Genomic DNA, 144179 nt, shown 5'->3' on the forward strand with positions numbered 1-144179 from the left:
ACGGAATTTGGCATAGTTTTTTTCTCACTTGCAAGAAAAAAAAATTCCTAACTTTTCATATCCATTAAATAGTTAAAAATGGTATCAAAGGTGCTATCCGTTTTTTCATGGATACTTGAATAGTCAAGTTTGGTCTGCATATCAGATGAAAAATTGTATCTTTTTTTGTGCAAATTGCCTCTTCAGAGAAAAAGGGGACTTGAACTCTATAGCGCCACCTGTTGGAAGTAGCGATCCTACAAGTCACAATTAGTGATGAGTGAATATACACGTTACTCGAGATTTCCTGAGCATGCTCGGGTGTCCTCCGAGTATTTTTTAGTGCTCGGAGATTTAGTTTTCATCGCTGTAGCTGAATGATTTACATCTGTTAGCTAGCATAAGTACATGTGGGGGTTGCCTGGTTGCTAGGGAATCCCCACATATAATCAAGCTGGCTCCCAGATGTAAATCATTCAGCTGCTGCTAGGAAAACTAAATCTCCGAGCGCTTACAAATACTCGGAGGACACCCGAGCGTGCTTGGGAAATCTCGAGTAACGAGTATATTCCCTCATTACTAGTCACAATCAACCCTTTAATGAGTCTTGCAATATGACTTAGGATAAAAGCCAAATTAGTATCTCAATTCGTGTCTACGACATGTGAACATGTACATAGAAAAGTGCTAGGTATGTGTTCTGTTCGTGAAAACTTAAAATATAGACTTGTGTATGGGGCTTGAGCTATGCATGTGCTCTTGTAGAAAGACACAAGATTGTGCAAGTTCTGATATTAGTCTCTAACAATTTTACCTACATGTTTGTTTGAACCTAAAAAGAGCAAAAAAAAAACCTCTAGAATATAACTTTTAATATTCCTGAGTAAAATTACCCATATTGTAGGGTCAGGAGACAATAACAGCCTAAATAGTATATCTTAACAATATAAACAATACTAAAAAAGGATAGAGTTATACTCACCCCCCAAAAGACTGTTGCAGTTTTTTGACCTAGCACTTTATAAGCACATTTGAAGTTTAGTAAGATTTGGTGCTGGTGGTGGTTTCTTTGTTAAGTTCCCTTCAGGACCTCAAGGGAGAGCCGTCGGTGAGTGGGGGCACCATTTCGAACTTAGAGTGCCAACCTCCGCTGTGAGGTAGGGTGAGTAAGGGAGAGATCACCCCCTCACCACATAAGCCTCTATCCTTTTTTAGTATTGTTTATATTGTTAAGTTATACTATTTAGGCTGTTATTGTCTCCTGGCCCTACAATATGGGTAATTTTACTCAGGAATATTAAAAGTTATATTTGCTCATTTTGGTTCAAACTTAATTTATACTCCGGTAATCATCTTGTTTGGTATAAGATTGAATTTGGTATGGCTAGTACCTACATGTTTGGTATATTCCGAGTCTAAGCTTACGGCTTCAGCCCATGTATAGTCAGTGACCTTTATAACACAGAGACATAACTATAACTCCTTTGTTTGTTATAGAAAGGAATAACACACAGTGATGACATCATGAAAATTTCCAGGCATCTAATAACAGGAAATGAATGATTTACACAGTACATACAGATGGAGGTCACAGAGACTGCACGTTATATGGCATATTTCCATCGCCCTGCCTGCTTTTTCATATTGTCTATAAATCTATTTGCTATATATAAATGCAGTTGTTTCTTCAGATTGTTCATGGCACAAATATGCTGTTTTAGAACAATTCCTAAATCAATTCTGAAAAGCCGCAGACACCAGAAAAACAGTTCTATTAATTTAGTTAAAGAGAACCTGTCAGTCGATTCATGCTGCCCAAACCATGGGTAGCATGAATCACAGCACGATTGCAGCCAGGTATCTTCTTCTCTGGGCTTTTCATAGAAAATTAAGTTAGAAGAGAAAGCCAGATACTATAGGATTAGATGTACATGTAGAAACCTGAAGACCTACGTCTTCCGACAAGCGCAAACCTGCAGTAACCACCGATCCACCAAACCGCTGCACAACCAGCTCTACCCTCACCTATTATATCCTCACCCATCCCTTGTAGATTGTGAGCCCTGGCAGGCACGGTCCTCTCTTCTCCAGTACCAGTCATGACTTTTAATTGTTTAAGATTTTATTGTTTAAGATTTCTGTACTCGTTTTTATTATGTAAAGCGCCGTGGAATAAATGGAGCTATAATAATAAATAATAATAATGTTACGGGTGTGATGCCAACCCCACCTGGCTTTTTAATGCAAAGATCTAGACTGATCGACAGAGCTCTATTAGGAATGAGCGAACGTGCTCGGTGATACTCATATATAATTCGAGTATCTTGGTGCTTAGATGTGCTCTTTAATTGGCGAGCTTTAGCCGAAGCTCTATTTCAAACTCGGATTTCCGCTTCCCATGTTTGGTGCCTCTGTGACCCGGTGTGTATATTTTTGGAGCATTATCTACGTGCACAGGTCGAGATTCTGTCCTCTCATGTCAGAGACACTACAGATGTTCTGAAACACCTGGATGGTTTACATCTGGATCCAGATATGCTTCTCATTACAGCAGAAGTCGAGGCGTTAGATACGAGCATTCATCATGACGATGGACAACAGGCGGCTTACTTCTTTCTGGAATCCAATGAAATGAAATAAAATCTTGATGCTGACATGAGGAGCCTGGTGTTGGAGCTGCTGCAGTTCATCCTGACACATAACTATTTCACATTCAAGGATCGTTTTTATTTTTGCAAAGAAGAGGTACAGCAATGGGAGCAGCATGTGCACCATCCTATGCAAACCTATTCTTAGGCTACTGGGAGAGGGAGATTTTCCCAGATGATGCACATGCCACTCCCCAGATGCTTGGATGATTTAGATATATAGATGATATTCTATTTATCTGGCATGGTAATCAAATTTCATGTCAGGATTGAACTGTAATGACGCCAACATCAGGCTTACGTATACTTACCATCATAAGATCTACTGGCAATAGGATACCATGTCATACTAAGAGACAGTCCAGGCATTCCTTCATGATACCGAGACACCAACCATTCTTTGATATGGGATAAATGTCCACTGGATATTTGAATATATTTAAATATATCTATGATGTGGTATATTATTTAGAGTTGCTTTGTTTGTGAAGTTTTTTTGATTTTGTATCTCACTAAATATACACCTCTATATGTAGCTATTAGTAATGGTATGGTTCAGTCACTTTGACATAACATACTCTATAACCATCGTATTATGCATTGTGGGGTATATGATATGTAGTTGTTATAATTAATGTGGTTCTATTGGAGCACTGCTATGATTTTTTATTTATGTAATATTTGTATCTTTTTCCTGATTATATTGTGATTACCGTATATACTCGAGTATAAGCCGAGATTTTCAGCCACTTTTTGGGGCTGAAAGTGCCCCTCTCGGCTTATACTCGAGTCATTGTCCCAGGGGGTCGGCGGGGGAGGGGGAGTGGCGGCTGTCACATACTCACTTGCTCCTGGCATGGTCCCTGCACGTCTGATGGTCTCCGGGCAGCTCTTCCTGTGTTCAGCGGTCATGTAGTACCGCTCATTAAAATAATGAATATGGATGCATATTCATTACTTTAATGAGCAGTACATGACCGCTGAACATAGGAAGATGCCGCCGGCTCCCGGAGACCATCTGACAGTGAGACGCTGCCAGGGACCGTGCCAGGAGCAGGTGAGTATGACGGGGGAGGTGAGCATTGTGTGATATTCACCTGTCCCTGTTCCACCTCTTCCATCCTCTGGCTGTGACTGTTCAGGTCAGAGGGCGCGATGATGCAGTTAGTGTGCACGCCGCCTTCTGCCTAAACAGTCACTGCATAGGATGGAAGACAGAGCAGCGCGCAGCGGTGGAACGGAGAAGGTGAATATCGCAAGTGCCGGGGCACATGTGTGGAGCATCTTATGGGGCATAATGTGTGGAGAATTTTATGGGGCATAATGTGTGGAGCATCTTATGGGGCATAATGAATGGAGCATTTTATGGTGCCTAATGTATGGAGCATCTTATGGGGCATAATGTGTGGAGCATCTTATGGGGCATAATGTATGGAGCATCTTATGGGTCATAATGTGTGGAGCATCTTATGGGGCATAATGTGTGGAGCATCTTATGGGGCATAATGTGTGGAGCATCTTATGGGGCATAATGTATGGAGTATCATGTGTGGAGCATCTTATGGGGCATAATCTATGGAGCATCTTATGGGGCATAATGTGTGGAGCATCTTATGGGGCATAATCTATGGAGCATCTTATGGGGCATAATGTGTGGAGCATCTTATGGGGCATAATCTATGGAGCATTTTACGGGGCATAATCTATGGAGCATCTTATGGGGCATAATCTATGGAGCATCTTATGGGGCATAATCTATGGAGCATCTTATGGGGCATAATCTATGGAGCATCTTATGGGGTATAATCTATGGAGCATCTTATGGGGCATAATCTATGGAGCATTTTATGGGGCATAATCTATGGAGCATTTTATGGGGCATAATCTATGGAGCATCATATGGGTCATAATCTATGGAGCATCTTATGAGGCCATCAACCTTTATGCAGCATTGTATGGGGCAAATGTTTCTATGGAGCATCTTATGGGGCCATTATTAACCTTTGTGCAGCATTATATGGGGCATGTTTTAATATGGAGCATCTTATGGGGCGTATTTTGTATGGAGCATCTTATGGGGCCATCATGAACTGTATTGAGCATTATATGGGGCTCCTGATTCAATATGGATATTCAAAAACACTTAACCTACTGATGTCTCAATTAATTTTACTTTTATTGGTATATATTTTTATTTTTGAAATTTACCAGTAGCTGCTGCATTTCCCACCCTAGGCTAATACTCGAGTCATTACGTTTTCCCACTTTTTTGTGGCAAAATTAGGGGGGTCGGCTTATACTCGGGTCGGCTTATACTCAAGTATATGCGGTATATGCACTTTGCACTCTATGTTTTGATTCTTTGATCTTTATGCACCCGGTAATATTTACCTACAAAAAAAAAATCTTACATTTCAAATCTTATTTATATATATGTTTTTTTTTCATTTTGATTATGTTTCTTTGAACATTGTGGCATATTCCTATCTAAGGGCTTATTAATGACTGAGCCTTTTTTAGATGGAAATTTCTCCATCAGATATTTCTATTTAGCAGTTCTCTTGAGGTTTAAATTATAGGGAGGAGTCCTGACCGACGGTTTATCCAAGGCAGCAAAAGAAAAAATGGAACGCACTCACCAGTCTGATAATTCTGATCCTTTATTCGAACATGGACAAACTTAGCAGGGAGGGGTGTGGAGGATGACGGACGACGGCCGTTTCACGCACACAGGTGCTTCTACGAGGACCCGTAGAAGCGCCTGTGTGCGTGAAACGGCCATCGTCCATCATCCTCCACACCCCTCCCTGCTAAGTTTGTCCATGTTCGAATAAAGGATCAGAATTATCAGACTGGTGAGTGCATTCCATTTTTTCTTTTGCTGCCTTGGATATTTCATGTTTGAACTTTCACTGGATACTGCACCAGACCATCTGTCATACAGGGTCCATTACATCACTGCAGCACTGTTTGGCAATTGGACATGGTGGTCTAGGTAACGCAGCTGTGCGGAGGTGCCACTCCTGTACACTGACCGACGGTTTACCTCTCTAATGTTCAGCGCATTGATTAGAGTGTGCTTTGTTTATGCTGCTCGTATGCAAGGTGACGTCCTGTGACTGTGCATGTCCGTGACATGACGAATCCGATACACACTGCATTGCCGATGGTGCCCTTGATATGACACATGCGGGTCACTGACGTCATAGGGGATTTTCCCTACCCACCGTGTCATATGTGATGCCAGAAGCAATGCGAGAAGTGCGACACACGACGTCATGCATGCACAATGGGGAAAACACAGGTAGCGTACACCTGGGATTAGTTCTGTTTATTGCAAGCTATAATACACAGACAGGTACAGCCCCCTCGAGGAAGCACACGTGAAACGCGCGTTGGGGCTGCTAGCCCATCTAGGTGGAAAATATGGCTAAGAGCCTTGATTGATTACTCTTTATTCTGATTTCATGCATGTTTGAACCTGTCAGAATCTTCTCTTGGAACAGTGTGGCTGTTCTTTACTAAGGCACTCTAAATCAAACTAGCAGAACCTATGTAGTGACATGATGCATATTATTAAAATGTAATGGAATGTTTCAGCACTGGCACTTTACTAATAGTATTTTTCTAAAAACATACACTTGTTATTGGCCTATATCCTGTATCCCTTACATGTAATTTTTGGATGAACTAGTTCTATACCACCTGAGCCTATCTATAGACCTTGTAAATATGTGCACATATGTATTTGTTTATATACCTGTCTAGCAATCCTTTTGAAATAAATGATGATATATTTTTTAAAGGATTTTTTGACTCCGTATTTTTTGGTGATTAAGAAATGCCAAAGATGTGGACACTAACTGTGCTTTAGGCACACTGGGGCTCAGAAGGGAGGAGTGCATTTGAAGCACAGAATTTGCTACATTCTTTTGAGGGGGGCGAGAGCCATTTTGTTTTTCCATAGCCTTTGTGCTACCAGTAACATGGAAACTCCTTATTTTTCTGTTACCAGATGATGAACCGAGTGGGGACTTTTTTTGTGCACCAAGTTGAAGCTTTTATTGGGAACATTTAACATAACATTTTGGATCACATTTATCCAGCACTCTATGCTGAGTACTTACATTGGGGTATCCCTTTAAATCTCTGAGTGACGTAATTGAGATGACACCCCTTGGGATCCATTCACTATAAAGAAGCGGCAGAGTTACTCTGAATAGTCAGACCCAAACTAGAATGTATCAGATAGATAACAGACACTATTCAGAGAGACACGTATATTACACTTGGTTGTGGAGTAATATATAATCCCAGGTCATACCACTTTCGGCCTATGAATCCCTGAAATGTCGTTAACTACCCTGCCTGGTAATGGAGGTTGGCATCCTAGATAGCGAGGTTTTTCCTTGATACCATTTTCGGGCTCATTAAATTTTTTATCGCTTTCTATTTTGATTTTTCAGAGGCAGAATGAACAAAAACCAACAATTCCGTGAATGGTAAAATTGATAAGGCAGCTTAATTATTCAGGTCAGTATAATTAGAGCAGTACCGCATTTTTATAGTTTTTTTATGTTTTGCCGCTTTTACACAATAAAAATATTTTATAGGAAAAATAATTATTTTTGCATCACTTTTTTGAGAGCTATAACTCTTATTTTTGAGCTGATAGGGCTGTATGGTGGCTTGATTTTGTGAGACAAGATAAAGTTTTCAGTTATACCATTTTTATTTATATTTGTTTTTTTATTGCATTTTATTGCATAGTCTTTTGACATTTTTTTTTCTTTACGGCGTTCACTAAAGGGGTTAATTTGTGGGACAGTTTTATAGGTAAGGTTATTCCGCATGCGACGATACCAAATATATATACTTTTATTGGTTTTTTTTCCACAAAAATATTTATTTATGGGTACAATATATATTTTATTACTAGATGATGGCCCAATTCTAACGCATCGGGTATTCTAGAATATGTATGTATGTATGTCGCGCTTAGCACAGCCACGTAGTTTATAACACAGCCACGTAGTATATAGCACAGCCACGTAGTATATAGCAGCCACATAGTATATAGCACAGCCCACGTAGCACAGACAGCCATGTAGTATATAGCACAGCCACATAGTATATAGCAACCACGAAGTATATAACAGCCCACATAATATATAGCACAGCCCACGTAATATATAGCACAGCCCACGCAGTATATAGCACAGCCCTTGTAGTATATAGCACAGCCACATAGTATATAGCACAGCCACGTAGTATATAGCACAGCTACGTAGTATATAACACAGCCACATAGTATATAACACAGCCCATGTAGTATATTGCAGCCAGGCAGTATATAGCACAGCCCACGTAATATATAGCATAGCCCACGTAGTATATAACACAGCCCACGTAGTATATAACACATGCCACACAGTATATAACACAGCCCACGCAGTATATAACACAGCCCACGTAGTATATAGCAGTGTGGGCACCATATCCCTGTTAAAAAAAAAAATTAAAATAAAAAATAGTTATATACTCACCCTCTGGCGTCCACCAAAGCTGTCCCGATGCGCGCGATGCTGCCGCCAGTTTCCGTTCCCAGTGATGCATTGCAAAATTACCCAGATGACTTAGCGGTCTTGCAACTTGAGGAGAGTAGGGAGGGGCCAATTCGTGGCTGGACTAAGCCTGTCGCTGATTGGATGCGGGATTTCCGTTACAGACAAAGAGACAGACAGACAGACAAACCGACAGAAGTACCCCTTAGATGATTATATAGATAGATTATTATGTGTTTTTTACTTAGTCCCACTATGGGACTTTCACTTTCTGCAGTCAGATCGCAGGTATAAGGCAAAGCAATGCAGGAGCCTTGCTATACCTTTTAACCTGTGAATGCTGCAGACATAAGTTAGTTTGATCATTCACTGCACATGATCTAACTAAATTGCTAGTGCCTGGTGACCCAAATGTCATCATGAAACATCAGCATTTAGAGGGTTAAAGTGCGCTAGCGATGCGCCCGAAATAGAGATTAATGGCAGCGTTAAATGACTGCGTTACACCGCGTTATGCCGCGGTGTAACGCAGTCCTTCTAATGGACTGCCAGAACGCAGTATGAACCCAGCCTTAGTATTCCCAATTCTTTTTCACATGTGCTGTTGCTTAGTTTCTATTCTATTCTATTTCTTAGTTCTATTCCTCCCATTCTATAGATGTAATTTTTGCTTTTCTTGCCCAGATGAATAATCTTGCATTTCTCCCTATTAAATACCGTTCTATTAGTCGCTGCCCATTGTGCAAACTTATCTAGATCCTTCTGAAGCCTTTTTCTGCCTTCTCCAGTGTTAGCTACCCCTGCCAGCTTTGCATTTTCTGCAAATTTGATTAGTTTACCTTCAGTTCCCTTATCCAAATCATTTAGAAAAATGTTGAACAACACTGGGGCAGGGACAGAGCCTTGTGGTACCCCACTTGAAATACTCTTCCAATTGCATGTGTAACCATTTATTTTCACTCTTTGAGTACAATCACTGAATCAGTTATGAATCCACCTAACCTAATAGTATAAGATACTTCATCAAATGCTTTGCTGAAGTCGAGATATACTATATCTAATGCATTTACCTGATCCACTCAGTCACTGATTCTATCATAGAAGGAAATTAGATTAGTCTTGCATGACTTGTTTGCTACAAACCCATGCTTGCTCTCGTTAATTACTGTATACTGTATAACTGTAAGTACTTACATACGTGCTGTTTAATAATTTGGTTAGCTATCTTTCTTGGTATAAAAGTAAGGCTCACTGGCCTGTAATTTCTTGGCACTGTCTTCTTTCCTTTTTTTGAAGATAGGGACAATGTTTTGCCCTTCTCTAATCTTCTGGGACTTCACCTGTATTCTAGAATTTTTCAAAGATTCTGGCTGGTGGTTTTGCAACTTCCTCTGCTAACTCTTTCAGTACCCTAGGATGCAAATTGTCTCTTCAGAGAGGAAGAGGACTAGAACTCTAGTGCTACCTATTGGAAGTAGCAATCTTAAAAGTCAATTTCGACCCTTTAATGAGCCTTGTCACATGACTTAGGATAAAAGCCAAAACAGCTGCAAATTGAGATTCTGTTTTGGATTTTACAGGGAATGAAAACTACAGGGTTCTGGCTACCATACATTATGCCACCTTAAACAATAATTCCAGAAGTAGAATATGTGTGATGTTCCCGTTTGAAGGCCTCTTGTTGGCACTGTTCACATGGTCTCCAGACCAATCTCCAACTGTCATGTGTGCAGGGCAAAAGCGAGACTAATCACTAGACAGGATAGACCTTCATTAAAGCATCCATTGCCATTTTGCTTTGCACCATGATAGACTTTAATAACAATGAAGGGAGGTCAATGAAGACTCCGTTATGAGGTAACATCACACTGGTCCTAATCTCAGGATTGTGGCATGAGGTGACCATTATGCTAGCCCATATCATAATCCCAGGAGTAGAACTAGTGTGACATTACCTCATGAAGGACTTTTTATGGCTTTGCGCACAAGCATGTTGCTGCAGCTACTGTGAGGAGCCTGTGTGGCCTAAACCTTCTACCATGGCCTGCTGCATCCTGGAACTTGTGTCCCATCGAGCACATTTGTGATGTCAATGGTGGGTAATTACAAAGGGAGCTGCCAGTAGCATAGACTACCCTTCCCATAGACAACCATTAATAACCTCATTGATAGCAGCCAAAGTGTTTAAGTAGGAGGATTTCTGGCCATAGCTTACATACTCTATGTTGTATAAATTGAAATATTTTGAAAATTATGTTTTCATTTTTTCATAATTTACATATACACTTGTCTTTTTCCTCCTGGCGTTGCAGCTGCAAAGTTGAAGAGTATAATTTATCGGATTGCGCTACTTTTGCAGAAATCCTTCTGCCTCAAAAAAAAAAATATCCAGACCTGATGCTTACCTTTTGCCCAGTCCCCCAGATCTCCTGCGACCGCTGCATTAAACTGTGTCAGCGTTCAAATGACATCGACACAGTTCAATCCCGTGAACAAGCTCCCTGCCCTATCACTGTCAGTCTTAAAACCACAGACTGTCAGTGTACTCACACAGGCGGTGCAATGACATAACTGCATTGCTTTGCAGACCCGCCATAGAAGAGGAGACAGAGGCTGTGGTGCTGGTAATCAGGATTAGGTGAGCATGCAGCATAGCATGAAATGTGAAAATTGAATTGCATTACTGCACTAGAAATATGAAAAATTGAGTAGTAGTCACCCCTTAAGGGCCATCATACTATTTCAAAGGGGTTGTGAGGCCATCATAATATATATAGTGGGATTCAGAGGCTATCAAATTATGTATACAGGGGCTGAGGGCCATCATACTATATGCAGAGGAATTGTGGGGCTATCATATTATATATAGAGGAGCTGAGGAGATCATACTATTTGCAGAGTTTATGGATGAAAGTGATGACACCCTTGAAACTGTGCCAGAAAATTAAGTATTTTTCCCAGAAAATTATTGCAGTTACATGTTTTGTTATGGACATGTTTATTTACTTTGTGTGTATTGGAACAACACAAAAAAACAGAGAAAAAAAAGGCAAATTAGACATATTTCACACAAAACCCCCAAAAGTGGGCCAATCAAAATTGTTGGCTCCCTCAACTTAATATTTGATTGCACACCCTTTGGAATAAAAACTGTATATACTCGAGTATAAGCTGAGATTTTCAGCCTTTTTTAAGGCTGAAAGTGCCCCTCTCGGTTTATACTCAAGTCACCCCCACCGGTCTGCCTCCCTTCTCTCCCGGTCAGTCTCTCTTCGCCAGGGGTGTTTCTTACCCCTCCTTCACAAAAGCAGCGGCGGAGCATGGCGATCCATCTCCATGCAGTAGCCGTACGACAGGTGGAGATTGCGGGCGGCCTGTATTTTCAGTGCCAAACGCTTCACTTCCGGTGACATCATGAATATTCATAAGCCATAATGAGCGGGCCGGAAGTGAAGTGTGCGCAGCGAAAATAAAGGCCGCCCGCAATCTCCACCTGCCGTACGGCTACTGCTTGCCTCCATGACTGCTACTGCTGCTCCATACGATACCAGCACACCGCTACCTCTGGGACTCCATTACATGACAGGATGGCGCTGCTCCACCGCTACTGCTTGCTCCATAGGTTACCAGCACACCGCAACCTCTGGGACTCCAAACATGACAGGATGGTGCTGCTCTGCCACCGCTGTGTAGAAGTGGGTAAGAAACACCCCCGTGGAAGACTCACGGACCGACGGGGAGAGGGGAGACTCATAGGGAGTGGGGAGACTTGCAGACCCACTAGCTGCTGCATCTCGGCTTATATTCGAGTCAATAAGTTTTCCCGGTTTTTGAGGTAAAATTAGGTACCTCGACTTATACTTGGGTCGGCTTATACTCGCGTATATATGGTAACTGAAATCAATCGCCACCTATAACCATCAACAAGCTTCTTACACCTCTTAACCCTAGAACGCATACCCATAGAAATCTACACCTTCACGCACCTGGGGCCTTTTAGGCCTGTTTACAATTATCATGGAATAACTCAAATAAAAATACTTTTCAAAGTTTATTGCAAAGTAAGGATGCATTCCCACTAGCGCAGGGGTCCGCCAGGACGGGATTCCGTAATGGATCTGACTTCCTGGTGACCCCAGCTAAGGCTGGCGGACGCATACCTGGGGCCTCGCAGGCCTGCCAGGTTACTTGTTATCTATTTTCTGTAAAATTACTTTAGTTAGAATTTTGAAACTCTAGGTATTCCTCAGGTATATAGTTGTTAGTAATTTCCAGTTGTTCATATATTTTTATGTTATAGGCATTTCGGTATAACAACCTTTTTTTGGGACTACCCCATATTCATGCACCTGGGGCCTTTTAGGCCTGTGTGCAAATAACACAAAATAACTCAAATAAAAATACTTTTCAAAATTTATTTTACAATTGCAAGGTAAGGATGCATTCCAACTAGCGCTGGGGTCCGCCAGGAGGGGATCCGTAATGGATCTGACCTCCTGGTGACCCCAGCTAAGGCTGGTGGAATCCCGCCATTCCGGCAGCCTTAGCTGGAGTTACCAGGAGGTCAGATTCATTATGGATCCCCTTCTGGTGAACCCCAGCGCTACTGGGAACACAGCTTAAGATGTGTATATTTCAAAACATAATTATGTGCATGCAAAGTAAGAGGTAACAGGACGGCACTAGAACCGTGCAAGTTCCCCAGCATATAGCTGATAACGAACCTCTGAACAGCAGATCTCACAACAGCTATGGGTACACGGTGCTCAGCATAGGAAAAAACAGCGCTGTAGTTCAAAATGCAAACAGAGAAATAAAAGATGCTAGTTAACCAAACGTTTCTTGGAACTGACAATCTATTATGTACCAAAAGGTCAGATAAATTATGAGCACGTTTATATGCAAATTTTGGGGCACCTATGTATAGTTGTGAAAGATCTTTATCAGATTGCAATATGTGCCATTTTTTTCTTATAGACGCATGAATAGCGTTGTCCAAATTAGTGTGTTTAAAGCAAAACGAAAAACTAAACAAGTAAGGCAGAAAGTTTTTCGTTTTGCTTTAAACAGTTCCAAGAAACGTTTGGTTAACTAGTAACACACCGGTTGGTAATCATAGATGCGGCAATTGTAGGTTTTGCCATCTCCATTTGATAAAAAACCCGATTCAGATAGGTTCCATTACACATAGCGTAAAAGATCTAATTTTATGTAAATGTAAATTTGTGGTGTACGTCTTGTTCTGCCCATGCCGATATTGTTATATCGGGAAAACAATAAGACCGTTAATTGTAAGGTTCAAGGAACATTATAATTCGATTAAAACAGGCAAAGGTTGCCTAAGATTAATTCAACACATGAAAGAAAGGCATAATGCTGATCCTGATTTGCTTAGTTTTGCCGGCATAGAGATTGTAAAATACCCTGTACAGGGAGGCGATCATCATAGGATATTATTGCAAAAAGAAGCCAGATGGATTTTAAATACAAATGCTCAAGGACCAATCGGCTTAAATGATCGTCTAGATATGTCGGTATTTTTATAGCATTTTTATAGCATAGGTATATAGGTCAAATATAGAATTTAGTCTTTGCTGATAATAAATGAGTGTCATTATATAGATAATACTAAAAATAAGAAATGTCATTGTAACATTTATAGTTGCAGGTCTGTACATGGATTACTTGTTTGTTACGTCACATTCACTATTAATTTTTCACTTGTATGTCACATTTGATTTGATTTATATGTTAATTCATCTGAAAACCTTTAAAAGGAAATGACGTAGTGTAATCTTTTACCTGGACCCGTCGAAGCACTTGCAGTGCGAAACGGCCGTCGTCCGTACTCCATTTACCGCACCCTCACTATGCACCTGCAGTCCTGATGGATTTTAAAGCTTGTCAGTAATAAATACTACGTATCACACAGCAATAACTGGGTGAGTGCCGCATCTTTTATTTCTCTGTTTGCATAATTATGTGCATAAAACAGCAAAAAAGTAAGTAAACGGGCACGCCAAATATAGGCATTCTATATGCAATTTTTTTCTGAAAACATTTTTTGGTTGTAGCAAACTTGGTGCAGGAATATTTATTTGTAACTTTACATATTCTCGCATATTATTTTTTTGGCTGAATGTTCCTTGCATACATTTTGTCCGCAAGTAGAACAGAAACGCTCCGATTTTCTTTCCTTCTTTGCTGGACAAATATAGCAGCGCTTTCTTTTTTTTTCTCTTTGCTCTGGATGTTCCAGAAAGCGTATTCCACATCGGATCATTGCCTCCGTAATTTGCCTTGATAAGCATATCATGCTGCTTCTCTCCATCATAGTAGGCATCAAAAGTTCATAACAAAGTTTTGTCAAAAATAGACGTCTCTTGTCTTTCCTGTTGGCATGGAATTCTGGATTAGTTTGACAATAAACAATGTAGCTATTGAGGGCTGACACATCAAGGATATTGGAAAAAAGGGAATGCAGAATCCACACTCTTCTCAGCAATAGCAGCAATAGCAGAGTCATAAAACTTCTTCCCCAGCAACAATACAGACAAAAAGACTGAGTATCACATGTAAACCTAGTACAGGCCTAAAAGGCCCCAGGTGCGTGAATATGGGGTAGTACCAAAAAAAGGTTGTTATACCGAAATGTCTGTAACATAAAAATATATGAATAACTGGAAATTACTAAAAACTATATACCTGATGATTACCTAGATTTTCAAAAATTCTAACTAAAGTACTTTTACAGAAAATAGAAAACAAGTAACCTGGCAGGCCTGCGAGGCCCCAGGTATGCGTTCTAGGGTTAACTGGAATTTTGGACCACTATTCTTTTGCAAACTGCTCCAGGTCTGTCATGTTTGAAAAGTGCCTTCTCCCAACAGCAATTTTAAGATCTCTCCACAGGTGTCCAATGGGATTTGATCCATACTCATTGCAGGCCACTTCAGAACTCTCTATCACTTTGTTTCCATCCAATTCTGGGTGCTTCTTGAAGTATGTTTGGGGTCATTGTCCTGCTGGAAGAACCATGGCCTAGACCGCAATCCCAGCTTTCAGACACTAGGCACTACATTGTGACTCAAAATCCGTTTGTAATCTTCAGCACAATGTCTTGCACCCAGTAAAGGCACCCAATGCCAGAGGCAGCAAAACAACCAAAAGCATATCTGTTTCTTCACCATATTTTACAGTAGGTACTGTGTTCTATTCTTTGAAGGCCTCATTCCATTTTTGGCAAACAGAATTATGTGCTTTATCAAAAAGCTCTATCTTGGTTTTGGACACTTTCCCAGAAGGATTTTGGCTTACTCAAGTATATTTTGTCAAACTGCCGGCTATCTTTTTTATTTCTCTGTGTCAGCAGTGGGGTTCTCCTGGGTCTTCTGCCATAGTGTTTCATTTTATTCAAATGATGGATAGTTTGCACTGACACTGATGTACCCTGAGCCTGCAGGACAGGTTGTATTTCTTTGAAACTTGATTTAGGCTGCTTATCCACCATCTGGACTATCCTGTGTGACAACCTTTTATCAATTTTTCTCTGCTATCCACGTCCAGGGAGATTAGCTACAGCGCAATGAGTTGCAAATTTCTTGATTATGTAGTACACCATGAACAAAGGAACAGCAAGATCTCTGGAGATAGACTTGAGATTGTTGATATTGTTTAACAATTATGGTTCTCAGGTCCTCAGACAGTTTTCTTCTCTTTTTTCTATTTTCCATGCTTAATGTGGCACACATAAACACACAATGCAAAGATTGAGTGAGGTGAGGTGAGTTTGAACAAGCATAGCATCACATGCTTGAAACAAAGTCGTTTACCCACAATTTTGGAAAGGTGCCAACAATTTTGTCCTGCCCACTTTTGGAGTTTTGTGTGAAATTATGTCCTATTTGCCTTTTTTTCTCTGTTCTTTTTGTGTTTTTTGAATACACACTAAGGAAATAAACATGTGTATAACAAAACATGTAATTGCAATAATTTTGTGGGAGAAATACTTGATTTTCTGGAACAATTTCAAGGATGCCAACACTTTCGGCCTTGACTGTAAAGGTACCATCACACTCAGTGACGCTGCAGCGATATAGACAATGAGCCGATCGCTGCAGCGTCGCTGTTTAGGTCGCTGGGGAGCTGTCACACAGACAGCTCTCTCCAGCAACCAACGATCAGGGGAACGACTTCGGCATCGTTGAAACTGTCTTCAACGATGCCGAAGTCCCCCTGCAGCACCCGGGGAACCAGGGTAAACATCTGGTTACTAAGTGCAGGGCCGCGCTTAGTAACCCGATATTTACCCTGGTTACCATTGTAAAAGTAAAAAAAAAAAACAGTACATACTCACATTCTGATGTCTGTCACGTCCCCCGCCAGCGGCTTCCCTGCACTGAATGTGTCAGCGCTGGCCGGCCGTAAAGCAAAGCACAGCGTTGACGTCACTGCTGTGCTCTGCTTTACAGCCGGCCGGCGCTGACAGTCAGTGCGGGAAGCTGACGGCGGGGGACTTGACAGACATCAGAAGGTGAGTATGTAGTGTTTTTTTTTTACTTTTACAATGGTAACCAGGGTAAATATCGGGTTACTAAGCGCGACCCTGCGCTTAGTAACCCGATATTTACCCTGGTTACAAGTGAACACATCGCTGGATCGGTGTCACACACACCGATCCAACGATGGACAGCGGGTGATCAGCGACGAAATAAAGTTCTGGACTTCTAGCTCCGACCAGCGATATCACAGCGGGATCCAGACCACTGCTGCGTGTCAATCACAACGAGATCACTATCCAGGACGCTGCAACGTCACGGATCGTCGTCGTTCTCGCTGCAAAGTCGCTTAGTGTGAAGGTACCTTATGTCCGTATATATAGGGAGTTGTGAGTGTCATTATGCAGTACTAGGAGGTGGGGGGGCATAATACAGTATGTATAAGGTGATATGGGGGCACTTAGGACATTGTTTGTTTTAAACAAGGCATTGTTAGTTTTGATTTGGGATCTCAGAGGCATTATTACTTTTTTGGAGTCATTGTTACTTTGAGCGGACACTTGCTTCAAGGGGGGCGTGGAAAATTATAAATTTCATAGGAGCAAACGGAGCATAAGAAGGGGCATCAAACTGAATTTTCGCCCCAGAATCTCAGAAAACCTATATCCACCTTTGAGTGACATCTTGAAGTTCAGTCACTATATAGTGGTAGGTGTAATATGATCTTAGTGGTGACTGGTATCTACTATGATATGGTCGCAGTAATGGGGTAATATCGGTCATTTTGATAATGTGTTTACTTTTTATATTTTATTTGGTAACTCCTAAATGTAATCATTAGGTAGTGGAAGGTGTATTGTGATATTATTGTTAACATTTGTCTTTATACAGTGTGATGGTAATGGACATTGTGTAGCTGTTTTATTTTGGTCTTGTATAGCAGTCATTTTAGTCACATTGCTGTATGTGTAGTGTGTGTTTTAGGGTTTGCAGTGATGCACAATAATTTTATATATGTAGATCATCTTTTACATAGTTGGAGTGGGATGGTATGGAAAGCCATGAACTTTGGGTCTTGGGCCCGCCATCTTTTAGGAGCCTAGCATTACCCTTGGTATACAGACTTTTAAATTAACAGTGATCAGCAAACAAGTTATTGATCGCTGGTTGTTCAATGCCACCTATCATTAAGTGTAAACGGACCGTCACTCTCTGTGATCAGATTGGGAATAGCTGTAAGGGTGCCAAGGCAGCAAATGAATATAAACATGAAAAAAAAACACTACACATAGGCACTCTGTGATAAATAAATGCAAAATACCATTGATGCTAGTATTATTATAAAAAACTTAGGGCACTTAGGTAACATTATTTGATACAAAAGCATAAAGCATTCCCAAAACTACAATGTGTACCCAATCAGGATGGCTCCTTGCTATAGTGACTTACTTCTCTATGTGCCTTTAAAGGCCTCAAGTGGATGGGGGCAGATAAAGGATCCATGTTTGACTGTGATTAAAACTTGTCTGAGGAAAGCTAGGTGGATAAAGGTGCACAGTCCAGGCAAGGTGGGGTGTGTCGTATGGTATGGGCCCAGTGTACTTATTACAAGAACCATAGGCACATGGAGAGGTGCGTCATTAGGGTATGTGTCCGGATTGGACGCTGCGTACAGCTGCAGTGTTCAACCCGCAGCGTCCAGAGGTTACAGCATAGTGGAGGGGATTTTATGAAATCCCGTCTCCACTATGCGTGCGAAGACGCATCTGGTGGACCTGCGTTTACGGACATGCGACGCATCTTTTTAAACTGCAGCATGTCTGTTTACCTTGTGGCGACGCTCCGTCTCCGAAAGATACATAACAGGGCCCTATGTATAGGATGCGGAGATTCCGGATGTGTACATTGAACACAGGTGGAATTACCGCGCGTACAAAATGGGGCGGCGCTTTGGGCGGAGCATGTTTTCCTCTTCGTCCAAAGCGCCGACAATCTGGCCTATGGACACATACCCTTAGAGTTAGGGACCACCCATATCAGGTGCATATTGAGGTGGTTGAATTGCTTTTAACTAAGGGTCCTATCTTTTGTATTTATGCAGCAATAGTGGTATTTTTGCATTTATTTACCACAGCGGGCCTACTCATTTTTGTTTGTGTTTATATTTTTAAAAACAATGCACAACAAAAGGACAAAAAACTTCACAGAAAAAGAACAGCCTTACCAGCACTGTCAGAATACATATGCCCTAGCAGGATGCAGCAGACCCCATGATAAAGACAGGGGCAGCCCAGGTACAAAATACCAATGCTCTCAAATCTACCAATTTATGGGGGGGGTGGCTGCCTAGTATTAAAAATGAACACAGATGAGGCTTGCATAGGACGCTAGTCACACAGGTACGTATGATGCACAGTGTCTGGATTACAGTCAATTGATGACTCCCATACTATTAGATCAGGCGGGCAGCCCAGCACTATATAAGTGCACCCCACAACAACAGACGCCCCAAGTATTTGTAATATGACGTGGTGTTGGTAAGGCTGCTCTTTTTCTGTTGATGATTTTTAATAATGGCCTTAGCAGTTGCTTTTGACAAGGACATCATTGAAAGTACAAGTAGGATGACGACATTATAGAAAAGACAGTACGTGAGATGGCCAGGACTTAGGTCATCAATACCAGATTGGTGGGGGTCCTTCATTGGCCCCCCATGATCAGTTGATTATAGCTCTTACTACAGTCGAATATACACAGTCTAATGCGCCAGAACAGCGCATAGGTCTGGTCACTGTGTGGTGGAGGTGCTCTGCTGCTGCAGTTCAGCTCCCACTTACTTCAATAGAAGCTGAGCTGCAGGACCTGAATATGGCCACTACACAGTGCAAGCCATAGATAGCTAAGCATTATACAAGTCCTGGACATTTGATTTAAAGGGGTTGTCTAGTATGTTTATATTGACTTTATATACTTTTATGTATCAGCTGCTCCTGGTAACGGTGACATGTGATCAGTTGTGAAGCAGAACAGTACAGTCCTGTCCACTGTATAGTGGCTGCAGCAGCAACAACGTAGTGTCAGCCCGGTTAGTCAAAATAAGAGCTGGAAATTCTGCGAAATAAGGAGATTTGCAAACCTCCCATCCACATATTACTGACCTGGTCGATGGTCCAGAGTCCGATGAATTGATATTCCCATATTTATTCACTCCGTGTTTTTTGACAGGATCCACTCCAAAAATCACCGGACAATGCTTTCACAAAACACTCAAAATAATGGCCCTCATATGGTCCATAACTTCTTTGGAAAGACGACTTGCTTTTTACCTGTTCAGGATTTTGAGTGCCCTTTAAATATTTCAGGCTTTTATGAGTGTCAGGCGTTTAAAAAATGACATATCCATTCTTCAAGTGTTTTTTGCCGGAAGAAGGTGCATGATTTACAATTGAAGTCAATCGGAAAGCTAAAAATAAATACTCGGTAGATGTCTGGGTGGCTTTTTGAGATTTTTAGAAGTGTTTTCACTTAAAAAAAATGCTAGCATTTTATTCATTGCTTAATGGATGTCACAAAAAGTCCATAAATTGCTGAAAAACACATAAAAAATGACTTAAAACAAGATAAAAACACCAATAAAATGCTAGACAAGGTCTGAAGTATGTTTGATTTGATAAATGGATGTTTTAAACGCCCAATAAAATAATGTAGTTTTTACTGTACATACTCTAAGTTTGTCCAGAGCTCTAAGGACAGTAGCACTGGCATAGCCATGATGGAAGCACCGCTAATCCGCTGCATATAGGATTAGGGTTACAATTAGTGATGAGCGAGTGTACTCCTTGCTCAGGTTTTCCCAAGCACGCTGGAGTGACCTCCGAGTATTTGTTATTGCTCGGAGATATAGTTTTCATCGCCTCAGTTGCATGATTTATGGCTTCCAGATACGCTGCATACATGTGAGGAATGCCTGTTTGTTAGGGAATTCCTACATGTATTCAGCGTATCTGGAAGCTGTAACGTTTAGGATTACTTATGAATTTGGGGACATTGATTATTACTAGTGTCAGTTGTTCACTAATGAGACTGATATTTGATACCCTTGTATCCTTTGTCTGGTATGGCTGCTATTGTAGTTGAGAGTTGAGACTTCACTTCCTCCTTGTTTGAACCCCTCCCTGTCATCTAGGTCTGTGGTATTTACAGCCATCACCAGCAGAACAAATCTGTCTCGTGGGAATCGGAGGCAAAGAATTACTGACTGCGTGTGAGCTGTGAGAAGAGGGTAAGTACTATCATAGAATACATACTACTGTACAATGGGGTCTTATCAGGGCTCCTACACAGGGTTATTCTCTCAGATTACATGCAAATCTGATAGAAAAACAAAGGATGGCACATTGTGTTATGGGGCATGTATATGAGAAGATTATCAAAGTATGAATGTACTTATTCCAGATTATCTGCCCGTGTAAACATGATGAAGATCACCCGATAAATAAGCAGAATGCCTCTTTCTGGGGTGATTGGATTGTTTATGCCAGCAAAAAAAACATTGTTACTGTTACAACGTCACCTCGTGTAAACAGGAAAAGAGCTGCCGATGACACTGTAAGGGCACAGAATGCTCGAATGAGTGATTATTCTATTCCCATCATTGTTAGTCGGACTGTGTAACCCTGTGTATGGTCGACCTCTGCTTACTAAAAGGTGTGTCACAAGCAAAGTACATTTTAATCAATAGATCTCGAAATAAAAATAAGTTCCACAGTTGGATGTGTTAAAAAAATGTTCCTGTGCCGGGATAATCTTATAAATGTGCCCTTTACTGAGTAATGTTTGTTTCTGACTGCACAGGAACATGGTCTGATCATATCACAGCTCCTGGGCAGGGGAGGAAGCAAAAGAGCATACAGACAGGACAGCACGAGATCACAGCTGATTCTTTCTGTGAGGTTAAATATGTTTCAAAACAAACAGTAAAAGCTTTTCCTAACAAACAGAATCAGCTGTGATCCTGTGTTGTCCTGTCTGTATACTCTTTTGCTTCCTCTACTGCCCTATAGATGTGGTATGGGGCACATCTAAATGCAACACTATGGAGACATTCGCACCTAGGTGCACTGCTTCTAGCAGCGTATGGGGTGGTTCATCGAACTGTTTTCAGCAAAATTGTAGCATAAAACTTTTTGAAATGTCACAGTTTTTAAAATTAGGCAGAGCTACGTGGGAGGTGGCGTGACATGCACAGATAAAAAATTCCTCTGAAAGGCAAACTGTCACCCCCTGTGACGTTTTAGCCTATTAAAATTGGCCTACAGGTGATAGAATGGTAAAACTAGTCAAACCTGTATGCATCATATCAACAGTTTTCTGGTGGAGAAATCCTCTTCATTAGCATACTAGTCCTCTCCCATCAGCATCATAGTGCCTTGTGACATGTAGCGGTGGCCTCAGAATCCCGCACCTGTATACTGCAATACCCCGATTACACTTTCTCTTTTTTGCCTTTCTCTGGGCATTGGCTTTTTTTTTCTACTAGCGTGGGTGAGTCAATCCTACTTCCGCTCCAGTGACCTCCGGCGTGTGCCCTGAAAATGAGCTTTCCCCACTCCGCACTTACAGTGACTCGCCAGCACAGAAGAATGAAGAAGCCTGTGCCCATAGAAGGGCTATTGCAGGACGCAGGTGCGGGATTCTGGGGCAGCCACTACACGTAACAAGGCACTGTGAGGCTAATGGGAGGGGATTGGTATGATAATGAAGACCGGAGGCAGAGATTTCTTCCAGGCACCGCACTCCCCAAAGCCTGGAAGAACTCATTAGCATGAAAGAATAAAAGAGGATTTCTCCACCAGAAAACTGTTGATATGAGGCATACAGTTATGACTAGTTTTACCATTTTATCACCTGTATGCCCATATTAATAGGACAATACGTCCTAGTGGGTGACAGATTCCCTTTTAATTTGCACTATAAAAATGGCATAAATTATGACAGAAATGTACTCCACTACCTAACTGTGTACATTTCTTGGAGTGGCGCTGATGAATAGTTCATTAAATGGATCATGCCTCTTAAAGGGGTCGACCACTTTCTCTTGTTAGTTTAGTTTTCCTCACAGACTGGCCATTACCTCTGTCCACAAAGTGGCTGCTGATGAAGAAGGCTGTGACCAGACCTATCAGTCTCCTTCCATAGAAAAGCAGCTTTCCCGTGTGAGGTGTTTGACAATCGGAGGAGGCTGATGGACAGGTTTGGTGACCCTCCAACAGCAGCTGGTCAATTTGTGAAGGTGTGCCAATAAACATAGGCAGCCCCTTTTATGAATATGGTGAATTGTATTGTCTTCATTAAGACTGGATTACAAAGCGCCAGTCTGCATAAATTGTGGGCTGTATCTCTGACTCTGCACTACAAATCTAGCACATGCTCATTTTGTGGTAAAAATTCCATAGATTTTAACAGTGAATTTCACATATCACAAATATGAAAAAAAATCGGAATGCAACACATGGTGATCCTACCACTGATACTTGGCAAAAAAGCTCTGTAGTGCATGGATTCGCTACTAAGGGGTCGCTGCGGAGTCTAGGTGCCACTATACAGTCTCCTCTGGACCAAATGGTTTTTAGACCTCGTTCATATTTATTTTTCTAACTTTGTCAAGAAGGCCTCACCATAGAATCAAGAAATAGCGCCGACTCATCCCCTTGCATGGTCTCGATCACTAACTAGGGCTCCAAGAAATCAGGAATAGGTCTGACATTGGGGGTTAAATCTTCATTCCATCTTCATAAAAGCGCACTATGTGTTTCAAGAGTTGTCTTTTATGCATTTTTTAACCATTGATCTTAACACTGACATAAGGGTTAAAAAAAAGTATGTCATATCCCATCTAGCAAGTATGTGTTTTCTTAGAGAAAACTTCCTACTCAACAACATACCGGGACTTTTTGATTAAGAATGCTGAGCTGAACTCAGAACTACTGTACTGATGTACACAGCAACTTTTATAAAGATGGAATACAGACTTCTCTTTCTCACCCTCGTCTACTGCATCTATGCCTGTTTTCCTGAAGCCTCACATTACTAGACCTGCAGACTGACATTTTTCTAGAAAATAGGTTTTATTTAAAATAAAATCTATGTTTGTCTTTCTGTTCCATTTTAGTAACAGAGATATGAAAATAATGGCACTGTTGGACACAAGTGACGTTAAATTGATCTCATTGACTCATAGGCCAAATTATCCTCTAGATTTGAAAAAAAAACCTCTTTTAATGGAACCTGTCAGAAACGGTAAAACACCTAAATCACTTATATGACTGTGTACTCCTTTAAAAGATAAGCCACTTGTTTCCTGTTTAACCCAAAAGTACTCCTCCGGCTGCAAGACATAGCATTTAATAAGTTGTGCCTGGAAGTATATTGCGGTGTGACGATGCAGTTAGAGCTTCTCAGCCTCATGCTCTATTCCCTACCTAGCAGCACCCTCCGATGGCTGATGGAAAGGTCAGTGGCCATGTGCTAGAGGAAACAACCTGTCAATCCACCAGAGGAACCCTCCTCCTGCAATGTAGGGTATACAGGTTGAGGCTGAGAAGCTGTAAGTGCATCCAATGCGCTTCCATACACAATTTTAAAATGTGATTTTTTTTCTTGCTGCTGGAGCAGTGCTTTGTGGTCATAAAGGGATCAACTGGCTTGTCATTTAAAAGACTACACAATCATATTAATGGTTTGGAGGGGAAATGTTTCTGACAGGTTCCCTTTAATTTAAGCATAAACATATTAATGACCTGATGATGCAATAATGGAAAATCCGGGGGGTGATCAGCCGCCATCACCTATCTTACAAGGAAGTGATTCACCATGAACAAGGGCAGAGTAAACTTATTACCTCTCAGTGCTCACTGTGGTCCATCAATCCAGGACTAACAAGCCACCAAAGGAGCCAATGCCCATTGTAGACTTTCTAGTATCAATCCATAAGTGTGGGATATCACAATAGACTTGACTCATTATTCTCTTGATCTATGGAACTCAGCAGTTCACCACATACCGTAGAACCCCCAGAAATTATGAAACGTGGATTTCTTGCAGCTAAGCGGAGGTGACGTGTGGGGATGTGGTCACACAGGTGCAGGCACTCTGCAAGCTAGTCTATTGGAGGAATGGATACAGCGGAATGGTCATCTTCATGAAGTTATCTCGTTTTTAATTCTTTTTGTTTGTGGGCCCAGTGCATGTCTGCCAGGGCTGGACTGGCCATCTGGCAATTCTGTCAAATACCAGAAGAGTCTGTCTGGTTGTGAGCTGCCTTGTCTGCTACGTTGTTAACAGAATCTCCACCCATACAGAGCAGGCTGGAGCGAGCTGCCCAACCCCCTCCCACAGGCGGCGTACAAGGAAGCCGTCATGACAGGGGGTTTGAAGCTAGGCACAAGGGAGGTTGGGGGTTAATGCAAGGAGGAGGAGGGAATTAGTGGTATGTTAGGGTAATATTGCTCTGGCAGGGGGTGGAGCCGGTCACTTCCCGCTCAGGAGAAAATTGAGCAGGACGCAGACACTCACAAGAGATGAGCTCCGTGGACCACGTGCTGTCCCAGCAGCGGGCGGCTGCTGTATCCCAGCCCCCCAGCTGGCTAGAGGCTCAGGTGGCTGGCATCCTGGGTGGTAGTAGCAGCGGCCCCACGGCGGGTGGCTCCGGCGAACGGCGGTCCCGGCAGGTAAGGCCTCCCGAGCGCCTATCCCCCGACTTGCCTTCTGGCACCCCAGCGGCCACGCAGGCGCCCCTCCGGTGACCCTCCGGACCGTGTGCCTGCCTGCAAATGCCCAAGCAGGCCGTGGTCTGGGAGGAATCCGACAGCCGTGCTGCGGCGGCAGTCAGGCCTTCTCCCTCCTCACTCTGGGGGGTGGGGCCTGCGTGCGCCAGAGCTGCGGTGGTTCGAAGCAATGTCACGGCAGGCCGCTGCAGCGCGGTGCAAGCTGGGCGGCCCGCTGCTTATAACAACGCGAGACGGCGTGGGAGTCCCCCAGAGGTAGCGGCAGGCAGCGCCCCAGACTCGGAGGGGCTGCTTGACTCTAGCAGGGATCCCGGTTCCCTTATCCTACCTGCGAATGGGTCGGCACCTTATCGTTCGGCGGGGTCAGAAGGCGGCGGAGCAGATAGCCGGCCTGGGTTCAGGACTCCTTTGCACCAGTCTACAACAGTGATGGACAGCTCCTTGACAGCGCCTTCTACAGGGGCCAGGATGGCGGGACCTGCATCATGAGGTGAACTTCGCAGCCAGGAGGGCCTGAGGACGGCATCACGGCAGACGGCTGGACGACCTCATCATCTGCGGCTGGGGGGATCACAGCTCCTCTGCAGCCTGGTGAGAATAAGTCTGTGTCATGTTTGTCCCCGGCGTTTTCGATGCCTACATCAGTTATAGGGGATCGGGTTGGGGAGTCCGTAGACCGGGGTGAGGGAGTTAGTGGGCAGGCGGATGCGCATTGTGAGGGAGTGGGGGAGCTTTTGTCTGGTGTTCGAGAGCTGTTGTCACGATTGGGCGGCGTTAGGTCTGGGATGTCCCCTTTGTCAGTCTGGGTGAGTTCTTCTGATGTAGTGCTTGTGTTGTCGGGCAGCGGGTCTATGGGGTGGGACAGGTTAGCCGAGCTGGTATCCGTTTCCGTACAGACTGAGAAAGAAAAGGAGGGGGGCATCCGCTTAGACGATAAGGCGCGTGGCGAGGTATATGTTTGTTTTGAGGGGCCGTTAGGGGCTCATTTGAAGTAAGAAGGGCGGGAAAAGATTTGGAAAGATGAATATATGGAGATTTTTTCGCTTCTGCCGTTAGAGAAATTTAATTTGCATCAGAGCAAGAAGGAGGATAGTAAGAAGGAGGATGAGGAAAAACGGCGATGGCGCCTCATTCCTCAGACGTTTGTGAATTGGCTTCAGGCGTTCACGATCTTGGTGAGTGTTATTGGTGAGAAGGACCCAAGAATTGCTCCGCTTTGTTTTGTTACATGGACTCTATAGGTGAGACGTATAGGGCTTATGGGGGCCAAGCATGATTGCGGTACGACGAGCAGTTCAGACAACGGAAGGCGGTTCGTCCTGTGATTCGGTGGGAACAGAAAGATATTGGGTTGTGGTTGCGTGTTATGGCGCCTACGAAGTTTGGTCATACCTTTCAGAGCGGGGCCGGAGCTTCTGGCCAAGCCGCTTCGCAAGGTAGCTCCTCAGGAACCGGGGGTCAGTCAGGACAATCCGGTGGTCAAAAACACGGTGTGTGCTGGCAGTTCAATGAGGGCCAGTGTAAGTTTGGAGCAACTTACAAGTTCAAGCACTTGTGCTCGCACTGCAATGGTTCTTCCCATGGAGCATCCAGATGTTTTAAGAAAAAAGGGAAGCCTGATGGTAATTCCAAAGGGGGCGACGCCGGTGAGGTTGGACGCGATGGTCCCCTTTCTAAATAGGTTCCCTGACATGGAGAGGGCGGAGTTGCTGCGAGCGGGTTTTAGCATTGGGTTTTGCATTCCCACCCCTGCTTTTGATGTGCCACAGAGTTTGAAGAACCTTAGATTGGCTGAATTGCACACATCGGTTGTGTCTGAAAAATTGAGTAAGGAGGTGGCGTTAGGTAGGATGTCTAGACCTTTTCACATTCCTCCTTTTGACGACCTGGTCGTGTCACCGTTGGGTGTGGTTCCCAAGAAGGACCCTAACAAGTTTAGGCTCATTCAACATTTATCTTATCCGAAAGGGAGGTCTGTGAATGATGGGATCGATCCAGAGCTTTGTTCTGTAGTTTATACGTCGTTTGATGAGGCAGCCAAGTGGGTGCGTAGTTGTGTCAAGGGGGCGTTGTTGGCTAAGACCGACATTGAGTCGGCTTTTCGTTTATTGCCGGTTCACCCAGCCAGCGTGAGGTTGTTAGGTTGTTATTGTTACGGCGGGTTTTATGTTGACAGATGCCTGCCGATGGGTTGTTTGTTGTTGTGTACTTATTTTGAGGCCTTTAGTTCCTTTCTTGAATGGGCAGTTCGGGACGTGTCCGGTTTGGATTCGGTAATTCATTACCTGGACGACTTCTTGTGCATAGGCCCTGATCGGTCTCCATGTTGCGAGGTCCTGTTGAGGACTGTTGTTTGGATAGCTGAGCTGTTCGGGGTCCCATTCGCACCCGAAAAGACTGAGGGTCCGTGTACAAGTTTGTCATTTTTAGGCATTGTTATCGACTCGGTGAAATGGGAATTTAGGTTGCCTGTCGACAAAGAGCTTGGTTTGAGGAATGAGGTGGCGCGGGCTAGATGCTTGAAGAAGTTGCCGTTGCGTGAAGTGCAATCTCTCCTCAGGAAACTGAATTTTGCATGCAGGATTATCCCAATGGGGAGAGTTTTTTTCCCGCAGGCTGGCTAGTGCCACGGCGGGGGTGAGCGCCCCTCATTATTTTGTTCGTTTGTCGGCCGAGCACAAGGCCGATTTGGAGGTTTGGGACCGGTTTTTGGCTTGTTACAATGGACGTTCATTGTTAATGGATGACGTGGTAGTCAATGCGGACCTGGATCTCTTTACTGACGCGTCAGGCGGTTTTGGCTTCGGGGCCTTTTTTGGGGGCCGTTGGTGCGCCGCTAGATTGCCGGAAGAATGGTTTTCAAACAGGTTGGTAAGGAACATTACCTTGCTAAGGATTTTCGCGATTTTGGTGGCAGTGCAGCTATGGGGCAATGACTTCCGTAATAAAAGGGTTCATTTTAATTGTGATAATATAGCAGTGGTATGTGCCATCAACAGTTTGATAACATCCTCACCTCCGGTGATCAGAGTCCTGCGTCAGTTGGTATTGTCTTGTTTGTCCTTGAATGCCTATTTTACGGCATCTCACGTGCCCGGTGTTCAAAATTGTATTGCCGACTCTTTGTCTCGTTTTCAGTGGGAGCGTTTTTGGTCGCTGGCTCTGGATGCCGAGGAGACGGGGTTGGAATGCCCGGCGGAACTTTGGAGCGTGGTGTCCGGGCTGCAGAACCTTTAATTCAGGCATCCTTGGCTCCTAGTACGTGGTCGGCTTATCGGTCGGTATGGAGTTCTTGGGAGATTTGGTTGGCGTCGTGTGGTGTTGCTGATACGGGACAGGATCAAGTTGGGGCCTTGCTGCTATGGTTAAGACATGGGGCGGATCACAGATGGTCGGCGGCTAAGGTCAACCGGATATTGGCAGGGTTGGCTTTTGGTTTTCGGCTACGGGGTCTTCAGGATTTGACGAAGTCTTTTTTGGTGAAGCAAACAGCGAAGGGGATGAGAAGAGCAGGCACCTGAGGTGATCGCAGGCGCCCGGTGTCGTTTGAGATGTTGGAACATTTAGGTGCGCAGCTGGATGATATCTTTGATTCCCGTTTCGAGGCCGCCTTATTTCGGCTTGCCTTTTCCCTTGCATTTTTTGGGGCTTTGAGAGTGGGGGGAGCTCGTTTCTCCTACTACTGTTCGGCAAGGGGGGCTTTGAGCCGGGGACGTCTTCGTTTCAGGGGGGTCTTTGCAATTTTGGATTCGGAAGTCTAAGACGGATCAGGCGGGGAGAGGAAAGAAGGTTGTATTGGGCGCGGTTCCGGGTTCGGATATGTGTCCTATTCGTTGTTGGCGGGTCTTTGATTGTTTTCAACCGAACAGAGATGGGCCATTGTTGCGTCACGAGGATGGGACGTTTCTTTCCAGATATCAATTCGTGGCTGTTTTTCGGCAGGCATTAATGGCCATTGGGGTGGACTCTTCTAGATTCGCCTCTCATTCTTTTCGTATTGGGGCTGCTACAGAGGCAGCGCTGGGTGGTTTGGCTCCTTCAGTGGTACAGAGGATAGGTCGGTGGGAGTCTGGCCGTTATCGGAGTTATGTTAGGCCTTGAGAGGTTGGTTGATCGGTTGTCTTGTGTGTTTTGCCTGCACGTTTTTTAAGTTGTTTGTGTTTTCCAGGTTCAACCTCGCTGTTGGTTTGGATTGTCGGCCACTCCTACGTGTATTGGCGCGCGAAGCGGGAGGACGTCCAACAAGATGGAAGACAGCTGGGTTTTTCCAGGGACGTGGCCGTTATCAGGTGGTTGGGTTTCCGAGGCTTGGGCTGGAACAGAGTCATGCAAGAGGTGCATAATGGAGTTCGTTTGGACAGGCCCCCTGATATCTTGGTGTTACATGTTGGGGGAAACGACTTGGGAGTTCGCACTTGTCGGGAGTAGTGTTAAGCATTCCGATACCGCAAGTATCGGGTATCGGCCGATATTTGCGGTATCGGAATTCCGATACCAAAATCCGATACTTTTGTGGTATCGGGAATCGGTATCGGAACCATATTAATGTGTAAAATAAAGAATTAAAATAATAAATATGGATATACTCACCTCTCCGGAGGCCCCTGAACCTTACCGCTGTTAACCGGCAGCCTGCTTTGCTTAAAATGAACGCGTTTAGGACCTTCCATGACGTCACGGCTTCTGATTGGTCGCGTGCCGCTCATGTGACCGCCACGTGACCAATCACAAGCCACGACGTCATTCTCAGGCCCTAAACTCCTCATTCTAGGAATTTAGGACCTGAGAATGACGTCGCGGCTTGTGATTGGTCGCGTGGCGGTCACATGAGCGTCACACGACCAATCAGAAGCCGTGACATCATGGAAGGTCCTGAACGCGCTCATTTTAAGCAAAGCAGGCTGCCGGTTAACAGCGGTAAGATGCAGGGGCCTCCGGACGGGTGAGTATATCAATATTTTTTATTTTAATTCTTTATTTTACACATTAATATGGTTCCCAGGGCCTGAAGGAGAGTTTCCTCTCCTTCAGATCCTGGGAACCATCAGGATACCTTCCGATACTTGGTGTCCCATTGACTTGTATTGGTATCGGGTATCGGTATCGGCGATGTCCGATACTTTTCGGGTATCGGCCGATACTATCCGATACCGATACTTTCAAGTATCGGACGGTATCGCTCAACACTAGTCGGGAGCTGATTCAAGACATTAAGCATGACCTGCTGAGATTATGGGTTTCCTTTCGGGAGATGTCCGTAGTGTGGTCAGAGATTGTTCCGCGGAAATCTTGGAGGCATGCTAGGTCGGTGGTTAAGATTAATAAAGCCCGCGTCAAGGTTAATCGGGCAGTGTCTGGTTTTGTGGTTTGTAATGGGGGTCTGGCAGTTCGGCATTTTGAGCTGGAATGTGGAGGCGACGACTTTCTTCTGGGCGATGGTGTCCATTTGAACGCCGTGGGCAGTGATTTTTGGGCCCTTGGGCTGCAGACCGGAATTGAAAGAGCCATAGCGGTTAGGGGTGGTGGGGTCTCGGGTACTTGAGGGGGTCAAATACCCTCATTGTGGTGGTGGGAAGGGTCCTTGGAGTTGGTGCTAAATTGGCCTGGGGGATCCGTCAGGATATGGATTCTTCAGTTGGTATAAGTATTGGTTTTGGGTCTGGTGTTTTGGGGGAATCTTGGCAAAGGTGGGCCAGATTCCTAAGTTGGAAGTGGACAATGGTAACCCTCCGGGGTAATTTTGGTGCTCTCGATCCAGTGGGGTAACGGCTGAGAGTAAACTATAGTTGGTTCTCGTCCACTAGTTTATCATATGGTTAACACCAGATTTTTAGCTTCAAGGACCCCTTCCAGCTTATGTTACTGTTATATGTTTTGTTTGTTTGTAAAAGAGGCTGCTGTGGCCAATTATATCCATTTGGGAATCATGTCTTTATTTGGGGATGGGGAGAGGGGTCGGTGACCCATGGGAGAGTACTTAGTATTTAGCAGTCGACAATACCAATGTCAAGAGCAGGCTGGAGCGAGCCGCCCAACCCCCTCTCACAGGCGGCGTATGCGGAAGCCGTCATGACAGGGGGTTTGGAGCTAGGCACAAGGGAGGTTGGGGGTTAATGCAAGGAGGGGGAGGGAATTAGTGGGAAGTTAGGGTAATATAGCTCTGGCGGGGGGTGGAGCCGGTCACTTCCCGCTCAGGAGACAATTGAGCAGTCCCGCCCACCCACCGTCTTTTTTGTTTATAGTTAAGAAAGACTTTTTGTTTAATGTTTTTGGGTCATAGTGGCTGTAGGCGGTGGGAGGGGTCCTTGGAGTTGGTGCTAAATTGGCCTGGGGGATCCGTCGGGATATGGATTCTTCAGTTGGTATAAGTTTTGGTTTCGGGTCTGATGTTTTGGGGGAATCTTGGCAACGGTGGGCCAGATTCCTAAGTTGGAAGTGGACAATGGTAACCCTCCGGGGTAATTTTGGTGCTCTTGAGCCAGTGGGGTAACGGCTGAGAGTAAACTATGGTTGGTTCTCATCCATTAATTTATCATATGGTTAACACCAGATTTTTAGCTTCAAGGACCCCTTCCAGCTTATGTTACTGTTATATGTTTTGTTTGTTTGTAATAAAGGCCGCTGTGGCCAATTATATCCATTTGGGAATCATGTCTTTATTTGGGGATGGGGAGAGGGGTCGGTGACCCAAGGGAGAGAACTTAGTATTTAGCAGTCGACAATACCAATGTCATGTTAAGAGTTGTGATTGAGCACAAAGTTGCTGACTCCGTCACTTACCCCAGAAGGCCACAGGTATCATTAGAAATATTGGTCTTGTGGTAAATCTTCCATTCTCCCATCCAGGGTTCAGGGGGGCGAAACTTCTCAATGGGCCCCTAACCAGATAACCTTGATTACAACTGGCACCCTAATAGTGGAGGAGGACCTCAGCAGATGACCGCGCTGTTACCGAAGATAATCTCTATAAAATGACCAACATGGATATTACCGCCATATGGTCAGTGGTAAATACCAGCCCTACAGAACATATAAGAGATAACAGCACAGTTGCAGATAATGTCTTACCGCTGACATTCTTTCTGATGGAATCGTTCACTTTTCCCATCTTTTCCATCTGGCCCAGACTGACATGACAACTTCTTCCAGCAACGACTCACCTGCAGAGAATACAACAAAGACATATTTCACTTCTCATATTCCAGCCCCATCGCCATCTATCCCAAACCTGCACAAACTATTCATCCTGCTGATACCCCAATACTGAGCCGCTGTTGCCGTATGTGTCCCTATTATTGCTCCTGCTGTATGGTTCTCTGTGCCTTCTAAATTCTAAAGCAACCCTCTATAATATAGTAATGCCGGACTGTTCCAAATTATTAGGCACAGTAGAATTTCTAAACATTTGATATGTTTTAAAGAACTGAAAATGCTCATTTGTGGAATTTGCAGCATTAGGATGTCACATTCACTGAACACCAAAGCTATTTAACTCCAAAACATCCTAACAGGCCAAGTTACATGTTAACGTGAGCTTGTGAGTTTTTGGAGAGGTTCTGCTTGTATTTCTTTGCATGAAGTCAGATTAGTGTTGTGAAATTGGATTTTGGGCTCCCCCGGTGGCCACTGGTGGAATTGAACTGGTGTGCATCATCCTCTCTGTTCACCTGTTTCCATCAGGATGTGGGAGTCGCTATTTAGCCTTGCTCCTCTGTCACTTCCATGCCGGTCAACATTGTAATCAGAAGCCTTTCTGTGCATGTTCCTGCTGCTAGACAACTCCCAGCTAAGTTGGACTTTAGTCCTTGTTTGTTTTTGCATTTTGTTCCAGTTCACAGCTGTAGTTTCGTTTCTGTGTCTGGAAAGCTCTTGTGATCTGAAATTGCCACTCTGATGTTATGAGTTAATACTAGAGTCTTAAAGTAATTTCAGGATGGTGTTTTGATAGGGTTTTCAGCTGACCATGAAAGTGCCCTTTCTGTCTTCCTGCTATCTAGTAAGCGGACCTCAATTTTGCTAAACCTATTTTCATACTACGTTTGTCATTTCATCTAAAATCACCGCCAATATTTGTGGGGGCCTCTGTCTGCCTTTCGGGGAAATTTCTCTAGAGGTGAGCCAGGACTATATTTTCCTCTGCCAGGATTAGTTAGTCCTCCGGCCGGTGCTGGGCATCTAGGGATAAAACGCAGGCTACGCTACCCGGCTACTGTTAGTTGTGCGGCAGGTTTAGTTCATGGTCAGTTTAGTTTCCATCCTTCCAAGAGCTAGTTCTTATGTTTGCTGGGCTATGTTCTCTTGCCATTGAGAACCATAACAGTTTGACCGGCCAGTAAGGGTTAAATTAATTGACAGAGATAGGAGAGAAAAGAGAAGTCTGCTGAAGATTTTTTTTTTTTTTTTTTTTTTTTTCCTTCAGTTCTGAGTGTGCTTGTAATTGAATTTCTTGCAAGTCTGCCTATATTGCAGCCTTTCTCTCTCTCTCTCCTTCTAATCCTGGAATGGCTCTGTGTTCACCTGTTTAAAATGGATATTCAGAGTTTAGCTGCAGGTTTGAATAATCTCACCACGAAAGTTCAAAATTTACAAGATTTTGTTGTTCATGTTCCTATATCTGAACCTAGAATTCCTTTGCCTGAATTTTTCTCGGGGAATAGATCTTGCTTTCAAAATTTCAAAAATAATTGCAAGTTGTTTTTGTCCCTGAAATCTCGCTCTGCTGGAGATCCTGCTCAGCAGGTCAGGATTGTGATTTCCTTGCTCCGGGGCGACCCTCAGGATTGGGCTTTTGCATTGGCTCCAGGGGATCCTGCGTTGCTCAATGTGGATGCGTTTTTTCTGGCCTTGGGGTTGCTTTATGAGGAACCTCAGTTAGAACTTCAGGCGGAAAAGGCCTTGATGTCCCTATCTCAGGGGCAAGACGAAGCTGAAATATACTGCCAGAAATTCCGTAAATGGGCTGTGCTTACTCAGTGGAATGAGTGCGCCCTGGCGGCGAATTTCAGAGAGGGTCTCTCTGATGCCATTAAGGATGTTATGGTGGGGTTCCCTGTGCCTGCGGGTCTGAATGAGTCCATGACAATGGCTATCCAGATCGATAGGCGTCTGCGGGAGCGCAAACCTGTGCACCATTTGGCGGTGTCTACTGAGAAGACGCCAGAGAATATGCAATGTGATAGAATTCTGTCCAGAAGTGAACGGCAGAATTTTAGACGAAAAAATGGGTTGTGCTTCTATTGCGGTGATTCAACTCATGTTATATCAGCATGCTCTAAGCGTACTAAGAAGCTTGATAAGTCTGTTTCAATTGGCACTTTACAGTCTAAGTTTATTCTATCTGTGACCCTGATTTGTTCTTTATCATCTATTACCGCGGATGCCTATGTCGACTCTGGCGCCGCTTTGAGTCTTATGGATTGGTCCTTTGCCAAACGCTGTGGGTATGATTTGGAGCCTCTTGAAACTCCTATACCCCTGAAGGGGATTGACTCCACCCCATTGGCTAGCAATAAACCACAATACTGGACACAAGTAACTATGCGGATTAATCCGGATCACCAGGAGATTATTCGCTTTCTTGTGCTGTATAACCTACATGATGTGTTGGGGATGTAAGGGGACGCATGGGGACGTACCTGTGGTTTCCATTTCATCATCTATTCCCTCTGAGATTCCTGAATTCTTGACTGAATATCGTGACGTTTTTGAAGAACCTAAGCTTGGTTCATTACCACCGCACCGGGAGTGCGATTGTGCCATAGATTTGATTCCGGGTAGTAAATACCCTAAGGGTCGTTTATTTAATCTGTCTGTGCCTGAACATGCTGCTATGCGAGAATATATAAAGGAGTCCTTGGAAAAGGGACATATTCGTCCTTCGTCATCTCCCTTAGGAGCCGTTTTTTTCTTTGTGGCTAAGAAAGATGGCTCTTTGAGGCCGTGCATTGATTATCGGCTTTTGAATAAAATCACGGTTAAATATCAATATCCGTTGCCACTGCTGACTGATTTGTTTGCTCGCATAAAGGGGGCCAAGTGGTTCTCTAAGATAGATCTCCGTGGGGCGTATAATTTGGTGCGAATTAAGCAGGGGGATGAGTGGAAAACCGCATTTAATACGCCCGAGGGCCACTTTGAGTATTTGGTGATGCCTTTTGGTCTTTCAAATGCCCCTTCAGTCTTTCAGTCCTTTATGCATGACATTTTCCGTGATTATTTGGATAAATTTATGATTGTGTATCTGGATGATATTTTGATTTTTTCGGATGACTGGGACTCTCATGTCCAGCAGGTCAGGAGGGTTTTTCAGGTTTTGCGGTCTAATTCCTTGTGTGTGAAGGGTTCTAAGTGCGTTTTTGGGGTTCAAAAGATTTCCTTTTTGGGATATATTTTTTCCCCCTCTTCCATCGAGATGGATCCTGTCAAGGTTCAGGCTATTTGTGATTGGACGCAACCCTCTTCTCTTAAGAGTCTTCAGAAATTTTTGGGCTTTGCTAATTTTTATCGTCGATTTATTGCTGGTTTTTCTGATGTTGTTAAACCATTGACTGATTTGACTAAGAAGGGTGCTGATGTTGCTGATTGGTCCCCTGCTGCTGTGGAGGCCTTTCGGGAGCTTAAGCGCCGCTTTTCTTCCGCCCCTGTGTTGCGTCAGCCTGATGTTGCTCTTCCTTTTCAGGTTGAGGTCGACGCTTCTGAAATCGGAGCTGGGGCGGTTTTGTCGCAGAGAAGTTCCGATTGCTCCGTGATGAGACCTTGTGCTTTTTTCTCGCGTAAATTTTCGCCCGCCGAGCGGAATTATGATGTTGGGAATCGGGAGCTTTTGGCCATGAAGTGGGCTTTTGAGGAGTGGCGTCATAGGCTTGAGGGGGCTAGACATCAGGTGGTGGTATTGACTGACCACAAAAATCTAATTTATCTTGAGTCCGCCAGACGCCTGAATCCTAGACAGGCGCGCTGGTCGTTGTTTTTCTCTCGGTTTAATTTTGTGGTGTCCTACCTGCCGGGTTCTAAGAATGTTAAGGCGGATGCCCTTTCTAGGAGTTTTGAGCCTGACTCCCCTGGTAATTCTGAACCTACAGGTATCCTTAAGGATGGAGTGATATTGTCTGCCGTTTCTCCAGACCTGCGGCGGGCCTTGCAGGAGTTTCAGGCGGATAGACCTGATCGTTGCCCACCTGGTAGACTGTTTGTTCCTGATGATTGGACCAGTAAAGTCATTTCTGAGGTTCATTCTTCTGCGTTGGCAGGTCATCCTGGAATCTTTGGACCAGGGATTTGGTGGCAAGGTCCTTCTGGTGGCCTTCCCTGTCTCGAGATGTGCGAGGCTTCGTGCAGTCTTGTGACGTTTGTGCTCGGGCCAAGCCTTGTTGTTCTCGGGCTAGTGGATTGTTGTTGCCCTTGCCTATCCCGAAGAGGCCCTGGACGCACATCTCGATGGATTTTATTTCGGATCTTCCTGTTTCTCAGAAGATGTCTGTCATCTGGGTGGTGTGTGATCGTTTCTCTAAGATGGTCCATTTGGTTCCCCTGCCTAAGTTGCCTTCTTCTTCCGAGTTGGTTCCTCTGTTTTTTCAAAATGTGGTCCGTTTGCATGGTATTCCGGAGAATATCGTTTCTGACAGAGGTACCCAATTCGTGTCTAGATTTTGGCGAGCATTCTGTGCTAGGATGGGCATAGATTTGTCTTTCTCGTCTGCTTTCCATCCTCAGACTAATGGCCAGACCGAGCGGATGAATCAGACCTTGGAGACATATTTGAGGTGTTTTGTGTCTGCAGATCAGGATGATTGGGTTGCTTTTTTGCCTTTAGCGGAGTTTGCCCTCAATAATCGGGCCAGCTCTGCCACCTTGGTGTCTCCCTTTTTCTGTAATTCGGGGTTTCATCCTCGATTTTCTTCTGGTCAGGTGGAATCTTCGGATTGTCCTGGAGTGGATGCTGTGGTGGAGAGGTTGCATCAGATTTGGGGGCAGGTAGTGGACAATTTGAAGTTGTCCCAGGAGAAGACTCAGCTTTTTGCCAACCGCCGGCGTCGGGTTGGTACTCGGCTTTGTGTTGGGGACTTGGTGTGGTTGTCTTCTCGTTTTGTCCCTATGAGGGTTTCTTCTCCCAAGTTTAAGCCTCGGTTCATCGGCCCGTACAAGATATTGGAGATTCTTAACCCTGTGTCCTTCCGTTTGGACCTCCCTGCATCTTTTTCTATTCATAATGTTTTTCATCGGTCATTATTGCGCAGGTATGAGGTACCGGTTGTGCCTTCCGTTGAGCCTCCTGCTCCGGTGTTGGTTGAGGGCGAGTTGGAGTACGTTGTGGAAAAAATCTTGGACTCCCGTGTTTCCAGACGGAAACTCCAGTATCTGGTCAAATGGAAGGGATACGGTCAGGAGGATAATTCTTGGGTGACTGCCTCTGATGTTCATGCCTCCGATTTGGTCCGTGCCTTTCATAGGGCTCATCCTGATCGCCCTGGTGGTTCTGGTGAGGGTTCGGTGCCCCCTCCTTGAGGGGGGGGTACTGTTGTGAAATTGGATTTTGGGCTCCCCCGGTGGCCACTGGTGGAATTGAACTGGTGTGCATCATCCTCTCTGTTCACCTGTTTCCATCAGGATGTGGGAGTCGCTATTTAGCCTTGCTCCTCTGTCACTTCCATGCCGGTCAACATTGTAATCAGAAGCCTTTCTGTGCATGTTCCTGCTGCTAGACAACTCCCAGCTAAGTTGGACTTTAGTCCTTGTTTGTTTTTGCATTTTGTTCCAGTTCACAGCTGTAGTTTCGTTTCTGTGTCTGGAAAGCTCTTGTGATCTGAAATTGCCACTCTGATGTTATGAGTTAATACTAGAGTCTTAAAGTAATTTCAGGATGGTGTTTTGATAGGGTTTTCAGCTGACCATGAAAGTGCCCTTTCTGTCTTCCTGCTATCTAGTAAGCGGACCTCAATTTTGCTAAACCTATTTTCATACTACGTTTGTCATTTCATCTAAAATCACCGCCAATATTTGTGGGGGCCTCTGTCTGCCTTTCGGGGAAATTTCTCTAGAGGTGAGCCAGGACTATATTTTCCTCTGCCAGGATTAGTTAGTCCTCCGGCCGGCGCTGGGCGTCTAGGGATAAAACGCAGGCTACGCTACCCGGCTACTGTTAGTTGTGCGGCAGGTTTAGTTCATGGTCAGTTTAGTTTCCATCCTTCCAAGAGCTAGTTCTTATGTTTGCTGGGCTATGTTCTCTTGCCATTGAGAACCATAACAGATTAGCCTCCCAGAGCTGCTGTTTTGATGTGAACTGCCTCCCACCCTCATAGATCTTTTGCTTGATGATACTCCAAAGGTTCTCTATAGGGTTGAGGTCAGGGGAAGATGGTGGCCACACCATGAGTTTATCTCCTTTTATGCCCATAGCAGCCAATGACTCAGATGTATTCTTTGTAGCATGAGATGATGTATTGTCATGCATGAAGATGATTTTGCTCCTGAAGGCACGTTTCTGCTTTTTATACCATGGAAGAAATTTGTCAGTCAGAAATTCTATATTCTTTGCAGAGGTCATTTTCACACCTTCAGGAACCTTAAAGGGCCATACCAGCTGTTTCCCCATGATTCCGGCCCAAAACATGACTCCTCTACCTCCTTGCTGACGTCACAGCCTTGTTGGGACATGGTGGCATCTACCAACCATCCACTACTCCATCCATCTGGACCATACAGGGTTGCTCGATACTCAACAGAAAACAAGACTGTTTAAAAATTAGTCTTCATGTATGTCTGGGCCCAATGCAACCATTTCTGCTTGTGAGCACTGTTTAGGGGTGGCCGAAAAGTAGGTTTATGCACCACAGCAAGCCTTTGAAGGATCCTAGTCAAATAAAAAAGGCAGCACACTGCAGCGCTAAGACATGCAAACATGAAACATGAAAACTGAACTGCAATACTGCACTAGAAATATGAAAAATGAGAGCGTTTAGCGCATACAAATGGCCAATTTTATGTGTACCTGATAGCCCCTTTACGGCATCTCTCGTATATCAGGTCCTACGCTTGCCTACCTCGCTGAGAATAAACGTCTCCATGTGAATGGGTACCTGTGAAAACCTCTTCCTAGACTCATATTCTCTCTCTCTGTGGAGGGGTACTGGACCCGCTGCGATTAAAACACCTGGGCTAGGAGGCGGAGTGCTCAGTCAGAAGGCTAAATAATATATTTGAAAAAACTGACCGTCACATCCATACATAGACTAAGTGTGAACAGGTGCTGAACCTAGAGTAACCAACTCATATATAGTCAAATAAAAAAGGCAGCACACTGCAGCGCTAAGACATGCAAACATGAAACATGAAAACTGAACTGCAATACTGCACTAGAAATTTGAAAAATGAGAGCGTTTAGCGCATAAAAATGGCCAATTATATGTGTACCTGATAACCCCTTTACGGCATCTCTCGTATATCAGGTCCTACGCTTGCCTACCTCGCTGAGAATAAACGTCTCCATGTGAATGGGTACCTGTGAAAACCTCTTCCTAGACTCATATTCTCTCTCTCTGTGGAGGGGTACTGGACCCGCTGCGATTAAAACACCTGGGCTAGGAGGCGGAGTGCTCAGTCAGAAGGCTAAATAATATATTATAAAAAACTGACCGTCACATCCATACATAGACTAAGTGTGAACAGGTGCTGAACCTAGAGTAACCAACTCATATATAGTCAAATAAAAAAGGCAGCACACTGCAGCGCTAAGACATGCAAACATGAAACATGAAAACTGAACTGCAATACTGCACTAGAAATATGAAAAATGAGAGCGTTTAGCGCATAAAAATGGCCAATTTTATGTGTACCTGATAGCCCCTTTACGGCATCTCTCGTATATCAGGTCCTACGCTTGCCTACCTACAGGATCCTACACCTTGAGGTTTGAGGGACTCCAGAGGCACCAGCAGCTTCAAATAACTGTTTGCTGCTTTGTAATGGTATTTTGGCAGCTGCTCTCTTAATCCAATGAATTTGTCTGGCAGAAACCTTCCTCATTATGCCTTTATATGCATGAACTCTGTCTGTGCTCCGTTTCATTCACAAATCTCTTCACAGTATGATGATCACTCTTAAGTTTTCGTGAAATATCTAATGTTTTCATACCTTGTCCAAGGCATTGCACTATTTAACGCTTTTCAGCAGCAAAGAGATCCATTTTATTTCCCATATTGCTTGAAACCTGTGGCCTGCTTATTAATGTGGAACATCATTTTTAAGTAGTTTTCCTTTAATTAGAATCACCTGGAAAACTAATGATCACATATGTTTAAGATTGATTTCAGTGAACCATTGAGCCCTGAGGCACAATATCAACCATGAGTTTATTTGAAAAACAAAACAATGAAATCTTTATGACACTTAAATACAATTTGCATAATAATTTGGAACATGGTGTTTAGTATAATGCATTCCCCATAGGCAGACTCTATACCATAAGGCAGCCCCAATAGGCAGACTCTGTAGTATAAGGAAGCCCTTCATAGGCAGACTCTGTAGTATAAGGCAGCCCCCATAGGCAGGCTCTGTAGTATAAGGCAGCCCCCATAGGCAGGCTCTGTAGTATAAGGCAGCCCCCATAGGCAGACCCTGTAGTATAAGGCACCAACCTATAGGAACACTCTGTAGTATAAGAAAACCCCCCTATAGGATAATTCTGTAGTATAAGGAAGCCCCCCATAGGCAGACTCTGTAGTATAAAGCAGCCCCCATAAAAATAAATAAATTCTCACCTCTGTTCTTCCTGGTTCCTCTGCTGCTCTGAGCACCCGCACATCTCCGGACTGTGGGTGCCGGGTAGTGAAATCATCATGCCCACTGTCATTGTCGGCGTTGGTGACGTCAGATCCTGACAGGGGGATGATGGGAGAGTGAGCGTAGCTCTCCATCTCTCATCAATATGGTCAGCTATATCAGCATGTAGTCAATACAGCTAAACCTGAGATGATGGGGGGAGTAGTGGGCTCAGGGGCCCCATAGCAGCTGGGTGGCAGAGCAGTGAGATCGATTCTCCCTGCTCTGCCACAGAATGTAACTGTATCGGTGCGCTGTGCACAGTAGCGTAGCTTTGGTTGGGCTCCCTCAGAACACGGGGCCCAGGGTGATGGCCCCCTCTGCCTCCCCTGTAGCTATGCTACTGCTGTCAGTATTTGTCCCTACACTGACCTCTATCATCACTTCAGTATTGGAAATAATAGAGCAGTGATTGTGTGTCCTCATCTGTGGAAAGCAGCACAATCACTACATTCCACACCACATCCACAGTGGTGACAGAGCTTTACATGTCTCCACATCACATCCACAGTGGTGATAGAGCTTCACATGACTCCACATCACATCCACAGTGGTGATAGAGCTCACGTCTCCACATCACATCCACAGTGGAGATAGAGCGTCACATGTCCCTACATCACATCCACAGTGGTGATAGAGCTTCACATGTCCCCACATCACATCCACAGTGGTGACAGCGTCACATGTCCCCACATCACATCCACAGTGGTGATAGAGCTTCACATGTCCCCACATCACATCCACAGTGATGATAGAGCTTCACATGTCCCCACATCACATCCACATTGTTGACAGATCATCACGTCTCCACATCCATTCCACAGTGGTGATAGAGCTTCACATGTCTCCACATCACATCCAGAGTGGTGATAGAGCGCACGTCTCCACATCACATCCACAGTGGTGATAGAGCGTCACATGTCCCTACATCACATCTACAGTGGTGATAGAGCTTCACATGTCCCCACATCACATCAACAGTGGTGATAGAGCTTCACATGTCCCCACATCACATCCACAGTGGTGATAGAGCTTCACATGTCCCCACATCACATCCACAGTGGTGATAGAGCATCACATGTCCCCACATCACATCCACAGTGGTGATAGAGCTTCACATGTCCCCACATCACATCCACAGTGGTGATAGAGCGCACGTCTCCACATTACATCCACAGTGGTGACAGCGTCACATGTCCCCACATCACATCCACAGTGGTGATAGAGCTTCACATGTCCCCACATCACATCCATAGTGGTGATAGAGCTTCACATGTCCCCACATCACATCCACAGTGGTGATAGAGCTTCACATGTCCCCACATCACATCCACAGTAGTGATAGAGCGTCACATGTCCCCACATCACATCCACAGTAGTGATAGTGCTTCACATGTCCCCACATCACATCCACAGTGGTGATAGAACGTCACATGTCTCCACATCACATTCACAGTTGTGATAGAGCTTCACATGTCTCCACATCACATCCACAGTGGTGATAGAGCTTCACATGTCCCCACATCACATCCACAGTGGTGATAAAGCTTCACATGTCTCCACATCACATCCACAGTGGTGATAGAGCTTCACATGTCCCCACATCACATCCACAGTGGTGATAGAGCTTCACATGTCTCCACATCACATCCACAGTGGTGATAGAGCGTCACATGTCGCCACATCACATCCACAGTGGTGATAGAGCGTCACATGTTCCCACATCACATCCACAGTGGTGATAGAGCTTCACATGTCCCCACATCACATCCACAGTGGTGATAGAGCTTCACATGTCTCCACATCACATCCACAGTGGTGATAGAGCTTCACATGTCTCCACATCACATCCACAGTGGTGATAGAGCTTCACATGTCCCCACATCACATCCACAGTGGTGATAGAGCTTCACATGTCTCCACATCACATCCACAGTGGCGATAGAGCTTCACATGTCTCCACATCACATCCACAGTGGTGATAGAGCTTCACATGTCCCCACATCACATCCACAGTGGTGATAGAGCTTCACATGTCCCCACATCACATCCACAGTGGTGATAGAGCTTCACATGTCTCCACATCACATCCACAGTGGTGATAGAGCGTCACATGTCGCCACATCACATCCACAGTGGTGATAGAGCGTCACATGTTCCCACATCACATCCACAGTGGTGATAGAGCTTCACATGTCCCCACATCACATCCACAGTGGTGATAGAGCTTCACATGTCTCCACATCACATCCACAGTGGCGATAGAGCTTCACATGTCTCCACATCACATCCACAGTGGTGATAGAGCTTCACATGTCCCCACATCACATCCACAGTGGTGATAGAGCTTCACATGTCCCCACATCACATCCACAGTGGCGATAGAGCTTCACATGTCTCCACATCACATCCACAGTGGTGATAGAGCGTCACATGTCTCCACATCACATTCACAGTTGTGATAGAGCTTCACAGGTCCCCACATCACATCCACAGTGGTGAAAAAGCATTACATGTCCACACATCACCCCTGCCATATGTACTGTGAGGTGAAAAGTCTACAGTGATGTGTAAATCTAGATATATACCACATAATACACTTCAGCTGCTGCAGAACCTCTGTCTATAGTGATGTGTGTGTGTGCAAGAGTGTAAGTATTGCATCATACAAAAAATTGTACACGAGAACCAAAAACTGAAATGTATAAACTTTATTGAATATGAATATATAAAAGGCTGCTAAGAAGTACCACTCACCCCCAATGATAACTAGAAAGAGGCTGTCTAAATTATGTTACAATGTAAACATCCCGAATAATACATACAGACAATGTCTTGAGTCAAAGAGAAAGGACTCAAAGTGGAGAAAGCATCAACAGTACATATCACAACAGTACAGATTATCTGTTTTGGATGGTGGTGCCTGCCCCAACCCATGTTTCGGCGCTCTGCCTTCTTCTTCTAACCCCCAAAGGAAGGTGCTGCAGAACCTCATATTACATATCTCAGCTGCTTCACAACCTCATAATACACACCTCTGGTGCTGCAGAACCTCACAATACATCTTGACTCCTCTTTTTTCACATGTCAGTATCTGTATGTATATCAGCTTGCATTTCTCTGTATTTGTCTCATTAACCCCTTCACGCCGCAGCCCTTTTTCGTTTTTGCGTTTTCGTTTTTTGCTCCCCTCCTTCCCAGAGCCATAACTTTTTCATTTTTCCATCAATATGGCCATGTGAGGGCTTATTTTTTGCGGGACGAGTTGTAATTTGGAACAACACCATTAGTTTTACCATGTACTAGAAAACAGGAAAAAAATTCCAAGTGTGGTGAAATTGCAAAAAAAGTGCAATCCCACACTTGTTTTTTGTTTGGCTTTTATGCTAGGTTCACAAAATGCTAAAACTAACCTGCCATTATGATTCTCCAGGTAATTACGAGTTCATAGACACCAAACATGACTAGGTTATTTTTTATCTAAGTGGTGAAAAAAAATTCAAAACTTTGCTAAAAAAAAATAAATTGCGCCATATTCCGATACCTGTAGCATCTCCATTTCTCAGGATCTCGGGTCAGGTGAGGGCTTATTTTTTGCACGCCAAGCTGGCATTTTTAATGATACCACTATTGTGCAGATAAGTTTTATTGATCGCCCGTTATTGTATTTTAATGCGATGTCGCGGCGACCAAAAAAAGTAATTCTGGCGTTTTTAATTTTTTTCTCGCTACGCTGTTTAGCAATCAGGTTAATGCTTGTTTTTTATTGATAGATCAAGCAATTCTGAACGTGGTGATACCAAATATGTGTATGTTTGATTTTTTTATTATTGTTTTATTTTGGATGGGGTGAAATGGGGGAGATTTAAACTTTTTTTTTTTTTTTTTTTTTTTCATATTCTTTAAAACATTTTTTTTACTTTTGCCATGCTTCAATAGCCTCCATGGGAGGCTAGAAGCTGTCATAGCCTGATCGGCTCTGCTACATAGCAGCGATCATCAGATCGCTCCTATGTAGCTGAATTGAAGGCTTGCTATGAGCGCCGACCACAGGGTGGCGCTCACAGCAAACTGACATCAGTAACCACAGAGGTCTCATGGAGACCTCTGGTTATTATGCCGACGCATCGCTGAGCCCCATCATGTGACGCGCGGCCGGAAGCGCTAGTTAAGTGCCGCTGTCAGCGTTTGACAGCGGCATTTAACTGGTTAATAGCGGCGGGTGAATCGCAATTTCACCCGCCGCTATTGCGCGCACATGTCAGCTGTACAAAACAGCTGACATGTCACGACTCGTGACTTTGATGTGGGCTCACCGCCGGATCCCACATCAAAGGGGGAGACACGACATGCGCCGTATTAGTACGGGGCATGTCGTGAAGGGGTTAATAAATCAAAATCTTAAGCCTTTAGTGTGGTGTGCATGATTGAACAGACACTTAATAGCGCTGAAAAAGAACATGCAGAGCCAAGTTTGAATCTATGCATTTTATTCTATTTCCACACATTCTTTAATTCCCATTTTTTTCGCATTTCACAGTATGAGATATATGATTAAAACGGGCCATTTAATATCTGTTAGACTATTACCACTTCTGAATTTTGTTCGTGCAATTAATGTTGGTTTCAATTGCAACATGTGATCTGTAACTGCTGACCTCGGGTGAAATGTCACTTCATGGTCGTATGATTCTCCTGACCCCTTCTGTCACGCAACTTTTTTTCAAATGTTGTGTATATTTATACCCGCTTCTGCTGAATGTAGTTTTATTGTGGTTATCTTGAAGAAGAAGTATGTATATTTCGAAATGCATTGACAAGTAAACCACCTACACTTGGTTCCTTCATCCTTTCTCCATTCACTTCTCCATTGCCTGTACTGTAATAAAATGCATTCAAGAAATTACTGATTTTTATGTGTTAAAGTGAACCTGTCACAAGAAAAAGCACTATTAATTATATTACTATATGTGGTTAATTTGCAGGTTATTAGCGTTACTAACCTGGTCGGCGCCCGCACTTAGCCAAACACTGCAGGGAGAAAAATTATTTTATTTCCCCCCCCCCCCCCCCCCAGCATTCCGGTTTCACTCACAGGAGCAGTGTCGGCTCAGCCACTTGTCTGGATTGAACAGAGTTCTGCCTATAACTGCGCCCCGGTCTTAACTGACAGCCAGCCGCAATGCAGAGCCGGTATTCTCTGTATTCTCAGAGCGGTGACTGAACCAGCACCAGCACTGCTCCCCGGACTGAAATTAGAATACTGTGGTGAGAATAAAGTTTATTTTCACCCTTCAGCTTCTGGCTATGTGCAGGTGCCAGGCAAGCTAGAAACACTTTTAACCTGCAAATGAACCCCTTATCTGCAAGTTAATAGCATTTTTTCTGGTGACAGGTTCCCTTTAAAGATGTACAAAGATAATGATGCAGAGAGATAGATAATAGGTATCCGGAAGATATATAACTTCGCAACGGCACAAGACATTATAAAATTGCACCCTTTATTACCTAGCATGTGGTGCTTATTGTCCAGATTTCTATTAACCAAATAAATAAATAGATAGCCAGCTAAGGTAAAGCAAACAGCTTTGATCTGATATCAGGCTGTGAAGGTCCTTGGATATTGGCCCCTTCCTAGCCTAAAAATACAAGCACGATGCTGCCCCATTAGATGCTCCAATTTTGATGCTTAGTCTTGGCTCTTCCTGATTGCCCTGGTGCGGTGGCAATCGTGGTAATGATAGTTGGGTTGATGTCAGCTGTGTAGTGTCACCTGGCATGCAGCCCTGGAGTTAGTAATGGAGAGGTGTCTATCAGACACCCCCTTTGCTAGCCCAGTAATAAAAAGAAAACACACACACAAAAAAATACCTTATTGTAATAAACACTCCCTCATTCCCCCCTTTATTTTTTTTTAAATCCCACGCAGGTTAGACATAGTCCACACAGTCGGACGTTGTCCAGCAAATCTGACAAAATGTATGGAGCCTCGTTCTGACATTCCTAAGACTTTGCCAACAGTCACTTCCACGTCACACTGTGCATGACTCAGAAACTCTAGGCTAGATAGATGAATGAGAGGGATGAGGGAGAAATGGATGAGGGATGGATGGACGGATGAGGGAGGGAGGGGTAGATGAGTAATGGATGAATGGAGGAGGGAGGGATGGATGGATGCATGAGAGATGAATAGATGGATGGATGGGTACTAGGCATAGATGGATGAGAGATGGATGAGTAGGCATAGATGGATGAGGGATGGATGGATGAGGGAAGGATGGATGCACACAGCACATTATACTCACCTATGTAAAAGCCTTTTCTTTCCTGGTTAGTCCAATCATCTGAGTCATTCCCCTGCTGCCTGGCACTGTCTGCTGCACGGGGAGGCTGCAGCAGGAGGCAGGGAGAGTGTCTGGAAGAGACTGGGGTCATGATGTCTGTTGTGACATTACGAACAGTCTCTGCCAGACATAAAAACTCTAGTCGGTGAGTGAGCAGCTACTCCAGAATTAGGAGAGAGCTGCTCAAATGACTAAGTGTGATACCTAGCACACTATGCAGAATGTATACTACAAACTGTCAGCATTCTGCACCCCAGGTACACACACAAATTATACAGAAAGATCAGACAACCCCATTAAGGGTGCAGTCAAACAGCCATAACCAGAGTTGTAGCTAGGGTTTTGGTTAGGGAGGGCAAAACTTTTGAGTCACCTTAAGAGTGGGTGTAGGAGAACCTCAGCAGATCACCGCGCTGTTGCTGAAAACAATCTCCATACAAAGACCAACATTGATATTACCACCAACCCCATATAGAGCACACATAGTACCACACAGTAGGTGCTGTAATAGGGATACATACGGCAGCAGTGGCTCAGTATTGGGGTATTAGCAGGATAAAGAGTTTGTATGTAGGAAAGTGCTGTGGTCAGATGAGACCAAAATTGAACTTTTTGACCATTAAGATAAACGCTATGTCTGGCACCAAACCAACACAGCTCAAATCCCAACAACACAATCCCCAAAGTGAAACATGGTGGTGGCAGCATTATACTGTGTTGATGTTTTTCAGAAACAGATACAGGGAAAATGTTCCCAGTTGAGGGGAGGATAGATGGTGCGAAAAGCTTAAGGTACCGTCACACTAGGCGATATCGCCAGCGATCCGTGACGTTGCAGCGACCTGGATAGCGATATCGCTGTATTTGACACGCAGCAGCGATCTGGATCCCGCTGTGAAATTGCTGGTCGCTGCTAGAAGGTCTGCACTTTATTTGGTCGCTAGGTCGCCGTGTATCGCCGTGTTTGACAGCAAAAGCAAGGATACCAGCGATATTTTACACTGGTAACCAGGGTAAACATCGGGTTACTAAGCGCAGGGCCGCGCTTAGTAACCCGATGTTTACCCTGGTTACCAGCGTAAAAGTTAAAAATACAAACAGCACATACTCACCAGCGCGTCCCCCAGCCTCTGCTTCCTGACACTGACTGAGCGCCGGCCCTAAACTGAAAGTGAAAGTCACCGCTGTGCTGTTAGGGCCGGAGCTCAGTCAGTGTCAGGAAGCAGAGGCTGGGGGACGCGCTGGTGAGTATGTGCTGTTTGTTTTTTTAACTTTTACGCTGGTAACCAGGGTAAACATCGGGTTACTAAGCGCGGCCCTGCGCTTAGCAACCCGATGCTTACCCTGGTTACCCGGGGACCTCGGCATCGTTGGTCGCTGGAGAGTGGTCTGTGTGACAGCTCTCCAGCGACCAAACAGCGACGCTGCAGCGATCAGCATCGCTGTCGCTATCGCTGCAGCGTCGCTTAATGTGACGGTACCTTTAGATATTCTTGAGCAAAACCTGTTTCAGTCTGTCAGTGACTTGAGACTGGGTTGGAGGTTCACCATCCAACAAGTCAATGACCCAAAGCATACTGTTAAAGAAACACTCGAGTGGTAGTAATGAGCGAATATTGAAATATTTGTATTTGGTAAAATCGGCACAAATACTTTCTAATATCCGTGTATTCGTATGGAATAACGGATCCAATGCAAGTCAATGGGAAAGCTGAATATTTTTCTGCTAGACCCATGAAACAGGTCTGGGGGCATGGGAAAAAAAGCTGAAATGGATGTGATAGAGCTAAAACTAAATGGGAACAGCATGGAGAAGATGCCTGCATGCCTTTTTGACCCACACCGCGCGATAGATGAAAAGCCAGCAATTCATCTGCCGTGCACAGGACCTGACAGGAAATAATGGACAGATCACATAAAGTAAATCCACATACAATAGGTACATTTATAGATGTCAGTGACACGCACCTATATACAGGTGCTTCTCACAAAATTGGAATATCATCAAAAAGTTTATTCATTTCAGCACTTCAACACAAAAAGTTAAACTCATCTACTATATACCGGTAATCGTCTAATTCTGTGTGTTTGTCTGTAACGGAATTCCCACGTCGCTGATTGGTCGCGCCAGCCACCCACGACCAATCAGTGACAGGCACAATTCTGTCAGTCACAGTGCCACGTAGTTCAGTCACGTTTACTGAACAAGTTCTGTCAGTCACAGTGCCACGTCAGTGCATTATTCTTAAATCTTCATAAATAAACTACATACAGTGGGGCAAAAAAGTATTTAGTCAGTCAGCAATAGTGCAAGTTCCACCACTTAAAAAGATGAGAGGCGTCTTTAATTTACATCATAGGTAGACCTCAACTATGGGAGACAAACTGAGAAAAAAAAAATCCAGAAAATCACATTGTCTGTTTTTTTATCATTTTATTTGCATATTATGGTGGAAAATAAGTATTTGGTCAGAAACAAAATTTCATCTCAATACTTTGTAATATATCCTTTGTTGGCAATGACAGTGGTCAAACATTTTCTGTAAGTCTTCACAAGGTTGCCACACACTGTTGTTGGTATGTTGGCCCATTCCTCCATGCAGATCTCCTCTAGAGCAGTGATGTTTTTGGCTTTTCGCTTGGCAACACGGACTTTCAACTCCCTCCAAAGGTTTTCTATAGGATTGAGATCTGGAGACTGGCTAGGCCACTCCAGGACCTTGAAATGCTTCTTACGAAGCCACTCCTTCTTTGCCCTGGCGGTGTGCTTTGGATCATTGTCATGTTGAAAGACCCAGCCACGTTTCATCTTCAATGCCCTTGCTGATGGAAGGAGGTTTGCACTCAAAATCTCACGATACATGGCCCCATTCATTCTTTCATGTACCCGGATCAGTCGTCCGGGCCCCTTTGCAGAGAAACAGCCCCAAAGCATGATGTTTCCACCACCATGCTTTACAGTAGGTATGGTGTTTGATGGATGCAACTCAGTATTCTTTTTCCTCCAAACACGACAAGTTGTGTTTCTACCAAACAGTTCCAGTTTGGTTTCATAAGACCATAGGACATTCTCCCAAAACTCCTCTGGATCATCCAAATGCTCTCTAGCAAACTTCAGACGGGCCTGGACATGTACTGGCTTAAGCAGTGGGACACGTCTGGCACTGCAGGATCTGAGTCCATGGTGGCGTAGTGTGTTACTTATGGTAGGCCTTGTTACATTGGTCCCAGCTCTCTGCAGTTCATTCACTAGGTCCCCCCGCGTGGTTCTGGGATTTTTGCTCACCGTTCTTGTGATCATTCTGACCCCACGGGGTGGGATTTTGCGTGGAGCCCCAGATCGAGGGAGATTATCAGTGGTCTTGAATGTCTTCCATTTTCTAATTATTGCTCCCACTGTTGATTTCTTCACTCCAAGCTGGTTGGCTATTGCAGATTCAGTCTTCCCAGCCTGGTGCAGGGCTACAATTTTGTTTCTGGTGTCCTTTGACAGCTCTTTGGTCTTCACCATAGTGGAGTTTGGAGTCAGACTGTTTGAGGATATGCACAGGTGTCTTTTTATACTGATAACAAGTTTAAACAGGTGCCATTACTACAGGTAATGAGTGGAGGAAAGAGGAGACTCTTAAAGAAGAAGTTACAGGTCTGTGAGAGCCAGAAATCTTGATTGTTTGTTTCTGACCAAATACTTATTTTCCACCATAATATGCAAATAAAATGCTAAAAAAACAGACAATGTGATTTTCTGGATTTTTTTTTCTCAGTTTGTCTCCCATAGTTGAGGTCTACCTATGATGTAAATTACAGACGCCTCTCATCTTTTTAAGTGGTGGAACTTGCACTATTGCTGACTGACTAAATACTTTTTTGCCCCACTGTACATATTCTAGAATAACTGATGCAATAGAATCGGGCCACCATCTAGTATATTATATAGAGTCATTACAAACAGAGTGATGTATTTCAAGTGTTTATTTCTGTTAATGTTGATGATTATGGCTTACAGCCAATAAAAACCCAAAAGTCATTATCTCAGTAAATTAGAATACTTTATAACACCAGCCTGAAAAATTATTTTGAAATCCTAAATGTTGGCCTACTGAAATGTATGTTCAATAAACGCACTCAATACTTAGTAGGGGCTCCTTTTTGCATCAGTTACTGCATCAATGCAGCATGGCATGGAGGCGATCAGCCTGTGGCACTGCTGAGGTGTTAAGGTACCTTCACACTAAACGATATCGCTAGCGATCCGTGACGTTGCAGCGTCCTGGCTAGCGATATCGTTGAGTGTGACAGGCAGCAGCGATCAGGATCCTGCTGTGATATCGCTGGTCGTTGAAGAAAGTTCAGAACTTTATTTGGTCGTCAGATCGCCGTGTATCGTCGTGTTTGACACCAAAAGCAACGATGCCAGCGATGTTTTACACTGGTAACCAGGGTAAACATCGGGTTGCTAAGTGCAGGGCCGCGCTTAGTAACCCGATGTTTACCCTGGTTACCAGTGTAAAATGTAAAAAAAACAAACAGTACATACTCACCTTCGCATCCCCCGGCGTCCACTTCCCACACTGACTGAGCGCCGGCCGTAAAGTGAAAGTACAGCACAGCGGTGACGTCACCGCTCTGCTGTTAGGGCCGGCGCTCAGTCAGTGCAGGAAGCGCACGCCGGGGGACGCGAAGATGAGTATGTACTGTTTGTTTTTTTTACATTTTACGCTGGTAACCAGGGTAAACATCGGGTTACTAAGCGCGGCCCTGCGCTTAGCAACCCGATGTTTACCCTGGTTACCCGGGGACCTCGGCATCGTTGGTCGCTGGAGAGCGGTCTGTGTGACAGCTCTCCAGCGACCAAACAGCGACACTGCAGCGATCGGCATCGTTGTCTGTATCGCTGCAGCGTCGCTAAGTGTGACGGTACCTTTAGGGAAGCCCAGGTTGTTTTGATAGCAGCCTTCAGCTTGTTTGCATTGTTGGGTCTGGTGTCTCTCATCTTCCTCTTGACAATACCCCATAGATTCTCTATGGAGTTAAGGTCAGGCGAGTTTGTTGGCCAATCAAGCACAGTGATACTGTTGTTTTTAAAGCAGGTATTGGTACTTTTGGCAGGGTGGACATGTGCCAAGTCCTCCTGGAGAATGAAATTTCCATCTCCAAAACGCTTGTGGGAAGCATGTAGTGCTCTAAAATTTCTTGGTAGACCCACACCAGCGGATGACATGGATCCCCAAACCATCACTGATTGTGGAAACTTCACACTAGACCTCAAGTAGCTTATATTGTGTGTCTCTCCACTCTTCGTCCAGTGTCTGGGACCTTGATTTCCAAGTGAAAAGCAAAATTGACTTTCATCTGAAAACAACACCTTGGACAACTGAACAATAGTCCAGTTCTTTTTATCCTTGGCCTAGGTAACAGGCTTCTGGTGTTGTCTATTGGTCATGAGTGACTTGAAACAAGGAATGCGACACTTGTAGCCCATGTCCTGGATTGTCTGTATGCGGTGGCTCTTGAAGCAATGACTCCAGCAGCAGTCCACTCCTTGTGAAACTCCCCCAAATTTTTGAATGGCCTTTTCTTAACAATTCTTTCAAGGCTGTGGTTATCCCAGTTGTTTGTGCACCTTTTTTTACCACACTTTTTTCTTACAGCACTCTCTGTAGAGTTCATAGCCACTCTCTGGGAGTTCACAGCCAATAAACTCACTTCACCTGTCTGACATTAGCCCATGCACTGTGGGAAATTTTACCATGGTGCTTGTGCTATCGTCTAATCGGTGCCGGAGATGTCAGTGTCAGTGTGTGTAATATGTGTGGCACACATGTGGCAAGCATGTGCTGTCTGTGTGCTGCATCAGTACCACACAATGGGCACCAGGAAAGAAGTGGTACAGTAAGCGTTGTTCCCCAGCACTGAGTGCTGAAGACAACGCTCATCATTCTCCTCTGCTATGCCGGTGATCAGCACTAGCAGGGGAGAATGATGAGAGTTGTATTCAAGTGAGAACAATGACAGAAGGTGGCAGCTTTTTTGACTATTTTTTCACCATCATCTGACACCTGCTGCTGCTTATAACAGTGACAGCAGGAGTGGCTGATGGGAGTATTCCTTACCCGCTGCCTGTGCTATAATTTAATAAATGAAATATCCAGCGTGGGTGTGATGGAAATATATATATTTCATATAGAACTCACTTATATATATACACATATATACTCACAGCTAATATACAGTGGGGCAAAAAAGTATTTAGTCAGTCAGCAATAGTGCAAGTTCCACCACTTAAAAAGATGAGAGGCATCTGTAATTTACATCATAGGTAGACCTCAACTATGGGAGACAAACTGAGAAAAAAAAATCCAGAAAATCACATTGTCTGTTTTTTTAACATTATTTTGCATATTATGGTGGAAAATAAGTATTTGGTCAGAAACAAACAATCAAGATTTCTGGCTCTCACAGACCTGTAACTTCTTCTTTAAGAGTCTCCTCTTTCCTCCCCTCATTACCTGTAGTATTGGCACCTGTTTAAACTTGTTATCAGTATAAAAAGACACCTGTGCACACCCTCAAACAGTCTGACTCCAAACTCCACTATGGTGAAGACCAAAGAGATGTCAAAGGACACCAGAAACAAAATTGTAGCCCTGCACCAGGCTGGGAAGACTGAATCTGCAATAACCAACCAGCTTGGAGTGAAGAAATCAACAGTGGGAGCAATAATTAGAAAATGGAAGACATACAAGACCACTGATAATCTCCCTCGATCTGGGGCTCCACGCAAAATCCCACCCCGTGGGGTCAGAATGATCACAAGAACGGTGAGCAAAAATCCCAGAACCACGCGGGGGGTCCTAGTGAATGAACTGCAGAGAGCTGGGACCAATGTAACAAGGCCTACCATAAGTAACACACTACGCCACCATAGACTCAGATCCTGCAGTGCCAGACGTGTCCCACTGCTTAAGCCAGTACATGTCCGGGCCCGTCTGAAGTTTGCTAGAGAGCATTTGGATGATACAGAGGAGTTTTGGGAGAATGTCCTATGGTCTGATGAAACCAAACTGGAACTGTTTGGTAGAAACACAACTTGTCGTGTTTGGAGGAAAAAGAATACTGAGTTGCATCCATCAAACACCATACCTACTGTAAAGCATGGTGGTGGAAACATCATGCTTTGGGGCTGTTTCTCTGCAAAGGGGCCAGGACGACTGATCTGGGTACATGAAAGAATGAATGGGGCCATGTATCGTGAGATTTTGAGTGCAAACCTCCTTCCATCAGCAAGGGAATTGAAGTTGAAATGTGGCTGGGTCTTTCAACATGACAATGATCCAAAGCACACCACCAGGGCAACGAAGGAGTGGCTTCGTAAGAAGCATTTCAAGGTCCTGGAGTGGCCTAGCCAGTCTCCAGATCTCAACCCTATAGAAAACCTTTGGAGGGAGTTGAAAGTCCGTGTTGCCAAGCGAAAAGCCAAAAACATCACTGCTTTAGAGGAGATCTGCATGGAGGAATGGGCCAAAATACCAACAACAGTGTGTGGCAACCTTGTGAAGACTTACAGAAAATGTTTGACCACTGTCATTGCCAACAAAGGCTATATTACAAAGTATTGAGATGAAATTTTGTTTCTGACCAAATACTTATTTTCCACCATAAAATGCAAATAAAATGATAAAAAAACAGACAATGTGATTTTCTGGATTTTTTTTTCTCAGTTTGTCTCCCATAGTTGAGGTCTACCTATGATGTAAATTACAGACGCCTCTCATCTTTTTAAGTGGTGGAACTTGCACTATTGCTGACTGACTAAATACTTTTTTGCCCCACTGTATACACTATAATCAATTGCTTAAAATGGCTGACATAAACTGATATAAGCCAGACAGACTGTTTGGGGCTTTCCAGGCAAAAAGCGGAACAACACCAGATGTACTAAGTGATGAATAGACGTCTCAACTATGTCCTGGATGCAGAAAAGGCAACAGTTACACTTTAGTTGCTTAATCAGCATTCATACGTGCATTAATCACAATATTCCGTATATATTTAGATAACCAATAACAGAGAAGCTTGACAATATGGTAATTAACGAACCACCCCTAACCACCCCCTTTTTATATTCAATTATAAAACCATATGTGTACAATAACCCATCAGTATTTGATGGGATGTTATTCTGTCACCACGGTGTACAGTGTCATTTCTTGAGCACTCAAAATTCTCAGTCTAATTGGGAATGGCCGCAGCACACACAGGGATAGATTTATCCTAACCAAATTTCCATAGCATGGGTTCCCCTGTATTTTCTATAACCAGCCAGGCCAAACTCACAGCTGGGGGCTGCAACCCACAGCTGTCAGCTTCAACAAGGCTGGTTACCAAGAATAGAGGAGTCCCCACGCCGTATTTTTTAATTATTTAAATAAATAATTTAAAAAGTGGCATGGTGGCGTGAGGTCCCCCCATTTTTGACAACCAGCCTTGCTAAAGCAGACAGCTGGGGGCTGGTATTTCAGTCTGGTAAGGGGCCATGGATATTGACCCCCCAGCCTAAAAATAGCAGCCCACAGCCACTCTGAAAAGGTGCATCTATTAGATGTACCAATTCTGGCACTTTGCCCGGCTCTTCCCACTTGCCTTGCAGCGGTGGCAAGTGGGGTTGATATTTGTGGTGTTGATGTCACCTTTGTATTGTCATCTGTCATCTTTATATTGTCATCAACACCACAAATATGAACCCCACTTGCCACCGCTGCAGGGCAAGTAGGAAGAGCCGGGCAAAGTGCCAGAATGCCTCTCCATTACTAATCCATGAGCATTTATAAGACACCCATCCATTACTATTGTAGAAAAAGAAGCAGCATCCGTTCCAGGTGAAACAAGTTGTATCAAAAAAGAAGTCTTTATTCTGCCATAGAAACATACAACGTTTCGGCCATATTGGCCTTTATCAAGTATAACATATACAACACCTGACCGCCTTAAATAGTGTGGAGCTACAACCAGCACCAATCACAGATAGAGGGCAGCCCTAATAAAATTACATAAATATATACAAAAAATACATGTGTAACATCAATCCACATCACATTACAAACAATACATTGTGAAACTCGCATAAAATATACAAAAATCACTATATTCGAACGAGACCAATCCGCTATGGGCATCGCAGTCCAATCACAGCGTTGTTGTTTAGGTAGTCATAGTAACCACCCACCGATCGTTCTAATCCCATCGCTGGGGTGTATGACATCCGATCACAGTCGGTGATTTACAAACACATAAAAATAGGAAAATGCAGAAACGGATCCCCTTTGTGTCTACCTATTGCCCAGCGAGTGGGGAGATTTCTAGTATTCTTAACAAACATTGGAATCTTTTGAATAGAGGGCTACCACAGATTGAGGAATTTCATTCACGACCGATTCTTTCCTATAGGCGGGGACGCAATCTAAAGGATCAACTGGTAAGGTCTGATGTTGGGACTAGGAAGGTTGCCCTCCAAAGGACTCTGTGTCCACCCAGGATGGGCAATTTTCCTTGCCTCAACTGTGCTTGTTGTGGTAACATGTTGAAGGGTGACAGCTTCTTTCACCCTCAAACTGGGAAAAAAATTTTGATTAGAGATCGATATACGTGCTCTTCAAGCTATGTAATCTATACAATAGTGTGTCCTTGTGGACTGATATACGTGGGGGAGACCACGACGGAGATTCGAGCGCGTATAAGTAAGCACAAGAGCACCATAAGAACTAAGCTACTTGAATTACCAGTTCCCAAACATTTTAATGAATGTCGACACTCCGTTAATCAACTTAGGTTCAGAGTGATCGATGGGGTTCCTGCTCTAAGAAGGGGTGGGAATAGGGTGAAGTTGTTAAAACAAAAAGAACTGAGGTGGATTTCCGTTCTGGAGTCTCTACAACCAAAAGGACTCAATATTGAATATAATTTGCAAATATGTGTTTCCTAAATCCCCTTCTGTTTTGGGTGGTGTCCTTAATCTGTATATTTGTTTTTAATATGTGCTATTTATATTTATATTATGTCCACTGTGCCCTGTATGGGACTTCTTATACAAAAATCCTTTTTTTCTCTGTGTGGTTGTACTGTTGTCCGATCTATTTATAAGTTGCTTTCTTTCCCTTGTTTGTTTGGGTAATCCTTTTTCCCTCCCCTTTGTCCATATGGTAGGACGCCAATTATTTTGATTGCCATGGAGTTGGCTGGATCTATACCTCCCGTGCTGTGTGGGGAGTTGCACTACGTCACTCAGAGGTGTGGAGCAGGACGGTTTTTCCGCCCCCTCCTCCCTCTGACGTGAACGGGTGTGATCTCCTACATCGCTGGTAGTGTAGCCGGATCTGATGCGGCCGGCGCATGCGCTGAGAGACCTGTCGGTGCTGCGGTCATGTGACCGCGTGCACGTGATGAGCCCTCGCGCTGTCTCCGGCGTCACTGATCGGCGGATCCTGAGGTGATTATATGGTTTTTTTATGATGTGAGGACTTTTGTTACTTTACAGGTGGTGTGCTCAGCAAAAAACAACTGTGATCGGATGTCATACACCCCAGCGATGGGATTAGAACGATCGGTGGGTGGTTACTATGACTACCTAAACAACAACGCTGTGATTGGACTGCGATGCCCATAGCGGATTGGTCTCGTTCGAATATAGTGATTTTTGTATATTTTATGCGAGTTTCACAATGTATTGTTTGTAATGTGATGTGGATTGATGTTACACATGTATTTTTTGTATATATTTATGTAATTTTATTAGGGCTGCCCTCTATCTGTGATTGGTGCTGGTTGTAGCTCCACACTATTTAAGGCGGTCAGGTGTTGTATATGTTATACTTGATAAAGGCCAATATGGCCGAAACGTTGTATGTTTCTATGGCAGAATAAAGACTTCTTTTTTGATACAACTTGTTTCACCTGGAACGGATGCTGCTTCTTTTTCTACAATTGTGAGTACTGTTCAATTTGGATCCTTGAACTTTGGAGCGTGCATCCTAATCATTCTGGTGCTGTTGGTTACATTTGTTTACCCATCCATTACTAATCCTATAGTTATATGGTAAATACAGACACAGCCAGAATTAAGTCTTTTATTAGAAATAAAACAAAACACAGTTTTCCATGTTTATTTAAAAATAGCAAACAAAGTTATATTCACCTGACTCCTAATTCCACTGACGTAATCTATATCGGGGGATGAATAGTTTTTAACCTGAACGGTGCCAAGATGCGACCGTCCTGGCTACAAACCACTGGTGAATGAGCTGCTGCGGGTGCAGCATCATTGACCAGCGGTGACATCATCATGGTTGCCGCCAGTCAGTGAGGCTGTGTTCCCAGCTGGGCTGAACTGCGGTGACCTCAGCACCATGGGAAAAAGTCAGTGATAAGGTCACCGCAGTTCAAACTCAGTGACTTCACCGCATATCACAATGAGAAATTCTCAAGTTCCTTCTGTCATCATAGAAGCACAAACCAATAAATAAAGTAGCACTCTATAGCGCTATAGCATGCAAACATGAAATATTTCGCTCATAAATTGGCCAAATCATGTGTATATGGCAGCCACGATAAGGTCATTCTCATTGCTGGGAACTTGCCTCATGTGATTCCTCTCTATGACTAAAGCCTACATTTATATGGGAAGGTAGGATCCTACTGTAATTATGCGTTATGGCATGAAAACATGAAATATATGAGATTTGAATTGCAACTGAGGGATGGGGTGCTGAATCAGCAGGATCCTACCTTCCCATATAAATGTAGGCTTTAGCCCAAGAGAGGATTCACATTAGGCAGGTTACCAGCAACGAGAGTCGCCTTATCGTGGCTTCCGGGTACACATGAATTGGTCAATTTAGGCGCTAAGTATTCTCAATTTTTCTAATTTACTAAAGCAGTAGTGCAATTCAAATATTTCATGTTTGCATGCTATAGCACTACAGAGTGCTACTTTATATATGGAGATGGCAACTCTTAGTAAGCAACTGTTCACACCTGCTTTCTGTTTGGAAGTGATGCTCAGTCTTTTGATATTTGTAATCATAGAAGTACAGTCTTATATGTCACTGATAAGCTTTTCATACACATACAAATAAATTTACCACTACACAGATGTAAGTACTTATCTTATATTTATTAAGCTTCATTATTATATTGTTCTCTCTAAAAAATTAAGGAATATGTTACAAGCACTAGAGCATATAATTATGTAATTAATACATTTCTCTTTCATATATGCTTTAATGATAAAAAAATTTCTGGCAACTTTGATGCATTTGGCTTTTCTCTTTAAATTATTTCCCATAAGTCTGACAAAATGTCTATGAGCACAGTAAAGAGTGAAAATGGCAACGTCTCCTGTGAGACCCCTGAGGGAACAGTGGTACACATCAATATTAACCAGCGTTCTACTTTGGACTGCTGCCTGGACACCTTTCGATTCGTCTATGACATGAAGAAAATGCAGAAAAGTGGGCAAAAGGCAAAGCCCTCCCATACGACTGGTTCGGCAGCACCCCTAGGATTTGGGGTAAGGTGTATGACTACTCTTCTAACAATAATATGATTATTATATTTATATGGATTGGTAGAAGTATATTAGCACCCAGAGATATTTTGTAAATACAGGAATCATGAAGAAATATTTTGTATGATGTACAGAATGTATGGGGCCGTCAGATTTATTGATTGTAGGATACAATACGTACATGTATGTGTATATATAATCTCGTATGTATTCTCGTTAATCTAGGCCGCCTATATCACCTTGGGTTTGGTCTCTGTCATGTTGGCCATTATCATAGCCATAATCCGGCCAGGTATGATCATCTGCTATACAGGTCTCCACTTCTGGGTAGGAATTCCGGTAAGTGCCAGTAAATGATGTCCTTCTGCACCTTTGCATCCCAAATATAGTCTGATCTCTATTCCTCGTTTATACCTTTTAATGTTGATGCATACTTAACCTACACTGCCCCTGTGGGCCACACAGAATAGTACAGACCATGTATTAGAACTCTACCCATAATTGCTCTTTAGTGTGGAAAGGAAAGATCTTAGAACTAGTAGTACAACAAACAGCCATAGAGAGAGGCTATGGGTATATTGTATAGATTTTATGTATGGCAAAGTGAAAATTGATTTGATAAGTTTTTTAAAATAACTTTTGCTTTATAAAAATAAATCTTAAAATTTCCAAAAATATTTTGGGGGGATCAAGAGGGAAGGAACCAATGTCAATAGCAAGCAGTAATATCGTAGCCTTCATTACCCAAACATATTCTACTGCTAGTGTAACTCTTCCCTTAAGCCACATTCAGATAGGCGTTCTACACCTAGACCAATGAAAATAACACATTATTTAAATCAGGTGTTTGTGTCAGATGTAGTGTTGAGCGATACCGTCCGATACTTGAAAGTATCGGTATCGGAAAGTATTGGCCGATACCGGCAAAGTATCGGATCTAATCCGATACCGATACCCGATACCCATACAAGTCAATGGGACACCAAGTATCGGACGGTATCCTGATGGTTCCCAGGGTCTGAAGGAGAGGAAACTCTCCTTCAGGCCCTGGGATCCATATCAATGTGTAAAAGAAAGAATTAAAATAAAAAATAGGGATATACTCACCTCTCCGGCGGCCCCTGGACTTTACCGCCGTAACCGTGAGCCGTTGTACCTAAGAATGCGCGCTTGAAGGGCCTTAGATGACGTCACGGTGCTCTGATTGGTCGCATAGTGGTCACGTGACCGCTGCGCAACCAATCAGAGCGCCGTGACGTCATGGAAGGTAGTGAACGCGCTCATTTTAAACAAAGCAGGCTGCCGGTTACCAGCGGTGATGTTCAGGCTGCGTCGGAGAGGTGAGTATATCAATATTTTTTATTTTAATTCTTTATTTTACACATTAATATGGTCCCGATACCGATTCCCGATACAACAAAAGTATCGGATCTCGGTATCGGAATTCCGATACGGCAAGTATCGGCCGATACCCGATACTTGCGGTATCAGAATGCTCAACACTAGTCACATGTATTTACTTTTTTTTTTTAATATTGGCAATATTTTTTTTTAAGTCTTGAAAACAATTTATTGTAAACTTTTCCAGAAAGGACACTAAGTACCAGCAGTCTCCGTATTTTCTGTGCAGGATTACAATGATCAAATAACATCTCTATTTATATACAGTGGGGCAAAAAAGTATTTAGTCAGTCAGCAATAGTGCAAGTTCCACCACTTAAAAAGATGAGAGGCGTCTTTAATTTACATCATAGGTAGACCTCAACTATGGGAGACAAACTGAGAAAAAAAAAATCCAGAAAATCACATTGTCTGTTTTTTTATCATTTTATTTGCATATTATGGTGGAAAATAAGTATTTGGTCAGAAACAAAATTTCATCTCAATACTTTGTAATATATCCTTTGTTGGCAATGACAGTGGTCAAACATTTTCTGTAAGTCTTCACAAGGTTGCCACACACTGTTGTTGGTATGTTGGCCCATTCCTCCATGCAGATCTCCTCTAGAGCAGTGATGTTTTTGGCTTTTCGCTTGGCAACACGGACTTTCAACTCCCTCCAAAGGTTTTCTATAGGATTGAGATCTGGAGACTGGCTAGGCCACTCCAGGACCTTGAAATGCTTCTTACGAAGCCACTCCTTCTTTGCCCTGGCGGTGTGCTTTGGATCATTGTCATGTTGAAAGACCCAGCCACGTTTCATCTTCAATGCCCTTGCTGATGGAAGGAGGTTTGCACTCAAAATCTCACGATACATGGCCCCATTCATTCTTTCATGTACCCGGATCAGTCGTCCGGGCCCCTTTGCAGAGAAACAGCCCCAAAGCGTGATGTTTCCACCACCATGCTTTACAGTAGGTATGGTGTTTGATGGATGCAACTCAGTATTCTTTTTCCTCCAAACACGACAAGTTGTGTTTCTACCAAACAGTTCCAGTTTGGTTTCATAAGACCATAGGACATTCTCCCAAAACTCCTCTGGATCATCCAAATGCTCTCTAGCAAACTTCAGACGGGCCTGGACATGTACTGGCTTAAGCAGTGGGACACGTCTGGCACTGCAGGATCTGAGTCCATGGTGGCGTAGTGTGTTACTTATGGTAGGCCTTGTTACATTGGTCCCAGCTCTCTGCAGTTCATTCACTAGGTCCCCCCGCGTGGTTCTGGGATTTTTGCTCACCGTTCTTGTGATCATTCTGACCCCACGGGGTGGGATTTTGCGTGGAGCCCCAGATCGAGGGAGATTATCAGTGGTCTTGAATGTCTTCCATTTTCTAATTATTGCTCCCACTGTTGATTTCTTCACTCCAAGCTGGTTGGCTATTGCAGATTCAGTCTTCCCAGCCTGGTGCAGGGCTACAATTTTGTTTCTGGTGTCCTTTGACAGCTCTTTGGTCTTCACCATAGTGGAGTTTGGAGTCAGACTGTTTGAGGATATGCACAGGTGTCTTTTTATACTGATAACAAGTTTAAACAGGTGCCATTACTACAGGTAATGAGTGGAGGAAAGAGGAGACTCTTAAAGAAGAAGTTACAGGTCTGTGAGAGCCAGAAATCTTGATTGTTTGTTTCTGACCAAATACTTATTTTCCACCATAATATGCAAATAAAATGCTAAAAAAACAGACAATGTGATTTTCTGGATTTTTTTTTCTCAGTTTGTCTCCCATAGTTGAGGTCTACCTATGATGTAAATTACAGACGCCTCTCATCTTTTTAAGTGGTGGAACTTGCACTATTGCTGACTGACTAAATACTTTTTTGCCCCACTGTAGCTGACTAGAAAAATTTCCCACGCAGGCACAGTAACAGCCGTGTTGTTACCGCGCATGCGCGGGTGGAGTGGGTAGAACGCGCAGTTGTGGCTGTGTGGGAATAGCAGAAATGTGTATGTCACTTGCGCAGGCGCAGTTCCATAGCAGAAGGTCATTTGTGGTAAGAGCTTTCCTGTGAAGGATTTGTCTCTTCATAGTCAACCAATTTCAGATTGCAATTACAGTCAGTTCAGCGTCAGGCATCCCAATTCCTAATATGCTGAGGGAAACCTCTTCTGGCAAGACTCTCTGATTTAAAGGTTCAAAAGTACTGGAGAGTGTATTGCTCTTCCAGACCCAACTCCAGTCCTCAAAAGCCACCAACAGATCATGTTTTCAGAATTTCTTTAGCATTGCACGGCTCTGTTCTAGACCTTCCTCTATGACATCCAAATAGTCGAGCATATGGACAGGAATTGTCTTCATGTGACAACCCCAGTCAAGGGAATCTGTCAGCAGAGACTGATTGTTCAAACCAATTACAGGTACTTGGGGCATCATGGTGGGGCCAATTATTTAAGGATCCTACCACCATCTTATTTTCTCTCCATGTCCCCCTCTTTTTCATTGACAACTCTTCCAGTAGTAGTATTTAGTAAAAAAAAAGGAGGAGAGAGATGAAAAACAAGCAAGTCGGAAGATGCACTTGGATAATTGGACCCGTCCTGAAGCACCGAGTGCCTGTACTTGGTTTGAAGTTATTCTGTTCTGACAGTCACTTTAAAGGTTCATGCAGATGACCTCATCGTTTTGAAGTGTAGCATTAATCTCCATGTTATTCTACGGTATTGTGTACCTTTGATTTTTTTTTTCCTGGACCGAGTTGGTCCAAGGAAAATGAATCGCAGCATTGCATGGTTTGAATTGGATGGCGCTCACCCATTAAAATCTATGGATCCATGGGAAAAGTCAAATCACACTCGGATAAAATCTGAGTGCGGTCCAATTTTCACAGACTGACATTCTTCTGAGTTATCAAAGTGAGAGCGCCTCACGCTGTCAGGATTCTCTGGTATTGTCGTTCGATCTCAGTACAAGTGTACTGAGAAAGGCCGAGAACGTCTAGTTGGAATGTTGTCTGAAGTAAGCAAATCGCAGACTCCCACTCAACTGACCTGCAGCTCGAGCTGGCAATACTGGAGACTCCTGACAGCTTGTGGTGCACACCCTGTAAGGAGACAAGCACTCTAATTGAGAGACCATTAATTCATATATTTTATTTCCATACTTTGTGTTTTTCTATTGAATGAAAAAAAGTCTATGTTTTGCTTTGTTTGTTCACGATGAGGTTTTTTATTGGTGTTTTCTTTTCAAATTTTCGAAACAGAAACTCTCCTATTCTCCAATTGTGTTTTTGAACTCCTTGTGATTTTTAAAAGTTTTTCATTCAAAGACAAAACAAAAAAAAGCTCAGTGTGAATATATCCTTAATTTGGAAAGCTTAATAAAACCAATTTTACCTGTTGCCTCTTTCTTCACAGTTCATTGTATCTGGGATACTGAATCTTGTGGCTTACAAGTTTCCACATGCATGCTGGGTAATTATTGGCCTTTCGTTACAGAATAGTTTGGCAGAGTTAGTTCTACAATAATACTCTATTTCTTCTTGTCATGTTCTGTTAAACAGTTAAATGTGTTCTTGAGAAGAAGTCCATAGTTGAGCATCCATAATGCATTAGTTAGGCTGTCACTAACTTATTAGATGTTTTCTAATGCTGACTACTTTGTCTTTTCTCACTTACCCACACAGGTGGCACTTGTCTCCCTCTCCCTTTTAATGAACTTAAGTGTGTCTATTGCGGGCATGGTCATGGCAATTACTGATATTCAATATTATGGCTGGGATGGAGTCGATGTAGAAGTCTGTGATAATCTCCTTAAAAGATCTGACCGTTACTACAGATCAACAATGCCTCCAAGATACTATGACTATGGATATAACTCTGACTATGACCTGAGGAGATGCAAGGCTGGATTGGAAGAGTACAAGGTTGATCTTTATGACATTTACATAAATGCTGCAATAATATTCATTCTTGGAAGTGTATAAAACTATAAGGCTTGCTAAATATCTTTTTTGTATTCTAAATTTCATACCTAATGTAGAAAAAAGCTTTATATTTTAAATGTCTTTTAGCACCAATATATTCTGCAGTGCTATACAAAGATTGACAGTTTTAACATCAGTCATCTCTGAATTCGGACACATTATAATTTCCCTCTCTCAGGCATATATATTAAATCATATATGTACAGAAGGGCTAAATGTATTGAAACTATGTTTTCAATAAGAATTATCAACAATGTGGAAAACTGTCAAACTGTGCAAACCAATATGCTGCCTATAAAGAACCTGAAAAAAGATGTTAATACAGTTTATGAAGAATTATTAGGCAAATGAGTATTTTGACCATATCATAATTTATCATAATTTTTCTGCAGATTTTTCAACTCCAAACTGTATAAGCTTGAATGCTTATTGGATGAAGCAGACCAGGTGATAAGTATTTGTGTAATTAGGGAGTATGCCGCCTAAGGATGCAACACCCTTTATTAAGGTGTGCAGAATTATTGGGCAGCTTATTTTCCTCAGGCAAAATTGGCAAAAAAAAGAGATTTAAGTGACTCTGAAAAGTCAAAAATTGTTAGAAATTTCTAAGATATTGGGGGTGGGGTGATCACAGAAGAATTAAAAGTTTCGTTGTAAATAGTCAACAGGGTCGCACAAAACTTGTTGAGAAAAAAGGCACACATTAACTTCACAAATTTTAAAAGAATCAAACTTAAAGTGACCAGGAAACCATTATCTTCCAATACTGTCATATTCCAAATCTGCAACCTCCTTGGAGAGTCCAGAAGCACAAGTTGTTCAGTGCTCAGTGACATGACCAAAGTAAGGAAGGCTGAAACCAGACCACTACTGAACAAGATGCAGAAGGTGAAACGTCAAGACTAGCCCAAGCTTTTCCAAAGGTTTTAAGAACTGATGAGTTAAATGATTCTTGAAGGACCAGATGGATGGGCACATGGCTGCATCAGTAACAAGCAGAGACCTTCACATTGACTCCAACGCCAGAAAGGTGGATGTGGGAACTACTATGGGCTGGTATTATTAAAGATGAGCTAGTTGGTCAACTTCCAAACCTGCTGCCAGTTTTATAAGACACTTTCTTCAAGCAGTGGTACAGGAAAAAGTCTGAACCTTTCAAGAAAACCATTATCTTTATTCAGCACAATGCTCCATCACATGCATAAAAATATTTTCTAGACAGGAAAGGCATTAAAGATGAAAGAATAATGACATGGCCCCTTCCTCACCTGACCTAAACCCTATTGTGAACTTGTGGGTTCTTCTTAAGCAAAAGATTTCCAGTGAAGGCAAACAGTACACCTCTCTGAACAGTGTCTGAAGGCTATGGTTGGCGCTACCCAAAAAGTTGATCGTCAACAGATTAAGAAGCTGACACTCTCCATGGGTGGAAGGATATTGGTAACTGAGACTTTTTTGTACAAATGTCAGAAATGTATTTTTGTACATTTTGAGTTGCTTCGTTTTTATTCTCACTGTAAGGCCTCTTTCACACTTCTGTCTTTTATCTCCCGTCGAAATCTGACGAGGTTTGAAAACAAAGGATCCTGCAAATTTTTTTGCAGGATTCTGTTGTTTCCCATAGACTTGAATTAACGACGGATTGTGACGGATGGCCATCCGTTTCATCCGTCGTGCACTGGATCCGTCGGAAAATAGCGGTCCGTCGGGAACAAAAAACGTTCAGAGGAACGTTTTTTGTTCACGTCGGAAAATCGCTCAGTGAGGGGTCCTGCGCTGCCCGTCGTCGGCTATAATGGAAGCCTATGAGTGCAGCATCCGTCGCTGACTGTGAAACACTGGAATCCAGCGACGTATTACGTTTTTCCTTCTGAGCATGCCTGGAAGGATTTTCTAGTCAGGCAAAAATCTTTCTCTCTCTCCAGAATTTTATACCTTAAATTCAGGCACAAACTCATTCGACGCATCCGACATTACACTGGATGCGTTACACATGTTTTCAACTATTTTCACGACATCCGTCTATACGTCATTCACTGCATTATGATGCACCGCAAAAGACGGAAGGGTGAAAGAGGCCTAAGAGATGAAAATAACAATTGAGCTGGGAAAATGAACATTTTTTATTTAATTGCCTAATAATTCTGCAAACACAGATATTCTCCTAAAAAACACAAAATATCACTTTTAATTTCTTAAATATTCAGGTTTATTAACCTTTTGGATTGACCGACATCACTGAAGTTGTTCAATAATAAAATAAATAATCAAATTGCCTAATAATTTGTGCACATTGTAGATAATAGTAAAGAAACACTAAGAGATGCCACTATTTTACATCTAAAAAAATTAAGCAAAAGTGACAAAAACACCTCCAGCTTTTATTCTGCTTATTTTACACTATTGTGGTGAGCGGCTGCCTGATGGAAACTGCCCAAAGAATCAGCCTTCTACTGCTTTTAGCTACATCAGTTTCCAAACCCTGAAGTGATTAAAAGAAGTGACAAGTAATTTTGACATTGCTGTGCACTTATGTTAATTCGTTGTGGCTGTTCTTTTTCAAGTGTATTCCAGGCAATCAGCCACGAAAAAATCATTTTGTATACAATAAAAAGTAGAAAAACAAACCCACTTGATCCACCACAACCTGCATACAATACATACAAGAATCTTTTTCCAAAGCTCTATGTTAGGTTTTGAGTTTCTGCCTCTGCACAGGTGAAATCTTGATCCTTCTCCAGCCACAGTGGAGCCTGCTCAGCAGAGATGTCGGTCCTAGCACCTGGCTCAGGCTGGTACTGTGCAACTGGTTACTATTACCCTTCCAGGCTCTGCCTTTGTAGCCAGCACTGATCAGCAGTGAGCAGGTCTTTCTGGGACTAAGTCCTGCTTTTCCCATACTGTGCATGCCCACGGGGCGACCTCCCATTGGAGGTCGGGGGTCACATGCTCAGGTCCTGTTGTGGCTCCTATTGGACCATCTGGAAGGTCCCGTAGCACTGCTGCTATAAAAGGTTTGCATGGCCTCTCGGCCAAGCGCTAGTTTATACTTGAAAACGTGTGTGTGTTGATGTGTGAAAGTCGCTCATTAATCATCCCCTCCCTAGTGTTTGACTGCTCGTGTATGGTGGATGTTTGCTATCTAGCGCCCGACAGAGCTATCAGCACTTAACACACGATACAGGGTCTTATTGCTGTGACCGCTAACCCGTGTTTGTATCCACATTGTACCACCATATAGTCCGTCATTACTCAGCAGCAGGTTCCATCTCTGCACAGTGGACCCCGGGCTGCGAACGCTCCTTATACCATCTTTCTATTATTTGGTGCGTTCCGCTAGCCCTAATATTACACTAGCGCCAGTGTCTGGCTAGTAATGGCGGACGAACAGCAACCCTTGCGGTACATCCAGCAGCTGGAGGGCAAGTTGGCAGCTCTCGAGCGCACAACCTCAGCTGTGGATGTTACCACAGTAGCTGTTCAGGCTGCTAGCGTGGCTGCAGCAACTTTGTCCACTGCCACCCCTGTTCTGACCCTATCTTGCCTCCCGCTGCCAGATAAATATTCTGGTGATAGCAAATCTTGTAGGGGTTTCATGAGCCAGTGCTCTATACACCTCAAGCTCCTGGCTGCATGTTTCCCCAAAGAGCGGGCAAAGGTGGGATTCATTATGTCTCTCCTGTCGGACAGGGCGCTGGAGTGGGCTACGCCGCTCTGGGAGCGTGGCGATCATGTGGTGCAGAGTGCTCCGCTGTTCCTGAGCACTCTTTTTAGGACCTTGAGTCACCCATGATACGACGTTCCAACTGTTGGCATTGACTCAGGGTTCGTCCTTGGTCAGCTATTTTGCCGTCCACTTTCGCATCTTAGCATCTGAGCTGGAGTGGTCGGATAAAGCCCTCATCCCAGTATTTTGGAGGGGGCTGGCTGACCATGTGAAGGACGCTTTGGCCACTAGCGAGATTCCCGCCACACTGGAGGAGCTAATAGCTATATCCTCTCGTATTGACCTCCGTTTTAACGAGCAGAGGTTAGAGCGAGCCCAGTATAGGCAGAGGTTTTGGCTGGCTCCCACCTTCGCCAAACCTTTGGAATCTCCGGTCCAGGCGCCCGAGTCATATGAGGCCATGGAGGTGTCACGAGTGGGATCTAAGTCCCGGACCGCTCGTGCACTCAAGGTCTGTCACGTCTGCCGGCAGTCAGGACATCTTGCCACCAGATATCCCCAGTGGTCGGGGAAACGTCCGCTTCTAGTGGTAGTAGGTGGAGGTACACTAGACACGACGATGTTTGCCTCCAAATTGTCCTTTAAGGGGACAATTACCATAGGCTCATCCACTCATTCAGTAGAGCTTTGTGTGGATTCCGGGTCGGAGGGCAATTTTATGTCATCTGCCTTCGCCCAACGACACGCAATACCCCTGGTAATGCTCGCCCAACCAGTGACCGTACGAGTGGTGAATGGGTCGACACTACCCTCACAGATTACACACCAAACCATTCTATTCTCTCTTTCCATGTCTCCATCTCATCAGGAGATTATTTCCCTATTTGTCATTCCTGAGGGAATTGATGAGGTCCTGTTGGGGATACCATGGCTATGATGCCTCTCTCCTCATATAGAGTGGTCCTCAGGGAGAATTCTGGGATGTAGTAAATCCTGTGAGGGTAGATGTCAGAAGGAGTGCGTTCAGGTTGCCACAACTGAGGTGCCTGCAGATCTTTCCTCTCTCCCCAAGCACTATTGGCCCTATGTGGACATGTTCTCCAAAAGGGCTTCGGAGACCCATCTGCCTCACCACCCCTATGACTGTCCTATTGACCTCTTGCCTGGTGCAGAGCCTCCCCGGGGTTGAGTCTATCTGTTATCTCTTCCAGAGATGGAGGCAATGTCCCAGTATATCCAAGAGAATCTGGCAAGTGGATTCATTAGGAAGTCAATGTCACTTGCAGGGGCTGGGTTCTTCTTCATGCAGAAGAATAGTGGAGAACTACATCCATGCATAGACTACAGGGTTCTTAACGCCATTACCATTAAGAATAAGTACCCACTACCCCTCATATCTGAACTCTTTGATAGGCTACGGGGAGCAAGGGTAGTTACTAAATTAGATCTGCGGGGTGCTTACAACCTGATTCACATCCGTGAGGGGGACAAATGGAAGACGGCTTTTAACACCAGGGATGGGCACTATGAATATCTGGTGATGCCCTTCGGGCTCTGTAATGCCCCAGTCGTTTTCCAAGACTTTGTGAATGACATCTTCCAGGATATGCTCACCACCTCGGTCATAGTCTATCTGGATGATATTCTCATCTACTCTCCAGATATTGACTCCCACCGGAGAGATGTTTGCAAAGTCTTCGACCTCTTTCAGGCAAACTCCCTCTACGCCAAGTTGGAGAAGTGTGTGTTTGAGCAGGAGTGTTTGCCTTTCCATGGCTATATCATCTCTGCCCAGGGATTGGCTATGGATCCTGCCAAACTACAGGCTGTGATGGACTGGCAAGAACCCCATTCTCTTAAAGCGGTGCAGCGCTTTATGGGGTTCATTAATTACTATCGCCAGTTCATTCCACACTTCTCAACTTTGGTATCTCCCTTGGTTGCCCTCACCAAGAAGGGAGCAAATCCCAAATTGTGGTCGGAGGAGGTTTCCAAGGCCTTTCACTCCATTATGTCACACTTCGCTAGCGCTCCCATCCTACATCGCCACGATGTAGATAAACCATTTATCATGGAGGTTGATGCCACTTCCATCAGTGCTGGAGCAGTCTTCTTCCAGAAGGATGCTCAAGGTCGGAAGCATCCTTGCTTCTTCTTTTCCAAGACCTTCACACCGGCGGAGAGGAATTATTCCATCGGGGATAGGGAGTTGCTAGCCATGAAGTTGGCCTTTTCGGAGTGGAGACACCACCTGGAGGGGGCTCGTTTTCCCTTCCAAGTTTTCACCGACCACAAAAATCTGCAAACCGCCCAGCGGCTAAATTCTCGCCAGGCCAGGTGGACCCTGTTTTTCTCCCGGTTTCAATTCAACCTCCAATTTATTTCCGAGGAGAAGAACATTCGTGCCGATGCTCTCTCCTGTTCCGTAGTGTCATCAGCAGAGGAGGAGGAACCTCGGCTTATTGTCCCTTCTGAGAGCCTGAGGACCATTGATCCGGTTTCGCTAAAGTCTGTGCCCCCGGGCAAGACTTTCATGCCATCAAATTTGCGACCAGATGTTCTCTCTTGGGCTCACTTGTCCAGGGTGGGTGGACACTTTGGGACCAAAAGGACATCTGAGATTCTGGCGAGGATGTACTGTGGACGCATATGGCCCGTGACATCGGAGACTATATTCGGGCGTGTGTCTCCTGCGCCAAAAATAAGTCTCCTCGACAGCGGCCAGCTGGGTTACTTTATCCCCTGCCGGTGGCAAACATGCCCTGGGAGATGGTCAGGATGGACTTTGTGGTGGGCTTACCTAAGTCCCGTGGCTGCACCATCATTTTGGTAATCACCGACCATTTTTCTAAAATGCTGCACTTAGTGCCGCTTCCACGGCTACCTTCTGCACGAGCCTTGGCAGCGTTGTTTATAAAACACATTTTCCGCCTACACGGTATGCCGGACAAAATTGGCAGTGACCGGGGTCCCCAGTTTGCGTTTCGGTTCTGGAGAGAGCTTTGTCGTCTACTCAGCATCAAGTTGAATCTCTCTTCAGTATACCATCCCGAGACGAATGGGTTAGTAGAGAGGGCCAACCAGACCTTGGTCACATATCTGCGACATTTTGTTTCAGCTAGGCAGGATGACTGGGCATCCTTGCTACCGTGGGCGGAGTTTGCGCTGAACAATGCTGTAGCCGACTCCACTGGGCAGACCCCATTCCTCCATAACTACGGTCAGCATCCGCGGGTTTGTGTGCCTATGCCTGTGTCTACCGCCGACTCCAGGGTGGCAGACTGGGCTGTGGAGGCACAGGACATTTGGGACCGCCCTCTGGATGCCATCCGGGCCTCCAAAGAGAGAATGAGGTCCTCCGCCGAAGCTCAACGGCACCCCGCTCCGACCTTTGCTCCTGGCGATTTAGTGTGGCTCTTCGCCCATAACATCAGGCTGCTTCTTGAGTCCGCTAAGTTTGCACCTCGCTACTTGGGTGTTGTGAATTAGACTTTTTGGCTCCCTCTTGTGGTCACTAGTGATATGACTCTGGGATTGTCTTTCTTCAGTTTGGCACTCACCTGGGTCGTTAGTCCAGGGGTGTAGCTATATTAACTTCCTGGATCCTTAGTCCAGTGCCTGGCATCGTTGTAATCAGATCCTTCTGTTGTTCCTGTTTGCTGGTCCTGGTTTCTTGCAAAATTAAGCTAAGTCCTGCTTCTTTGTTTTTTGGTTATTTGCTTTGTTTCTATTTTTGTCCAGCTTGTACTAAATGTGATTTCTGATCTTGCTGGAAGCTCTAGGGGGGCTGGTGTTCTCCCCCCGGCCGTTAGACGGTTCGGGGGTTCTTGAATATCCAGCGTGGATATTTTAATAGGGTTTTTGCTGACCATATAAGTCATCTTACTATATTCTGCTATTAGCTAGTGGGCCTCTCTTTGCTAAATACCTAGCTCATTCTTATGTTTGTCTTTTCCTCTTACCTCACCGTTATTATTTGTTGGGGGCTTGTATCCAACTTTTGGGGGTCTTTTCTCTGGAGGCAAGAAAGGTCTTTCTTTTCCCTTCTAGGGTTAGTTAGTTCTCCGGCTGGCGCGAGACGTCTAGAACCAACGTAGGCACGTTCCCCGGCTACTGCTATTTGTGGTGCTAGGATTAGATATATGGTCAGCCCAGTTACCACTGCCCTATGAGCTGTTTTTTTGTGTTTGCAGACTTAGAATTTATTTCTGAGACCCTCTGCCATTGGGGTCATAACAGTATGCCATGCCAACATTGAATGTTTAATGCATTGCAGAAGTGGGATAATAAGAAAGGAAATTCTGAGGTTTTTTTTTTGTTTTTTTTTTCCTCTCTTCCTCCCCTTTACCTCTGAGTGGCTTGAGCTTGCTGCTGACATGAATGTCCAGACCTTGATTACAAGTGTGGACCAGCTTGCTGCTCGTGTGCAAGGCATACAAGATTTTGTTACCAGCAGTCCTATGTCTGAACCTAAAATACCTATTCCTGAACTGTTTTCTGGAGACCGATTTAAGTTTAGGAATTTCAGGAATAATTGTAAATTGTTTCTATCTCTGAGACCCCGTTCATCTGGAGACTCGGCTCAGCAAGTTAAAATCGTTATCTCTTTTTTACGGGGCGACCCTCAGGATTGGGCCTTCTCGCTAGCGCCAGGAGATCCGGCATTGGCAAATATTGATGCATTTTTTCTGGCACTCGGATTGCTTTACGAGGAACCCAATCTTGAGGTTCAGGCAGAAAAAGCCTTGCTGGCTATTTCTCAGGGCCAGGATGAAGCTGAAGTGTATTGCCAAAAATTTCGGAAATGGTCCGTGCTTACTCAGTGGAATGAGTGTGCTCTGGCCGCAAATTTCAGAAATGGCCTTTCTGAAGCCATTAAGAATGTGATGGTGGGTTTCCCCATTCCTACAAGTCTGAATGATTCCATGGCGCTGGCTATTCAAATTGACCGGCGTTTGCGGGAGCGCAAAACCGCTAATCCTCTGGTGGTGTTGTCTGAACAAGAACCTGATTTGATGCAATGTGATAGAATTCAGACCAGAAATGAGCGGAAAAAACATAGACGTCAGAATGGGTTGTGTTTTTACTGTGGTGATTCTACACATGTTATATCAGCATGCTCTAAACGCCTAACAAGGGTTGTTAGTCCTGTCGCCATTGGTAATTTGCAACCTAAATTTATTTTGTCTGTGACTTTAATTTGCTCATTGTCCTCTTACCCTGTTATGGCGTTTGTGGATTCAGGTGCTGCCCTGAGTCTTATGGATCTGTCATTTGCCAAGCGCTGTGGTTTTGTTCTTGAGCCGTTGGTAAATCCTATCCCTCTGAGGGGTATTGATGCTACGCCATTGGCGGAAAATAAACCGCAGTTTTGGACACAGGTAACCATATGCATGACTCCTGAACATCGGGAGGTGATTCGTTTTCTTGTTCTGCATAAAATGCATGATTTGGTCGTTTTGGGTTTGCCATGGTTACAGACTCATAATCCAGTCTTGGATTGGAAGGCAATGTCTGTGTCAAGTTGGGGCTGTCAGGGTATTCATGGTGATTCCCCGCCGGTGTCTATTGCTTCCTCTACTCCTTCGGAAGTTCCTGAGTATTTGTCTGATTATCAGGATGTGTTCAGCGAGTCCAGGTCCAGTGCTTTGCCTCCTCATAGGGACTGTGACTGTGCCATAGATTTGATTCCAGGTAGCAAATTTCCTAAGGGAAGACTATTTAATCTGTCTGTACCTGAGCATACCGCAATGCGTTCGTATATCAAGGAATCTCTGGAGAAGGGGCATATCCGTCCATCCTCTTCCCCTCTTGGTGCGGGATTCTTTTTTTGTGGCCAAAAAGGACGGATCTTTGAGACCTTGTATTGACTATCGGCTTTTGAATAAGATCACTGTTAAATTTCAGTATCCTTTGCCTCTGTTGTCAGACTTGTTTGCCCGAATTAAAGGTGCCAAGTGGTTCACCAAGATAGATCTTCGTGGTGCGTACAACCTTGTGCGCATTAAGCGAGGAGATGAATGGAAAACCGCGTTTAATACGCCCGAAGGTCATTTTGAGTACTTGGTGATGCCTTTTGGGCTCTCTAATGCTCCTTCAGTGTTTCAGTCCTTTATGCATGATATTTTCCGGAAGTATCTGGATAAATTTATGATCGTTTATCTGGATGATATTCTGGTTTTTTGTGATGACTGGGACTCGCATGTAGAGCAGGTTAGGATGGTGTTTCAGGTTTTGCGTGAGAATGCTTTGTTTGTTAAGGCCTCAAAGTGTCTCTTTGGAGTACAGAAGGTTCCCTTTTTGGGGTTTATTTTATCCCCTTCTGCGGTGGAGATGGACCCAGTCAAGGTCCGAGCTATTCATGATTGGACTCAACCCACGTCAGTTAAGAGTCTTCAGAAGTTCTTGGGTTTTGCTAACTTCTACCGTCGTTTTATTGCTAATTTTTCTAGCATTGTTAAACCTTTGACGGATATGACCAAGAAAGGTTCTGATGTTGCTAACTGGGCTCCTGCAGCCGTGGAGGCTTTCCAGGAGTTGAAGCGCCGGTTTACTTCGGCGCCTGTTTTGTGCCAGCCTGATGTCTCACTTCCCTTTCAGGTTGAAGTGGATGCTTCTGAGATTGGGGCAGGGGCCGTTTTGTCGCAGAGAGGTCCTGGTTGCTCTGTGATGAGAACTTGTGCCTTTTTCTCTAGGAAGTTTTTGCCTGCTGAGCGGAATTATGATGTTGGCAATCGGGAGTTGTTGGCCATGAAGTGGGCATTTGAGGAGTGGCGTCATTGGCTCGAGGGTGCTAAGCATCGTGTGGTGGTCTTGACTGATCACAAAAATTTGATGTATCTCGAGTCTGCTAAACGCCTGAATCCTAGACAGGCCCGCTGGTCATTGTTTTTCTCCCGTTTTGACTTTGTGGTCTCATATTTACCAGGTTCAAAGAATGTGAAGGCTGATGCTCTTTCAGGGAGCTTTGTGCCTGACTCTCCGGGAGTCGCAGAACCAGTTGGTATTCTTAAAGAGGGAGTTATCTTGTCAGCCATTTCTCCGGATTTGCGACGTGTGTTGCAGAGATTTCAGGCTAATAGACCTGACTCTTGTCCACCTGACAGACTGTTTGTTCCTGATAAGTGGACTAGCAGAGTCATTTCCGAGGTTCATTCCTCGGTGTTGGCAGGGCATCCGGGAATTTTTGTCACCAGAGATCTGGTGGCTAGGTCCTTTTGGTGGCCTTCCTTGTCACGGGATGTGCGGTCGTTTGTGCAGTCCTGTGGGACTTGTGCTCGAGCTAAGCCTTGCTGTTCTCGTGCCAGCGGGTTGCTCTTGCCCTTGCCTGTCCCGAAGAGGCCTTGGACACACATTTCCATGGATTTCATTTCAGATCTCCCGGTGTCTCAGGGCATGTCTGTCATTTGGGTGGTATGTGATCGCTTTTCTAAGATGGTCCATTTGGTACCTTTGCCTAAGCTGCCTTCCTCTTCCGATCTGGTTCCTGTATTCTTTCAGAATGTGGTTCGTTTACACGGCATTCCTGAGAATATTGTGTCTGACAGAGGATCCCAGTTTGTTTCCAGGTTCTGGAGATCCTTTTGTGCTAGGATGGGCATTGATTTGTCGTTTTCGTCTGCCTTTCATCCTCAGACTAATGGACAAACGGAGCGAACTAATCAGACTCTGGAGGCTTATTTGAGGTGTTTTGTTTCTGCGGATCAGGATGATTGGGTGACATTCTTGCCGTTGGCTGAGTTTGCCCTTAATAATCGGGCTAGTTCCGCTACATTGGTTTCGCCATTTTTCTGCAACTCTGGTTTCCATCCTCGTTTTTCCTCGGGACATGTGGAGTCTTCTGACTGTCCTGGGGTAGATTCTGTGGTGGATAGGTTGCAGCAGATCTGGAATCATGTGGTGGACAACTTAAAGTTGTCACAGGAGAAGGCTCAGCTTTTTGCCAACCGCCGCCGCGGTGTGGGTCCCCGACTTCGTGTTGGGGATTTGGTATGGCTGTCTTCTCGATTTGTTCCTATGAAGGTCTCCTCTCCTAAATTTAAGCCTCGCTTCATCGGTCCTTACAAGATATTGGAAATCCTTAATCCTGTGTCCTTTCGCTTGGATCTTCCGGTGTCGTTTGCCATTCACAACGTGTTCCATAGGTCTTTGTTGCGGCGGTACGTTGTACCTGTGGTTCCTTCTGTTGAGCCTCCTGCTCCGGTGTTGGTTGAGGGCGAGTTGGAGTACGTGGTGGAGAAGATCTTGGATTCTTGTCTCTCCAGGCGGAGGCTTCAGTATCTGGTCAAGTGGAAGGGCTATGGTCAGGAGGATAATTCCTGGGTGGTTGCCTCTGATGTGCATGCGGCCGATTTAGTTCGTGCCTTTTCACGCTGCTCATCCTGATCACCCTGGTGGTCTTGGTGAGGGTTCGGTGACCCCTCCTTAAGGGGGGGGTACTGTTGTGAATTAGACTTTTTGGCTCCCTCTTGTGGTCACTAGTGATATGACTCTGGGATTGTCTTTCTTCAGTTTGGCACTCACCTGGGTCGTTAGTCCAGGGGTGTAGCTATCTTAACTTCCTGGATCCTTAGTCCAGTGCCTGGCATCGTTGTAATCAGATCCTTCTGTTGTTCCTGTTTGCTGGTCCTGGTTTCTTGCAAAATTAAGGTAAGTCCTGCTTCTTTGTTTTTTGGTTATTTGTTTGTTTCTATTTTTGTCCAGCTTGTACTAAATGTGATTTCTGATCTTGCTGGAAGCTCTAGGGGGGCTGGTGTTCTCCCCCCGGCCGTTAGACGGTTCGGGGGTTCTTGAATATCCAGCGTGGATATTTTAATAGGGTTTTTGCTGACCATATAAGTCATCTTACTATATTCTGCTATTAGCTAGTGGGCCTCTCTTTGCTAAATAACTAGCTCATTCGTATGTTTGTCTTTTCCTCTTACCTCACCGTTATTATTTGTTGGGGGCTTGTATCCAACTTTTGGGGGTCTTTTCTCTGGAGGCAAGAAAGGTCTTTCTTTTCCCTTCTAGGGTTAGTTAGTTCTCCGGCTGGCGCGAGACGTCTAGAACCAACGTAGGCACGTTCCCCGGCTACTGCTATTTGTGGTGCTAGGATTAGATATATGGTCAGCCCAGTTACCACTGCCCTATGAGCTGGTTTTTTGTGTTTGCAGACTTAGAATTTATTTCTGAGACCCTCTGCCATTGGGGTCATAACATTGGGTCCCTTCAAGGTCCTGGAACAGGTTAACCCTGTGGTCTACCGTCTGGCCCTTCCTCCACACCTTTCATGTGTCCCTCTTAAAGCCTGTACACATGTACCGATTTTCCGAGTCATCTGCCGGGACATCGGGTTCATCTACGGACGATTACGAGGTGAACGCTATCTTGGGGTGTAAGGTGATACGTGGTAAAAAAAATTTTGGGGTGGATTTGAAGGGTTATGGCTCAGAGGACAGGTCCTGGGAGCCTGCTGAGCACATTCGAGCTCCGCAGCTCACTGCTGCCTTCGAGCGTAGCGAGGTCCAAAGAGGGGGGGCCCTAGGAGGGGGTGTCATGTTAGGTGTCGAGTTTCCACCTCTGCACAGGGGGAATCTCGAACCTTCTCTGCTGCGGTCTCCCATTCTTCTCCAGCCGCAGTGGAGCCTGCTCAATGGAGACGTCGGTCCCAGCATCTGGCTCAGGCTGATACTGTGCAACTGGTTACTGCTGCCCTTCCAGGTTCTGCCTTTGTAGTTAGCACTGATCAGCAGCGAGCAGGTCTTTCTGCTTTTCCCATGCTGAGCATGCCCACGGGATGACCTCCCATTGGAGGTCAGGGGTCACATGCTCAGGTCCTGTTGCGGCTCCTATTGGACCATCTGGTAGGTCCCGTAGCACTGCTGCTATAAAAGGTTTGCATGGCCGCTCGGCCATGAGCTTCTGTATACTTGAAATTGTGTGTGTGTTGATGTGTGAAAGTCGCTCATTAATCATCCCCTCCCTAGTGTTTGACTGCTCGCATATGGTGGATGCTTGCTATCTAGAGCCCGACAGAGCTATCAACACTTAACACACGATACAGCGTCTTATTGCTGTGACCGCCATTGCGGCACTGTGCGCTATTAGAGCACTTTACTGACCCAAGTCTGGGTGGTTAGTGGCGTCCACCAGAGCGGCACTGCATGCACTCTTGTGCATTAAAATTATTTATTTTATACTTTGACACCCCAGTAGCGGTGTCGAGCGCAAGAGGTCTTGAGGAACTCAAATCCTGAGTCTTGAGATAGAGTTCTGTGACTCCTTGCTTGCGCTCTTTGTGCGGTACCGCGGCCCTGTGACGCAACAGGGTTCGCTTCCTTCATACAGGGTGAAGCTAACCCGTGTGTGTATCCACATTGTACCGCCATATAGTGCGTCATTACTCAGCAGCAGGTTCCATCTCTGCACGGTGGACCCCGGGCTACGAACGCACTTTATACCATCTTTCTATTATTTGGTGCGTTCCGCTAGCCCTAACACTCTACTTGTGGTTAGAGATGAGCAAACCCGAACTGTAAAGTTGAGGGTTTGTACTGGATGCCTAGTGTCCGGTGTGGAGCACCGAAAATGGACTTCTTCTGGAAGAGAAAGAGAGAGAAGAGAGCGAGAGAGACCATCCACTGCTCTGCTCATCCCTACTTGTGATTATCAGCTTACATTTTCAATGGCACTATCAGAGAAGGTTGTCATGGTCAGATAACCTTTTTAAAGATCACTTAGGGTATGTGTACATGAAGTGTTTTGGGGTGTATTCCACCTTGAGACCACCTGAAAATGTGCAAAAAAATGCCAAAAATAAGGAACATATGCATAGCAATGACAAAACGTCTTGCTGTTCATATGTTTTGTCTTTTGTAACTTCTTTTAATCATGCCATGTTTGCCACGCTTTGAAGCATCTAACAGAAATGACCGATGCATTCTTCTTGGAAGCCACCAATATATTATTTATGGGACAAAAAAAATAGCCACAAAAGTTAGGAAAAAAAAGGGTAGAGAAGATTTTTTGGAAGAAACGCTGCCTGTGTTTCCTTATAGATATTATGTGCACATACAAGTGAGAGTCACCCCATTTGCCTTCAGAATCTGTTGATGTTCTATGATGTATATGGGCAGCTGGCACTTTCTGATGGAATGTGGCAAATTTCAGCAAATGTGGATACTTCATTTCTGTTTTTTACATCTCATGTTTGTATAATGTTTTCTTTTTTCCAGACTTTTCAGTTCAGCTTGAAAATTATGACTCTGCTGATGATGATTTGGGGTCTCTGCCTTACGATTTTTTGTTTGGGCATAAGAGTGAAGTCATGTTGCAGTTCCTGCAAATTGGAGGTTAGTCATACAATATCTCTTTATTAATCAATGGTGATAATCCTGCAATGTGTGATAGATATATCAAAACTGCTACAGGACTTGCAAATTTCACCTTTACAATGTGGCAACTTTTTGATCATAGTGATACAATACTGAGAATGAAATGGATTTACATGTCACCTGCACTATCTAATTAGTGTTTCTTAATGGATTATATTCCCTTCTGGCCACCAGAGAAAGGTTTACAAAAACAGTTGAGAGCAGATGCACTAACCTGTGAAATGATCATAGAAATTAATGGAAGTTACAGACACAGCTTAGCACATCGAGGGACACTGTTTCCACAACTCGGGGGTTACTGGAATATGGTAGCTCTTTGCACCTAATACAGTATTTGATTAATAAATAGGTGCAAAGTAATCATTCTACTATCACATAGTAATATAGTATTCTTATTACTGTATTCACGAAGAACACAGTAATTAAAATTATACCATCAGTAAAATAACATTGGATCGAAGTTTGCCATTCACATGATTTGATACCATGCAAAGGGCCACAACATCTATGTACTTTTTTTTACAGGAACTCAGGACCAAGGGGGCTTTCACTGAGACTAGAGAGTGTCATTTCTGATACCTTGGTCTCAGGTGCAAGGTGCTCACCCCTAATTAGCCCATGGTCCTGTTACAGACACCTGATATATCAATAATACAATATTAGCCATCCTGGAAACTTGAGCCTAGGAACAGGCATTAGTGATGATGAGTGAGTGTACCGGTTGCTGAGGAAAACGCTTGGGTGGTCTCCAAGTATTTGTAACTGCTCTGAGATTTAGTTTTTGTTGACACAGCTGCATGATTTACGGCTGACAGGGCCGGTTATAGGCAAAGTGGGGCCCTAGGCAAAAGTTTAAAATGGGGCCCCAAATGCTAACATATTGCACCAACAGAAACATTTTGGTTGTAGCTACATGCGCTGATTTCAGGCCACTAAACGAGCGTGATCAACAATATTGAAGTCATTCGCCACTTGTTTCCAGCCTCTTTACACTGGCTGAGGAACAATAATGGGGACAGAATGATCACTAGTAAATCAATCTGTCCCCATACAGTATCATCTTAGCAGAATATCTGCAGTTTTAACTGGGCGATGTGCTGATGAGAACAATGATTTTTGTTCCAGCATATACTGTACATACATACACCGTACATACACACAGATACACATACCGTACATACACAGACATACACCTTACATGCATACACACATACAGTTATATACACAGATAGTATACACATACCGTACATACATATACCATACATACACACAAATACACATACATACACCGTACGTACACACAGATACACATACAAATACAGTATATGCAAACACATACATATACCATACATACACACAGATACACATACATATACCATCATACATACACATACCGTACATACACACATGCATATACCGTACATTCACACAAATGCCATACACACATATACCGTAATACACACAGATACACACACATATACCGTACATACACAGATACAGTTATATACATATAGTACACACATACCGTACATACATATAAAATACACCCAAATGCACATACCGTACATACATACATATACCGTACATGCATACACACATATACCAAACATACAGATACACATACACGTACCGTACATACACACATACAGTATATACACATACCGTACACACATATACATACACATATACTGTATGTACATGCACATAAACATACATATATACCATATATCCATACAAATTTATTTCACATACACAGATACACACATACTGTACATGCATACACACACAGCCATACAACTATACCATACATACACACATATACTGTACATACACAGATACACACACACAGATAGAAACATACACATAGATACACACAGATGCACACATACATATACAAGCATATACAGTGCCTACAAGTAGTATTCAACCCCCTGCAGATTTAGCAGGTTTAATAAGATGCAAATAAGTTAGAGCCTTCAAACTTCAAACAAGAGCAGGATTTATTAACAGATGCATAAATCTTACAAACCAAAAACTTTTGTTGCTCAGTTAAATTTTTATAAATTTTAAACATAAAAGTGTGGGTCAATTATTATTCAACCCCTAGGTTTAATATTTTGTGGAATAACCTTTGTTTGCAATTACAGCTAATAATCGTCTTTTATAAGACCTGATCAGGCCGGCACAGGTCTCTGGAGTTATCTTGGCCCACTCCTCCATGCAGATCTTCTCCAAGTTATCTAGGTTCTTTGGGTGTCTCATGTGGACTTTAATCTTGAGCTCCTTCCACAAGTTTTCAATTGGGTTAAGGTCAGGAGACTGACTAGGCCACTGCAACACCTTGATTTTTTGCCTCTTGAACCAGGCCTTGGTTTTCTTGGCTTTGTGCTTTGGGTCGTTGTCTTGTTGGAAGATGAAATGACGACCCATCTTAAGATCCTTGATGGAGGAGCGGAGGTTCTTGGCCAAAATCTCCAGGTAGGCCATGCTATCCATCTTCCCATGGATGCGGACCAGATGGCCAGGCCCCTTGGCTGAGAAACAGCCCCACAGCATGATGCTGCCACCACCATGCTTGACTGTAGGGATGGTATTCTTGGGGTCGTATGCAGTGCCATCCAGTCTCCAAACGTCACGTGTGTGGTTGGCACCAAAGATCTCGATCTTGGTCTCATCAGACCAGAGAACCTTGAACCAGTCAGTCTCAGAGTCCTCCAAGTGATCATGAGCAAACTGTAGACGAGCCTTGACATGACGCTTTGAAAGTAAAGGTACCTTACGGGCTTGTCTGGAACGGAGACCATTGCGGTGGAGTACGTTACTTATGGTATTGACTGAAACCAATGTCCCCACTGCCATGAGATCTTCCCGGAGCTCCTTCCTTGTTGTCCTTGTGTTAGCCTTGACTCTTCGGACAAGCCTGGCCTCGGCACGGGAGGAAACTTTCAAAGGCTGTCCAGGCCGTGGAAGGCTAACAGTAGTTCTATAAGCCTTCCACTTCCGGATGATGCTCCCAACAGTGGAGACAGGTAGGCCCAACTCCTTGGAAAGGGTTTTGTACCCCTTGCCAGCCTTGTGACCCTCCACGATCTTGTCTCTGATGGCCTTGGAATGCTCCTTTGTCTTTCCCATGTTGACCATGTTTGAGTGCTGTTCACAAGTTTGGGGAGGGTCTTAAATAGTCAGAAAAGGCTGGAAAAAGAGATAATTAATCCAAACATGTGAAGCTCATTGTTCTTTGTGCCTGAACTACTTCTTAATACTTTAGGGGAACCAAACAGAATTCTGGTGGGTTGAGGGGTTGAATAATAAATGACCCCCTGAAAAAACTTTTCCCAATTTAAAAAAAAAATAAACAAAGAAATAACATTCTTTTTTGCTGCAGTGCATTTCACACTTCCAGGCTGATCTACAGTCCAAATGTCACAATGCCAAGTTAATTCCAAATGTGTAAACCTGCTAAATCTGCAGGGGGTTGAATACTACTTGTAGGCACTGTACATACATACATACTAATCTTGTATAGGTGATCAGATGAGCCCTGCAGGTCAGTTCAGCTGGAGAAGGCTGCAGACCCCACTGTGGGGGATGGGGCACAGAGCAGACAGCACCTGATGATAAATTCCCAGTAAGGGAGGAAAAGACTCAAATTCAAAAAGTTCCATGACTAAAATTATAAAGAGATAAGTTATAAAGAGCACTATAACTGCACATTACTTTTCAGGTCACTTCACAGCATACATTTTGCTGCCGTGCTGTCCCCTGCAGTAAGCTCCCCCATCTCTTCTCTATGAGGTAACGCTGCAGCCTGCTCTGAACAGAACAGTGGAGGGAGCAGAAGACCCCCTGTAAGTCCTGCTCTTCCTCCACTGTTGTCTCTATTTGCTGTGCAGCCGGGGCCCCTGACTGTAGGCGAGTACTCACGATTGGGACGCTCCATGCAGGGGGACAGACGGCAGCCAGTGAGCGCTCTCCTCAGTCTGGTCACTGTGAGGTAAGGAAAGCGTTCATTGGCCAGCGTCTCTCCCTGCATGACAAGCCCCCTTTTTGATCTCCTGCACTTCGCGCCCCGCTCTCTTCCCCGGCACCCGGTGTTCCATGATTACAGGAGGGAGTGAGAGGGGCCCGACCCTGCATGATACCGGGCCTGCCTGCAGGGGCCCCCCTCCACCTCTGGGCCCTGGAGCAGTGCCATCAACAGTATGTCTGCCCCTGGCTGGGGGCCCCTAGGGCAGCGGGGGCCCCAGGCAGCTGCCTAGTCTGCCTGCCCCTAACGCCGGCCCTGACGGCTGATAGCCAACCTGAGTACATGTGGGGGTTGCCTGGTTGCTAGGGAATCTCCATATATATTCAAGTTGTCTATCAGCTGTAAATCATGCAGCTGAGGCAATGAACACTAAATCTCCCAGCACTTGCAAATACTCAGAGACCACCCGAGCGTGTTCGGGAAAACCCGAGCAACGAGTACACTCATTCATCACTAACAGGCATATAAAAAAATGGACTACATGATGAAAAGGTGGCATGTGGGGTATATCATGAGTTGGATGTGATCCATATACCCTTTCTGCTTCCCTCAAGGAAACAGAAGAATAACATTAGATGGAAATGTTTAGGTATTTCTGTTATTTCTCCATTTTTAATTTTATAATTGTTTTGCTTATTTGTGTCACATTGTTTTTCTCTTTTTATGCCTTTTCTTGTTAGCACTTTATTTTTATATTAAAGCTTAAAACTTTAATAAGATATAACCTTGTATGCTCTAAAGAATCCACAGCCTTCAGAGAATGTCTGGCCTTTTGACTGTTGCACAGTAGTATACACTTTGGGGATTCATCACCTCTTGTGTTAGATGAGTGGTGGCAACATGTTGTGTATCCAGGGTGTGTTGACAGTGTGGGGTGTAATTTATGCCCATTTTGTAGCCTAAGGCTACTTTCACACTAGCGTTAACTGCAATCCGCCACAATGCGTCGTTTTGCCGAAAAAACGCATCCTGCAAAAGTGCTTGCAGGATGCGTTTTTTCCCCATAGACTTACATTAAGCGACGTATTGCGACGGATTGACACACGTCGCAACCGTCGTGCGACGGTTGCGCCGTGTTGTGGCGGACCGTCGGGACCAAAAAAACGCTACATGTAACGTTTTTTGCTCACGACGGTCTGCTTTTTCCGACCGCACATGCGCGGCCAGAACTCCGCCACCACCTCCCCGCACTTCCCCGCACCTCACAATGGGGCAGCGGATGCGCTGGAAAAATGCATCCGCTGCCCCCGTTGTGCGGCGGAGACAACGCTAGCGTCGGGAACCTCGGCCCGACGCTAGTGTGAAAGTAGCCTTAAACATAGGTCAAGTGCAAGAATGAATGAGAGGAGATAAATTAAGCTTTGCAGTCGCACCCTACGTCATGTGTTGAGTATTGTGTATGTGAGAAACGCTCTTCTCCTTTTATCTCACTAAGAAGGTGGAGAGGAAGGTCTTAACCTGTAGGTGAATGCAGGTTGTCTTTATACTAAATGGGCAGTCATTCATTTAATCCCTTTCTGCCATCTGATGGAATAGTATATCCAATAGCAGAACCCCGGCTTTGATGGGCTCTGGCGGTGAGACCGCATCAAAGCCGGTACATGTCAGCTGTTTTGAACATCTGACATGTGCCCGCAATAGGTGTGGGCAGAATAGCAATCTGCCCATGCCTATTAACTAGTTAAATGCCGCTGTCAAACTCTGACAGCGCCATTTAACAAGCGCTTCCGGCCATCCGGCCGGAAATGTGCTCACCGCTGACCCCCATCACGTGATCGGGGGTCAGCGGTGTGTCGGCATAACAACCAGAAGTCTCCAGCAGATCTCTATGGTTCTTGATGCTGGATTGCTGTGAGCGCCACCCAGTGATCAGCGTTCATAGCAATGCAGTAATTTTGCTGCATAGGGGTTATCTGAGCATCGCTCCTATATAGCAGAGCTGATCAGGCTATGCCAGCTTTTAGCCTCCCATGGAGGCTATTAAAGTATGGCAAAATTTAAAAAAGTTTTTAAAAATATGAAACAAAAGAAAAAAATATAAAAGTTCAAATCACCCCCCTTTCGCCCTATTCAAAATAAAATAATAAAAAGAAAAATCAAACATACACATATTTGGTATCGCCACATTCAGAATGGCCCGATCTGTCAATAAAAAAAGGATTAACCTGATTGCGTAGTGAGAAAAAAATTAAAAACTCAAGAATTACATTTGTTTGGTCGCCGCGACGTTGAATTAAAATGCAATAATGGGCGATCAAAAGAATGTATCTGCACTGAAATGGTATCATTAAAAATGTCAGCTCGGCACGCAAAAAATAAGCCCTCACCCAACCCGAGATCACGAAAAATGGAGACGCTACGGGTAACCGAAAATTGCACAATTTTGTTTTTTCAAGCAAAGTTTGGAAATTTTTTTCACCACTTAGATAAAAAATAAGCTAGACATGTTTGGTGTCTATGAACTCGTAATGACCTGGAGAATCATAATCGCAGGTCAGTTTTAGCATTTAGTGAACTTAGGAAAAAAGCCAAACAAAAAACAAGTGTGGGATTGCACTTTTTTTGCAATTTCACCGCACTTGGAATTTTTTCTTGTTTTCTAGGAAATGGTAATACCAATAGTGCAATTCAAAAGTACAACTCGTCCCACAAAAAATAAGCTCTTACATGGCCATATTAATGGAAAACAAAAAAAAGTTATGGCTCTGGGAAGGAGGGAGGCTAAAAACTAAAACGCAAAACCGAAAAAGTTTCGGTCGTTAAAGATATGGTCATGACCAGAACTTGACATGACATGGACACTTCTATTCTATGCTGCTATTATGTCGCTCCAATCACAATATGTCATAAACTATTTTTTGCTATGGTAACATCATTTATTACACAGTTTTACTTTTTGGTGACCACTTGGCAATTAGATTTTTTAGTCCACAGTTGCTATATCCTGATTTTTTTATATATTGCACTTAAAACCTTATCTTATTGACTTTGGTTTATTTATATTTATATCTATTTCTTTGAAACCATGTGTTATTACGCACTTTGAATTCTTTTTTGTGTGTGTATTGCTTGTTTACATTTTATACACCATAGCGCTTCAATTTTTTATACCACTGGGCTGTGCGTCCCTTCTTAGAATTGTCATACTTTATCTCTCCATTGCTTATTGTCTGTTTATTTTTTTCCTGTATTTAACAGTAAATTGTTTCTTTCTGGACTATATGATCGGTTTCTTGCTTCTTTTACTACCTAAGGGCTCATACTCACTTGCGCGAGACTCAATGAGTCTTGCACTGCAATACCCGGTGCTGCTGCCGGCATTCAGATCGGAGCGTGCGGCCGCATAGGAATACATGCAGCCGCACGCTCCGCTCCTCTGTGCCAGGTGCAATGCCGTGTATTGCCGTGCGAGACTCATCCGAGTCTCGCACAAGTGAGTATGAGCCCAAAGAGAGAAGATATTTAAGTTGGGAAACACAAGGTAATAAATTATAGGTTGTGCCAAATTCCTTTCTAGCCAGTTCTAACCAGCTTACTATAATTTCAGAAACAAAAAGGAATGTTTAACACACAGACACCTCTGCATCAGAGACAATACCCAGTGTTACTGCTTTTATAAATAACACTTATAAAGCTAATACTAAAATACAAAATTATGAAAGATATATAGGTAGATTTAATTGTCCAAATAATGATAACAATGGGATATTAATTTTAATTTACATTGATTATTTTTATATTTTACCGTTCTCAATGCATTCCACTATGTAATGAATAAAGATTTGCAAGTGGAATATTTCATTCAGTGATATCTATGAAGTGGTATTTTAGGGTTCCCTTTATTTTTTTTGAGCAGTGTATAATGTCACAAGCCCCCTACATGTTATAAACTTGCACCCTTTACTGCCTTTCATGTGCCACTAAAGGGTGTTTAGCCTGGATTAACCTAATAAATAAAATAAAGATGTGGCGTCTCCCCTATTAACCAGAAAAAGTAAAGCAAACGGCTGCGGGTAGTTCCATGGTTATTGGGCTCTTCCACGCCTAAAAATACCAGCCCATAGCCACCCCAGAAGTCGTGCATCCTATTAGATGCGCCAATCCTGACTCTTCGCCTCGGTTCTTCCCGATTGTCCTGGTGCGTTGGTAATCGGGGTATTGATAGCTTGGGTTGATGTCAGCTGTGAATTGTCCCACACCACAGGTTACATCAAGCCCTGGTGTTCGTAATGGAAAGGTATTACTAATCCAGTAAGTAAAAAGAAAAAAAAACACACAAAAATATTTTATTTTAAACATTCCATAACTTTTTAACTGGTTCACTAATTTTTAAAAAAATAACTAATTCCATGCAGGTCCAACATAGTCCAGGCAGTCTGAAGTAGTCCACAAATGGAAGCCTGAAAGACGTAAAAAGAGAGAAATTAAAACAAGAGACTGTCCCTTGTTCACCATTTTATTAAAAAGGAAAGTTCTCATGTAAGTTTGACGTAATCAAGCACTTCCCACGACGTTCCTTGATTTCCAATGATCAAAGGCTATGGAGCCTCCTTCTGAGGCTTCATAGGCTTAGAATAGCAGCTACTCCTGCGTCCCGTTGCACTTCACAAGACCTGGTGGCTGAGGGGTGATGTCCATAATGGTAGCGCACATCAGAATAGCAGTGTCACACTGCCCTCATATGGCACAAAAGAGTACATATATAGGGGGTTGTGAAATTATATATCTGCAGGATGTCTATCAAACTTTCTTTTTATCTATATAATATCTATCTATTTAGTACATATTGATATAGTATGTAAAAGTTGATGTTAAGAACGTACAGGATTTGGATGCTAGGCGAGAAAAAGAACGCACACTCACATGATGGAATGACATACACATGACACTTGCCAACTTTTGGGGCTGAGAATCTGAGCGATTTTAGTATGTATTTTCTAAAAACAAAACATTGAAATACTTAAATCCCTTTTTTAAATTCTTGGGTTTTTCCCTTTTAGAGTTTTTGGTTTTTCTCACCTTCTCAGAGCCATAACATTTTTGTTTTTCCTTTAGCCATGGGAGGGCTTGTTTTTTGTGAGAGGAGTTGTACTTTTGAATGACACTATTGGTTTTACTACATAGTGTACTGGAAAAGGGAAAAAAATTCAAAGTGTGGTGAAGTTACCAAAAAAGTGCAAAGCCACAATTGTTTTTTTTACCATGTTCACTAAATACTAAAATTGACCTGTCATTATGATTCTACAGGGTATTTCAAATTTGTTGATACCAAACATGTACACTCACCGGCCACTTTATTAGGTACACCATGCTAGTAACGGGTTGGACCCCCTTTTGCCTTCAGAACTGCCTCAATTCTTCGTGGCATAGATTCAACAAGGTGCTGGAAGCATTCCTCAGAGATTTTGGTCCATATTGACATGATGGCATCACACAGTTGCCGCAGATTTGTCGGCTGCACATCCCAAAGATGCTCCATACAAGGCAGGATGGATCCATGCTTTCATGTTGTTTACGCCAAATTCTGACCCTACCATCCGAATGTCGCAGCAGAAATCGAGACTCATCAGACCAAGCAACGTTTTTCCAATCTTCTACTGTCCAATTTCGATGAGCTTGTACAAATTGTAGCCTCAGTTTCCTGTTCTTAGCTGAAAGGAGTGGTACCCGGTGTGGTCTTCTGCTGCTGTAGCCCATCTGCCTCAAAGTTCGACGCACTGTGCGTTCAGAGATGCTCTTAGGCCTACCTTGGTTGTAACGGGTGGCGATTTGAGTCACTGTTGCCTTTCTATCAGCTCGAACCAGTCTGCCCAGTCTCCTCTGACCTCTGGCATCAACAAGACATTTCCGCCCACAGAACTGCCGCTCACTGGATTTTTTTTCTTTTTTGGACCATTCTCTGTAAACCCTAGAGATGGTTGTGCGTGAAAATCCCAGTAGATCAGCAGTTTCTGAAATACTCAGACCAGCCCTTCTGGCACCAACAACCATGCCACGTTCAAAGGCACTCAAATCACCTTTCTTCCCCATACTGATGCTCGGTTTGAACTGCAGGAGATTGTCTTGACCATGTCTACATGCCTAAATGCACTGAGTTGCCGCCATGTGATTGGCTGATTAGAAATTAAGTGTTAACAAGAAGTTGGACAGGTGTACCTAATAAAGTGGCCAGTGAGTGTATAGTTTCTCTTATATCTAAGTGGCAAAAATGTTCAAATTTTGTAAAAAAAAAAAATTTCCAAGACCCTTGGCGTCTCCATTTTTCATGACCTGGTGTTGGGTAAGGGCTAATTTTTTGCATGCTGAGATGATCTTTTTATTGATACCATTTTGGTGTAGATACGATTTTTTGATCTCCCGTTATTGCATTTTAATTCTATCATTTTTACTTTTTTCTCATTACACCGTTTATCGATCAGATTAATTATTTATAGGTGTTGATAAATAAGGTGATTCTGAACGCATGTGGGAAATATGTGTATTTTTTAATTGTTTTATTTTGAACTTTTCTATTTTATAAATTTTCTAAATATTTTTATAAACTTTTTTTTACTGGTTTCAATAGTCTCCATGGGACACTAGAAGCGCTGCGATCATCCGATTGCCTGCGCTACACATAGCAGAGCGTCTGCCCTGCTTTGTGTAGCTAAAATGCTCATTTGCTGTAAGCGCCGGCCACAGGGCGGCACTCATAGCAATTTGGCAATGCAACCACAGGGGGTCTCTTGCAGATCCCAGGTTGTCATGCCAACCCATCGGCGACTGACGCGATTCCGGTGCATTCATTTTAAATGCCGCTGTCAGAGAGTGACAGCGCCAGTTAACATGTTAACAGCCGGGGGTGGACCGCGATTCCACCTGTGTCTGTTAGGAGCACATGTTAGCTGATGAAATTAAGGCTATATGCATGTGTAGTTTTTCTGGGTGTTTTTGGAGCAAATATGTACACAGTCTTTTGCTGAGTTTTTTTATTGGCAACTGAGCTAAAATTCTTAGTTTCTGCTTCAAAAAGTCAATGAAAAACTCTGTGTGCACATAGCCACTAAGCAGAAGCTTTGTCCCCTTAGGCTGTGTGCACATGGTGTATCCAAGGCGAAGCCGCTTCAGGAAAATCTCAACAGACATGTGCTGTGAAGAATGAGCATGTGGCTTCATTTAACATTTGACATAAGATGGAATCTGCCTGGAAAAGTCGCCATGTGTACATAGCTTTAATCGTTCTTTAAAACATTTTGTTTTTGTTCAGTTAGTCTCTGCTCTGAAAACTCTGCTAAAAGGCTGTGTACATACAAAGTCTATCTCTTTCAATGAACCATAAGAACGTCCACATCCTCAGTCCTCTTATGGGTATGTGAAAAAACAAAACACCTATGTATATATCCTAAATAAGAGCCATTAAATCAATATAAACACCTATAGAAAAAGGCTACACACAAGAATAACCATAATAAAACCAATATTTTCTTATCACAAAAAACAAATAAAAACAGAACCAAAAAATTGGTAGTAAAACATCAGTAGAAATAACAGGTGAGGACCAAATAGACAGGAAGAAAAAGGTGGATACGCCTGGAGACAATTAGTATATTGACAATCAAACATAAAGTAGACTGTGCCGGATAATGAGTTTAAATTGACTACTCACATACAAACATAATATAAATCAGCATAGTGCTGTGTATAATACAGAGAAACAGATTCAATACGGCAGGACACACCTATCCAATAAGCCTATGTATGCAAAAATAATTTAAGCATACAAATACATGTAAGGGCCGACAGGGGTCTTGCAAAATCAATCAGGTCAGTGCGGGATGCATGCGAGAAATGAAGGGCTTTAAACATTTATTACCAGTTCAAGTGAAGAGAATTCAGGTGTCCACCACACCCGACGCGCGTTTCGCAATGAAATGCTTCGCCCTGGAACTTGTATTGTAAAGTACAGCGCACCATCACAGTGGAAAATGCCAGAAAATGGCTTTTTTTCATTTTTTTTAATAAAATACACAGCAAGTCATGTTTACATGGAATTACTTATATTCATTCTTCTGATAAGTTTTTCAGGTGGTTTCCTAGCGAAATCAGCCTGATAAAGATGTGTGAAGATAGCCTAATGACTCAGTTGGCAGTTTTTCAGTTCTCTTTTTCCTGTATTTACTATTGGACAGACCAGACAGCTTCCAAACAAAGCCACCCAAAGAATGAACATGTTACTTCTCTTAACCGCTTCACAGTTTTCGTACCATGTAGTGCCTAAAAGAAGTATGATTTCCTATTTGATGACACTTCATTTAAGAATCCCATTGCATGCTGGGATAAGCAAATGAAGTGTCATCAGAAGTCAGAGACTATGGTCAGTGACCTCAATTTCAGGGGTTGGGCTAGTCCCTGCTCTACTGAGCATTCATTGGTTGTCAATTCTGACTGATGTTCCGTCTATTCTTGTCAGTATGTAATATGCACAGTGACCGTGCGCTGGCTTGCCAGCTCTATTCAGTAGTAACAAGCTGGCAGGGGGTCACACTGTCAGTGCAGGTTGTAAGAATATCCGGAGTGCAGAGACCAGTGCCGTTCCCGTAATATCAGTTGGGGGGTGGGGCTGGTCTCTGTAAGCCGGGAACTCTTATAATGCGCACTGACACTGCGCGCTCCTGCCAGCTCGTTACTACTGATCACAGGCTAAGAGGAATCAAGAGAGCGCACTGCGGGTTTGTGCACATCACACAGTGACAGAGCAGGGAACAGCCCAGCCCTTGAAACAAAGGTCACCAATTACTATTCATTTCAGGGTGGAGGGAGATGATGCGGCAGTGACAGCAGTCTCTGCCCCCAGATGACACTTCATTTGAGTATCCCAACATGCACTGGGACTGTCAAACAAAGCGTCATCAATAGAAAGTAGTAAAATAAAAAAAGCAGTTAGGGAATGATAGGGGAGTTTTTTATGAAAGCGTATTAAAAAATAGATTAGATTATGGCATTTAACAGATGAGCATTTGGGATGGAAATTAATTTGTATTTTGGACCACCTCTTTAAGCGGCAGATCTGAAGCAAATTGAAAACCTTCTCATTTGCATCTGTAATTCTTTTCACCTTGCATGTGCACACGTGGTAGGTACTCCTCATTTAATGACAGAAAAATCCACAATAGTCACAGAAATAACTTGAATCTGAGAAAAGTAATAATAAATAAAAGATCTATGAAAATTAACAAATGAAAGTCAGACATTGCTTTCAATCATGCTTCAACAGAATTAAAAAAAATAAATAAATAAAACTCATGAAATAGGCCTGGACAGAAATGATGGTACCCTTAACTTAATATTTTGTTGCACAGCCTTTTGAGGCAATCACTGCACTCAAACGATTCCTGTAACTGTCAATGAGACTTCTGCACCTCTCCATTCCTCAAAAGCAAACTGCTCTAGTTGTCTCATGTTTGAAGGTTGCCTTTTCCAGAAGTCATGTTTCAGCTCATTCCAAAGATGCTCAATAGGATTTAGGTCAGGGCTCATAGAACACCACTTCAGAATAGTCCAATATTTTCCTCTTAGCCATTCTTGGGTGTTTTTAGCTGTGTGTTTTGGGTCATTATCCTGTTGGAAGACCTATGACCTTCGACTGAGACTAAGATTTCTGACTCTGGGCAGCACATTTCTCTGTAGAATCCCTTGATAGTCTTGAGATTTCATTGTACCCTGCACAGATTCTAGACACCCTGTGCCAGATGCAGCAAAGCAGCTCCAGAACATAACAGAGCCTCCTTCATGTTTCACAGTAGGGACTGTGTTCTTTTCTTGATATGCTTCATTTTTCCGTCTCTGAACATAGAGCTGACGTGCCTTGCCAAAAGTTCCATTTTTGTCTCATCTCTCTGGAACGCCCCCCACGTGTAGGGCAATGGGGTACTCGGTACCGGGTCCCTCTCGATTCTGGGGATGTCACGGTGGCCTGACCCGGCCCGTGGCCCTTCTGTGGGGCATCCAATTAAAGGTGTAGTTTGTCTGGTGATCGTGACGCCACCTGTGGTATTCGGTCAGGGTGACCGACGCTGCTAGGGGTCCACTGGGGTGATGGAATGGCAGCTAGATGGTATACCTTCCCACAGGTGAAGTATGTCCCCAGGGCTTCCCAGATGTGTAGGTGGTGATGGTGGACGATGTTAGGCGCAATGAATAAAGAGGACAAAAAGGTTGCAGTCTCTTTACTTTTTACTGAAGACTTCAGGGTCCTCAGTCCAGAGTACCGTTCACAGGGCTAGCAGAGTCTGGCCGGTCCGAAGGCACATCCAGAGTTCCCTTATCCAAGTGGAAATCAGTAGTCTTCCTACTAGCACCGGTGTGTTGTAGTACTTCCCTGCTGAGCACCACGGGATAGTCCTCACAACTTTCGTGGATGTTTCTGATGTTCTCTCTCTGTCCCCCAGATGGTATGGATAGGACAACCCGTATGACAGGGTAAGCCTGGAGCTATTTTATAGGGACCCTAGTGACGCCCCTCTCCCACAATTTGCCTCCATGTCTTCTTAGGTATTAGGGTCCGGCAGCCAACTTGGAATTGACTGTCCTGCCGGTCTCTGAAGTAATACATAGAGTCAATTACTCCCTCGGTGTTCTGGCCACCGGCTACGCGCCTCAGAAGGAGGCTGCCGATCTTGGGGCAGAACTCCTCCCGGTATTATCTCCTTGTGCTGTGACTTCGTTTCTCACTCTCCACAATACACCTCTCTTCGTGTCCTTTCTTAGGATGCTGAGAATATGGATATTCAAAAACACTTAACCTACTGACGTCTCTATTAATTTTACTTTTATTGGTATCTATTTTATTTTTTACATTTACCGGTAGCTGGTGGGGCCATAATCAGCATTTGTGCAGCATTATATGGGGCAAATGTGTCTATGGAGCATCTTATGGGGCCATAGTCAGCATTTGTGCAGCATTATATGGAGCAAATGTGTCTATGGAGCATCTTATGAGGCCATAATCAGCATTTGTGCAGCATTATATGGGGCATATGTCTGTATGGAGCATCTTATGGGGCCATAATCAGCATTTATGCAGCATTGTATGGGGCAAATGTCTGTATGGAGCATCTTATGGGGCCATAATTAGCATTTGTGCAGCATTATATGGGGCAAATGTCTGTATGGAGCATCTTATGAGGCCATAATCAGCATTTGTGCGGCATTGTATGGGGCAAATATCTCTGTGGAGCATCTTATGGGGCCTTAATCAGCATTTGTGCATTATACGGAGCAAATGTCTGTATGGAGCATCTTATGGGGCCATAATCAGCATTTGTGCAGCATTGTATGGGGCAAATGTCTCTATGGAGCATCTTATGGGGTCATAATCAACATTTGTGCAGCATTATATGTGGCATATTTTAATATGGAGCATTCTATGGTGCCCATTATAAACTGTGTGGAGCATTATATGGGGGTTATTTTGTATGGAGTATTATATGGGGCCATCATGAACTGTATGGAGTATTATATGGGGCTCCTGATTCAATATGAATATTCAAAAACACTTAACCTTCTGACGTCTCAATTAATTTTACTTTTATTGGTATCTATTTTTATTTTTGACAATTACCGGCAGCTGCTGCATTTTCCACCCTAGGCTTATACTCGAGTCATTAAGTTTTCCCAGTTTTTTGTGGTAAAATTAGGGGTCTCGGCTTGTACTCTGGTCGGCTTATACTCGAGTATATACCGTATTAGTATTATTATTATTTGTAGTTTAAATTCAGTATGGCATATTATTCACTCTTAAATAAATAAATTGAAACACCAAGAAGGAAATATTGTGGAACTATAGAAATCACAGGATCGATAGACATGTTAACGATGAAGTTATGAAAACATGAAATGTGCTTCTGAGACGCTTTGGTTAATTTGCTGTTTCACTGTTCCACGACCAAATTAATGTAACGCTGAGCTACTAGTATGCCTGGAATGAAGACCAAAGTGTTCTGTCTACTGTACATAATTCCACACCACATCATAGTGTCAGGAGTAGGGCTGGTGAAGGCTGTCACACTGGTGGGTGTGTACCCAGTGTGTCATGGGTCAGGCTTACCCTGATGGGGCAAAACTAAGCAGATACCTGGTCTTCATTGGAGCTTCTGATGATGAAGTCAGGCTTGAGCTGCATGTACCACTCCAGGGCAATGCCCGGTACTGCAGCAGCTGACCCCAAGGGTCAGAGATGCTGGTATGGGATCAGAATCCCAGGACAGACTTTTGTACAGGGATGCAGGTATGGACTCGGAGTCCCAGGCAGAAAGGGATCTGAGTCCCAGGACAGACTTTGGTACAGCCAGGAATAGTGCAGGTTCAGGTAGTGGTTCAGACTGTACAGGTTCAGTTTTAGGTATTGACAAGATGGGAAAAAGGTTGAGGGGATGGTTCAGACTGGACAGGTTCAGAAAGGCAGAACAAGTTCAGGTACTGAGTAACAGGATGGGTACAGGAACAAGGACCTGACAATGTACTTAGCAACTTGCAGACAAGCTAAATACTGATGTTGCACGGGTACCTTCCTACAGGGGCTGTGCCTTAAATACATGATGCCTTCCAACCATAAGCCAGGGACACTTTATGGAGTGTGCATGCTCCACTTTAAGAAGTGGGAAGCCCACATGCTAAGTGTGTTGCCAGCGGCTTTACAAAGGCCTCCCCATTGACCTCAGACCTCCACTCTCAAAGGCTATCATGGTCTAGAGTAGACTCTAGAGCAAGATGGCAATGGAGGCTGGAATGGAGATCTATCCTGAATCCTGTTTTTGTTTTGGACAAAATTATAGCCGGAAATTGGTCAGAAGACCACGTGGATATTGTAATCAAATAACCTTCATTAGAGAAAAAATCGATCTGCCCTTCTCCTAGAATTATGGTGTGGAGTGGCATATTACATGAAAGTCAGACTCCTCTGTTTTTCATTTCAGGTACTAACTTAGAGTTGCATTAGTTTGGTCATTAAATCGGTGGTACAGCCATTTTTACAAAGTGTCCCAGAAGCGGATCTTTCTTCTTAACATGACAATGCTAGGCTGCATTTTGATCTTGCTGTTCTAAGCAGTCTGGGAAGCCTAAATGTGTTATCGTGGCCTGCAGTGTCTCCAGACTTGTTTCCTATTGAGCACATCTGGGATATCATTGATAATCAATTGCAAAGACAGCTGCCAGCAATGGATCTTGATGATTTTTCCATGTACATTCAGCATGCAGAACATTCCTCAGACAACCATGAATATTTTCATTGATAGCAGCCAAGGAGTGTAACTGCGGGGATTTCTGTGCATGATGCTCATACTCCGTATTAATAAATACAAACAGACACACCTGTGCGCCCACACACATTTGGTCCACTATTTATTGAATTCACACAAACGATACATGCAGATGTTTTTTATATAGAGCTACTGCTTGCCACTATCTATTTAGTAAAGGCAATTTTATTTGAATATTTCTTGTCTGTATTTTATGTTAGTCCACCTTTTCGGGGTTTTTCTTTTTCTTTTTCGCATTAAATAAGTAGAGATGGTTTCACAATTTTATTTCAATTTTGTCATCAATATCATATCATATCACTAACATGTCTTCCTATCCTGTAAGTTTCATCACTCCATGACTTTTCCTTCTTAGCATTGCAATTTCAATGTTGAGGAGTGTATGTAAATGGGTGCGGCATATGGGAGCGGAATCGGCTAGGTTTCCCTCTTCGGAATCTCTCTCTCTCAAAGATTTATAAAAGTTGGTTAATATACATTAGAATTATAATTTTAATGTGCATTGTATATTCTTTGACTATTCAGAGCATTTTGTGTGGGGGTAGGGGATGTCGTGCTCCAATCTTGCAGAAGGTCCTTGAGTTTTTAGTCCACCACCTACATTGTTGTCATGTTTACTGGCTTAGGCATGCCAATGTCATTAATCTATGTACTGGTCTTTGGTATACTGTCATGGTAGCCATAATGTTATATACATTTACTGTCTTACAGAAAACTGAGGAGAAAGACGATAGTCTGATAAAACCGGATCTTCGTGATGACATCATTATTGCATAAGGAGAAGACTATCTTGTGCGCATAATCAACAAATAATGAGCTGCTTATAAAATCACATGATGAAAAGGGGAAAATGATCATTACTTATGCATTGTATCTAAAATACCCAATTAAATTGAGATGATCTCATAGCTAATTAATCACTGCCATGTCTTTACTGACCGATTTACCAATTCTTGTAAAATGTGATTTAATAATGCTGAGGGCCTGCTAGTATAAGGCTGGTTCCTGGCTTTCTAGTGTCTTTGTGCTCTTTAAAGTCTCCTCCATCTTCTTTTATATTCTATCCTTTTCATTTGTTTTCTAAGTCTCCTAAATAAAGGTAGTTCCCGGGGTATGATCTAATTAGGTTCTGCAGGTTTTTTTTCATAATCAAAATTTGTACAGTAAGTAAGGTAGCACAGGGACGGCAAAAAAGCCCGAAAAACAAATACTCACCTCATTATTGACCTCTAAGGCTGTCCCACTTCCATTGTCTGATCCTCTTCTTTTTGCCGTTGCTCACCGCTTCTCCGACTATTTCATTAAACATCTTCCAGGCTACGTCCAAGCCTCAAATATACTGTGCATCATGAGGTCTTGGTGTCACATCGCATCTTTAAAACACGCAGTGGTGTCTGAGGCCTGGATGCAGCCGGTAGTTCTGGCCTACAATCAAGAGGACAGAAATGTGGCAACACAGTGGAAAGGACAGGACTTGATGGCAAGCAGCATAACGCCCAGAGAGGTGAGCGATTAGTTGAGTATTCGTTTTTTCTTAACATCTTACGTTCAGGACAAAAAACTAACCCTTGCCAGATTATCACAACTACTATAGTTCTGCAAACGAGTAGTTGGTTTAGGAGGCAGCCAAGTGTAAAGTCAGAGACTCTACAGTATTCAGTAATGGTACAAATCTCTACATAATTACACTTTTTACGTTATGTGCATGCAAGTTACATTTTCATGCTGACATTTCCACCAGGTCAAGTAGCATTTGGAAATGTTTAAGGGAATCTGTTAGAATGAGCCATCTTCATCTGTACCCTCTAAGCCCCCAAACTGGTTATCTGGTCCCTAATTGAAAATTGCTGTATTAATCTATATAAAATTAAAACTTAAGTGTTCTGGGATGATCAGAGCACTTCCTGACTCTGTTTATTTCCCATCTCCACACTCCCCTGCTTGACTGACCTCTAAGTAACTGTGTAGTCAAGCCAGTGAGCTGTCAATCAGGCAGGAGAAGATGGAGCTCGGAGAGTAATAGCGTCAGGGAGAAAAAGGCTTGGGAAATGCTCTGATCACACCCAGAGCACTTAAAGCTCATTTGCATATTAATTAAAGCATTGATTGTTCCCTAAGGGAGCAGCAGATTTCAGAAATAAATACGTGGATCACATTATCTGTCAGAAAGTAGCCTACATAGAATTAATAACATTCACAACTTATATAACAATGCAGAACAGGTAATTTCAGATTGCAGTCTTGCCCACTCTGCCGTGAAATATGACTACCTCACTGCTAGAAAGTGCAAGTTCTATAGTTTCTGATGAAAAATACTACAGACCCCATTCATCAAAAGAAAAACTGTCTTTGTTCCCCATGGCAACCAATCAAAACTATGCTCTCATTTTTTAAAGAACAGAATGCAAAATGAAATCTGTGCTGTGATTTGTTGTTTTGGGAAACAAAGACAGTTTTTCTGTTAGGGGCTAATTTATCAAAACTGTCTTCTATTCTGTTATAATCGAAATATACTGTGCTTGCTTTTTTTTGGCTATGTACTGCTGTGTAGCTGACATGCAATTGCAACATATAATAAAGTATAAACTTATCACACACAATTTAAATTCTATCATTTATTTTGAACCAAATCAACTGATTGAAATTATAAATAAATCTTTAGACCAATGTAAAGGTCAGAAACAAATCCGCGAGATATCAGATTCTTCTTTTCTTATTGTAGGACTGCAGATGGAAGAGCTCCAGATCCTCTTGTGAAAGTGAATGTCCAGCCCATGTTTTAGAAGCAGCATGCAGCATAGGCAGGGCCGACTTTAGCAGTTCTAATAGCTGAGGTGATAATCTAAATGGCACCCCTTATCCAAAGTTTGCTATGGTCTCTGGCGGTGTCCATCTTTTAAGCCAGACACAGAAGTATAGTTATGCTGTTGTGTCTGTGTTTTGTTAAGGTTCAAGGAATTGTGATGAATAAATAAATGCTCATGCGAAAATTGAATAAACAAAAATGAAATTACTTAATAAAAGATAATAAATAAACAGTCACTCAAATAACACATCTAATATATAATTGCCTAGAATACTACTTCCTGCAATTTGTGCCAACTTCCGTGGCTTTGTCCGGAGCTATTGTCCGGAGCTATTGTCCGGAGCTATTGTCCGGAGCTAATGTCCGGAGCTAATGTCCGGAGATAAGTGACGTCACCAGTGTCCTACACCCAGGCAGAGCACAGTGGCCCCAGGCAGAGCACAGGGGCCCCACGCAGAACATGGGGCTCCAGGCAGAGCACAGGGGCCCCAGGCAGAGCACAGGGGCCCCAGGCAGCATATGGGGCCCCAGGCAGAGCACAGGGGCCCCAGGCAGCATATGGGGCCCCAGGCAGAGCACAGTGGCCCCAGGCAGAGCACACACCAAATCGGAGGCCGAGGGGCCCCGCCAACCAAATCGGAGGCCGAGGAGCCCCGCCAACCAAATCGGAGGCCGAGGAGCCCCGCCCACCAAATCGAAGGCCGAGCGGCCCCGCCCACCAAAGCGGAGGCCGAGGGTCCCCGCCCACCAAATCGGAGGCCGAGGGTCCCCGCCCACAAAATCGGAGGCCGAGGGTCCCCGCCCACCAAATCGGAGGCCGAGGGTCCCCGCCCACCAAATCGGAGGCCGAGGGTCCCCGCCCACCAAATCGGAGGCCGAGGGTCCCCGCCCACCAAATCGGAGGCCGAGGGTCCCCGCCCACCAAATCGGAGGCCGGGGGTCCCCGCCCTCCAAATCGGAGGCCGAGGGGCCCCGCCCACCACATCGGAGGCCGAGGGGCCCCGCCCACCAAATCGGAGGCCGAGGGTCCCCGCCCACCAAATCGGAGGCCGAGGGTCCACACCATCCAAATCGGAGGCCGAGGGGCCCCGCCCACCAAATCGGAGGCCGACGGGCCCCACCCACCAAAGCGGAGGCCGAGGGTCCCCGCCCACCAAATCGGAGGCCGAGGGTCCCCGCCCACCAAATCGGAGGCCGAGGGTCCCCGCCCACCAAATCGGAGGCCGAGGGGCCCCACCAACCAAATCGGAGGCCGAGGAGCCCCGCCCACCAAATCGAAGGTCGAGGGGCCCCGCCCACGAAAGCAGAGGCCGAGGGTCCCCGCACACCAAATCGGAGGCAGAGGGACCCCGCCCACCAAAGCAGAGGCCGAGGGTCCCCGACCACCAAATCGGAGGCCGAGGGTCCCTGCCCACCAAATCTGAGGACGAGGGTCCCCGCCCACCAAATCGGAGGCCGAGGGTCCCCGCCCACCAAATCGGAGGCCGAGAGTCCCCGCCCACCAAATCGGAGGCCGAGGGGCCCCGCCCACCAAATCGGAGGCCGAGGGTCCCCGCCCACTAAATCGGAGGCCGAGGGTCCCCGCCCACCAAATCGGAGGCCGAGGGTCCCCGCCCACCAAATCGGAGGCCGAGGGTCCCCGCCCACCAAATCGGAGGCCGAGGGTCCCCGCCCACCAAATCGGAGGCCGAGGGTCCCCGCCCACCAAATCGGAGGCCGAGGGGCCCCACCAACCAAATCGGAGGCCGAGGAGCCCCGCCCACCAAATCGAAGGTCGAGGGGCCCCGCCCACGAAAGCGGAGGCCGAGGGTCCCCGCACACCAAATCGGAGGCAGAGGGACCCCGCCCACCAAAGCAGAGGCCGAGGGTCCCCGACCACCAAATCGGAGGCCGAGGGTCCCTGCCCACCAAATCGGAGGCCGAGGGTCCCCGCCCACCAAATCGGAGGCCGAGGGTCCCCGCCCACCAAATCGGAGGCCGAGAGTCCCCGCCCACCAAATCGGAGGCCGAGGGGCCCCGCCCACCAAATCGGAGGCCGAGGGTCCCCGCCCACTAAATCGGAGGCCGAGGGTCCCCGCCCACCAAATCGGAGGCCGAGGGTCCCCGCCCACCAAATCGGAGGCCGAGGGTCCCCGCCCACCAAATTGGAGGCCGAGGGTCCCCGCCCACCAAATCGGAGGCCGAGGGGCCCCTCCAACCAAATCGGAGGCCGAGGGTCCCCGCCCACCAAATCGGAGGCCGAGGGTCCCCGCCCACCAAATCGGAGGCCGAGGGGCCCCGCCAACCAAATCGGAGGCCGAGGGGCCCCACCCACCAAATCGGAGGCCGAGGGTCCCCGCCCACCAAATCGGAGGCCGAAAGTCCCCGCCCACCAAATCAGAGGATAAGGGGCCCCGCCAACCAAATCGGAGGCCGAAGGGCCCCGCCAAACAAATCGAAGGCCGAGCGGCCCCGCCCACCAAAGCGGAGGCCGAGGGGCCCGGCCCCGCCCACCAAAGCGGAGGCCGAGGGGCCCCGACCACCACATCGGAGGCCGAGGGGCCCCGCCCACCAAATCGGAGGCCGAGGGGCCCCGCCCACCAAATCGGAGGCCGAGGGGCCCCGCCCACCAAATCGGAGGCCGAGGGGCTCCGCCCACCAAATCGGAGGCCGAGGGTCCCCGCCCACCAAATCGGAGGCCGAAGGTCCCCGCCCACCAAATCGGAGGCCGAAGGTCCCCGCCCACCAAATCGGAGGCCGAGGGTCCCCGCCCACCAAATCGGAGGCCGAGGGTCCCCGCCCACCAAATCGGAGGCCGAAGGTCCCCGCCCACCAAATCGGAGGCCGAAGGTCCCCGCCCACCAAATCGGAGGCCGAGGGTCCCCGCCCACCAAATCGGAGGCCGAGGGTCCCCGCCCACCAAATCGGAGGCCGAAGGTCCCCGCCCACCAAATCGGAGGCCGAAGGTCCCCGCCCACCAAATCGGAGGCCGAGGGTCCCCGCCCACCAAATCAGAGGCCGAGGGTCCCCGCCCACCAAATCGGAGGCCGAGGGTCCCCGCCCACCAAATCGGAGGCTGGGGGTCCCCGCCCACCAAATCGGAGGCCGAGGGGCCCCGCCCACCACATCGGAGGCCGATGGGCCCCGCCCACCAAATCGGAGGCCGAGGGTCCCCGCCCACCAAATCGGAGGCCGAGGGGCCCCACCCACCAAATCGGAGGCCAGGGGTCCCCGCCCACCAAATCGGAGGCCGAGGGGCCCCGCCCACCAAATCGAAGGCCTAGCGGCCCCGCCCACCAAATCGAAGGCCGAGCGGCCCCGCCCACCAAATCGAAGGCCGAGCGGCCCCGCCCACCAAAGCGGAGGCCGAGGTGCCCGGCCCCGCCCACCAAAGCGGAGGCCGAGGGGCCCCGCCCACCACATCGGAGGCCGAGGGGCCCCGCCCACCAAATCGGAGGCTGAGGGTCCCCGCCCACCAAATCGGAGGCCGAGGGTCCCCGCCCACCAAATCGGAGGCCGAGGGTCCCCTCCCAACAAATCGGAGGCCGAGGGTCCCTGCCCACCAAATCGGAGGCCGAGGGTCCCCGCCGACCAAATCGGAGGTCGAGGGTCCCCGCCCACCAAATCGGAGGCCGAGGGTCCCCGCCCACCAAATCGGAGGCCGGTCCCCGCCCACCAAATCGGAGGCCGAGGGTCCCCACCCACCAAATCGGAGGACGAGGGGCCCCACCAACCAAATCGGAGGCCGAGGAGCCCCGCCCACCAAAAGTAAGTGCGGCCCCAAAAGTAAGTGCGCCCCCGGGTGCAAAAGTAAGTGCGCCCCCGGGTGCAAAAGTAAGTGCGCCCCCGGGTGCAAAAGTGCGCCCCCGGGTGCAAAAGTAAGTGCGCCCCCGGGTGCAAAAGTAAGTGCGCCCCCGGGTGCAAAAGTAAGTGTGCCCCCGGGTGCAAAAGTAAGTGCGCCTCCGGGTGCAAAAGTAAGTGCGCCCCCGGGTGCAAAAGTAAGCACGCCCCCGGCCCCGGGTGCAAAAGTAAGCGCGCCCCCCAGTCACGCACCATGTATTTCCTTCAGGAAATGCCCATCTAATATATAATTGCCTAGAATACTACTTCCTGCAATTTGTGCCAACTTCCGTGGCTTTGTCCGGAGCTAATGTCCGGAGATAATGTCCGGAGCTAATGTCCGGAGATAATGTCCGGAGCTAATGTCCGGAGCTAATGTCCGGAGATAAGTGACGTCACCAGTGTCCTACACCCAGGCAGAGCACAGGGGCCCCAGGCAGCATATGGGGCCCCAGGCAGAGCATAGTGGCCCCAGGCAGAGCACAGGGGCCCCAGGCAGCATATGGGGCCCCAGGCAGAGCACAGTGGTCCCAGGCAGAGCACAGGGGCCCCAGGCAGCCTATGGGGCCCCAGGCAGAGCACAGTGGCCCCAGGCAGAGCACAGGGGCCCCAGGCAGAGCACAGGGGCCCCAGGTAGCATATGGGGCCCCAGGCAGAGCACAGTGGCCCCAGGCAGAGCACAGGGGCCCCAGGCAGAACATGGGGCCCCAGGCAGAGCACAGGGGCCCCAGGCAGAGCACAGGGGCCCCAGGCAGCATATGGGGCCCCAGGCAGAGCACAGGGGCCTCAGGCACAGCACAGGGGCCCCAGGCAGCATATGGGGCCCCAGGCAGAGCACAGGGGCCCCAGGCAGCATATGGGGTCCCAGGCAGAGCACAGTGGCCCCAGGCAGAGCACAGGGGCCCCAGGCAGAACATGGGGCCCCAGGCAGAGCACAGGGGCCCAGGCAGAACATGGGGCCCCAGGCAGAGCACAGGGGCCCCAGGCAGAGCACAGGGGCCCCAGGCAGAGCACAGGGGCCCCAGGCAGCATATGGGGCCCCAGGCAGAGCACAGGGGCCCCAGGCAGCATATGGGGCCCCAGGCAGAGCACAGTGGCCCCAGGCAGCATATGGGGCCCCAGGCAGAGCACAGTGGTCCCAGGCAGAGCACAGGGGCCCCAGGCAGCTTATGGGGCCCCAGGCAGAACATGGGGCCCCAGGCAGAGCACAGTGGCCCCAGGCAGAGCACAGGGGCCCCAGGCAGAACATGGGGCCCCAGGCAGAGCACAGGGGCCCCAGGCAGAGCACAGGGGCCTCAGGCAGCATATGGGGCCCCAGGCAGAGCACAGGGGCCCCAGGCAGCATATGGGGCCCCAGGCAGAGCACAGTGGCCCCAGGCAGAGCACAGGGGCCCCAGGCAGCATATGGGGCCCCAGGCAGAGCACAGTGGTCCCAGGCAGAGCACAGGGGCCCCAGGCAGCCTATGGGGCCCCAGGCAGAGCACAGTGGCCCCAGGCAGAACATGGGGCCCCAGGCAGAGCACAGGGGCCCCAGGCAGAGCACAGGGGCCCCAGGCAGCATATGGGGCCCCAGGCAGAGCACAGTGGTCCCAGGTAGAGCACAGGGGCCCCAGGCAGCCTATGGGGCCCCAGGCAGAGCACAGGGGCCCCAGGCAGCATATGGGGCCCCAGGCAGAGCACAGGGGCCCCAGGCAGCATATGGGGCCCCAGGCAGAGCACAGTGGCCCCAGGCAGAGCACAGGGGCCCCAGGCAGAACATGGGGCCCCAGGCAGAGCACAGGGGCCCCAGGCAGAGCACAGGGGCCCCAGGCAGCATATGGGGCCCCAGGCAGAGCACAGGGGCCCCAGGCAGCATATGGGGCCCCAGGCAGAGCACAGTGGCCCCAGGCAGAGCACAGGGGCCCCAGGCAGAACATGGGGCTCCAGGCAGAGCACAGGGGCCCCAGGCAGCATATGGGGCCCCAGGCAGAGCACAGGGGCCCCAGGCAGCATATGGGGCCCCAGGCAGAGCACAGCGATATTTTGGACCACTGTGCGGTGTTTCAGACCCCCTGTGTGATGTCTGGGGCCCTGTTCTTAAGTATATTAAAGATTAAAGTAACGTATATTAAAGTATATTATAGATCAAATTTGACACGTTTATGAGCACCATTGAGTGATATACTCAAGAATGACATAATTTTTCAACATTTTATGGTTTCAAACTGTAAACACTCAGAGTTTTTTTTACTTCAACCAGAAAACCTTAACGGTTCATAAAAAACTTGACTGTTCAGGATATGATAAAAGTCATAGTATTCTGAATCTTTAACTTATAAAGATACCCTTACATGGGGTGATTATTGGTTCCAGAGAGGCTTTCGGCCGATAATCGTACACATGGCTGGTGACAGGACAATACAATATAAACGTTCAAAGGTAAACACTGATAACATTAAAATCTAATATATAATTGCCTAGAATACTACTTCCTGCAATTTGTGCCAACTTCCGTGGCTTTGTCCGGAGCTAATGTCCGGAGCTAATGTCCGGAGCTAATGTCCGGAGATAAGTGACGTCACCAGTGTCCTACACCCAGGCAGAGCACAGGGGCCCCAGGCAGCATATGGGGCCCCAGGCAGAGCACAGTGGCCCCAAGCAGAGCACAGGGGCCCCAGGCAGCATATGGGGCCCCAGGCAGAGCACAGTGGTCCCAGGCAGAGCACAGGGGCCACAGGCAGCCTATGGGGCCCCAGGCAGAGCACAGTGGCCCCAGGCAGAGCACAGGGGCCCCAGGCAGCATATGGGGCCCCAGGCAGAGCACAGGGGCCCCAGGCAGCATATGGGGCCCCAGGCAGAGCACAGGGGCCCCAGGCAGAACATGGGGCCCCAGGCAGAGCACAGGGGCCCCAGGCAGAGCACAGGGGCCCCAGGCAGCATATGGGGCCCCAGGCAGAGCACAGGGGCCCCAGGCAGCATATGGGGCCCCAGGCAGAGCACAGTGGCCCCAGGCAGAGCACAGGGGCCCCAGGCAGAACATGGGGCCCCAGGCAGAGCACAGGGGCCCCAGGCAGAGCACAGGGGCCCCAGGCAGCATATGGGGCCCCAGGCAGCATATGGGGCCCCAGGCAGAGCACAGCGATATTTTGGACCACTGTGCGGTGTTTCAGACCCCCTGTGTGATGTCTGGGGCCCTGTTCTTAAGTATATTAAAGATTAAAGTAACGTATATTAAAGTATATTATAGATCAAATTTGACACATTTATGAGCACCATTGAGTGATATACTCAAGAATGACATAATTTTTCAACATTTTATGGTTTCAAACTGTAAACACTCAGAGTTTTTTTTACTTCAACCAGAAAACCTTAACGGTTCATAAAAAACTTGACTGTTCAGGATATGATAAAAGTCATAGTATTCTGAATCTTTAACTTATAAAGATACCTTTACATGGGGTGATTATTGGTTCCAGAGAGGCTTTCGGCCGATAATCGTACACATGGCTGGTGACAGGACAATACAATATAAACGTTCAAAGGTAAACACTGATAACATTAAAATCTAATATATAATTGCCTAGAATACTACTTCCGGCAATTTGTGCCAACTTCCGTGGCTTTGTCCGGAGATAATGTCCGGAGATAAGTGACGTCACCAGCGTCCTACACCCGCTCAGGGTGGACAAAGATATATGCCTTCGTGGTGCGCGGCACTTTTCTGATTGGTTGCCGCCTGCCGCGAGCGACCAATCAGAAATGTGCCGTACTGTCAAGAATTGTCAAGAGCTGGTGAGTGCAGCCATTTTTTGTTCTTTCTTACTATTATTTATTAATTGTATTATTCTTACATTTGAATAAATAAAGTATATATGGATTCTAGACTCCCGATTCTTTAGAATCGGGCTGCCATCTAGTAATCAATAAAGTCATACATTACATTAGCATAGTAGAAGTCAAATCAGGCTCCTCTCTCTGTCCCATCTCTCTTCCATCTGTATCCCTGTCTCTGTTGCATCTCTTTTTATATGTTATACTGTCCAATGTATCTCAGTAAAAACTTTGATGGTTATAGGAATGCCAGGAAGAAATCACCTTAAACTGGTTGGTTACTGACAACAAGTAGCTGGTCAGTTACTGACAACAAATACATTTACTAATAACAGATAACTGGTCATTTACTAAACAATAAATGACCTTCTGCTAGGTGGGTCATCTGGTTGTACATTTAAACCTCAATGACCTTCTGCAAACTCCATACAGTAAGGATATACTGAATATTATAACTGATTGAAACCATATCAATATACAGTATATAAAAAAATAGTATTAATTAACTGGAGTGTTTGAAACTATTAAAGATAACTTACTACACATTCCACCCCTGGTTTCAACCACTTTAATTAATCCTACCACTAAACTATGCAAATTCTTCATAAACCATTTTAACATTGTTCCCTATATATTTATTTAATTTGTTTGCTGCAAATCGAAAACCATTTTGGTACAAAAACATTGGACACAAAAAACAAAAAGAAAACATTGTACCAAACACAAAAAACAAAATCTTTTTACCAACAGGTACTGGAATATTAAATGTCTTTGCAGAAATCTTCTTTTCTTCGGATCTTCTTAGACCACAAATCTAAATTGGTCTCTGGTGCAGAGAAAGCAAGGGCATTATTATGCCCTCATCATCTTAAATGCCAAGATGACTTCACTGCTTTCCCTGGATAGCCAAAGAACAGACTCATAAAAGTAATCACTCCCTGCCCTTTTATGACATTAATCCTGTTAGGGCTGGCGGAACGCACTGAGTATATTTAGATATATTTATTGGTGCGTTCGCAGCCCGGGGTCCACCGTGCAGGAGACGAACCTGCTGCTAGCAAATGGCGGCACAATATGGCGGTATAAGAGAACTCTGTTACTTCTCAGAGTCGCACAGAAGGGAAAATGCTGTGCCCTGTTAGCGTCACAGGGGAACACAGCTGCCTAACAGAGCAAAAGCAATCAGTGGTCATGGAGTAGCAAGCACACCAACACCTCCTCTCCGGTGGAGCCGGAATTCTAATGGCTTTACACAAGCCCTGAATTCACCATACAAACTCCTCACCGGAGGTATTCTAATGGCTTATTTCAGCCAGACCCTGACCACAAGAACACAAGACCACTGACCACTAGCAAAAGCTCATGACATAAGCTGATCCTAGCTCGTGGCCGTGGGGCCATGCAAACCTTTTATAGCTGCAGCAACTTCAGGACCTTCCTAGAGGACCAATAAGAGCTGCCAGAGTACCTGAGCAACTTCAGGACCTTCCTAGAGGACCAATGGGAGCTGCTGCAGTACCTGAGCATGTGACCCCTGACCTCCAATGAGAGGTCTTGCCTAGGGCATGCTCAGAAGGGGAAAAGCAGAACTTAGTCCCAGAGACGTCTGCTCGCCGCTGACCAGTACTGGCTACAATGGCTGAGCCTGGAAAGGCTGCAGTAACCATCCGCACAGTATCAGGCTGAGCCAGACGCTGAGACCAATGTCTCTGCTGAGTAGGCTCCACTGCGGCTGGAGAAGAATGGGAGACCGCAGCGGAGATGGTTCAAGACTCCCACTGTGCAGAGGTGGGAACTCAACCCCTAACAAATCCCTCCTTTCTTCAAAGCAATGGGTGAGGGGAGTGCAGGTGTCCATGGCTGAACATAAGAGTCCCTTTATCTTCTATTGCTGCAGCTGGTCAGGGCCTCACTTTATACGCCATTTGGATTCAGGCAAAAGCTTCTAGGGTTTGTTCTCCTCTCGCTTGTCATCAGCTGGCGGTTCTGAGGTTCACCCTGGTAATGGTTTAGCAGCATCTAGGCATGGTCTCAGCGCTCAATTGGACATTTGCAGCATATGCACAGATACACCCTGCACTGTGGGAAAGTGAAATTCAAAGTCACACTTGAAAAAGTTCCAAAATCCTGGCAGAGGTAAACTCAGTCTAAAGCAACAATCCAAGATTCATTAATTTGGTCCATGATAACTCCATTATAGTCCATTATAAATTCAAAGTTCAGGTCCTGGTGGCTTGTTTCTCCACCCCTTCATCAAATGAATAAAATAAAATTACTTGGTCCAATTAACTGTGCCCAGAACGACCTTTGACATTTTCTACGGTACCAAACAGATATTTCTAATGTAGATCATAACTATCTACTAAATGAAACAGGTGTATCATATAAATATATCATATATGTCTGGACTTATACACTGAAATATATCATACCTCCAGAATATCCAGAAACACCAGTTATTAAATGCATCAAATTCATATCAATCACATTTGCATAATAATGATGATCATAATTACTAGTACAATCATGTCAATCAAAATCACAAAATTATGTTAATACTAATCAAAATCAGTACTAGCAAATATTTCCACATTTTTTCAGGAAAATCAGAAACCATATCAATATGCTTTTAACCCAATTCTAGCAAATTAAGTTTTTACATAATTAACAAACACATTACATCCACACACTGTCCCTTACTTAAGCAATGCATTCATTCAGTAAGCAGGAAAGTTTCTCATTTACATATAAGCAAAAAAACACACTTTGGGTAAACCACACATTTGCTAATAATGTATTCAAGTGTAGATGCAAATCAAGAGCAAAAGACTGATATTAACAAACATTCACTAAAATAATTTCTTTTTTAAGGTATACTTTTTTCAAAACCCAATGACACAGGAGCTCCCAAAAAACAGAAATGTGAAAAACTCAAAAATAAAAGTAAAATAAAAATATTCAGTGCTGCAAAAATTAACTATTTACTGTGCACTGTAATTTCATTAAATGGCCAAAGGTTTCTTCTTTCACTCCTGCAGACAAAACAAAAGGTTAATTACACACCCCCACCCCCCAATCCAAAATTTAGTGGACTGTAATGAGAAAATTGTTCCTTTTAAAACCAAACACAAGAATGGGCTGATAAAAAAAAATAAATACCACGTGAATTTTTCTTTGGCTGTGAGCCAATTTAACAAAGGATATCCATGAAAATACAGGGGTATGCACAAACAACATACAGTGACAAACAACATGTAGCATAAATAAGTCATTGTCATCTATTACTATAGTCAACCCCCATCATATTATCAGTCATTTCACTAGTCTTAAATTCATTGTCTGTAATTTCACTCCCTGCTTTCCTTGTATGTCTCTTTCACATTGGCTTCCACATACAGAGTCAACTTGCATCTATTGTGGTCTTTTGCTATTTAAAAACATCAAGGTCTAGCAACAAGTGACAGCGGACTGTCAGTTGGAAGGTATTACAAACCCTCAAATGAGAAATGCACATTTATGCATCACCAAGACTAAACCCAATTCATCACATATCAGCCAGCGCATACGTCATATTATGCTCACAGGAAGATCTTCGTACAAACTCTAAAACAAAAACAAACATCATTAGACATCAAAAGAATGGCAAAACTGTTTAAACATAATTCTCATGGAATGTTCCACAACTATTATCTAAAAATATGCAATTAGATTAGTCCATGAGGGAATAAGGACATGGTATTGGAGGAGTGAAAGGGGTGGTTACAGTAGGGACTTTGTCATCAGGTGTCCCACCTCTATCTTTCCAACCCCCTATCTCATTTGTCTCCACCCTCCTGGGCCTGGTGATTTGCAATTTGCCTTTTCTCCTCAGATCTTGCCATCTTCTGAACAGGTCATTAGTATTGATCCCATCTATCTCCTGGAATGAAACTCCACTAGCTATCGGGTCACAAAACAACTCCTTCCTGCTTTTTCAAACTTGGGTATTAACCCCTGTCCTTCTTTCTTGATCTACTCTGTCTACTGTGCAATTCCTTGACACTTTTGTCTTTTCTAGAGCAGATAACTGGGAGATTAAACTGCATGCTGTATAGACAGTAGTAGAATTTCCCATAAGCGCACTGAACATGGTAAATAATGGGGATTTGTAAGCAGCTGGGGCACCTTCTATGAATTTATTCTTCATCATTACTGTCATCACTGCAGCATCTGGCCCCTTCCAATCCTCAATAACAGGAAAGTGATCATTCAGATCTGGCAAAGGATTGCGAGTTATACCACCTATGCATGTGATTTCTCTCAATCTCTGAACTCCGTCTGCAAGAGACTCCCATCGTGTTTGTGGTATTAATTCAATTGGAGAATCATATACTTGTTCCACAGAATCCCTCACCAAATGCAATAGGGAAAAATTCTCTGCAGTGTCCCTTACACGTCTCATTTTTAGACGTTTCATGGGAATAATACAAATACTACTAATTCCTATGCCCTCAAGACGGTTCAAAATTATAGTATCAGCACCCTGATCCCATAATCTGAGAATCCATGTTAACAAATGCTCTCCTATTCGCTGCCTGTACCTGGTCGCTAATTCTGTTAGATCTCCTGCTGTATAATTCCTAGATTCCTCTGTCATTGCGGCTTCTGCTCCAACAACTGCATCTCCTGCATCCATCCTATCTCCACTATGCTGTGTGACTTCTCTCTTGGTCTTTGTTATTACAATAGGTCTGGCATGCATTTCTACCTCATTTTTCTCATTTTCAGAGCCATCCCATTCTAACAAATCTGACAATTTCTCATGTGCAATCATAGTTCTTCTAACCTGTGCAGTAGGAATAGCTGACACTGGCTGCTTTTTCCTCCTGCGCGTATTCTTATTCACATTTTTTAAAACATATGCTTCAAAATTCCTTTGCATATTGTCATGCTGTTTCACTTGGTCTCTCAAGGCAGATTGCAAACTGATCCTTTGCTCTATAGCTGTATGCAGCTCTAAACGCAAGTTATTAATCTCCTCCTGCAAGCTTTGCAGTGCCTGGACACATACCCATCTAACGGCTGCTGCTGTTTTTTGCTCCTTTGAATCATACTTTGAGAGATCAAATTTTGCAGCCACATCCTGGGAATTTGGTAAACGCTGTCCCTGTATTACATTCCTTTGCCATCGGGGTCCACGGTCCTGACAACACCTATTCCAGCAAAGATCTTTCACTACTCTCAACTGCTTTCGTATTCTGAACAAACTTATTCAATTTTGCAAACATTTTTATTCAAGACAAATCCCACTGCTGCCACCACTTTATTTTGTTAAGGTTCAAGGAATTGTGATGAATAAATTAATGCTCACACGAAAATTGAATAAACAAAAATGAATTTACTTAATAAAAGATAATAAATAGTCACTCAAAAAACATATAATCAATAAAGTCATACATTACATTAGCATTGTAGAAGTCAAATCAGGCTCCTCTCTCTGTCCCTTCTCTCTTCCATCTGTGTCCCTGTCTCTGTAAGAATATACTGAATATTATAACTGATTGAAACTATATCAATATATATCAATAATTAGTATTAATTAATTGGAGTGTTTGTAACCATAACTTACTACACAGTCTGCTCCTGCAGTACAGAGGTTAAAGGCGTAATGTTGGCCGGTGGGTTGTATTTGAAAAAAAGATATGAAAACCAATGTTGCTCATCTGCTGTCACTCACTGACTGCTGCAGCCAATCACAGGTCATATCAGTCCTGTTAATTGAAATGTATTCCATTATATACCAATACCATGGAGCCCCTGTGCTGCATCCAGGCCAACACTACAATCGTCCAGGACAACTTTGTAAATTACCCTGACATACTTCAGTTCACCGCTGATGCAGTCCTGTTGATGTCCCACAAATCCTAATCACCTCTCCAAAGGATGTGTCTGATCTCTATGAACCTCCACCCAGCACAAGAACTAGAGTTTTGTTAACCAGGATTGTTACGGTGGTCAAGCATTTAAAGTTTTAGATCAATGAAGATAGCCAAGCATTGTTCCTGGCTTTCGTCGTCCTTCTCATCATTAGAGCGGACATTACTCAGCAGACATTTGCTACTTCTCCTCAATTAGAGGATAACCTATGATGGGAGCTTCCATGTTTTTAATGTTCTAAATTCCCTTCTTAGTTTATGAAGCAAAATAATACAATTATAGATGTATTCAGTCACCATTAGAAGAAGATAACAGCTTACCACCTACTGTTTTAAAGGGGTTTCACACTCACCTGATATTAATGGATTATCTTCAGAATCTGACCCGAGAGCAGCCACTAAATAGTTAAAGGGAACCTGTCACCAGAAATAAACACTATTAACCTGGAGATATGGGATTAATAACGTTACTAAACTGCACGGTGCCTGCACTTAGCCAAACGCTGCAGGGAAAAAAATGAACTTTATTCCCCCCTGCAGCGTGACTGAACTAGCGTTGGCACCGCACCCGTGACTTGAACCGAAACGCTGCGGATGGGATAAAATTAATTTTCTCCCCCCAGTGTGGGCGCCTGGCAGGTTATTAATGCTATTAACCTACATATTAACCTCATATCTGAAGGTTAATAAAGTTTTTTCTGGAGATAGGTTCCCAGTCACAATGCGTCAGCACAATGCGAATAATGAATACATGAACTCAAATAATGCTATTAATGTTAAATATGTGAGGTATTTAGTTAACAATGTTCAAAAAGTGCAAAAGCCATCCAACCATGTCAAGGTGTACCTAAATATGGATGGTTCCTGCAGCTTATGTTTCACGTCATTAAGGAAACCAGGCACAGCTCATATTTAAAACCTAGCTGGGAAGGATGTGTAGATAAGGGTGCTGAACCCTGAAGGCCGACCCCTGTCACCGCTAGGGTTGAGCGACTTTCATTTTTTTAAGATCGAGTCTGGTTTTGTGAAACCCGACTTTGTCCAGAGTCGAGTCGAGTGCAGTCGGCCGATTATCGCTAAAAGTCGGGGATCAACCGAAACACGAAACCCAATGCAAGTCAATGGGGAAGCATAGTCGGCAGTGAGTGGAGGCCAGGAAAACACCTACAGTGCCCATTTTAATGCCAAAAACATCCATTCTTGTTTCTGAAGCTTGTCAATCTTAATTAACTTTATAATAATAGTTGGGCATAGGAAATTGGGGGTCATTTTTGCAAAAGTTGTGGGGGGAGTAGGGCTGGCTCAAGTTTTTCGTGGGCCCAGGAAATGCGGACTACGTCACGGCGGTGGAGCAGGGAGAGGTAAGTATTTCAACGTTGCAAGTGCTGTGATCCTGAGCAAGCGGGGGGGCCCACTCATTCGCATTGGCACTGGCACAGGGCCCCTCAAAGTACGGCGGTGTGTTTGCATGGCGGGGGCGCCTCCCACCAGCAGCAACACTTTTGCGTACTCTGAGGGGCCCTGTGCCAGTGACGTCGCCAACGAGTATGCCCCCCCCCACCTGATGAAGGAACCTGCACTTTCATCTGCACCTTCCTCTTTGTCCCTGTGTAAAGTGGTATAACATGCGGGAAGGGGAACCTTCCTTTCAGCAGGGTCAGATTCTGGCTGTGTAGAGTGCAAGGGGAATGTAGTGGTCTAGGTCAATGTACCAGCAGACTCATCTAACAGTGGCTGGGCAATGGGCAGGATGAGGAGGAAACAGATATAGGGCCAAAGAATAAAGTAGGCTAAATGCAGTTCAAAATTGGTAACAGGACTAAACAGGCGGCATTGCTTTGTTCAGTGGAGTAGCAAACCCAAGAGCAGCAGACACTGTTTCAAGGGCCTAACCACACTAGTAGGCCAAATGCAGTTTAATATCTGATAGTATAGGCCGAAAGCCAGAATGCGGAAGCTCAGCTTTGTTCAGTTGAGGACAACACCAGGGAGGGGCAGACACCGTTAGTAGGCCGGAAACACCAATTTTTTAAAAAACAGCAGTTAATCAGAGCCAGAAGGTAGAAGCTCAGCTTTATTCAGTTGAGGACAAACACCAGGGAGCAGCAAACAGAGGTATTAGGCCCCATCCAGCAATTAAAAACAAAACAAAAAAATAATCAGAGCCAGAAGGTAGAAGCTCAGCTTTATTCAGTTGAGGACAACACCAGGCAGGGGCAGACACCGTTAGTAGGCCGGAACCACCAATTTTTTAAAAAACAGCAGTTAATCAAAGCCAGAAGGTAGAAGCTCAGCTTTATTCAGTTGAGGACAACACCAGGGAGGGGCAGACACCGTTAGTAGGCCGGAACCACCAATTTTTAAAAACACAGCACTTAATGAGAGCCAGAAGGTAGAAGCTCAGCTGTATTCAGTTGAGGACAACACCAGGCAGGGGCAGACACCGTTAGTAGGCCGGAACCACCAATTTTTAAAAACACAGCACTTAATGAGAGCCAGAAGGTAGAAGCTCAGCTTTATTCAGTTGAGGACAACACCAGGGAGGGGCACACACCGTTAGTAGGCCGGAACCACCAATTTTTTAAAAAACAGCAGTTAATCAGAGCCAGAAGGTAGAAGCTCAGCTTTATTCAGTTGAGGACAACACCAGGCAGGGGCAGACACCGTTAGTAGGCCGGAAACACCAATTTTTTAAAAAACAGCAGTTAATCAAAGCCAGAAGGTAGAAGCTCAGCTTTATTCAGTTGAGGACAACACCAGGGAGGGGCAGACACCGTTAGTAGGCCGGAACCACCAATTTTTAAAAACACAGCACTTAATGAGAGCCAGAAGGTAGAAGCTCAGCTTTATTCAGTTGAGGACAACACCAGGCAGGGGCAGACACCGTTAGTAGGCCGGAACCACCAATTTTTAAAAACACAGCACTTAATGAGAGCCAGAAGGTAGAAGCTCAGCTTTATTCAGTTGAGGACAACACCAGGGAGGGGCACACACCATTAGTAGGCCGGAACAACCAATTTTTTAAAAAACAGCAGTTAATCAGAGCCAGAAGGTAGAAGCTCAGCTTTATTCAGTTGAGGACAAACACCAGGGAGCAGCAAACAGAGGTATTAGGCCCCATCCAGCAATTAAAAACAAAAACAAAAAAAAAAAAAGGCTTTCTATGGCCCACTGAGTGAGAGATGGCACACACAGGAGTCAGGAGTGGCACACAAGCCCTGACTGAGGCCAATATTTTTCTCCCACTGATTGATGTAGTGATTTTTTTTCAGGTAGATTTTAGAACCCAAATCAAGCAAAAAAAATAAATAGGCTTTCTATGGCCCACAATTTGAGAGAGAGAGATGGCACACCCAGGAGTCATGACTGGCACACAAGCAGAAAGGGCAATATTAATCTCCCACTGTTTTTTATTTTTTTATTTTTTTTCAGGGAGACTTTAGAAACCAAATAAGATAAAATGTTTTTTTCAGGGACAATTTAGAAACCAAATAATAAAAAAAAAAAAAAAAAAAAGGCTTTCTATGGCCCACTGAGTGAGAGATGGCACACACAGGAGTCAGGAGTGGCACACAAGCCCTGACTGAGGCCAATATTTTTCTCCCACTGATTGATCTAGTGATTTTTTTTCAGGTAGATTTTAGAACCCAAATCAAGCAAAAAAATAAATAGGCTTTCTATGGCCCACAATTTGAGAGAGAGAGATGGCACACCCAGGAGTCAAGACTGGCACACAAGCAGAAAGGGCAATATTAATCTCCCACTGTTTTTTTATTTTTTTATTTTTTTTCAGGGAGACTTTAGAAACCAAATAAGATAAAATGTTTTTTTTAGGGACAAATTAGAAACCAAATAATAAAAAAAAAAAAAAAAAAAAAAAAAAAAAAAAAAAAGGCTTTCTATGGCCCACTGAGTGAGAGATGGCACACACAGGGGTCAGGAGTGGCACACAAGCCCTGACTGAGGCCAATATTTTTCTCCCACTGATTGATGTAGTGATTTTTTTTCGGGTAGATTTTAGAACCCAAATCAAGCAAAAAAATAAATAGGCTTTCTATGGCCCACTGAGTGAGAGATGGCACACACAGGAGTCAGGAGTGGCACACAAGCCCTGACTGAGGCCAATATTTTTCTCCCACTGATTGATGTAGTGATTTTTTTTCAGGTAGATTTTAGAACCCAAATCAAGCAAAAAAATAAATAGGCTTTCTAGGGCCCACTGAGTGAGAGATGGCACACACAGGGATGGCACTCTAGCAGAAATGCCAATCTTAATCTCCCACAAAAAAAAAAACAAAAAAAACAGGGACTGTCCTACAATTACTATCTCCCTGCAGTAATCTCAGCCAGGTATGGCAGGCAGCAATAAGGAGGGGACTGATGCACAAATTAAATAAAAAGTGTGGACAAACAAAAAAGATAGCTGTGCAGAAAGGAAGGAACAAGAGGATATGTGCTTTGAAAAAAGCAGTTGGTTTGCACAGTGGCGTACACACAGCAATACAGCTATCAGGGAGCCTTCTAGGGCAGCCCAATGAGCTACAGCGCTGAGAGAAAAAAAAAAAAATGTAGCTTCCACTGTCCCTGCACACCGAAGGTGGTGTTGGACAGTGGAAATCGCTACAGCACAAGTGGTTTGGTGGTTAATGGACCCTGCCTAACGCTCTCCCTGCTTCTGACGAAGCGGCAGCAACCTCTCCCTAAGCTCAGATCAGCAGCAGTGAGATGGCGGTCGGCGGGAACGCCCCTTTATAGCCCCTGTGACGCCGCAGACAGCAAGCCAATCACTGCAATGCCCTTCTCTAAGATGGTGGGGACCAGGACCTATGTCATCACGCTGCCCACACTCTGCGTTCACCTTCATTGGCTGAGAAATGGCGCTTTTAGCGTCATTGAAACGCGACTTTGGCGCGAAAGTCGCGTACCGCATGGCCGACCCCGCGCAGGGGTCGGATCGGGTTTCATGAAACCTGACTTTGCCAAAAGTCGGCGACTTTTGAAAATGAACGACCCGTTTCGCTCAACCCTAGTCACCGCTGTATGCTACAAAAAAAAATAGGGCCCCACAACTTTAGTATTAAGTGAATGTAAAGCTTCACAAATGCAGCACTAAACAGCGTCGGTGGTGTCCCACGTCCAGCCGCCTCCAGAGATGCTATTAGTTTTTTTGGAGAGGGAGCTAGGTGTCTGCCCACCACCAATTTGATATTGATTAGTTCTATTATAAGGACTGGTCATCAATATTAGAATAGTGGAAACTCCTTTAATTATTGAATTTAGCATTTAAACAGTGTGCAATAAAATCCTAAATTCTCTTTAGTCCTGCCTACAAGCAGAAGAAATGTTATCATTATCTCTTGATTATGCAGGTGATATGGAGCTCTGTTTCAGAAACAATGGAGCCTTGACAGCGACGTATTAGTAATAATATTGTGCAGCTTTGTAATATATGTGTATCTAGAACAGAATAACAAAATGTTGCTCAGGTGAAAATTTAATTTAAAGGGACACTGAACATCAAAAAACAGTAAAAAATGTAGTTAATACATGTCCCATTTTGAAAATGCAATCTGTAGGAACAATCTATTTGGCTGAAATGTTGCACGCTCAGGGTAAAATTTCTTCATCTTTTGCTGTAAACCAGCTAATAGCTGCAGTGTGCACCAATATGTTTTCACTGATTCAAGCCCAAAATTTTTAAAAAAGGGGGTATTTTTAGTCCCAAACGTGTCCATTAGCTGTATAAGGCTACATTTACACATTTGTGTGAGTGTTACTGTAAAGTGGCAGAGATCAGTAGTTGCGATGGATCTGCTGTCCGATGCTCTGGCACCTTACAGGCAAAGGGTGTCCCTGTTAGAGATGAGCAAATATTTTAGTGTTCGGTTCGGATTACGATTGACGATTTTGCAATATTCGCCGAATTGTTAAACGAATATTCGCCGAATATAACCGAATGCCATTGGAGTCAATGGGAGGCAAAAACAAACGCAAACACAACACCTTCAAATGGAACCAAAAGCTGCAAAAACACATGAAATTAGGTGCAGATGTAAGAGGGTGGTGCTCAGGGCCGTATTTGCCACTAGGCACTTGAGGGCACGTGCCTAGGGCCGGGCCATGCGGGGGGGGCGGCACCTGAGCAGGTGTGTGTGCTCTTTTTTTTTTTTTTATGCAAAGTCCGGTCCGGCCGGGGTCACCTAAAGGCTTAAGCCCCTCGCCGCCCCCCCACCTCGCCGCCACCGCCGCCCCCCCGCCGCTGCCTCCTTGCCCATACACACTATGATTGATGCATACTCACCTCACCTGCTCCAGCGACGCCTGGTCTGCTCTCAGTGACTGCACCCTCGCTGTGTGAGCGGTCACATGGTACCGCTGATTAAGGTCATGACCTTAAATCAGCGGTACCACCTGACCGCTTATACAGGACGACGAGGGTGCTGCGCCGGGACACAGCACAGAGGTGGAGGATCCCGTTCTTCTGCGCGCCGTGCACGGTGTGAGGTGACACAGCCAGGTGAGTATGATGACAGCCAGGGACGGGGGGAGCCGGGGAGGATGAAGGAGGAGGATCGGGGAGCCCGGCAGGGGGCAGCCACAAGATAGATGGGGAGCGGCGGGGCAGGCTGCCGATGAGCCACGCATGGGGGATGGGAGATGACGAGCCAGAGCCACCATGCATGCATACAGGGGGGGGGGGGATGGGAGATGAGCCACACATACAGGGGGGGATGGGAGATAAGCCAGAGCCACCATGCATACAGGGAGGGAGGGGGAGATGAGCCATGCATACAGGGGGGGGGTGAATATGAGCCATTCATACAGGGGGGGGTGAATATGAGCCATGCATACAGGGGGGGGTGAATATGAGCCATGCATACAGGGGGGGTGTATATGAGCCATGCATACAGGGGGGGTGTATATGAGCCATGCATACAGGGGGGGTGTATATGAGCCATGCATACAGGGGGGGTGAATATGAGCCATGCATACAGGGGGGGTGAATATGAGCCATGTATACGGGGGGGGTGAATATGAGCCGTGCATACGGGGGGGAAGGGGGTTGAATATGAGCCATGCATACAGGGGGGGAGCGTGAGCCATGCATATAGGGGCGGAATATGAGCCATGCATACAGGAGGGGGGGTCATTATACAGTATCATGGAGAACTGTGTGGCCATTGTACAGTATTGAGCATCATGTGTGGCCATTGTACAGTATTGAGCATCATGTGTGGCCGTTATACAGTATGGAGCATCATGTGTGGTCGTTATACAGTATGGAGCATCATGTGTGGCCGTTATACAGTATGGAGCATCATGTGTGGCCGTTATACAGTATGGAGCACTGTGGCCATATTTTTTCGTTTATAATTATTGTATATAAAACAGTGTGATCAGCAGTGCTAAATGGCTGTGGTTGGGACGTGGATATGGGTGTGACTAGTTGTGAAATGGGTGTGGTCAGAGGCGTAGCCTAAAATTTGCCGCGACGCGCTACGCACGCCGCACACTTTGTCTCCTTCCCTTCTTCAAAAGTTGGGAGGTATGGTACCGCATTTGCCAGATCATAAGTGCCGCAAATCCCATAGGGAATGAATGAGGCCAAACACAGTGTTGCCGTAAGTGATCCGTTACGCAGAAAAATTGCCTGATTTGCTGCAAAAGGCGACTTTCACATCAGCGATTCTTGCTAAAGTCACCACCAATAGTGTCATACTCACCAAAGAGGGGGGGGTCATCACTAAAAGTGCCTAGGGCAGCAGAAACCCTAAATACGGCCCTGGTGGTGCTGTTATGGATAGTAAGGAACACGCTGTCACTTTAAGAGGCTGCACCCCCTTGTCTGGCTTGATGGAATGTTCTGCTTCTCCCCTGCAATCATCGTTGTAATGAACTAGTCTGGCAGAGTGCAGGTGTGGAGCTGGAGCAGCATTTGTGTGAGCTGAGGCTGCTGCAGAGAGGACTTTTTGTGCTGATAGCTGAAAGAGAGAAGAACTGTGCCCTGATATAGCTACAAGAGAGCCACGAAGAAACAGGGAAAGGGATTTACAGTTTCCAGGAGCATCCCTAGGATCCAGAAGCAAGGAGAAGACCACGCTTCACAGAGCTGACAGGAAGCCGTGCGCACCACCATATTAGACTTCTGGGGGCCCCCTGGGACTGGAGCTGATTCTCCAACATCACCGTGAGTCTGTTCCTGTTTGGTGCACCTGTTAGGGCCTAGAGTAGGCTTCAATACAGTACACGGGAGCCATGTGGCCTGCTTAGTAAAGGCCAGGGAGGTTATACGTAGAGTAGCATCATCACTTGTTTATGGTTTACATTTGCTTGATAGACATATTTTAAGTCTGTAATAGTTGTAGCACCTTGCTGTTTTACGGAAAAGTTAAAGTTCATAACTCTTGTAAATTGTCTTTTGCCATTGTATACCTGTTTGCATCTTCCTCATTCCCTTCATTCCTTGCCTTCCAATAAATCTACCCTTTGTTGTTTGCACCTCATCTTGTGTACAGTAGTCTTCCTGCACCATGGTGGTCCCCCGGCCATCACTTCAAGTGGCACTGTGAGCAGGGTACTGTCATCAAGATGGAGGCAGCAGACAGCAATGGCGGGAATGCTAATGTTAATGGAGATGCTGTGGGCATTGGTGGATCCCCTGCAAGGACACTCCCTATGGGCACCATATTTAGTGTGCTACCAAAGATTGACGGCAAGAATATGCCACTGTCCGACTGGGTGTCCCGGCTGCAAAGCACCCTGAAGATTTATAACATCAGCCCAGACCTTGAAGTGGACATTGCGTTAACTGCCCTAGAGGGAGAAGCCCGTAGAAACATCTGCCTACAACCAGAACTCACCCGCAGTACCCTGAAGGAGCTAGTGAAGTTCCTGGAAGAGATCTACGGCAAGACTGCTAGCGCCGGACACCTTCGCGCCAAATTTTTCTCTAGGCTGCAGCGGGAAGAAGAAGGAATCTCTCAGTATGCAACAGCACTGCAAGAAGTGTTAGCAGAGGTGCAGAGAAAGGAGGCGGATGGATTTGGCGACATGGGCTCTAAAGACTGGATACTCCTAGAGCAATTCATTCTGGGACTGCACAGCACATCCTTGAGGCGAGCACTGTCAGAAGGGTCCGGGCAGATCCGGCTCTTACATTTCATCAAATCCTGGCGGAAACAGTGGCCCGAAGTAAAGAAGAGAGCTATGCGTCTGGGGTGATGCGTGTCCAGGGCGCCAATACCAGAGGGGACCCAAACCATCAGGAGGTGCTGGTCCAGGTGGTGCAAGACTTTCAGCGGTCCCTTGTCAACGTGCAAGAGAATCTGACCCAGATGGAGTGAAGAGTGGGGGAACTACAACAGTCTGACCCACCGTACTCATGCAACCATTCTTCAGCCTGACCGATAAGGGATCAGTGGGGCAAGCCCCCTGCCGTCAGGCATCAGAGGCACGAGGACAGGCTCAAGGTACCCCTCGGCGAGGAGGAGGCATCCAATGCTGGGAATGTGGAGGATGGGGGCACCTTGCCAGAGACTGTCAGAACTATACTCAAGGTCAGCGGAAGCCGCCATTAAACTATCAACCCCCGCAGTAGTGCGGCACTCTGCGGGGGAGGCGAGAAGAGAGGCCGCACCATATCATAACGAACACTTGATTGCTGGGAGCCCCATCCTACGTGCTGAATTCGAAGGAGTTCTAGTGGATTGCCTGATAGATACCAGGTCACAAGTGACAACGATGCCAGAAGCGTATTTCAAGCAGCATTTCCAGGACCTGGCCAAGCCAGAAAAAGAGACATTGATCCGGTTGTTTGCTGCCAACCAACAACCGATCCCGGTCCAATTAGCCATGTGGATGAATATTCGAATCTGTGGGCAAGAAGTTGGGAGAAAAGGGATCCTGCTAGTCCCTGAGCCTATCAAGGAGGATGTGCCTGTAGTACTGGGAATGAATATCCTACGTGAACTCGATCAGATTATGTTTACCAAACGGGGACCTGGATATTGGAAGGAGGCTACTACACATAAGCCTTCCCAAGAAGCCCTTCAATGACTGATCCGCATCTGTGGGATGCAGAAGAGTGTGCCATCTTATCAGACGGTAGGGGTCATCAGGGCTCCTGGTAAAGGACCTGTAATCCTACCTCCCGAGCGAGAAATTATAGTATACCTTCCAGTTGGGACTCACCGCAACCTTGACGGGTTGGAAGTGGTTGTTCAGCCTGTGGTAGGCGGAGGAGTGGACCAAGAAGTCATGATAGCTCGTATGATAGCTGTGGTCCAGCGAGGACATGTCCCCATAAGAGCTTTGAATGTGGGACCCGGGGAGGTCACCTTGCCGCGAGGGACAGATCTGGCCCTGGTGTACTTACATAAGAGTGAAGTGGTGAGTCAGAAGGAGATGTCTTTATCACCGAAAGAAGGCGCGGGGTGTATCCTAGCAGTTACTGCGGGGGACAAAGAGACGCCATCCCCGAAGTGGAGTGGACGGCTCATCCTTGATCAAATGGAAGTGGATGTGAAGGCTCTGGGCCCTGAGCGTGTGCAAGCAATAGAAACTATGCTGTGGGAAAATCAGGCCCATCACGCCGAAGATTTCGGCTGTACTGAAGCCATCACGCATGAGATACCGACTGGGGAAGCTCGTCCAATTCGAGAACGATACCGGCAGATCCCGCCCAAGATGTATCAAGAGGTGAAAACATTACTGAGGCAGATGCTGGATTCAGGAGTGGTGCAGAGTAGTCAGAGCCCTTGGGCAGCCCCGGTGGCGCTCGTCAAGAAAAAGGATGGGACCATCCAGTTCTATGTAGATTACAGGAAACTCAATGCCTGCACTGTTCGAGACTCGTACCCGTTGTCCCGCATCGAGGAATCCTTGACAGCATTGGGGAAAGCTAAGTACTTCTCCACCCTGGACCTAGTAAGCGGATACTGGCAAGTAGCCGTGGCAGAGAAAGACAAAGAGAAAACCACCTTCATCCTCTCTATGGGGCTGTTCGAGTTTAACCAGATGCCCTTCGGGCTCTCCAATGCTCCAGGCACATTTCAATGGCTGATGGAAAAGTGTTTGGGAGACTTAAATTTTGAGGCTACCCTGATCTATCTGGATGACATCATTGTGTTTTCGGCCTCATTCGAAGAACACCTTGCCCAGCTTGGACAGGTGCTCGGAAGACTGCGGGCTCATAACCTGAAGGTGAAGCCAAAGAAGTGCCACCTCCTCAAGAGAGAGCTTGAGTACCTGGGCCACATAGTGTCACAAGATGGAGTTCTACCCTCGCCAGAAAAAGTGGCTGTTATCCAGAAGTGGCCATTCCCTCGAACCGTGAGAGAACTCCAGGCCTTCCTGGGACTCGATGGGTACTATCGCCAGTTTGTTAAAGACTTCGCAAGGTGGCGGGTCCTTTCAATGAGTTGCTGAGGGGGACCGCTGGAGTGCCGAAGACCCAGTGCATCCCCTGGGCACAGGGACAAGATGAAGCCTTCCAGGCTATAAAGAATGCACTTACCTCAGCCCTGATTTTGGCCTACGCAGACTTCGATCAACCGTTCCTGTTGTACACAGATGGTAGCCTTCATGGACTCGGTGCAGTACTTTCTCAGATACAGGATGGACATGAGAGAGTCATCGGGTATGCCAGCAGGTCTCTGTGAGACAGCGAAAGAAACCCTCACAATTACAGCTCCTTCCAGTTAGAGCTCCTGGCCCTGGTGTGGGCCATTACAGAAAAGTTTGCAGGCTTCCTGACAGGTACCAAGATTCAAGTTCGAACAGACAATAATCCCCTGGCCCACCTTGAGAGTGCTAAATTGGGGGCCTTGGAACAACGGTGGGTGGCTCGCCTAGTCAAGTTTGACTTTACCATCCGTTATCGCTCTGCTACCGAAAACGCAAATGCTGATGGGCTGTCAAGAGTGACTGTGGAGACTCCAGTGGGGGATCTTGATGAGCAACTTGAAGAGGAGGAAACCCCAGACTTTCGTAAGTTTAAGCCCCTAATTGTTGTGGCCCAGTCAAGAAGGGAGGCCTGCGCATTACCCCGGTCCCTGGGGAGAACCAATGAGGAAAAGGGACACGTTCAGGATGAAGACGAAGGGCTGAGACAGATGAAATGGTGGGTAACTCAAAAGCGGAAGCCTGGCAAACAAGAGAGAGATGATCTGGACTCTGAAATGAGGAGTGTGTTACACCAGTGGAATAGACTGGAAGTGCGAGAGTCAGTGCTGTATCGTAAGAGGCAACAGCCAAAAGATATGGAAGTAAGGTGGCAAGTGGTCATCCCAGGAAAAATGGCTCAAGAGGTAGCTAAAGAAGCCCACGAATTTGGAGCACACGTTAGCCCCACAAAGACCTACCAATGGTTACAGCGGTATGTGTATTGCCCCCGGTTGGAGTTTGTGGTGGAAGAGGTTTGCTGTCAATGTCGAGTATGTGACCTCATTAAAAGTACCGAAAAGAGGGCACCCATCCAAACCATACAAACTAAGGAACCGCTAGAAATCTTGATGATCGACTATCTCCTCGTGGGACACTCGGCTCGGGGGTTGCAATACTGTTTGGTGATGACCGATCATTTCTCTAAGTTCGTAGTAGTCACTCCGACTAGAGATCAGACTGCGGAATCGGCGGCGCGAGCCATTTGTCAAGACTTCATCCGGGTGTATGGGTGCCCAAAGCGCATCCATTCCGACCAAGGCGCATGTTTCCAAGGCAAGGTGTTGGAAGAATTGTATCATATGTATGGCATCGAGCGGTCCTGGACCACCCCTTACCATCCTCAAGGCAACGGAGCTTGTGAACGCTTCAACCGAACCTTACTTCAAATGCTGAGAACGTTTGAGGAGGATAAGAAGGCATGTTGGCCAGACTGTTGTGAATTCTGCTTTTGGGCTCCCTCCGGTGGTTGTAGGTGGTAGCGCAGTGGTAATGCAGTTGTCCCTGGGTTGCAGTCCTGGTCAGGTGTATCTGCTGATTGCAGTTCTGACTGGGGTATTTAGGCGTGCAGGATTCATTAGTCCTTGCCAGTTGTCCATGATTGTTGGGAGGTTTTGGTCCTGGTTTGGTTCCTTCTGCCTTCTGACAAATCAGGAAAGATAAGTGTCTGGTTTTGGTTTCTGTGGCACACATGCTGTGTGCTTAATAATTCTGTGCTATTCAGTGTTTTTTTTTGTCCAGCTTAGATTGTGTCAGTATTTTCTCAGTCTTGTTAGATTCTCTGGAGTGGCAGATATACATTCCATGTCTTTAGTTAGATTGTGGAACTTTTTGTATTATCTGCTGTGGATATTTTTGAAAGGGTTTTAATACTGACCGCTTAGTATTCTGTCCTATCTTTCCCTATTTAGCTAGAGTGGCCTCTTTTGCTGAATCCTGTTTTCTGCCTGCGTGTGTCTTTCCTCTCCTACTCACAGTCAATATTTGTGGGGGCTGCCTATCCTTTGGGGTTCTGCTCTGAGGCAAGGTAGTATTCCTATTTCCATCTATAGGGGTATTTAGTCCTCTGGCTGTGTCGAGGTGTCTAGGGTTTGTTAGGCACACCCCACGGCTACTTCTAGTTGTGGTGTTAGTTCAGGTTTTGCGGTCAGTACAGTTTCCACCTACTCCAGAGAAAGTTCATGCGGCTCCAAAGTCACCGGTTCATAACAGTACAACTGGACCCAACTATGAGTTAAATGCTTCTCAGAAGAAGGGAAGAAAGGTGTTGAGTCATTTTTTTTTCTGCAGTTTGCTTTGCCTTTTCTTCCCTCTTTTTCTCTGGGTGGCTAAGGAGTCTTGTGTTAGCATGGATGTTCAGGAATTAGCTTCTCGTGTAGACCAGCATGCTGCTAGGGTACAGGGAATTTCTGATTATATTGTTCAGACTCCTGTTTTAGAGCCGAAGATTCCTACTCCTGATTTGTTTTTTCGTGACAGGTCCAAATTTTTGAGTTTTAAAAACAACTGTAAACTGTTTTTTGCTTTGAGACCTCGATCCTCTGGGGATTCTATTCAGCAGGTTAAAATCGTCATTTCCCTGCTGCGTGGTGATCCACAGGATTGGGCATTTTCCCTGGAATCTGGGAATCCGGCTTTGCTTAATGTAGATTCCTTTTTTCAGGCTTTAGGACTATTATATGATGAACCTAATTCTGTGGATCAAGTGGAGAAGACCTTGTTGGCCCTATCTCAGGGTCAAGAGGCGGCAGAATTTTATTGTCAGAAATTTAGAAAATGGTCTGTGTTGACTAAATGGAATGATGATGCTTTGGCTGCAATTTTCAGAAAGGGTCTTTCTGAATCCGTTAAAGATGTTATGGTGGGGTTTCCCACGCCCGTCGGTCTGAGTGATTCTATGTCTTTGGCCATTCAGATTGATCGGCGCTTGCGGGAGCGCAGAACTGTGCGCGCTGTGGCGTTGTCCTCAGAGCAGAGTCCTGAGCCAATGCAGTGTGATAGGATTCTGTCTAGGACAGAACGACAAGGACTCAGATGTCAGAATAGGTTGTGTTATTATTGTGGCAACGCTTCTCATGTCATTTCAGTCTGCCCTAAACGGACAAAGAGGATCGCTAGTTCATTTACCATCAGTACTGTACAACCTAAATTTCTGTTATCGGTGTCCCTGATCTGCTCATTGTCATCATTTTCTGTCTTGGCGTTTGTGGATTCAGGCGCCGCTTTGAATTTAATGGACCTTGAGTTTGCCAGGCGTTGTGGTTTCCCCTTGCAGCCCTTGCAGAACCTTATTCCTTTAAGGGGAATTGATGCTACACCTTTGGCTAAAAATAAGCCCCAGTTTTGGACATAGGTGACCATGCGCATGTCGCCAGCCCATCAGGAAGATTGTCGATTTCTGGTATTGCATAATTTACATGATGCTATCGTGTTGGGTTTTCCGTGGTTGCAGGTACATAATCCTGTGTTGGATTGGAAGTCTATGTCTGTGACTAGTTGGGGTTGTCAGGGGGTTCATAATGATGTTCCTTTAATGTCCATCTCCTCTTCTTCCTCTTCCGAAATTCCAGAGTTTTTGTCTGATTTTCAGGATGTATTCGATGAGCCCAAGTCCAGTTCTCTTCCACCACACAGGGACTGTGATTGTGCTATTAATTTGATTCCAGGCTGTAAGTTTCCTAAGGGCCGACTCTTCAACCTGTCTGTGCCGGAACATACCGCTATGCGGAGTTATGTTAAGGAGTCTTTGGAGAAAGGGCATATTCGGCCATCTTCTTCACTGATGGGAGCGGAATTTTTTTTTGTTGCTAAGAAGGATGGCTCCTTGAGACCCTGTATTGATTACACTGGTCAACAGCATTTTTGGTGCCAAAGATATTTCATCGAATTTAGGGTATTTTTGGGGTGCTGATTCTGACTATGTCATCAGTTTTGCCAGATTGGCTCAAGTTTTTGAGATTTTTGGTATCTTATTTATAGCACTTGTTGGTAAATGCGACGCATCATCTCATTAATTTCTTTGGATTAGTACTTGAACTGAGCAGTTCTCAATATAGTTTTGTGTTAATTAGTGTTCTAAAAGTTTGTTCATAGCTTGATTTTTGCACTAACTTTATGTTGTTGTCTGTTTTCCAGTGAAAAGCATGAACTCATCAAGAAGAAGTTGTCTTAACGATCCAGACTCATTCTGTTACATTTGTGGTGAATACACACTGCCAAAACATAGAAGAAACATAACAGACTTTGTAAAAAAAAGTGTATTTTGCCTATTTTGGGGTTATGCTTGGGGACCAAGACAAGTTTTGGGCACCACACATAGTGTGCAAAGCATGTATCGAATTATTACGAAAATGGAGCAAAGGACAAAGAAAAAGCATCAAATTTGGTGTTCCAATGGTGTGGAGAGAGCCAAAAAATCATCATGATGACTGTTATTTATGGTAAACACAGGTACAGGCACATCTTCACAATGAGGGACAGGCCTTCTTGCAGATTCCATGTTACTCCCGTTTTCGTTTCTTATGCTTATTGAATCCTTGTACTTGCACTGCACAGAAATAACAGTCATCATGATGATTTTTTGGCTCTCTCCACACCATTGGAACACCAAATTTGAAGCTTTTTCTTTGTCCTTTGCTCCATTTTCGTAATAATTCGATACATGCTTTGCACACTATGTGTGGTGCCCAAAACTTGTCTTGGTCCCCAAGCATAACCCCAAAATAGGCAAAATACACTTTTTTTTACGAAGTCTGTTATGTTTCTTCTATGTTTTGGCAGTGTGTATTCACCACAAATGTAACAGAATGAGTCTGAATCGTTAAGACAACTTCTTCTTGATGAGTTCATGCTTTTCACTGGAAAACAGACAACAACATAAAGTTAGTGCAAAAATCAAGCTATGAACAAACTTTTAGAACACTAATTAACACAAAACTATATTGAGAACTGCTCAGTTCAAGTACTAATCCAAAGAAATTAATGAGATGATGCGTCGCATTTACCAACAAGTGCTATAAATAAGATACCAAAAATCTCAAAAACTTGAGCCAATCTGGCAAAACTGATAGCATATTCAGAATCAGCACCCCAAAAATACCCCAAATTCATTAAAATATTTTGGACACCAGAAAAAAAAATTTTTTTTGTTGACCTGTGTTATCGCCACTTGAATAAGATCACGGTCAAGTTTCAATACCCTTTACCTTTGCTTTCCGATTTGTTTGCTAGGATTAAGGGAGCTAGTTGGTTTACGAAGATTGACCTTCGGGGGGTGTATAATCTTGTTCGTATTAAGCAGGGTGATGAATGGAAAACTGCGTTCAATACGCCCGAAGGCCATTTTGAATACCTTGTGATGCCGTTCGGGCTCACTAATGCTCCATCTGTTTTTCAATCTTTCATGCATGATATCTTCCGGACTTATATTGATAAATTCTTGATTGTATATTTGGACGATATTTTGATTTTTTCTGATGATTGGGAGTCTCATGTGGAACAGGTCAGGATGGTATTTCACTATAATCAAAAGAACCTAGCACTCAACTTGATGCTTAGAGTGAGCTTTATTGTAGTGGTACTTAATAAACGTTTCGGTCCTACATATGGACCTTCGTCAGTAACTACATGTGAAAAAAAACAACCAATTGGTTGCTCACTCTAAGCATCAAGTTGAGTGCTAGGTTCTTTTGATTATAGTTCAATAAGGTGTGGGAACCTAACCTTAGCACCATCTTCTCCAGTAGTGCACACGGCTATTTTGTATAAGGATGGTATTTCAGATCCTTCGTGACAATGCTTTGTTTGTGAAGGGGTCTAAGTGTCTCTTTGGGGTGCAGAAGGTTTCTTTTTTGGGTTTTATTTTTTCTCCTTCATCTATTGAGATGGATCCGGTTAAGGTTCAGGCCATTCATGATTGGATTCAACCCATGTCCGTAAAGAGCCTTCAGAAATGTTGGGGTTTTGCAAATTTTTATCGCCGTTTCATTGCTAACTTTTCCAGTGTGGTTAAACCCTTGACCAATTTGATGAAAAAAGGTGCTGATGTGGTGAATTGGTCCTCTGCGGCTGTTTCTGCCTTTCAAGAGCTTAAACGTCGATTTACTTCTGCTCCGGTGTTGCGCCAACCGGATGTTTCCTGTTGTGAAATTGGATTTTGGGCTCCCCCGGTGGCCACTGGTGGAATTGAACTGGTGTGCATCATCCCCTCTGTTCACCTGTTTCCATCAGGATGTGGGAGTCGCTATTTAGCCTTGCTCCTCTGTCACTTCCATGCCGGTCAACATTGTAATCAGAAGCCTTTCTGTGCATGTTCCTGCTGCTAGACAACTCCCAGCTAAGTTGGACTTTAGTCCTCGTTTGTTTTTGCATTTTGTTCCAGTTCACAGCTGTAGTTTCGTTTCTGTGTCTGGAAAGCTCTTGTGATCTGAAATTGCCACTCTGATGTTATGAGTTAATACTAGAGTCTTAAAGTAATTTCAGGATGGTGTTTTGATAGGGTTTTCAGCTGACCATGAAAGTGCCCTTTCTGTCTTCCTGCTATCTAGTAAGCGGACCTCAATTTTGCTAAACCTATTTTCATACTACGTTTGTCATTTTCATCTAAAATCACCGCCAATATATGTGGGGGCCTCTGTCTGCCTTTCGGGGAAATTTCTCTAGAGGTGAGCCAGGACTATATTTTCCTCTGCCAGGATTAGTTAGTCCTCCGGCCGGCGCTGGGCGTCTAGGGATAAAAACGTAGGCAACGCTACCCGGCTACTGTTAGTTGTGCGGCAGGTTTAGTTCATGGTCAGTTTAGTTTCCATCCTTCCAAGAGCTAGTTCTTATGTTTGCTGGGCTATGTTCTCTTGCCATTGAGAACCATAACAGTTTGACCGGCCAAAAAAGGGTTAAATTAATTGACAGAGAAAGGAGAGAAAAGAGAAGTCTGCTGAAGATTTTTTTTTTTTTTTTTTTTCCTTCAGTTCTGAGTGTGCTTGTAATTGAATCTCTTGCAAGTCTGCCTTTATTGCAGCCTTTCTCTCTCTCTCTCCTTCTAATCCTGGAATGGCTCTGTGTTCACCTGTTTAAAATGGATATTCAGAGTTTAGCTGCAGGTTTGAATAATCTCACCACGAAAGTTCAAAATTTACAAGATTTTGTTGTTCATGTTCCTATATCTGAACCTAGAATTCCTTTGCCTGAATTTTTCTCGGGGAATAGATCTTGCTTTCAAAATTTCAAAAATAATTGCAAGTTGTTTTTGTCCCTGAAATCTCGCTCTGCTGGAGATCCTGCTCAGCAGGTCAGGATTGTGATTTCCTTGCTCCGGGGCGACCCTCAGGATTGGGCTTTTGCATTGGCTCCAGGGGATCCTGCGTTGCTCAATGTGGATGCGTTTTTTCTGGCCTTGGGGTTGCTTTATGAGGAACCTCAGTTAGAGCTTCAGGCGGAAAAGGCCTTGATGTCCCTATCTCAGGGGCAAGACGAAGCTGAAATATACTGCCAGAAATTCCGTAAATGGGCTGTGCTTACTCAGTGGAATGAGTGCGCCCTGGCGGCGAATTTCAGAGAGGGTCTCTCTGATGCCATTAAGGATGTTATGGTGGGGTTCCCTGTGCCTGCGGGTCTGAATGAGTCCATGACAATGGCTATCCAGATCGATAGGCGTCTGCGGGAGCGCAAACCTGTGCACCATTTGGCGGTGTCTACTGAGAAGACGCCAGAGAATATGCAATGTGATAGAATTCTGTCCAGAAGCGAACGGCAGAATTTTAGACGAAAAAATGGGTTGTGCTTCTATTGCGGTGATTCAACTCATGTTATATCAGCATGCTCTAAGCGTACTAAGAAGCTTGATAAGTCTGTTTCAATTGGCACTTTACAGTCTAAGTTTATTCTATCTGTGACCCTGATTTGTTCTTTATCATCTATTACCGCGGATGCCTATGTCGACTCTGGCGCCGCTTTGAGTCTTATGGATTGGTCCTTTGCCAAACGCTGTGGGTATGATTTGGAGCCTCTTGACACTCCTATACCCCTGAAGGGGATTGACTCCACCCCATTGGCTAGCAATAAACCACAATACTGGACACAAGTAACTATGCGGATTAATCCGGATCACCAGGAGATTATTCGCTTTCTTGTGCTGTATAACCTACATGATGTGTTGGTGCTTGGATTGCCATGGCTGCAATCTCATAACCCAGTCCTTGACTGGAAAGCTATGTCTGTGTTAAGCTGGGGATGTAAGGGGACGCATGGGGACGTACCTGTGGTTTCCATTTCATCATCTATTCCCTCTGAGATTCCTGAATTCTTGACTGAATATCGTGACGTTTTTGAAGAACCTAAGCTTGGTTCATTACCTCCGCACCGGGAGTGCGATTGTGCCATAGATTTGATTCCGGGTAGTAAATACCCTAAGGGTCGTTTATTTAATCTGTCTGTGCCTGAACATGCTGCTATGCGAGAATATATAAAGGAGTCCTTGGAAAAGGGACATATTCGTCCTTCGTCATCTCCCTTAGGAGCCGGTTTTTTCTTTGTGGCTAAGAAAGATGGCTCTTTGAGGCCGTGTATTGATTATCGGCTTTTGAATAAAATCACGGTTAAATATCAATATCCGTTGCCACTGCTGACTGATTTGTTTTCTCGCATAAAGGGGGCCAAGTGGTTCTCTAAGATAGATCTCCGTGGGGCGTATAATTTGGTGCGAATTAAGCAGGGGGATGAGTGGAAAACCGCATTTAATACGCCCGAGGGCCACTTTGAGTATTTGGTGATGCCTTTTGGTCTTTCAAATGCCCCTTCAGTCTTTCAGTCCTTTATGCATGACATTTTCCGTGATTATTTGGATAAATTTATGATTGTGTATCTGGATGATATTTTGATTTTTTCGGATGACTGGGACTCTCATGTCCAGCAGGTCAGGAGGGTTTTTCAGGTTTTGCGGTCTAATTCCTTGTGTGTGAAGGGTTCTAAGTGCGTTTTTGGGGTTCAAAAGATTTCCTTTTTGGGATATATTTTTTCCCCCTCTTCCATCGAGATGGATCCTGTCAAGGTTCAGGCTATTTGTGATTGGACGCAACCCTCTTCTCTTAAGAGTCTTCAGAAATTTTTGGGCTTTGCTAACTTTTATCGTCGATTTATTGCTGGTTTTTCTGATGTTGTTAAACCATTGACTGATTTGACTAAGAAGGGTGCTGATGTTGCTGATTGGTCCCCTGCTGCTGTGGAGGCCTTTCGGGAGCTTAAGCGCCGCTTTTCTTCCGCCCCTGTGTTGCGTCATCCTGATGTTGCTCTTCCTTTTCAGGTTGAGGTCGACGCTTCTGAAATCGGAGCTGGGGCGGTTTTGTCGCAGAGAAGTTCCAATTGCTCCGTGATGAGACCTTGTGCTTTTTTCTCGCGTAAATTTTCGCCCGCCGAGCGGAATTATGATGTTGGGAATCGGGAGCTTTTGGCCATGAAGTGGGCTTTTGAGGAGTGGCGTCATTGGCTTGAGGGGGCTAGACATCAGGTGGTGGTATTGACCGACCACAAAAATCTAATTTATCTTGAGTCCGCCAGACGCCTGAATCCTAGACAGGCGCGCTGGTCGTTGTTTTTCTCTCGGTTTAATTTTGTGGTGTCCTACCTGCCGGGTTCTAAGAATGTTAAGGCGGATGCCCTTTCTAGGAGTTTTGAGCCTGACTCCCCTGGTAATTCTGAACCTACAGGTATCCTTAAGGATGGAGTGATATTGTCTGCCGTTTCTCCAGACCTGCGGCGGGCCTTGCAGGAGTTTCAGGCGGATAGACCTAATCGTTGCCCACCTGGTAGACTGTTTGTTCCTGATGATTGGACCAGTAAAGTCATTTCTGAGGTTCATTCTTCTGCGTTGGCAGGTCATCCTGGAATCTTTGGTACCAGGGATTTGGTGGCAAGGTCCTTCTGGTGGCCTTCCCTGTCTCGAGATGTGCGGGCTTTGTGCAGTCTTGTGACGTTTGTGCTCGGGCCAAGCCTTGTTGTTCTCGGGCTAGTGGATTGTTGTTGCCCTTGCCTATCCCGAAGAGGCCCTGGACGCACATCTCGATGGATTTTATTTCGGATCTTCCTGTTTCTCAGAAGATGTCTGTCATCTGGGTGGTGTGTGACCGTTTCTCTAAGATGGTCCATTTGGTTCCCCTGCCTAAGTTGCCTTCTTCTTCCGAGTTGGTTCCTCTGTTTTTTCAAAATGTGGTCCGTTTGCATGGTATTCCGGAGAATATCGTTTCTGACAGAGGAACCCAATTCGTGTCTAGATTTTGGCGAGCATTCTGTGCTAGGATGGGCATAGATTTGTCTTTCTCGTCTGCTTTCCATCCTCAGACTAATGGCCAGACCGAGCGGACGAATCAGACCTTGGAGACATATTTGAGGTGTTTTGTGTCTGCAGATCAGGATGATTGGGTTGCTTTTTTGCCTTTAGCGGAGTTTGCCCTCAATAATCGGGCCAGCTCTGCCACCTTGGTGTCTCCTTTTTTCTGTAATTCGGGGTTTCATCCTCGATTTTCTTCTGGTCAGGTGGAATCTTCGGATTGTCCTGGAGTGGATGCTGTGGTGGAGAGGTTGCATCAGATTTGGGGGCAGGTAGTGGACAATTTGAAGTTGTCCCAGGAGAAGACTCAGCTTTTTGCCAACCGCCGGCGTCGGGTTGGTCCTCGGCTTTGTGTTGGGGACTTGGTGTGGTTGTCTTCTCGTTTTGTCCCTATGAGGGTTTCTTCTCCTAAGTTTAAGCCTCGGTTCATCGGCCCGTACAGGATATTGGAGATTCTTAACCCTGTGTCCTTCCATTTGGACCTCCCTGCATCTTTTTCTATTCATAATGTTTTTCATCGGTCATTATTGCGCAGGTATGAGGTACCGGTTGTGCCTTCCGTTGAGCCTCCTGCTCCGGTGTTGGTTGAGGGCGAGTTGGAGTACGTTGTGGAAAAAATCTTGGACTCCCGTGTTTCCAGACGGAAACTCCAGTATTTGGTCAAATGGAAGGGATACGGTCAGGAGGATAATTCTTGGGTGACTGCCTCTGATGTTCATGCCTCCGATCTGGTCCGTGCCTTTCATAGGGCTCATCCTGATCGCCCTGGTGGTTCTGGTGAGGGTTCGGTGCCCCCTCCTTGAGGGGGGGGTACTGTTGTGAAATTGGATTTTGGGCTCCCCCGGTGGCCACTGGTGGAATTGAACTGGTGTGCATCATCCCCTCTGTTCACCTGTTTCCATCAGGATGTGGGAGTCGCTATTTAGCCTTGCTCCTCTGTCACTTCCATGCCGGTCAACATTGTAATCAGAAGCCTTTCTGTGCATGTTCCTGCTGCTAGACAACTCCCAGCTAAGTTGGACTTTAGTCCTCGTTTGTTTTTGCATTTTGTTCCAGTTCACAGCTGTAGTTTCGTTTCTGTGTCTGGAAAGCTCTTGTGATCTGAAATTGCCACTCTGATGTTATGAGTTAATACTAGAGTCTTAAAGTAATTTCAGGATGGTGTTTTGATAGGGTTTTCAGCTGACCATGAAAGTGCCCTTTCTGTCTTCCTGCTATCTAGTAAGCGGACCTCAATTTTGCTAAACCTATTTTCATACTACGTTTGTCATTTTCATCTAAAATCACCGCCAATATATGTGGGGGCCTCTGTCTGCCTTTCGGGGAAATTTCTCTAGAGGTGAGCCAGGACTATATTTTCCTCTGCCAGGATTAGTTAGTCCTCCGGCCGGCGCTGGGCGTCTAGGGATAAAAACGTAGGCAACGCTACCCGGCTACTGTTAGTTGTGCGGCAGGTTTAGTTCATGGTCAGTTTAGTTTCCATCCTTCCAAGAGCTAGTTCTTATGTTTGCTGGGCTGTTATGACCCCAATGGCGAGGGTCTCAGAGGAACGTGGAAGTCTGCAGAATACAAAAATCCAGCTCATAGGGCAGTGGTAACTGGGTTGACCATATATCTACTCCTAACGCCAACACTAGCAGTAGCCGGGGATCATTCCTACGTTGATTCTAGATGACACGCGCCAGCCGGAGAATCTAGCTACCCCTAGTAGAGGAAAACAAAGACCTTTCTTGCCTCCAGAGAAGGGGACCCCAAAGCTGGATAGAAGCCCCCCACAAATAATAACGGTGAGGTAAGAGGAAATGACAAACACAGAAATGAACCAGGTTTAGCACAGAGAGGCCCGCTTACTGATAGCAGAAATAAAGAAAGGTAACTTATATGGTCAACAAAAACCCTATCAAAATCCACACTGGAAATTCAAGAACCCCCGAACCGTCTAACGGTCCGGGGGGAGAACACCAGCCCCCTAGAGCTTCCAGCAAAGGTCAGGATATAGTTTTGGAACAAGCTGGACAAAAATACAAAACCAAAACAAATAGCAAAAAGCAAAAGGCAGACTTAGCTGATATAACTGGAACCAGGATAAGTAGACAAGAGCACAGCAGACTAGCTCTGATAACTACGTTGCCAGGCATAGAACTGAAGGTCCAGGGAGCTTATATAGCAACACCCCTAACTAACGACCCAGGTGCGGATAAAAGGAATGACAGAAAAACCAGAGTCAAAAAACTAGTAACCACTAGAGGGAGCAAAAAGCAAATTCACAACAGTACCCCCCCCTTAGTGAGGGGTCACCGAACCCTCACCACGACCACCAGGGCGATCAGGATGAGCGGCATGAAAGGCACGAACTAAATCGGCCGCATGAACATCAGAGGCGACCACCCACGAATTATCCTCCTGACCATAGCCCTTCCACTTGACCAGGTACTGAAGCCTCCGCCTGGAGAGGCGAGAATCCAAGATCTTCTCCACCACGTACTCCAACTCGCCCTCAACCAACACCGGAGCAGGAGGCTCAGCAGAAGGAACTACAGGCACAATGTACCACCGCAACAAGGACCTATGAAATACATTGTGAATAGCAAACGACACAGGAAGATCCAGACGAAAAGACACAGGATTAAGGATTTCCAATATCTTGTAAGGCCCAATAAAACGAGGTTTAAATTTGGGAGAGGAGACCTTCATAGGAACAAAGCGGGAAGAAAGCCATACCAAATCCCCAACGCGTAGTCGGGGACCCACACCGCGGCGGCGGTTGGCAAAGCGCTGAGCCCTCTCCTGTGACAACTTCAAGTTGTCCACCACATGATTCCAGATCCGCTGCAACCTATCCACCACAGAATCCACCCCAGGAAAGTCAGAAGGCTCCACATGACCCGAAGAAAAGCGAGGATGGAAACCAGAGTTGCAGAAAAAAGGCGAAACCAAGGTGGCGGAACTAGCCCGATTATTAAGGGCAAACTCAGCCAACGGCAAGAATGTCACCCAATCGTCCTGATCAGCAGAGACAAAACACCTCAAATAAGCCTCCAAAGTCTGATTAGTTCGCTCCGTCTGTCCATTAGTCTGAGGATGGAAAGCAGACGAAAACGACAAATCAATGCCCATCCTACTACAAAAGGATCGCCAGAACCTGGAAACGAACTGGGATCCTCTGTCTGACACAATATTCTCAGGGATGCCGTGCAAACGAACCACGTTCTGGAAAAACACAGGAACCAGATCGGAAGAGGAAGGCAGCTTAGGCAAAGGAACCAAATGGACCATCTTGGAGAAGCGATCACATATCACCCAGATAACGGACATGCCCTGAGATAGCGGAAGATCAGAAATGAAATCCATGGAGATATGTGTCCAAGGTCTCTTCGGGACAGGCAAGGGCAAGAGCAAACCGCTGGCACGAGAACAGCAAGGCTTAGCTCGAGCACAAGTCCCACAGGACTGCACAAATGACCGCACATCCCTAGACAAGGAAGGCCACCAAAAGGACCTGGCCACCAGATCTCTGGTGCCAAAAATTCCCGGGTGACCTGCCAACACCGAGGAATGAACCTCGGAAATGACTCTGCTAGTCCACTTATCCGGGACAAACAGTCTGTCAGGTGGACAAGACTCAGGCCTATCAGCCTGAAATCTCTGCAACACACGTCGCAGGTCCGGAGAAATAGCTGACAAGATAACTCCATCTTTAAGAATACCAACAGGATCAGCGACTTCAGGAGCATCAGGCACAAAGCTCCTAGAAAGAGCATCGGCCTTCACATTCTTTGAACCTGGTAAATACGAGACAACAAAATCAAAGCGGGAGAAAAACAATGACCAGCGGGCCTGTCTCGGATTAAGGCGTTTAGCAGACTCGAGATACATCAGATTTTTGTGATCAGTCAAGACCACCACACGATGCTTAGCACCCTCGAGCCAATGACGCCACTCCTCAAATGCCCATTTCATGGCCAACAACTCCCGATTGCCCACATCATAATTTCGCTCGGCAGGCGAAAACTTCCTAGAGAAAAAGGCACAAGGTTTCATAACAGAGCAACCAGGGCCTCTCTGCGACAAAACGGCCCCTGCTCCAATCTCTGAAGCATCCACCTCAACCTGAAAGGGAAGTGAGACATCGGGCTGGCACAAAACAGGCGCCGAAGTAAACCGGCGTTTCAACTCCTGGAAAGCCTCCACGGCAGCAGGAGCCCAGTTAGCTACATCGGAGCCCTTCTTGGTCATATCCGTCAAAGGTTTCACAATGCTAGAAAAATTAGCGATAAAACGACGGTAGAAGTTAGCGAAACCCAAGAACTTCTGAAGACTCTTAACTGACGAGGGCTGAGTCCAATCAAGAATAGCTCGGACCTTGACTGGGTCCATCTCCACAGCAGAAGGGGAAAAAATGAACCCCAAAAAGGGAACCTTCTGTACACCAAAGAGACATTTTGAGCCCTTGACAAATAACGAATTTTCACGCAAAATTTTAAAGACCAACCTGACCTGCTCCACATGCGAATCCCAATTCTCAGAAAAAACCAAAATATCATCCAGATAAACAATCAAAAATTTATCCAGATACTTCCGGAAAATGTCATGCATAAAGGACTGAAAAACTGAAGGCGCATTGGAGAGCCCAAAAGGCATCACCAAGTACTCAAAATGACCTTCGGGCGTATTGAATGCGGTTTTCCATTCATCACCTTGCTTAATGCGCACAAGGTTGTACGCACCACGAAGGTCTATCTTGGTGAACCACTTGGCACCTTTAATCCGGGCAAACAAGTCAGACAACAGCGGTAAAGGATACTGAAATTTGACAGTGATCTTATTAAAAGCCGATAATCAATACAAGGCCTCAAAGATCCGTCCTTTTTTGCCACAAAAAAGAATCCCGCACCAAGAGGGGAAGAAGACGGACGAATATGTCCTTTCTCCAGAGACTCCTTGATATATGAACGCATAGCGGTATGTTCAGGTACCGACAGATTAAACAGTCTTCCCTTAGGAAACTTACTGCCTGGGATCAAATCTATAGCACAGTCACAGTCCCTATGAGGAGGCAGTGCACTGGACTCAGACTCACTGAAGACATCCTGATAATCAGACAAATACTCAGGAACTTCCGAAGGCGTAGAAGAAGCAATAGACACAGGCAGGGAATCCCCATGAATACCACGACAGCCCCAACTTGAGACTGACATAGCCTTCCAGTCCAGGACTGGATTATGGGTCTGTAACCATGGCAGCCCTAAAACAACCAAATCATGCATTTTATGTAAAACCAGGAAACGTATCACCTCGCGGTGTTCAGGAGTCATGCACATGGTAACCTGTGTCCAATACTGCGGTTTATTTGCTGCCAATGGCGTAGCATCAATACCCCTAAGAGGAATAGGATTTACTAATGGTTCAAGAGTAAAACCACAGCGCTTAGCAAATGACAGATCCATAAGACTCAGGGCAGCACCTGAATCTACAAACGCCATGACAGGATAAGACGACAGTGAGCAAATCAAAGTTACAGACAGAATAAATTTAGGTTGCAAATTACCAACGGTGACAAGACTAACAACCTTAGCTATACGTTTAGAGCATGCTGAGATAACATGTGTAGAATCACCACAGTAGTAGCACAAGCCATTCCGGCGTCTATGAATTTTCCGCTCATTTCTAGTCAGGATTCTATCACATTGCATTAAATCAGGTGTCCGTTCAGACAACACCATGAGGGAATTTGCGGTTTTTCTATCACATTGCACCGAATTAGGTGTCTGTTCAGACAACACCATGAGGGAATTTGCGGTTTTGCGCTCCCGCAACCGCCGGTCAATTTGAATAGCCAGTGCCATAGTATCATTCAGACCTGTGGGAATGGGAAAACCCACCATAACATTCTTAATGGCTTCAGAAAGGCCATTTCTAAAATTAGCGGCCAGTGCACACTCGTTCCAATGTGTCAGCACGGACCATTTCCGAAATTTTTGGCAATACACTTCAGCCTCGTCCTGCCCCTGAGACATAGCCAGCAAGGCCTTTTCTGCCTGAATCTCAAGATTGGGTTCCTCGTAAAGTAAACCGAGCGCCAGAAAAAACGCATCAATATCAGCCAATGCCGGATCTCCTGGCGCCAGCGAAAAAGCCCAATCCTGAGGGTCGCCCCGTAAGAACGAAATAACAATTTTCACTTGCTGAGCAGAGTCTCCAGACGAACAGGGTCTCAGGGACAAAAACAATTTACAATTATTCATGAAATTCCTAAACTTAAACCTGTCTCCGGAAAACAGTTCAGGAATCGGTATTTTAGGTTCTGACCTAGGATTTCTGATAACATAGTCTTGTATGCCCTGCACACGAGTAGCCAGCTGGTCCACACTTGTAATCAAGGTCTGGACATTCATGTCTGCAGCAAGCATAGCCACTCTGAGGTAAAGGGGAAGAAGAAAAAAAAAACTCAGAATCTTCTTTCTTATAATCCCTCTTCTGCAATGCATTAAACATTTAATACTGGCCTGGCAAACTGTTATGACCCCAATGGCGAGGGTCTCAGAGGAACGTGGAAGTCTGCAGAATACAAAAATCCAGCTCATAGGGCAGTGGTAACTGGGTTGACCATATATCTACTCCTAACGCCAACACTAGCAGTAGCCGGGGATCATTCCTACGTTGATTCTAGATGACACGCGCCAGCCGGAGAATCTAGCTACCCCTAGTAGAGGAAAACAAAGACCTTTCTTGCCTCCAGAGAAGGGGACCCCAAAGCTGGATAGAAGCCCCCCACAAATAATAACGGTGAGGTAAGAGGAAATGACAAACACAGAAATGAACCAGGTTTAGCACAGAGAGGCCCGCTTACTGATAGCAGAAATAAAGAAAGGTAACTTATATGGTCAACAAAAACCCTATCAAAATCCACACTGGAAATTCAAGAACCCCCGAACCGTCTAACGGTCCGGGGGGAGAACACCAGCCCCCTAGAGCTTCCAGCAAAGGTCAGGATATAGTTTTGGAACAAGCTGGACAAAAATACAAAACCAAAACAAATAGCAAAAAGCAAAAGGCAGACTTAGCTGATATAACTGGAACCAGGATAAGTAGACAAGAGCACAGCAGACTAGCTCTGATAACTACGTTGCCAGGCATAGAACTGAAGGTCCAGGGAGCTTATATAGCAACACCCCTAACTAACGACCCAGGTGCGGATAAAAGGAATGACAGAAAAACCAGAGTCAAAAAACTAGTAACCACTAGAGGGAGCAAAAAGCAAATTCACAACACTGGGCTATGTTCTCTTGCCATTGAGAACCATAACAGTTTCCCTTCCGTTTCAGGTTGAGATTGACGCTTCTGAGATTGGCGCAGGGGCCGATTTGTCCCAGAGGGATCATGTTGGTTCCTTGACGAAACCGTGTGCATTCTTTTCCCGTAAATTTTCGCCTGCTAAACGCAATTATGATGTCGGCAATCGGGAGTTGTTGGCTATGAAGTGGGCATTTGAGGAGTGGCGACATTGGCTTGAGGGAGCTAAGTACCGTATTGTGGTCTTGACCGATCATAAGAATTTGATTTACCTCGAGTCTGCCAAGTGGCTGAATCCTAGACAGGCTCGATGGTCCTTGTTTTTTCCCGTTTTGATTTTGTGGTCTCGTATCTTCCGGGTTCCAAGAATATTAAGGCTGATACCCTTTCTATGAGTTTTTTGCCTGATTCTCGTGAGGTCCTTGATCCGGTCGGCATTATGAAAGAAGGGGTGGTTCTTTCTGCTATTTCCCCTGATTTACGACGGGTTCTTCAGGAATTTCAGGCTGACAGACCTGATCGTTGTCCAGTGGGGAAACTGTTTGTTCCTGACAGATGGACTAGTAGAGTGATTTCTGAGGTTCACTGTTCTGTGTTGGCTGGTCATCCTGGTATTTTTGGTACCAGAGACTAGGTTGGTAGGTCCTTTTGGTGGCCTTCTTTATCACGTGATGTGCGTTCTTTTGTGCAGTCCTGTGGGACTTGTGCGCGGGCCAAGCCTTGTTGTTCCCGTGCTAGTGGGTTGCTTTTGCCATTGCCGGTCCCTGAGAGGCCCTGGACGCATATTTCTATGGATTTTATTTCTGATCTTCCGGTTTCCCAGAGGATGTCGGTTATCTGGGTTGTTT

The 144179-nt window shown here is 45.1% G+C and overlaps 2 protein-coding genes across 2 annotated transcripts; both read left to right on the forward strand.

Annotated features, from left to right (window-relative positions):
* Positions 1-20869: 20869 nt before the first annotated feature.
* Positions 20870-100614, forward strand: LOC143764885 (uncharacterized). Its single transcript, XM_077250958.1, has 7 exons — positions 20870-20971; positions 59979-60200; positions 60423-60536; positions 64993-65049; positions 65262-65501; positions 80445-80561; positions 98640-100614. Exons 2-7 carry the CDS (start codon positions 59988-59990, stop codon positions 98703-98705), a joined length of 807 nt encoding a protein of 268 aa, XP_077107073.1. The 5' UTR covers positions 20870-20971; positions 59979-59987; the 3' UTR covers positions 98706-100614.
* Positions 26947-30076, forward strand: LOC143768954 (uncharacterized). The gene is made up of 2 exons (XM_077257558.1): positions 26947-28733; positions 29644-30076. Exon 1 carries the CDS (start codon positions 26984-26986, stop codon positions 28097-28099), a length of 1116 nt encoding a protein of 371 aa, XP_077113673.1. The 5' UTR covers positions 26947-26983; the 3' UTR covers positions 28100-28733; positions 29644-30076.
* Positions 100615-144179: the final 43565 nt, after the last annotated feature.

The sequence above is a fragment of the Ranitomeya variabilis genome, chromosome 4, assembly GCF_051348905.1.
Source record: "Ranitomeya variabilis isolate aRanVar5 chromosome 4, aRanVar5.hap1, whole genome shotgun sequence".
NCBI classification, from domain to species: Eukaryota; Metazoa; Chordata; class Amphibia; order Anura; family Dendrobatidae; genus Ranitomeya; species Ranitomeya variabilis.

Bases quoted from the DNA above. Each gene is read 5' to 3' on its own strand.
- LOC143768954 (XM_077257558.1), top strand. From the start codon at position 26,984: ATGAGGGCCAGTGTAAGTTTGGAGCAACTTACAAGTTCAAGCACTTGT.
- LOC143764885 (XM_077250958.1), top strand. From the start codon at position 59,988: ATGTCTATGAGCACAGTAAAGAGTGAAAATGGCAACGTCTCCTGTGAG. The intron at 60,537-64,992 runs GTAAGTGCCAGT...CTTTCTTCACAG, and splicing joins ACTTCTGGGTAGGAATTCCG to TTCATTGTATCTGGGATACT. The intron at 65,050-65,261 runs GTAATTATTGGC...TTACCCACACAG, and splicing joins AGTTTCCACATGCATGCTGG to GTGGCACTTGTCTCCCTCTC.